The sequence below is a fragment of the Apodemus sylvaticus genome, chromosome 1, assembly GCF_947179515.1.
Source record: "Apodemus sylvaticus chromosome 1, mApoSyl1.1, whole genome shotgun sequence".
NCBI classification, from domain to species: Eukaryota; Metazoa; Chordata; class Mammalia; order Rodentia; family Muridae; genus Apodemus; species Apodemus sylvaticus.
Genome location: NC_067472.1, coordinates 128,837,365 through 128,959,265, shown reverse-complemented (window position 1 = coordinate 128,959,265; position 121,901 = coordinate 128,837,365). Strand labels below are relative to the sequence as shown.

The 121,901-nt window shown below is 47.3% G+C and overlaps 3 protein-coding genes and 1 non-coding gene across 8 annotated transcripts; 2 read left to right on the top strand and 2 right to left on the bottom strand.

Annotated features, from left to right (window-relative positions):
* Positions 1-7,566: 7,566 nt before the first annotated feature.
* On the bottom strand, positions 7,567-17,817 carry Rlbp1 (retinaldehyde binding protein 1). The gene is made up of 7 exons (XM_052178332.1): positions 17,806-17,817; positions 17,486-17,614; positions 14,964-15,168; positions 12,878-13,056; positions 9,844-10,002; positions 7,893-8,003; positions 7,567-7,725 (listed from the first exon to the last, which is right to left on the bottom strand). Exons 1-7 carry the CDS (start codon positions 17,815-17,817, stop codon positions 7,567-7,569), a joined length of 954 nt encoding a protein of 317 aa, XP_052034292.1.
* Positions 17,818-26,335: 8,518 nt separating this feature from the next.
* Positions 26,336-86,461, top strand: Fanci (FA complementation group I). 5 transcript variants are annotated; one of them, XM_052160282.1, is made up of 38 exons: positions 26,336-26,408; positions 30,045-30,147; positions 33,206-33,278; positions 36,817-36,947; positions 37,567-37,723; positions 37,805-37,862; positions 40,288-40,329; positions 41,483-41,606; positions 42,527-42,612; positions 44,311-44,437; positions 46,902-46,994; positions 47,889-48,025; positions 52,432-52,612; positions 54,916-55,003; positions 59,157-59,284; positions 59,901-59,971; positions 61,390-61,504; positions 62,515-62,637; positions 65,802-65,870; positions 67,592-67,693; positions 68,683-68,859; positions 68,933-69,054; positions 69,625-69,789; positions 70,637-70,816; positions 75,800-75,966; positions 76,981-77,057; positions 77,878-77,994; positions 80,638-80,689; positions 80,847-80,974; positions 81,056-81,124; positions 81,296-81,389; positions 81,558-81,742; positions 82,430-82,483; positions 82,563-82,622; positions 84,895-84,957; positions 85,497-85,592; positions 85,783-85,890; positions 86,363-86,461. In XM_052160282.1, exons 2-38 carry the CDS (start codon positions 30,064-30,066, stop codon positions 86,432-86,434), a joined length of 3,975 nt encoding a protein of 1,324 aa, XP_052016242.1. In that variant the 5' UTR covers positions 26,336-26,408; positions 30,045-30,063; the 3' UTR covers positions 86,435-86,461. The 5 variants fall into 5 exon arrangements, with proteins under 5 accessions (XP_052016242.1, XP_052016233.1, XP_052016227.1 ...); XM_052160273.1 differs by having other exon boundaries at positions 81,555-81,742; XM_052160267.1 differs by having other exon boundaries at positions 81,296-81,404.
* Positions 86,089-102,160, bottom strand: Polg (DNA polymerase gamma, catalytic subunit). The gene is made up of 23 exons (XM_052160304.1): positions 101,996-102,160; positions 100,499-101,269; positions 97,965-98,160; positions 96,976-97,140; positions 96,732-96,878; positions 96,526-96,605; positions 96,162-96,344; positions 95,910-96,058; positions 95,646-95,772; positions 94,600-94,836; positions 93,362-93,479; positions 93,068-93,145; positions 92,658-92,765; positions 92,068-92,228; positions 91,431-91,484; positions 91,211-91,328; positions 90,667-90,802; positions 90,314-90,560; positions 88,798-88,920; positions 88,477-88,645; positions 88,154-88,362; positions 87,218-87,378; positions 86,089-86,743 (listed from the first exon to the last, which is right to left on the bottom strand). The coding sequence occupies exons 2-23, from the start codon at positions 101,104-101,106 to the stop codon at positions 86,667-86,669; spliced, it is 3,651 nt and encodes a 1,216-aa protein (XP_052016264.1). The 5' UTR covers positions 101,107-101,269; positions 101,996-102,160; the 3' UTR covers positions 86,089-86,666.
* Positions 102,161-102,341: 181 nt separating this feature from the next.
* On the top strand, positions 102,342-102,414 carry Trnar-ucg (transfer RNA arginine (anticodon UCG)). Its single transcript has one exon. It is a non-coding gene; the product is annotated as a tRNA-Arg (tRNA).
* Positions 102,415-121,901: the final 19,487 nt, after the last annotated feature.

Below are 121,901 nucleotides of genomic sequence, written 5' to 3'. Positions count from 1 at the left end.
TGAGCCATGCAGACAAACGCGGACACGCAGACAAGGTGGAGCCGGAGCTCATCCTGTGCAGCTCCTGTGCTTTCTCAGTCTTGTTCTTTTAAAAGGCCCGAGGAGCATCATGTGAGCCTGGCTCAGGCTGTGTTGGCTGCACAGCTGTACTGACTGCTTCCTTCTGTTTTCTTGAGACAAGGGTAACCTGGGCTCCGCTCAACCTCACTGTTTAAGGATGAGCCTAAATCCCTGACCTTCCTGCCTCTGCCCCTCAGGCACTGCTCTATGGGCCGGCGCCATCGCCCCCAGCAGGTGGGAATGGTTTTCTCTCCCTTGGATCTGTCTTAACCTGAGCCAAGAGTCTTCCAGAGCCAAGCCCTGGCCCAGCCAGGAGAGTTGTGTCACCTCCCTTGCCCTTGGAGCCTCCGTCCTTCCCATTTTCTGCAAACCCTTTGACAAGTTCTGAGGTGAATGGAGAGTGCAGGCTTTGGAAGGCGTAGGCTTCACATTTCACAATTCCCCCATTTCCTGTCACAAAACAGACGCTCTTTTTTTTTAAATTTGTGGGCCCTGAGTGTATACAAATAGATAAAATCATGGCAGACACTGAATTTTGACCTAAGAACTTGTAAAGAATATTCCTAAAGGATTCAGGATTTACCGAGTGATGGAGTTCTTGCCTAGTAAGTGCACTGCCCTGGTCCAGCCTCCAGCACCAAAAAAAAAAAAAAAAAAAAAAAAAAAAAAAAAAAAGTGGGATAGAAAATACTGCCAGGTCGGAGACATGGCTCAGCAGTTAAGACCACTGACTGCTCTTTGGAAGGACCCAGGTTCAATTCCCAGCACCCACGTGGCAGTTACCGTTTGTAACTCTAGCTCCAGGAGATGGGACACTCTTGTTGATGACTGTTGTAGGCACTGTACGCATGTGGTGCACAGACACATCAGGCAAAACACTCCTACATGAAATAGCAAAATAAAAATTAAAATGGGGAAGATTTCAGATTTGGGCTCTTAGGTTCCAGTAGCCTATCATTTACCATATTTCTGCTGGCAACCTAACATTCGTGGCCAATGTCTCCCTCCTTTCTCCAACAGAATGAATACAGTTTTAACATTTTACTTTTTACAAACAGGCTCCTCAGGCATGATCCTATTGAGATTTGTAGTCTCTGTTGTAGAAAGGAGTCCTCATGCTATTAATAGCTTACCACAAGCTGTTAAGAGTTTGTTCTGCATCAACCATGCACAGTCCAGGTGCCCCTGGGGAATCGAGGTCCATGGCAGAAAGCATCTTGTGTTTCTCTCTCTCTCCCCTTCCCTGTGTCCCTAGGGCAACTTACAGGCGTTAGGCCTAACTTAGCTAAAAATCAATGACCTAATGGAAAGACCTGAACCTGTAGACCAGGCTGGCCTCGAACTCAGAACTCCGCCTGCCTCTACCTCCCAAGTGCTGGGATTAAAGGCATGCGCCACCACTGCCAGCCCAGTCTACAAAGTGAGTTCCAGCACAGTCAGGGCTACACAGAGAAACCCTGTCTCAAACAAACAACAACAAAACAAGACCGTAGACTATAACAAGCCTACCCACATGCCATGGCCTTCCATCAGGTCACTGGGGAACTTGGAAACACGATGTTTCCAGTCAGTACCAACCACAGACATGTGGGGATGTGGCTCACACAAGGCCAGGCCTGGGTTCAACCTCCAGCAGTGCATTACCTGACACTGTGGTCTGTGTCTGTAGCACTTGGGACAGACAGGAGAGTCTGAAGTTAAAAGTCACTTTCAGAAACATAATAATTTTGAGGTGAGTCTGGGCTAATCTCACGAGTCTGTACTAACCGCATTAATTCTTGTGGGTTGTTTTTTGGTTTGTGTGTTTTGTTGTTGCTGCTGTTTTTTATTTTATTTATATGAGTACACTGTAGCTGTCTTCAGACACACCAGAAGAGGGCACTCAGATCCCATTTCAGATGGTTGTGAGCCACTAAGTGGTTGCTGGGAATTAAACTCAGGATCTCTGGAAGAGCAGTCAGTGCTCTTAACCTCTGAGCCATCTCTCCAGCCCGACAGAGTAACTTTAAACCTGCTCACTCTCCTGGAGGAGCCTGGTGAGCAGAGGTTATGAGCCGCTCTATTGGAAGCTTTGATGGGTTCTTGAATGTGCAGTCCCCTGGAAGTCTTGCTGAAAATGCAGTTCTGATTCAATATATCTGGATGGAGCCTCAGATTCTGCCGCCCTGACAGGTTCCCAAACCCGGCAAAGCTTACCACCTAGGAGCACCTCCTTAATGAAGATCTTGCAAGTTTCAGGGGGGCCTACACGCGTCCAGGTCTAACTGATTTTATGGTCCAGTGCACTCCCCTGGTGTGTCTCCATGTCTTCTCTTGGCTGGCTTCACATAAGACCAAAAGAGTGCATGCCTTCACCATCCGAAGCCAGGCAGCACTAGCCGACTCCAGAGTCACCCAGTGACCTCTCAGCTCCCAGCAATGGCCAACTCAGTCCAGAGTCTCTCTGAAACAAGGAGTAATCCTTCCACCCAGGCCTGACTGATGGGCCTCCGGAGTCTGCTGTCCACTCTGAACTCTGAAGGTTCACACAAGGAGAGCAGAAATACCTAGCTGCAGTCTGCCAACTCATATCCTGCTCCACTTTGTGGCTGAATTCTTGCCTCAGGCCAGATGTTTCCAGAAGGATGTCATTACATGGACCAAATGGTTGTCATAAAACTCATGGTTCTTTGCTCCCTTTCCTGTGGTTTTCAAGATATTTTATTGTCCTTCCTCTATCTCATTAGTGCAGGAAGGTGAGACACTTGGCTAATCACAGATAAAGGAGGACTCAGATCTTATGGAACTGAAAGAGTCAGATTTTAACATTTGTGGTCTCCTCACATCTTCTCCTAGCGGAGCAGAAAGAACCGCCTTCCCAGACAGGGCTAACAGGCAGCCCCATTGTATATCACCTCCAGATCTTTCCTGTCCACATCCTCCCGCTGTGACAGAGCAAGACCAGCAGGGGGCAGTGTGAACACATGCAGCAGGCTCAATGGGTCCCAAGTCCTTAGCTTCCCCCTCACAAAGCTTCTGGGATCTCTTGTTTTGACAGCTCCTGAGCTTGCCTTGCAGACTATAGATGTTATGGATGTACTCCGGCAACCTCTTGGAGCCTGAGTAGGAGGAGCCAAGGCTTCCCTGAAAGCTTCCTGGCCAGAAGCTGCCTGTAATGTTTTCCCTATCCCTGTTTATAAAATGTAGTTACCACAAATCAGGAAGCCTGGGCTATGGGGTGGAGGGCTGCTGGAAATGAAGGATCCAGGAGAGGGTTGGGAGTCAGTCAAAACTATCAACCACTATTCTCTCAGGCTTGTAATACAATGCTAGAAAAACAGAAGTGCGTGTGCGTGTGCGTGTGCGTGTGCGTGTGTGTGTGTGTGTGTGTGTGTGTGTTACTAGGCAGCCTTGGATGGCCTTGAACTTATTATGTAAACCATACATGTAAACTTACAAAGATCTACATGCCTTTACCACAGAACTCCAGGATTAAAGGTACTAAAGGTACCTGCCACCACACATTAGAAGAATAATTTGAAAAAAATACTCATTTCTCAGAGCTAGGGAGATGGTTCTGTAGGTGAAGTGGCCCCATGCCCAAAAGGTATTCCACATTATGAGAATGTCACATACCCAGCAAGCAAAATCTTTAGCAGGAATCCTCACACATGCTCAAAAATCACTACATACTTGTGGCAGTCAGTTTTATGGATGGAAAGCATTTTTCGAGACAGGGTTTCTCTGTGTATCCCTGACTGTCCTAGAACTCACTCTATAGACCAGGGTGGCCTCAAACTCAGAAATCTGCCTGCCTTTGCCTCCCAAGTGCTGGGATTAAAGGAATGCACCACCACTGCCCAGCTAACTAGAGTCCTTTTAAAAGAGGGCACCTCAATTGAGAAAATGCTCCCACCAGACTGGCCTACAGACAATGCTATGGCCCATTCTCTTGATGGATGATAAGAGAGAGCCCAGTTCACTGTGGGTGATGCTACCCCTGGCTGGTGGTTCTGGGTACTGTAAGAAAGCAGGGTGGCCAGACAGTGATGCGTGCCTTTAATCTCACACTCCAGAGGATCGCAAGTGGATCTCAGTGGGTTCAAGGCCCACCTGGTCTAAAAAGTGTGTTCCAAGATGACCAGGGCTACACAGAGAAATCCTGTCTCAAACAACCAGAGAAGTGGGAGGAGGTGGTGTATTTCTGTAATCTCAGAGCTGAGGGGCAGAGACAGGTGGATTCTTGGGACTTGCTGGCCAGTAAGTTTGGAGTCAGTGTGATACCCTGTCTCAAATAAGGAGCTAAGCAATAGAAGACACCCAACATTGACCTCTGGCCTCTACAGATGCATGCATGGGTAAGTACACATATAATAACTTAATTAATTAAATAAAGCCAGGCATGGTGGCACATGCCTTTAATCCCAGCACTTAGAAGGCAGAGACAGGCAGATCTCTGGTCTACAAAATGAGTTTCAGGACAGCCAGAACTATGCAGAGAGACATTACTGTCTCAAAAACAAAATAACAAGCAAAAAAAAAAAAAAAAGGAAAAATAAAGTTTTTACTCAGTCAAATACATGTTTTCTCAAAACCTAGTCGCTCGCTGTCATCCCCTAGCCTGAATTCTCTGAACGTAACTGCAATGTTCTCCTCCTTGAGATGCCTTTAGTTCCAGAGGACCTGAAGACATCTCTCAGTGTTAGGATTCCATACCAAAGTTCCATAGACGATTTAGTTCAAAAAGAGAGCTTCAGCTTTTAAAACATTGCTAAAAGAAATGTGGGGAAAGTCCTCACCGGCCAGCCTTCTACCCTCTGGCCACAGCAGTAGTAATTTGTCATGATTCTTCCTCCAGCCAGCAGCTCAGTGTGGAGACCATGGAGGACCTGCTGACTGTCAGAGCCTTGAGGAAGGAGGCTTCCTGGGGAAGAACACTAACTGCAAACTCACATCTCAGGAGAGAAGGATGTAAGAGCCTGGCTGTGGTGGCTCATGCCTTTAATCCTGGCACCCAGGAGGCAGAGGCAGGTGGATCTCTGTGAGTTCAGGGCCAGCCTGGTCTACAGAGTGAGTTCCATGGCAGTCAACACTACACAGAGAAACCATGTCTCAAGAAAAAAGAACAAAACATAAAAAAGAAAGAAAGAAAAGAGAGGAAAGGAAAAGAATGGAAGGAAGGAAAGGAAAGAAGGAAGGAAGGGAGGGAGGAAGGAAGGAGCGGAAGGAAGGGAAGGAAGAAGGAAGGAAGGAAGGAAGGAAGGAAGGAAGGAAGGAAGGAAATTAATCCAGGTTTGGTGAGATGGGTGGTACGGTAAAGATGTTTGCCATAGAATGTGACAATCTGGGTTCAATCCTCAGGATATACATGGTAGAAGGAAAGAACTGACTCCTGTAAGTTATCCTCTAACTTCCACAGACACACCATCTCTCTCTCTCTCTCTCTCTCTCTCTCTCTCTCTCTCTCTCACACACACACACACACACACACACAAATATAAAAGAAAAATTAGTGAACTCATGCAGTGTACATTCTATAATCTCAATACTTAAGAAGCTGAGACAAGATTATTACCACAGGTAAAAATCCAACCTGGGCTACAGTGTGGCCTTATCTTTAAAAAAACAAGGTGCAAGCCAGGCGGTGGTGGCTCATGCCTGTAATCCCAGCACTCTGGGAGGCAGAGGCAGGTGGATTTCTGAGTTCGAGGCCAGCCTGGTCTACAGAGTAAGTTCCAGGACAGCCAGGGCTACACAGAGAAACCCTGTCTCGAAAAAACAAACAAAAAAACAAAAAAACAAATCCAAAAACCAAAAAACAAAAAAAAAGCAAAACAAAAAAAAAAACAAAAAAATAAAGTTCATAATCATATAGGTGTACATTCATTTATACATATATTTATACAGCCTCAGTGGAATACAAGAAAGAGAGCTCATGCAGGTCAGAGGAATTCTCTCGACGGTGCGAACTGAAAGCAGATGGGATTGGACTGACCTCCGGATTCAGGAAATAGCTGAAAGAACCCACGATGGGTGTCCAGCACCCAGAGTACTTCATGTCCATAGGAACGCAGTGAGCCCACAGGCAAGAGCTGATGAGTTTCACCTTGGTGGTATGCGGGGAATCAAGCAGGCCAGTCAACCCTCACCTCCAGCCACCACCTCTGGCCAGACAACACGAGTAGGTCCTCTACTAGTTAGGAAAGAAGGAACAGCAACTTGGGGGAAGTAGCAGTCGGTGCCTAAGAGCCCCATGCCCAATGAGGCAGCTCCTGCCTCAGAGGAGATCACATGCCCGGCCAGCATGTTCTGACAGGAAGTCTCCCTCACAAAAACTGAGCACTCGAAAATCACTGTGCACTTGTGGAAGCCAGCTCCATAGGAGAAATATATATATATTTGTATTTGACAAAACATGCAGATTTGGGGAACATAAGCTGTATCAACTTGTTTTATGTCAGCTTGACACAAACTAGAGTCCTTTTGGAAAAGGAAACCTTCATTGGAAAAATACCCCACCAGATTGGCCTACAGGGCGGGCTTGCTTGTTTGATGGTAGACATGGGAGGGGCCAGCTCTCTGTAGGTGGGACCACACTTGGTCGGTGGGCCCAGGTGCTATAAGAAGCAGGCTAAACAAGTCCTGAGGAGCAAGGCTTGTCTTATTCCTTCATGTCTCTCACTCCACTTCCTGCCTTGAGTTCACTTCCCTGGATGACGAGGTACAAACTGTAAGATGAAATAAACCTTCTCCCCAAGTTGCCTTTGCTCAAGGTTTTTATCACAGGATAGAAACTCTAAATAAGACAAGTTCATCATGAAAGAGCCTAACACAAGGCAAAGACGGTTTTATTTGTCTGAGAAGGACTAAGAATGGGAAGATGTCAAAGGTGCATTTAAGTAAAGCCTTCCAACAAAGCAGAGGGCATCTAGTGAAGGGAGCCCCAGCCCCAAGGTTGGCACCTAAGATGGGTGGAGAGGAGGGGACCTGACCTCCACCCGGGACAGAGTCCAGAGCTCTTAGCTACTAGGGCATTCATTCATCAGCAGGTCAGTCCCAAATGCAACTGTGCCACTAAGGTTGCTGCTCTCTCCCTGAAATCCTGGGTGGGAAACCCCCTTTCCACCTACTGCTGCTAAGATCATTAGAGCTTCAAGCCCCTCTCTCTCTTCTTTTCACTGAATTGCAAGTAAGCTTTTAACTCGGCCTTCCACACCCTAAGCATCAAAGCTATTACAAAGGAAATCACAGAGAAAGCCTAATTAGTCTTTGAAATTCAACTTCTCTCAAAGTCACTGCCCTGTAACTGCAGAGGCAGGTGGGAATTTAACTTTCCCCCCAAACCTCCTGATTAAAGGCGTTCCTGTGCCTTATTGTCCTCTAGCTCGGTTGGGATGAGGTGCCACTAGCATGGTCCTAAACCTAGGGAAGTCTGGGGAAACCAGTCCCTTCCTGTTCCCAGTCCTGGCTTCAGGAAGGCTGAGGAAGGGGCAGGCTGCCGACACAGATGGCTGTCAGGGCCTCTCCTCAGAAGGCTGTGTTCTCATCTTCAACCCGGGGACCAAAGAGCTGCTCGGCCACAACTTTGCCGTCATACTTGGGCAGCGTACCCCCGAAGTCAGCAGGCAAGATGTTTGCATCGATCTCCTGGAAGAAGTCGTTCAGGTCATCTCCATGAACAAAGACCTGTGGGGAAGGGAGCAGGGCAGCTGAGCAGGAGGATGGGGGAGGGGAAACAGGCACAGCTGTCTTTGTTGGGGTTTGTGGTGCTGTGTGTGTGTGTGGGGGGGGGTGTTCACCCGAACTGGGACCAGTCTGGGGAAGGGTCAGGAGGCAGCCACCCACCCACTCACCCTCTGGAGCAGCTTGTTCTTCAAGAAGGGCTTGACCACATTGTAGGTGGTGGTGAAGTACCAGGGCTGGTGGATGAAGTGGATAGCTTTGAATCTGGCTGGGAATGAATCCTGTAGTGACAGAGAGAGACAGCCCCTGGCTCCATTGCCCCAACAGTCTCAAAGGCTCCTACTTACCAATACACGCACACGCACGCACACACACATGTATGCACAAACACACACATGCACGCATGAACACACCCACCCGCGCACACACACGCACGTGCGTGCATGCATACACACATGCATGCACAAACACACACATGCACGCATACACACGCACATGCATGCACGAACACACCCGCCCACACATCCACACACGCATGCATGTGCGCACACGTGCGTGCACACACACACATACACACGCACACACATACATGCACGAACACACACATGCACGCATACATGCATACCCACGCACCCACACACACACGCGCGCGCGCGCACACACACACCCACATGCACACGCGTGCACACACACACACATGCATGCATGCACACATGCACACACTCTTGTACAGCCTCTCCCCACGGAGTGAGGACTGACTTCTCCAGCCCCACATGAAGCCTATCCCAGGGCCAGCTGCCAGAGAACCTTGACTTCATTTTGGCTCCAAGGTACAGGGAAGATACCCTGCAAGTTACACAACCTAAAGCTGTCCCGTGATGAAAAACAAACAAACAAACAAAATGAAATCCCAGAATGAATTTTTAAAATTTTTTTAAAGATTTATTTTATTTATTATACATAAGCACACTGTCGCTGCCTTCAGACACTCCAGAAGAGGGTGTCAGATCTCATTACAGATGGTTGTGAGCCACCGTGTGGTTGCTGGGATTTGAACTCAGGACTCTTAACTACTGAGCCATCTCTCCAGCCCCAGAATTAATTTTTTTTTTTTTAAAAGGATGAAATGGCCGGGCAGTAGTGGCACACGCCTTTAACCCCAACACCTGAGAGGCAGAGGCAGGTGGATTTCTGAGTTTGAGGCCAGCCTGGTCTACAGAGTGAGCTCTAGGACAGTCAGGGCTACACAGAGAAACCCTGTCTCAAAAAACAGGAAAAAAAAAAAAAGGATGAAATGGTACCCTTCCTTTGGTTATTTGGTAATTGTATGTTTGGTGTGTGTGTGTGTGTGTGTGTGTGTGTGTGTGTTGGTATTGTTCATTTTTTGATAGAGGGTCTCAAGTGTATTCAAAGCTGTCCTTATGACATGATTGACTTACGACTTTGAACTTCCAATCCTCCTACCTCTTCCTTCTGAGTGCTACAGGCATGTGGCACACCGGCCAGTGCTGGGGAGGAAACTCGAATCTCTATGTAAGCTAGGGAAGCACTCTACCAACTGAGCAGTGTCCTAAGCAGGGAACTGAGTTGTTTTCAGACCACTTGTCCTCCGGGTGGACTGCAAAGCATTGCAGACTATTAGGACATCATGGTCAGTCCTCCCTATCACACCCGCTGTTTCCCACCTCATCTTCCCCAGTGCACACAGGGCAAATAGAAGGTAGCTCAAAGAAGAGACTGGGGGATACGAGCAGATAAAGGAATTAGAGGGGGCTGGGAGATTTCCTTCGTCAGGATGAACGCTCAAGCAAAAAGAGGGAGCAGGGGACACACTGCCAGACAGCCTGGTGCTCCAGGACAACTCTGCCACTTTATCTGTGTGTGAACTTGCAAAGTCACTCAATCTGCGTTCCTCAGTTTCCGGGTTTGTAAGATGAAGCAGAAGATAAGGGCTAGACAATGGAACCAGTCTCCATCACTGGGCGAGTGTTTGTGGCAGAGATAACAGCTGTCGCTGCTCTGGATGACGCTAGATTGTCGGCCCCTCAGGTCCCTTCCTGCATCATGAAACTGGGAGACTAAGTCAAGCTTCCCCACCTGTGAGAGGTTCCAAGGTCTCACCTGGAGCATGTCCACCATCTTCTTGAGATCGGAGGGGCGGAGCCCTGCTGCCTGCTGCATAGTGAAGCCCTTAAAGTTTTCGACAATACAGAAGCCATTGATTTGGGTTTCCTCATTCTCCAGCAGTTTCTCCAAAATGAAACAATATGCCTGTAAGATCTGGAAGCACAGAGGTTAGGTATGTGGCTTGGACCTAAGGCCCATGAGATGATCCGATCCCCAGCACCAAAGAGCGGAAGCACGGCGACGGAGGAGATGATTGACTCTCAGGGCCTGAGCGGAGAGCGAGCTAGCACGTCCTCGCTGCAGAGATCTGCCAGAGGTGTCCATGTAGGACCTTCCCCTCACTGAACACACACCATAAAAGAACCCTGAATGTCACATTCATGAGTTTATCCCAGAGCCCTTGTGTGCAGCTTCTGGTGAGAAAGGGGGCAAATGTGGGAAGCTTTAAGCCCTGGAATACTGGGAGCAAAGGGATGTCAAACATTAACAACATGGGGAACTCACTCTTCGTGACGTTTTGTGCCACAGAAGGATCCCTTGTTGGTTTTGGTTGGTTGTTGGTGCAGGAAATCAACAGCAGAGTCTTAGCATGCTAGACAAGCTCTTACCACTGAGTTCCATCTCCAGCTCTTAGTTTCTTTTTTTTAAGGGTCTTATTTTGTAGCTCAGACTGGCCTTGAAAACTGTTTAGCCCCACTAGCCTTGAACAAGAGCCCCTCCTAACACCAACTCTGCTGGAATTGCAGATCTGACCACCATTAATTACCCTGCCTGCTGTGACCCACCTTTCCAAGGGCCTCTCTCCCTCCCTCTTCCGTCCCCCCTCTTCCCTCCCTCCCTCCCTCCCTCCCTCTTTCCTTCATCCCTCCCTTCCTTCTTCCCTTCTCTTTTCTGTACTGGGGATTGAACCCAGGGCACTGCAAACTACCAAATGATATGACCGGACCTCTTTTTTACTTTGCATTTTTAGACAGTGTCTTACTAAATTAATCTTGCTTCAGTCGCTGTAGTAGATGGGTTTATGGGCCTGGACCACCAAGATGACTGATCCCACTGGGATAAGAAAAATGTGAGTGTGTTTGTGTGTGTGTGTGTGTGTGTGTGTGTGTGTGTGTGTGTGTGTATAAAATAAACTGGCAGGATAAAGTAGTTAAAAATATCTAGGTACCAGAATTATACATGATTTTAAGTTTTTCGTATATTCTAAAAAGAATGGATACTATTTATATGATAAAATGCATATCTTAAAATCTTTTTCTAAAAAAGAAAAAAAATGCCTTCAGTTGGAGCTAGAGAGATAGTTCTGTGGTTAAGAGAGCCTGCTGTTCTAACAGAGGACCTGAGTTTGGTTTTTAGTACCTATATCAGGTAGCTGGCTTCTAACTGCTTGTAACTCCAGCTCCTGAGAATCTGATGCCTCTGGCTTCTGCAGGAGCTGACACTCCTGCACACACACACACACACACACACACACACAATTGAAAATAATATAAATCTTGCAGGCCATGGTGGTATACACCTTTAATCCCAGCATTTGGGAGGTAGAGGCAAGCAGATCTCTGTGAGTTTGAGGCCAGCCTGGCCTACACAGAGAGTTCCAGGACAGCCAGAGCTATGTACAAAGACCCTGTCTTAAAAACTAAATGTATATAAGTCATTTAAAATGATTTTATTTATTCATACATTTTTATTTATTGAGTTGTTTTTTGCTTGGTTTTGGGGGTTTTTTGTTTGTTTTTTGTTTTTTGAGGAAGGGTTTCCCTGTACGGCTGTGATTAAAGATGTGCGCTTCCACCGCTGGCTTATTTTTAATTTTGTTATCATTTATGTATGAGGAAGATGTTGGTTCCTCTGGAGTTGGTGTGACAGGAAGCTGTGAGACTGTGTGAGCTGCCTGACAGGAGTGCTGGGGGCTTGGGGGCCTCTGCAAGAGCAGCAAGAGTACTTCACTGCTGAGACAGCTCTCCGACCCTCCTCCCACAAATCATGTCTTTTTTAAAAAAGGCTTTAATTCTAACATTAGTATTTTGTTTACTGAGAAGGTCTAGTAACATCCTTAATTAGATCAGGTATGAGGTATGGTGTTTGCTGTTTCTATCACCATTTAGAGTAAAGGTGCAGTCTAATCCCTTCTTAAAGTCTGGTTCTAGGGCTGGAGAGATGGCTCAGTGGTTAAGAGCACTGACTGCTCTTCTGAAGGTCCTGAGTTCAAATCCCAACAACCACATGGTGGCTCACAACCATCTGTTATGAGATCTGACACACTCTTCTGGTGTCTCTAAAGACAGCTACAGTGTACTTATTTATAATAATAAATCTTTTTAAAAAAAAGTCTGGGCTCTAAAGACTAGAACAGGTGAAGAACAGTTTCTTTACAGGTAACAGTATCCTTAGAAACACATGAAGGCCAGGGGTGCAACTCTCTTGTTATAGCGCTCGAATGACTATAATCCTGGGTTTGATTCCCCAGCACTGCATAAAATGAAGTATGGTAGCCCATGCCTGAAACCCCTGAACAGCAAGAGGATCAGAAAATTGAAAGCCATCCTTAATCTCATAGTGAATTTAAGACCAGCCTGAGATACCTGAGACCCTGTTTCAAAACAGAAGAGAGAGAGAGAGAGAGAGAGAGAGAGAGAGAGAGAGAGAGAGGGAGAAAGAGCTTTAATTCTTTTCCTCAGCCCTCTTGAGTGCTTAGACCTACAGAAAGCAGATGGTTAAGCAGGACAGGACCTGTACTTTCCAGACTGTTCCAGCCCACCATCCTCTCATCCCCATCTCCCTAGTGATCTCGGCTTTCAGTGTTTGGCAAGGTTTCCTTCAGTCACATCTGCTGTCTCCACGTGGCATTGCTGGAGATAACCAGGCCAGTGGGCTCTACTTGCAAAGTTGCTGGACTTTCCGACCCCCCCCCCCCAGCATGCTAGGGATTCCCTCCCTGCTTGGAAGATGCTGCCTGCCTGCCTTCCCCCTCCGCGGACCTTGCTTCTCAGGACTGTAACAATAGTTAGGAGGGAGCCCAGCTGACCTCATCAAAGGTGACTTCTTCACAGTGCCAGTTTTCAATGTTGAAGAGCATAACCACTCGGCCATACTTGTCCCGACTGGAAAGGACACCAGGGTAACCGGCCTCAATAGTGCAGCGGAGAGCCTCCATGGATAGGCTGTTGAAGAGTTCAGGGTACTGGAGCCGGAAGTTCACATAGCCTGGAGGAGGGAGAGTGAAGGAGCCCTGCCCTGCCGGGAGCCATTCCAGCCTCCCTCGCCCACCTTCTTAGGTGGCACATGACAAAAATCAAGGGTCTGGTGGCTGCCTGTGTATAACAGAATACCCAATTGTCTGCGTCCTGTGTTTTCTTTCCACGAGATAAGATTGGCCTGTCTCCCCTAACTCTTGTGGCAATTACACAGGGTTCACAATGTGAACATCGCTAGCCATGCGGACATGAGGTAGAGCCTGGACTCAGAAGGCCTTCCTAATGCTAGCACTGCCTACGTAGTCCACAAATGTCATTCTTACCAACTCTGAACAGGCCTCTGCCATCATGTGGCCAGCTGCATCCCCAACCTGGGGCCCAGAGGAGGACTTTAGTGAGCAATTGCCAAGGAGCTGCCAATACCTTCTCTGCTGTTCTAGAACACCCCACTCTCCCCTCTCCTCCCCTCTGCCTTGTTGTTCCTTCTGTCCAATTTCTCCATACCTAATGTCCTTGGGGTTTTATTTTCAGATGTTCCTCTGCAGTAGGAGCTTTTCTTTTCTTTTAAAGACTTATTTATTTATTATATATAAGTACACTGTGGCTGTCTTCAGACACTCCAGAAGAGGGCATCAGATCTCATTACAGATGGTTGTGAGCCACCGTGTGGGTGCTGGGAATTGAACTCAGGACTTCTGGAAGAGCAGTCAGTGCTCTTAACTGCTGAGCCATCTCTCCAGCCCCAGTAGGAGCCTCTCTAGACACTGCCCTCACAGCTTCAACCTTCTGTCCTTTATACACCCAGCAGCTCATTTTTCTCCTTACCGCCCCCCCCCTCAAACTCTACCTATCAGGTTTATTATTTCTACCAATAGAATATAAGGTCTAGCCAGGTGGTGGTGGCTCACGCCTTTAATCCCATCCCAGCACTTGGGAGGCAGAGGCAGGTAGATTTCTGAGTCCGAGGCCAGCCTGGTCTACAGAGTGAGTTCCAGGACAGCCAGGGCTACACAGAGAAACCCTGTCTCGGGGAAAAAAAAAAAAAAAAAAAAAGTAAGGTCTACAATGTCAGGGGATGCCTGAGCCCCTTGACCTAAAGCAGTGGTGGGTCCAGGGTGGCCCTGAGTTGACACTTGGGGAAAGAGAGGGAACTTAAAAGGGAAAAATTGTTGGGCTGAGAACCACCTGCTTCAACCATTCCCCCTACACACACCAAAGACTTGATTTCTTCAGGAAATGGTTTTCTTCATCCAGCAGGGCTGTGGCAGTTCTGTCCCAGTTCCCCAGTGCCAAGGCAAGCACGTCTTTGGTTCCACTTGGGGTTTAGTGTCAGGTAAGTGTGGAGGAGGCATGGACCGTTTCTTCACCTGTAATACTCTAGAGCCCAAGGCGGTTCTGAAGGGAGGAGAAGGAGGGTCTACAAAGGAAATACTTTTTTTTTCTCGAGACAGGGTTTCTCTGTGCAGCCCTGGCTGTCCTGGAACTCACTCTGTAGACCAGACTGGCCTCGAACTCAGAAATCCGCTTGCCTCTGCCTCCCAAGTGCTGGGATTAAAGTCGTGCGCCACCACTGCCTGGCTAGGAAACACTTTCCTTTGTCACCTAAATGTGGTTTCTGAATTTTACTCACCAAGTCCCAAGACTGACAGAGAAGAGACAAGTTTGTCCATTCATCCATCCATCCATCCATCCATCCATCCATCCATTCACAAACTAACATAGCCCAAGTGATCTTGGAGCCTGCATAGTTCACACACATACACACACACACACACACTCTTATGAAGGATATGGAGACAGTGACTACCTCATGGCAAAAGGGAAGTTTCTTAGTGTAAAGAGGGTAGACGCCCTCCTTCCTCCACCCACCCCACTGACCGCACACATGCCAGGGCCAGCCCCTCAGTGCAGCCTTACCTTTGAGCAGCTCATAAGCGCGGCCCACATCGAACTTGCGGGCACGGATGAAGCGCAGGAGGAAGGCGCTGTCTCTTGCCTGCACCTTCTCAGCCACGGCCAGAGCCAGCTCCTCCCCAGAAGCTGCCTGTGCCTGTACCAGCTCCTGTAGCTCCCTCACCGCCTCCTCCCGGGTCTCCTCCTTTTCATTCAGTTCATCCTTGGCCTGAGGATGAGACAGAAGTTACCAACAGGTGCTGATGAGGAACAGGGCACGTGTGAAAAGGTTCAAATCTAAGCTGGCCTGCTGGGCATGCGCAGAGAGCTGCAGCTGGGGTCTTGCTCTAAACAGTCAAGGTGCGGCATGCTGCACTCTCATAGACATTTGCATTTGGAGAGAGTCAAACTCCTCAGCCTGGATTTGTTTGCAAGATATTGACATCAATAAAATGTTTCCAACAAGTGCCCACGTGTTCTGCGCTGTTGTCAAACAGCCTGCTAAGTCCTCTAAATGTATTTTTTTTTTTAATTTACTGAATTTATTCACTGTTCATGTGAGTGTTTTGCCTGCATGTATGCATGCACATCATACGCATGCCTGGTGCCTGTGAGGTCGGAAGAGGGCATCAAGTCCGCTGGAACTGGAGTTATGAATAGTTATGAACTGCAATGTGGGAGCTAGAGAGCTAACCTAGGTCCTCTGGAAGACCAACAAATGCTGTTAACCAGTGTGCCATCTCTCCGTTCCACCATTATGTTTTTAATCTTTGCAACAACTCATTGGAGGGATTTGGTTGGTTTGATTTTTTTGTTTGTTTGTTTGATTGAATGATTTGTGATTTTAGTTGCATTTTGCATTTATTTGTTTAGTATGTGCATGTGCATTGAAGGGAGCATACGTGTGTGTGTGTGTGTGTGTGTGTGTGTGTGTGTGTGTGCATGTTGTGATGTTCATGTGGAAGTCAGAGGACCACCCACGGGAGTTGGTTCTCTCCTTTTACTATGTGGGTCCTTGGGTCAGGTTTGGCAAGTGCCTTGTAGTCAATGAGCCACCTCCCCAAGCCCTTGGTTTTGCTTGGTTGTTTTTTGAGACAGGGTCTCTAGCCCATCCGACCTCAATCTTGATATACAGCCAAGGTGGCCCTGGAACTTCCGATCCAGGCTGCACTGGAACTTCCGATCCCATGCACTGGAATTAGTGGCATGCGCTACGATGCCCAGTTCTAAGTGATACTGGAGATCCAAAACAGAATCTCATGCATTTTAGACAGCTCTGCCAATTGAGCCACACACCCAAGCCTGCTTTTGTTTCTTTTGAGACAAGATTGCTATATATAACTCAGGCTGGCCTTAAAATTATAATTCTCCACCCCATGCCTCCCAAGTGCTGAGATTAAAGGCATGAGGTCTCTCTGCTCAGTTAGTGGTCTGATCCCATCTCCCAGAGGAGCAGGTTAAGGGGGCTGGAGGTGATATGTTCTTGCCCATTTCCCCAAGGAGAAGGAGGCACTTCTGGGGCTCCTGCTCAGACTTTTTCCTTCACTCAGTGGCCTCCCCAACTTGACCCAGCAGAGAGCAGCCTGCCTCCGCCCCAGGGCTTCACAGCCCTTCTCTGGGCTGGGCCAGAAGACCTGTGAGAATGACTGGGTCAGTTCTTCCTTTGGGCAGCATGACGGGCAAGGAGAAGAATTAAGATGTGGATGACCCTAGAGCACTTGTTGATGGATATAGCAGCCTGTGCAGAGACGAGAGCCTGAAGCTGAACTCACCCACTTCCCATCTTTGCCCCAGCAACCGTAAGACAGCTGCCAACTCCAGCAGAGGGCATTGTGATCACTCTGGGCTACTCTAACAGCCATAGTTCATAGGCACAGAAAGAGGCCAGACCCAGAGAAGGAAAGCTGTCTACTCATTGTCCTACAGCTGGTTTATGGCTGGTCCTAGAACTTGAGCCTGATGCTTTTCTATTGGTGACACTATACCCTTGTTTACTTGGGCCACTTCGGAAGCAGTGTTTTGTTTTTTTTGTTTTTTGGTGTTTTTTTGTTTTGTTTTGTTTTGGTTTTTTTTGTAGTTGTTGTTTTTTGTTTTTTTGTTTTTTTGTTTTTTTTGTTTTGGTTTTTTGAGACAGGGTTTCTCTGTGTAACCCTGACTGTCCTGGAACTCACTCTGTAGCCTAGGCTGACCTCGAACTCAGAAATCCGCCTGCCTCTGCCTCCCAAGTGCTGGGATTACAGGCGTGCGCCACCATGCCTGGCAGAAGCAGCGTTCTTAATATCTGAGTCTATGATGGCCCCTGGCCCATTAGCTCCAGGCTGGGGGTCTTACACTAAGGTGGTCTGAGTATTGATTAACGCAGCCATTGCAATAGCTCGGACTTCAGGATCGTTTCTAGAACACACTAGTCTCTCAGATCTAGGATAACCTAGAGAGTGGGGAGGGACCTTTTCTAAAAGACAGGAGACTTTGTCCTCCATCCCACCCTTGCCCAGTTGCTTCCCAGGTTGTCCCCACACTCCCTCTCTCCCACTCTGGCACCTCACCTTCTGCAAAGTGTGGCGGGGCAGCTGGCTGCATGGGCCAAAGACGGGACCATGATCCTTGGTTGTGAGCTGCTCCAGCTGTGCCCGGAGCTCCTGCTCCTCTTCAGGGACCATTCGGAATGTGCCCACCTGGGTGGGGAGGAGTCAAGTAGAAGGGACAGCTCTGTCCCCAGCAGCCAGAACAACTGACAAATGGGTTTGCATAGTGCCTTTGGCAAAATCTGTGCTAAGCCTCCTCCCTTTGGTAGGTCAGGGCCCCAGAGAGATTGTTGAGGTATAGGGAGGAAGAGAAGAAGGGACAAAGAGCCCAGGATACTCACCCCCTCTGACATACTGCCTCTTGAAGACACTGGGGGGAAAGAAAGAACCTGTTTGCTCTGCCCTGGCCTCTCCAGGTGGCCTGTTTCCAGCAGCTAAGGAAGTCAGAACTGCAGGAATATTAGAGAAACCATTTTGTGTTTGTCTCAGAACAGGGGATCTCAAGCGTCCAAGTCCCTCAAGCATCTCAGGCTAGTTGATAGGTCAGAAGTATAGATGGGTCTTGGCCCCTGTGATTCTGACTAGAGGACTAAAATTAGAGCCCTCCTTCCCCACCTAGCTCTGAAGGACATGTTTCCTGGGCTACACTTTGGGAATGCTGCATTTGGAGGGAGCACACTACTAATACACTAACTAGTCTTCAGCTGTGGCTAGCCAGAAACAAACCAGAGTTGGGCCCCATTCTGCTTCACAGTCAGATCACTGCAGTGTAAGGCAATCTCTCTTCCTCTCTGTAGCCTTGCTTCCCCAGTGCAAATGAGCACCCCAGAAACCTCTCCATCTAGTGGATGGCTCCATACCCAGGGCATTCATTCTTAAACGCCATGGTGAGCAGTTATATAATCAGTCCTGGGTGTCTGTTCAGAGGTATGTGACATGCTAAGGACTTTTAAGTTCATCTCTCAGACACAGGCTTGGCAGCTCCACTGCTGTTTTATCTACGGGGAAAACTAGTCCAAGGTCACAGAGCCCAAGGATACATACCTAAGTTGTGACTTCTGTAGGCACCAAGAAGCAGCTTGGGGCAGCAGGATGTGGGACCTGGATTCTAATACTCTCTCACACTTGCAAGTTGTGTGACTTCACCTGAGTCTTGACTGTCCCTTGTTGGGATGGAAGGATTAATATGTAATTAGATTATGCACACCGGCACAGATTTCTGGGCCACCAGCACAGATATCCATCTCAACCCACATTTCCAGATTTCCTCCACCCAGACCTAAATGTCCTCAGAGACTTGTGAACATCTTTACATCCTGTTTCTGCCTGTGACCAGGTTCCACTGGTCAGCTCGGCCACCTACTCACAGTTGGTATTCAAACTGGGCCTTGAACCTGTCTCTACCTGACACTGAGTCTCTTTGCCTCAAGCCAAGTCATCTCTGGGCAAAGTCCCTGGGGGAGCTGCTGACAGAAACCTTGTATGTTGGGGAGATCTGGATTTGAATCTGGCTTTTACCACTCGAGTGACCATAGGCGAGGTATTTAATCCTTCGGAGACTGAGAGTAAACTGAGGATAAAGAATATCTATCAAAAGTGACTGACACGAGAACCTCAGGGTTCTGTGACATAACCGAGAGGGGAACCCTGTTCTATAGCAGTCTTTTCTCCCTCTCTTAACACTGAGATTAACCCAATTTGTACACCGAAACTTGAGGATCTCAGAGAATCATCAAGGGTCTGTCCCTTCCCTACCACAGCCCCCAAAAGAAGGACAAGGGAATTCTTGGGGCTGGAATCTACCCACAAGAACAAAGTACAAGCCATCTCTTTGGATAGCAGAAAGAGATCCAAATATTTGACAGATAGAGATCCACATATGTGGACATAAAGACTAAGAGCTGACTGTTGTGGCACACACCTATTTTCCCAGAACTCGAAAGAGGCAAAAGAATCAGAAGTTAAGGTTATCCTTGTTATTCATAGTTCGTTCAAAGCCAGCTTGTCTGTGCTACATGAGACTCTATCACAAAAGAAAAAGAAAAAGGAGGAGGAGGAGAAGGAGAAGGAGAAGGAGAAGGAGAAGGAGAAGAAGAAGCAGCTGACAGAGTGGTACACATCTTTAATCCCAGCGTTCAGGAGATCTCTGATTTTGAAGCCAGCCTGTGCTACTTAGTAGTGAGCTCCAGGATAGCCAGGGCTACATAGGGAAACCCTGTCTCAAGTAGACAAAGCAAAGTGAGACTTTGAAGAACTCAAGAGGTATTAGTGGATTACCCTTAGCCAAAAGTGCAGATCATCAGCCCAAGTCCTAGGTCTTAGAAATGCAAGATTAAAGTCAGCACAGAGAAGCACTTATTATCTCTTATTTTTAACATGTTCTTATCCATTAGCTGTAGGCATGTATGTTCTTATTCATTAGTTGTAGGCATGTATGTAAAGAAAACATGCTACCCCTAGCTCCACATCTATGTTCTCTGGCATTTAAAATTAGCAAATAAAATATAAATAACTACCAATACTAGGGCATAAGCAGTATTTGATCGTCTGCAGTTCTAACTGAAGTAGGTACGCCACATTTGCATGTGCCGTGTGCCTGTGGCTCACCCTGCAGAATGGCGTAGCGCTTTACGAGCCAGTCCAAGCAATCTGAGATGCGGTGTTCGCTATCCATCCCTGACGGCTCTCACCCCGTCCGGTGCACACACCCTTTCTTACGCTCGCTGGCCCAGCCAGGCCTTGTTACTGACTTACCTGACAGCTCTTTCTTGGGGCTACTAGGTGCCTGAATTGTTCTGGAGCTTCTGAATGGTTCTGGCTGCTTCCTTTGGGGGTGTGGTCAGGTCAGCAAACTGGGATTAGCGAGTCACAAGGAACTTCTCAGGCCCACCGTTTCCCATTCAGTCAGGCTCACGGGAGGCCCAGAATGAACCAAACGAGGCACCCTGAGGGAGAGGGGAGAGGCCCGGCCCGCGGAGGCACCATCAAAGCCCTGCTTTGTGAGCTCCTGCTTGGAGCTCTCTGTTCAGCCGTGTGGAAGCCACTCCGCCGGGATCTGGGCCAGCCCCGTCGCATTTCCCTGCCGCCTCTCTCTTCTCAAACGGGGAGGCAGGGGAGCCTGGGAGACTACTCCTTCCCCACAAAGGGCAGGACATATAGAGAAGTGAAGAGAAATTGTAAATGTGATCGTTGCCGCAACCCAGGCCACTGTCTCACACGGCAAAAGGAAACGGAGCCAGCGAGGCTGAGCAGGGGAGGACCTGCTAGGTATCCCAGGCTGGCCCCAAACCACACTGCCTACTTTTTTGTATGTGTTTGCAGGTCGCTGAAGACTGAACCTAGGAGCTGACTCTATAAGAACTGTATTACTAAGCCACACCCTCAGCCCCTGCCTCCTGTTGTTTTGTGTGGCCTAGGTAGGTTTTGAATTCCTGACCCTCCCTCCTCTGCTGCGCAAAGGTAAGGAAGCAGGGGTGTGGCGCCACAGCAGATGTCCCTTGTCTGCTTTTCAGTCCTTGCTCCGGCACCTTTCTCGCTGTGTGGTTACGTCACCACGACGTGACTCAGTCCCCTCTGAGAACCGGGATGACTGGAGATCCAGCTGGGCTGTGGGGGAAGTCCTGAGATGGATGCAAGCACCCACTTCAGGGGCTTTGCGGCCTGATCCCTGGGGAAGCGATCTGGGGGGCCTCATAGTTGTGTTCAGTGCAGAACCAGCCGGCACCTAGGCGAACAGAAAGCATTCAAACCCTGAGCCGCCCCTCAGCGGGGAGCACCAGCCTCTATCTTGGTTTATCATGGGGTATGAGGGGTGCTAGTTCTTTAGATCCTTCTCTGTGGGGCATTCCAAAGTCAGGGAGCGCCCTGCTTTCACCACAGACAGTTCTCTGTAATTAAACTCATCTTCAGTCTGGGCCCAAGCAGCCCACCTTTGGATCTAGTTCTTGCTCCTTGATGTGCTCAGGACAGAGTTGAGCTCCTGTACACAGGGCATTCATTTATAGAATCCAGCCACAGAAATATTTTGATCCCACCACAGTTTGGGACTTACCTATAAGTTAAGGAGGTGGCATCCAAGAATAATACCTTGCTCTTAGACCTCCAACTTCAGGGATTCTGAATGAATTTCTATGGGTTATTTTGCCTAGGCTGGGGCAGGTTGTTAGGCCCAAGGACCCTCACTAGCTGTGATGCTCGTGGGAGATGATAAGTCCCGGCTGCTAAGAGACTCAGTAAGGACCAATCAGAGGGCTTCATCACAAAGCATCTCTGTGTACCAAGAGGACTACCATGATATGGCCTAGTAGGGGAGGCTTGTCTGGACCCAACCTGTGGGTCAGGATCCCTGGGAGGAGGGGAAATTGACCGACCCTTTCACAATGTTGTGATCCTTGAGTGGCTCCAGAAAGACCACACCAGGCCAAACAGTTTCACGTGAGGTTTATTGAGAGAGAAAGAAGGGCAAGATGTAGGCAAAAAGAGAAGGGGGAAGAGAGAGATCAGAAGGGTCTTCCTTTTATATATGGATAGTGATGTAGTCACAGGTAAGGGTGGGAGGTGAGCCAAGTGGATTCTGGGAAGATGGTGGCTGTTGCCTTGGCAACAGGTGTGTGGGTCATGCTGTCACCTATATGTGATGTCACAGGTTTCAGAGGTCCTGATACCAACACACAAAGGTTGCATATCAGATATCCACATTATGATTCATAAAGGTGGCAAAATTGCAGTTATGAAGGAGCAACAAAAATAGTTTTATGATTATGGGTCACCACAACATGAGGAGGTATATTAAAGGGTCTCAGCATTAGGAAGGTAGGGCAGCACTGGCCCAGAGCATCTAAGGACAGTAGCAGGCAGGAGGCCCTCTGGGGAAGCTGAGCTCCCTGTGGCACAGCTTTCTGCTCACATCCCTTCCCCTGCCTCCTCCTCCCTTCCCCTCCCCTCCCCAGAGTCCTGTTCACCTCTAGCTCCTCTGCCTAGAACAATGGGCCACTGTCCTCACTGGCCCACAAAGCTACACTGCTGTACTGGCACACACCTTGGGCTCCCTGACCCCGGCTGACTGTAGAGATGGGAGAAGGCGGCTTGCATTTGCAGGGTCAGCATATTGGTGTAAAAAGCCTTTCAACTTTGTTTCTGTCATGAGCCGAAACGGATGGACATATTTGTGTCACAATTTATTGAAGAAAAATAAATTCATAGCTTTCTTGGCTGTGATTTCCCAAGTAATGTTAATTTTGTTTGAAAAACTGACTATAGACAATCATCAGAATTTCATTTTAAATCTTATTTGCCAATATTAAACTCTTAGATCACACACACAAAATATGTGTGCATGTATATTCACACACATATTCTATATACACACATATATGTATGTATGTATATATATATATCAGAATGGCATGAAAGGGTGTCTTAGTCAGGGTTTCTATTCCTGCACAAGCATCATGACCAAGAAGCAAGTTGGGAAGGAAAAGGTTTATTCAGCTTACACTTCCATATTGCTGTTCATCACCAAAGGAAGTCAGGATTGGAACTCAAGCAGGTCAGGAAGCAGGAGCTGATGCAGAGGCCATGGAGGGATGTTTCTTACTGGCTTGTTTCCCCTGGCTTGCTCAGCTTGTTTTCTTATAGAACCCAAGACTACCAGCCCAAGGATGGCACCACCCACAAGGGGCCCTCCCTCCTTGATTGAGAAAATGTCCCACAGCTGGATCTCATGGAGGCACTTCCCCAACTGAAGCTCCTTTTTCTGTGAAAACACCAGCCTGTGTCAAGTTGATACACAAAACCAGCCAGTACAAAGGGTTGAAGAGGCTGCACTATTCAGAAAGGTGTTCAGTAAGTCTTAGAAACTCAAGGGCAGAGCTGTTCTGGTGCAGAGGTTATCAGACCCAAGTTTAGGAAGCATGCAGAGGCAGACAAACTTTTGTTATTTTTTTTAAGATTTATTTATTTATTATATGTAAGTACACTGTAGCTGTCTTCAGATACTCCAGAAGAGGGCGTCTGATCTCATTATGGATGGTTGTAATCCCATGTGGTTGCTGGGATTTGAACTCAGGACCTTCAGAAGAACAGTCAGTGCTCTTAGCTGCTGAGCCATCTCTCCAGCCCTGTTTTTTTTTTTTTAATGTGTGTATATGAACACACATGTTTATTTTAGCAGCTGTGCATGCATGTGCAAGTGCAGGCCAGAAGACAACGGCCAGTGCCATGACTTGGGTTCTATCTACTGCTCTGGAGCTTACAAAGTCAGCTATGCTAGCTGGCCAGCGAGCCCCCGAATCTGCTTGTCTGTCTTCCCAGCACTGGGGTTACAAATGAACCCCTGGTAAGTACCTACCTAGTGGCTCACATAGGGAATCTAGCTGGTGAACTGAATGGGAAAAGATGAATTAGCTGCTTAGTTAAGGAAGTCTGTGCCTGAGTGGAAGAGATGATGCTAACCCGAATCTCTTCTCTATCTTAGTAACACTGTTAAAGCTGGCCAGCCTCCTGTGGTGGTGCATTTGCAAGCCCGGGTACTTGGGAAGTAGAAGCAGGATTAGGAGTTCAAGGCCTGTTAGCAGCTTAGCATTCCTTCTCGGCTCTACCCAGAAGTTACCTAGCAACAGCCAGGTAGGCTGGGCTTGCTATAAAAGGACTGTTTGGCCTCTCTTGCCTCTCTGACGCTTTGACCCCTTTCCCCCACCATGCTCCTGGCTGGCCTCTTCTTTCTCTTTCCATCTCAGTGCCATATCTTTATCTTTTACTGTTTCTCTCCCTTCCCTTTTTTTCTGCCTCTACTCCCTTCTCAACCTCCCTCTTCCCATGCTCCCAAATAAACTCTATTCTATACTAGTCCCGTCATAGGGCTGGTACCTCAGGGTGGAGGGAGGCCTGGGCCTGGGCCTGCTGAGGTACCCTCACCCACTGCACGGTGCCACGCTATAAAACATATCCTTGGCTTTACAAAAATATATCAAGGCTAGCCACAGTTATGTGGCAAGTTAAAAGCCAGCCTGAGCTATGTGAGATCCAGGCTCAAAAAACATAAGCAAAAAGTTAATGTTCATGAAAAACATAAGCTGGGCATGGTGGCACACGCCTTTAATCCCAGCACTTGGGAGGCAGAGGCAGGTGGATTTCTGAGTTCGAAGGCCAGCCTGGTCTACAGAGAGAGTTCCAGGACAGCCAGGGCTACACAGAGAAACCCTGTCTCATAAAAAAAAAAAGAAAGAAAGAAAAACATAGATACTATATTATTCATGCAACAGGTTAGACATTTATACAGACGATTCAATAAGTGTTATGAGATGCACACACATATGGAAATGCTAGTGAGCTTATTTAACCTATATAGACTGTCAAGAGACTTACAGCTGAATGGTGCAGTCTTAGAAGGAGTCTGGAAGGAAGGTTTTGTGGGAAGATGGGACAAAGTCATGTTTCTTTAGTGAGGTAAAGGATTCCTCTCAGGAACCACCCTCAACCTCAGCTGTTGGGTTTTAGCTACTTCTCACAGTTCACTGCAGAGACAGAACTGTAGAAGAGTCCCTGCAAGGAGCACGGGAAGACAGCAGTCCTGGTTTGAATATGCTTGGCCCAGGGAGTGGCATTATTTGGAGGTGTGGCCTTGATGGAATAGGTGTATCACTGTGGGTGTGGGCTTTAAGACCCACATGCTAGCTGTCTGGAAGTCAGTCTTCTCCCGGCAGCATTCAGATGAAGATGTAGAACTCTCAGCTCCTCCAGCACCACGTCTGCCTGCCTGGATGCTGCCATGCTCCTGCCTTGATGATAATGGACTGAACCTCTGAACCTATAAGCCAGCCCCAATTAAATGTCCCTGTAAGAGTTGCCTTGGTCATGGGGTCTGTTCACAGCAGTAAAACCCTATCTCAAACAACAGCTGAGATACATCTCCTCCAGCAGCTCTTTCTTCCAGATCTGGTCACATAGACCCATTACACGGATGTCCTTAGAATTGGAAACCTTGCCATCACCTACCCCTCCAGTCCCCACTGCCACAGTCTAGACAATAATAACACAGCCTCATCCAAGGGGTTCTACTTCAGACCTCCACACTCAGCTCATCATCGAACAAGCTCTGAGGCGCTCATCTGATAAGGACATGGCTAGACAATGTGAATAGATCCACATTCTATTAGGGGAAGATAGTGCCCTTCCCCCCCCACTGCCCCTAATATTAAGGCAACTACATGCCTCTGATTCTCCTCTACCATCCTAAGCACCTTCACATGCTTGGTTAACCAGGAGCTTGATTCTGAGCACTGGGCACAACTGCACCTTGGTCTAAAGTAGAATTTCAGTCCACTGTTTCATTGATCTTCACGGTGCACTCAGGGGGTTATTAACAAATGTATTGAACATTCACTGCTTCTGGGAAAGTCACGGCTAAACATTGAGATTATGCAAGGAGGTAGAGGTTAACTTACACACACACACACACACACACACACACACACACACACACACGGGAGGTAGAGGTTAACTTACACACAGGAAGTAGAGGTTAACTTAAACACACACACACCTTTCATGTACAGGAGGTAGAGGTTAACTTACACACAGGAGGTAGAGGTTAACTTACACACACACACACACACACACACACACACACACACACACACCTTTCAGGTACTTCCGATGCAAAAGACTTGATCCGAGCTCTAGGAAAGTTTAACCCAGTCATATAATAACGCACATGCTCACTCTGCGGTTCCCCAAAGCAAGTGAGCAGGTTGCACCTCCCTCTCCCGCGAACTTTGACCACGATCTCTGCAAAGATCCCCCCGTTTTGTCCTCTAAAATGGTATGCCCCACCGAGTTAGGAAGTCGGAAGTGCGCCGCGGGGGCGGGACCTGTTGCTCTGGACAACGGAAGTGTGGCTGCGTGGAGTTGAGCGGGAATTTCGGAAGGATCCGCTGAGGTTGAGGTGACTGTCCAGGGTCTGTGCTTACAGGGAGGGAGGAAGTGGGTCGGTGAGGACAGGCGGGCTTCCCTGAGACGTGGCGTGCGGCCGTGCCTGGTTCCTGCGCAGGGGTCGGAGACATCAGCCTTAGCGGGTTTCTCCGAGCGCGCCCCGCTCACCCCTCGCGGTTGGCCCTGCCCTGCAGTGTCAGCGCCTGCTTCTGGAGGGTCCCCCAGCCGGGTTTTGCGCGTGGAGCCCAGTGCCAGCGGGAAGACAGGCCAGTGGCATCGCGTAGAATAGGCAGGATATTCAAGACGCGCACTCTCGAGTAGAACGTAGCTCCAAAAGCTAACGACCCCACCGGATGTTTTATTTCGTTTTTCCATTTACATAGCTTTTATTTATAACATACAAAGCAATCACTCAGTCATCACTAAGCGCTTAGTATATTTTCGGCACTGTATATAAAAGTTAAGGTAGCAAAATATACATTAGTTGCCTTATTTTATAGTTTGTCTCTTTTTCCTTTTCATTTTGTTTTTGAGCCAGTGACTTATATTGGCTACAAAGTGTGTAGCTGAGGATGACCTTCTGATCTTGTTTCCACCTGAGTGCTGGGATTACAGGAGTGCATCACTATGCCAGGTTTACACAGTTCTAGGGTTACGACGTCATCAAGCCCAGGGTTTTCAGGCCTGCTAGGCAGCCCACATCAGATATCTGTTAAGTCCTTGATATAAGCTTGTTACTGTACTCGAGATAACAATGATAAAACTGGAAACACTCATGGAACTGTAGACCAGTGGGAGACCTAGTCATTAATTTAAAATGTAATATTAAAAGCTGGGGGGTGGGGTGGGGCAGCTGGTGAGATGGCTCAGAGGTTAAGAGCACTGGCTGCTTTTCCAGAGGTCCTGAGTTCAATTCCCAGCAACCACATGGAGGCTCACAACCTTCTCTAGGGGGATATGGCGCCCTCTTCAGGCAGGCGGATGTATATGCAGCAGAACACAGCATTAAATAACCAAACAAACAGTTGGTAACTGTGGAAGGAATTTCCCTGGTGTTTGTAGAGGATGTAAGGGAGAGTATTTAACCAGAGCATCTGAGGGAGTGAGTGGAGCTGAGGTCTAAAGATTTTGTAGAAATTGAGAGCAAGGATGGAAGAGTGGTATTCTGTTTCAGATGAGAAATTGTTTATAAGAACGTTGGGGATTTGAAGGGCAGAAGACTATTCATTGTTCTTAGCAGAGTGATAAAACCAAAAATACAATTAGCTCTGTCCCTTTTCACGACTGAAATGCCCATTACCTACAACCAGGCCTTTCTCATCACGTGGTCTGAACTCCTGTTTTTCTGGGTTTGGCGGTGGGTAAGGGCATGAGAACGGACTTGATCCACGGGTGTCAAGCCCAGTGTGAAGCGCCCAGCTTCAGAATGGCTGTTAAACCTGTGTAGAAGCTCACTGACGTGTGTAGACTTTGGGTCTGGTTAATTCCATTATGTGATTTTTTTTCCTAATTCTTTATTTAACATTAAAAAAAAGAATAGAGTGATGAAAGAAGAAAGGCCTGGACTTAGCCCGTACAGGACGTGTGTGCGGAGCTGCTCTCTGCGGCCAGGAGAGAGTTCCAAGCAGTTGTGAGCACTGAGCCATTGCTCCAGGACTGTGTGTGTGTGTGTGTGTGAGAGAGAGAGAGACATAAGGTCTCTTTTTTTGGGGTGGGAGGTGGCCCAGGCTGTCCTGGCGCTCACTATGTAGACCAGGCTTGCCTTGAGCCCACAGAGTTTCACCTGCCTCTGCCTCCCACGTATTGGGATTAAAGGACGGTGTCACTGCCCCCTGGCTTCCTTCTTTCCTTTCTCTTCCCTTCCTCCCCCTTTCTCTTCTTCCTCTTCTTCCTCCTTTTCCCTTTTCTCCTCCTCTTAGATTTTTGTCTAACAAGAAAGCAATGGAAAATTACTTTTACGATAAGGATAGATTGGAAAGAAACTATGTAATTTGGTTTTTGTTTTCTTTCTTTTTTTTTTTTTTTGGATTTGGTTTTTTCGAGACAGGGTTTCTCTGTGTAGCCTTGGCTGCCCTGGAACTCACTCTGTAAACCAGGCTGGCCTCGAACTCAGAGATCTGCCTGCCTCTGCCTCCCAGAGTGCTGGGATTACAGGCGTGCGCCACCACTGCCCGGTGGTTTTGGTTTTCAAAAATATCTTATTGCTGCGTAAAGGGGAACAAGTGAAGAAACTATTTTTGTAGTGGCTTGGTGCTGGATGACAGGGCTTTGAAGGAATGTAGTCTGAGTAGACATGGAGTTCGCGGCAGGACTGGCTTTGAGAGACGGTTGGCTTGGCCAGGACTTGGCTGTGGATCTGGAGGGTGGTGGTGGTTCCTGAGGATTTGCCCAGGTTTCTGGGTGGAGCCGCTGAGTAGATGCTGGTATTATATATTGGGTGAGGGGCAGGAGGGAGAGGAGAAAGGTGGGTGCCCCCCCCCAGCCTGCATTTATCTCTTCACTTCCACACTACACCGTCCTGTGTCCAGTGTCCCTCCATGCATCTCTTCCACTGCCCAGGTCCACCCCTCTCCACGTGACTTTATCTTTACCACTGACACAGCTCCAGGCCACCTCTCAGTTCCTTCTTTCTCCACATTCCCTCCCCACTTTGATTCGCACATTAATGTGATGTTCAGTTGCCTCAAGGACTATTTTCAGTCTTGTCAGATTCTCTTGCTCACAAACTTTTTGAGCTTTGAGTTGTCATGCTGACGCTTGATATTGTCTCTTCCCAGCCCTCTCTCTAGCCGCCTTACTGCGCCACTTGACTGCCATTGCAGTCGGTCTCCCTCTGTCCCCAATACGGTTGTCAGCTCAGGCCTGCCGGCCTTTGTTTATGAAAGCCGCCTTCCCAGTACTGTCCAGTATCTAGGTTGTCTGGGCTACCCAAATTTAGTCTCTTAATTTCCAGTTCAGACCTTTCTCCTGAAAACATTTGGAGTGTCACTAGGGCCTCACTTGTTTTGGTTGTGTCCTTCAGTTTGTTGAGACAGCCTCTTGTAGCCTAGGCTGGTCTCAGACTCACTGTGTAACTGAGCGCTGGTCTTGAATTCCTAAGCCCGCCTTTTCTTTGCTTGGTTTGAGTTAAGCAGCTAGCGCATGGGACCCCCCCCCCCTCGTCCCGTCCCTCCTCTCATTGTCTTATTTTCTTCTTTCTGATGGTGTGGGAATCGAACCCAGGGCCTCATGCATACTGAGCAAGCACCGTACTACTGAGCTACGTTCAGCTATCTTCAGCCTCACTTGTTTTTATTATACCATCTTAGTGGCTCTCACCATTTATGATGCTGTTGCTTTACTCATTTGTTGAACAATATTCTATGGTATGTTTATATAGTCCTTTATATTTACGATATATTTGCTATAGAGCTAACTGCTATTTTGGCTTTCAGTATTCTGTTGAATGGATGGTGAAAATGTATACGAAGGCTATGAAACCACTTATAGAGTTGTGGGAAGTTCTTAAGACCTGATTAGGATAAGCATCATCTCCTTACGCTATGCCTCTATCTGCTGAACACGCCTGCGTTGTCTGTAACAGGTGTGACTTACTCATGTTTACTTCCTAGAAGCTTCCATCTGTGACTTTTTTTTTTTTAACTTACAGTTCTCTGATATGAGCAACCATGGATCTGAAAATTTTATCTCTAGCAACAGATAAAACTACAGATAAACTGCAGGAATGTCTTCAAAGCCTGAAAGCTGATGAGGTGAGTATGGTCAAAGGCTGTGCGGGCGGGGAAAGAGCGCAGCCGCCGCAGAGCCACAGGGATGCTCTGGGGTACCCTCCCGCCAGTGCTAAGGGATGGGGGGTTACTTGATAAACATAGACGACACCGAGCTGTAAGCTGCAGTCCTGCTATGGGGAAAACCAACAAGATTGCGAGTTTTTATGTCCTGCCTGAACTAAATAAAAGGTATAGGGAGGGGGAGGTGCAGTTCAGGGGCTGATGGTTGTGAGCCACCATGGAGATGCTGGGAATCAAACCTGAGTCCTCCGGAAGCACAGCAGGCCCTGTTAACCAATGAGCCATCTCCAGCCCGAGTCAATATACTTGTGCAGTCCTCAGGGCCGTTGCATCTGGAGGCCACAGTTATGGCTCCGAAGCGCTAGTGTACTTGCTAATGTGTCCACATTTACATTCTTCTGTAAAGAAAATAAGTTCATAGGCAAAAAAAAAAATTTTTTTTAAATTATTGGTAAAAGAAAACCAATGCCTGAACCCTCACTGTAAATCCACGATTATGAAAATGGAAGAGTAATGGTGTGGTCTGCTACGTGGCATGCTGCCCTTCTATCTCAGAATAGAGGGTGTAAGCTCTGACATGGAAACCAGGTAGAGATGAGCAGTGTGCGCTGGTAAGCCCTCTGGGTACTTTTTAGGTGCTTACTAAAACCACAATCTCACCATCGTCAGTGGATGCCGCCACCTTCCAGGTGGTTGCTTAAGTCTGAAAGTAAGAATTGTTGACTGACTTCTTTCTCGGCTTTGCTCTGCCCTTCCTTACCTCCAGACGATGATGGAGTAGACGTTTCTCGGATTGTGAATCTCTCTCTTTTCCCCATCTCCTGTATTAATGTGCTAAGACTCCCCTTATAAAGGAGCTCAGACAGGATGGCTTAAGTGATAACAGTTTGTTTCCTGAGTCTGGGCATTAGGGTCCAGATGAAGGCGTGGGCTCCTTCCAGGACTTTGGTAATGTGTTCCCGGTCCACCCCTAATTTCTCAAAATTTTGCGGTGAGCTTCAACAGCTTGATCTTGGAACCCTGACTAGGAGTAGCAAGGGAATGAAGTCAGGAACAGACTTTTTAGTGAAACCACACTACACACAAAAAAAGATAAATACACACAAAAAAAGCTGGAAGAAGGTCAGAGTGAGAGGGCCGGAGCGAGTTGGGACTGGGTGAGCAGGACTGGCATGAGCGGGGCCAGAGCAGCGGGGCCGGAACAAGGAGAAAGGGGGCTGGGCGGTGGTGGCGCACGCCTGTAATCCCCGCGCTCTGGGAGGCAGAGGCAGGCAGATTTCTGAGTTCGAGGCCAGCCTGGTCTACAGAGTGAGTTCCAGGACAGCCAGAGCTGCACAGGGAAACGCTATCTTGAAAAAACCAAAATCCAAAAAAAAGGGGGAGGGGGAGCTGGCAAGCTGCACACCGCAGCAACCCAGAACCTCCGCGTACAGCGCGGAGGGTTGGAGTTAGCCAGTCTCCATAAGAGGTTTCAGTAGGCCGGCAGTCCCAGCTGTAAAACACCGAGGAGGAAGCTGCCACGGCTAGATTTTGCACATACTAATAAATCATTCATAAACACTTGTGCTTAGAGCAGGGGGAGGCGCTGCTTTTCTGAGCCTAAGCTGGGGAAAGGCTTTGCTGATTCTTCGGGGATCCAAGGCGTTGGTTCTCAACATGGCGGTGCCATGCCAACAGTACACAGCCACTCAGGACTCTTCACGCATCCACACAGCCTCCTGGCGGGTGTCTCTGAGCCCCGCCCTTCCTTCCTAAGAAGGGGCCACCCTCATCTCCTTCAGCAGCTCCTCTTGCCCGTAGCTGGAACCCAGGTTTCCTGTGCGATCCTTCCTAATCCCGTCCTTGCCTGTCGCTCCAGCCCTTTTCCTCCGTACCACTCACCTGACGCGGGTCTTCTCTCAGGTCCTCAAGCAAACCGAACACTCGCTCGGCGGGGGCCTGGATACAGTGATACCTTCATCTCTGTGCACTGCCAGCCCTTTCCTACCTGCCCAGTCTCTGCTCCCGTGTCTCCGACCTCGGAGGAGGTTTGCCCGTTCTACCTGCTCTTGGCCTCCCTTTCCTCCAGCTACTGGCTATCTCAGCTGGGTTTTTGGTCATCTTTATGATATCTTTTCTCTTGTTCCCCCCCCCCCCCCCCCCCCCCGTGATCTCAGAGTCAAATTACCATGTCTGTTTCGTTCACCTCTGAAAAAGTTCATGCATTACAAGCATTGCAGATGGGTGGGCGGGCGTCTCTGAGTCATGCCCCGGCACCTAGTGCTAACGAAAGAGTTAATAAATATTTGTGGAATGAAACCTCCATCCCCCAGCTTTGGGATTATGAGATAAAGTCTTACTTTGTAATATACATAGACCTCAAACTCCACCTTAGCCTCCCAATACTGGGGCTAAAGACATGAACTGAGTCGGGCAGTGGTGGTGCATGCCTGTAATCCCAGCACTTGGGAGGCAGGGGCAGGCGGATTTCTGAGTTCAAGGCCAGCCTGATCTACAGAGTGAGTGAGTTCCAGGACACAGCCAGGGCTACACAGAGAAACCCTGTCTCGAAAAACCAAAAAAAAAAAAAAAAAAAAAAGACATGAACTGCTGTGTCTGGCTCTATAAATTTCTGAATAGCTATTAGGCTTTTTTTGTTTTGTTTTGTGTTTTTGGAAACAGCACTGGGGTTACAGATGTGTGGCCACTGCACCCAGTTTATGGAGTGCAAGAGTTTGAACCCAGGGTCTTGTGCATACTAGACAAGCACATAACCAACTTGTAGTTGTTATGTATCCTGGACTGGCCTAGAACTCATGAATTCTCCTGTTTCATCCTGAAGCGCTGTGGTTTAGGTCTGCATCACTGCGCTGGCTTTAATCTTGGCTGTCCAGGATTCTACTGGTCTCTTCCCTGCTCTGTCAAAAGGGAGTGCTTGTGTGTTTGAGAGTCTGGCCTGAAGCTGGCGGTGCCTGCTTCATTCTGCATCCTGGGGTCCTTTAGGGAGAGACGCGTCATTGTTTTCTCCCTCTGGTTGCAGCTGGCCAGTCTCCTTCAGAACCAAGCGGTGAAAGGAAGAGCTGTTGGAACGTTCCTGAGAGCCATCCTCAAAGGTGATTGACACCCCTCGCAGCGTGCCTAGTGGGACATTGGTTTACTTTGGGTGTCATTGCTGTTTGAGGCCCCACTGGGACAATCTCTCCGTTCAGGAGATTTTGCAGAATCAACTAAAGGAGTGCTCTCCTCGGTGGGATGCTCAGATCCTTACTGAAGGGAATCGGATGCCAACCTGAGATTGTATTACTGGTTGGGGCCCTTAAAGAGTATACTCTGCTTGGGTTACTCAGCTTTTTCGGACTGTGGGGAAGAGAACAAGACGTGTCTAGCACTCACCAAGGACCTTGGGAGCTCTGGGTTTGAGTGGAATGCGATGTCTTGCGTGCCTCACACAGAGCCTCAATTCCCAGCAAGTGCAGCACATTTGCTTCATTATCTTGAGCAATGGCTCCATGTTCAGACTGTGACCCAGAGTGGTTTTGTAAATTGTGGGAGGATTAAATTTATAGATAGATAGATAGATAGATAGATAGATAGATAGATAGATAGAATCTCACTATGTAGCCTCAGCTGGTCTGGAATTTGTTTTGTAGACCAGGCTAGCCTTGAACTCACAGGAATTGTCTTCTGAATGCTAGGATTAAAAATGTTCACCAGTATGTTCAGCCCTAAATATTTTTATTTTCCTGTGTGTGTGTGTGCGTGTGTTTGTGTGTGTGTGCATATGTGTGCAGTGCCCACAGAGGCTAGAGGAGGGTGTTGGACCCCCTGGCACTAGAGTTACAGGTGGTTTGTAAGCCGCCTGATGTGGGTGCTAGGAACTGAACTCAGATTCCCTGTAATAAAGCAGTATACACCCTCAGCTGTTGAGCCATCTCTCCCTCTTTTGACACAGGTCTCTCTGTAGTGTTGCTGGGCGCAGTCTCACATAGTCATCCTGCTTTAGCTTCCTGGGCACTGGGATCACTGTTGTGCACTGCTGTGCCTCTCTCCGGGTTTTTAGTTTGTTTTTAGGTTTTGAGACAGGATCTCACTACACTTAGGCTTAGACCTTGAAACTGTAATCCTCCTGCTTCAACTTCCTACCTACTAGGATATAGACGTAATCTACAATCTACAAGGGGTATGATAGAAGAAAATTCTAGTGGTGGTGGTGCACGCCTGTAATCCCAGCACTTGGGAGGTAGAGGCAGGCGGATTTCTGAGTTCGAGGCCAGCCTGGTCTACAGAGTGAGTTCTAGGACAGCCAGGGCTACACAGAGAAACCTGTGTCGGAACAAACCAAAAACAAACAATAACAACAACAACAAAAAAAAAGAAGAAAAGAAAATTCTACAAGTGGCTTTTGTCCACTCAGGAGGCAGAGGCAGGAGGATGCCTGTGAGTTCCAGGCCAGCCTGGCCTACATAAGTGAGTTCCAGGAAAGCCAGGGCTTCACAGCGAGACCCTGTCTCAGAATACAAACAAACGAACAAACAGAAAAGCTTTAGTCTCCACAGTTATTTTTAGTTGGCTTGTTTCTATTTCTCCACAGGCATGCATTTTCCCCTGCAAGGGCATAAAAACACACCCCAGTTCATTCCGCTGAGTCAGCCTCCTGGAACCTTGTTGAGAATTTTGTGGAACTATCAGGGAAAAGAAATAATGAAACAGTAGTGGCAGCTGCCTGTTTGTATTTCAAGAAGAAATCTGGACAGCTCCTTCCTTGGCGGATTATCGTGGCTCCACTTTTGTGACTAGCTTGTTTTTAAAAGTGTGAGCAGCCTGCATGGCAGTATTGTGAGTTCTCACAGATCGCAGAAACCAACTTGCAGTCATCGCAGTTGCAGGAAGTTGACCAGGCGTGCCACCTGCAGTTACAGGATGCATTTGAAAGACTGAGATGTAATCCGCATACCAAGAGAAGTCATCCTTTTAAAGTGATTACTCTGTGTGGCCCTGGCTGTCCTAGAACTCACTCTGTAGACCAGGCTGGCCTCAGACTCAGAGATCTGCCTGCCTCTGTCTCCTGAGTGCTTGGGTCAATGGAGTGCACCACCATGCCTAGCTAAAATATATGTATGTTTGTTTTTTTTAACTGAGATAGTTGACGTAAATAGCTTATCTCCTTAACTGTATAATTCAGGGGTGTTCAGAGTTGTATATCTCTCACCACCGTGAATTTGTTGTTTTGGGACAGATCTCAGTATGTCTTAATTAGAATTTCTATTCCTGTAAAAAGACACCATGACCAGTACGTCTTAATTAGTGTTCTATTGCAGGGAAGAGACACCATGCCCATGGCAACTCTTGTAAAAGAAAGCATTTAATGGGGGCTGGCTTTCTGCTCAGGTTTAGTCTGTTATTGTCACTGAGGACACAGGCACACTTGGTGCTGCAGAGTTAGCTGAGAGTTCTACCTCTGGGTCAGCGAGCAGCAGGAAGAGGGACTGAGCCATCAGGCCTGGCTTGAGCATCTGAGACCTGAAAGCACACAACCAGAGAGACACTAACTCCAACAAGGCCTCATCTCTGATAGTGCCACTCGGCTGCCTTCAAGCTCACTATGTAAATTAGACTGGCCCCAAACCTATAGATAGATCCTCCTGCCTCTGCCCCTGCGTGCTGGGATCAAGCATGCACACCATCACAATAAATTTTATTCTTCTCAAATGAACATCTACAATAGTAGCTGTCATCTCTGTAAACCCCAAGCTGTCCCTATCCAGAGACACCTAATCTACCTTTAATCTCCATAAATTTGTTCCTCAGGACATTGTATAAGTCAAATCTTTGCACAGTGCTCACGAGCACAGGCTCGTATGTGTGTAAGCCCAGGTAAACACATGGCATGAAGCACACGTAGAGGTCCGAGGACGGCCTTAGTGTCCATCTCTGCTTCTCGTTGTCTTTGAGGCAGGGTCCCTGTGCTTTCCCACTGCATCTTTCAGGCTGGCTGGCTCAGGAACGCCCAGGACGCTCCTTTTTCCACCTCCTGTTGCCCTGTTGGATCACAGAGGCGCATACTGTGCATACTCTGGAGCTCTGGGGATTTGAACTCCGGTCTTCACACTTGCATGGGAAGCACTTTTACCCACTGAGCCAGTCTCTAGCCTAATGCCTCCTCCTTTTCTCTCCCTCGTCTGCCTCCCAAATGCTGGGATAAAGGAGTGTTCCACTGACTCCAAGTGGTTTTCTTATATAGATGCTCCTTTGGTTTAGTCTTTGGCTCATTCTGGAATAAAGTTTGTCTCCTTCTGTCACTGTTCTTGTATCTTATGGAAGAGATGGGTTTTCACTGCTCCTTACTCTACTGACAAAATACAGCTAATGTTCTGACTTAAAGCATTAAGCTTGGGTAAGCGAAACCCCATTCCCAAATTGCTGTACCATATGAATAATACAGTGTGACAAAATACGTCAGCGAAGCAGGTGACACATCAGTCTGTTTGCTTTGGCTAAACCAAGTACCTCATCAGAACCCCCTCAATATCCCTGTTACAACGCCGGTATTCGGTGTCAGTGTTCCCTTACAGACTTGTTCAAGTTTCCTATTTATATCCTTCAGCTTCTTTCTCTTTTCCTTTGTTCTGTACACCTGTTTAAAACATCAAGGCTCCCCCTGCTCTGAGGAAGACGGAGCCCTTAGGAGATACAAGATATATTCTTGCTGTATCCAGTTGGTTGAATCAGGAGATTTGCAGCAGGATGTCGCATCGGAGATCGTAGGATTACTAATGCTGGAGGTAAGATGGATGGGAAATGTCAAGTGCCAAGCCTAATCTAGTTCCTACAGAGGAGTGAGAGCTTGGTTTACAGCAGGTACCGGTGCGATGTAAACCACGTAGATGTAAATCTCCTGGTAGGTCTTGAAAGCATTAAGGGACTGATAAAGGAGCCTAACTTTTGAAGTCCTTTACAGTTACAAATATGGGACAGAACAGCACGTTTCCATGAGTCCCTTCCAGTGCCTGTTGGGGGAGGTCATGCCATTCAGTATTTCAGCAGTAGACTTATTTCATGTAAAGTTTTCTTTTCTTTTCTTTTCTTTTCTTTTCTTTTCTTTTCTTTTCTTTTCTTTTCTTTTCTTTTCTTTTCTTTTCTTTTCCTTTTTTTTCTTTCTTTTTTTTAGAGATTTATTTATTTCATTTATATGAGTACACTGTAGCTGTCTTCAGACACCGCAGAAGAGGGCATCGGATCCCATTACAGATGGTTGTGAGCCACCATGTGGTTGCTAGGATTTGAACTTGGGACCTCTGAAAGAGTAGCCAGTGTTCTTAACCACTGAGCCATCTCTCCAGCCTTCACAAAAAGTTTTCAAATGTTGGATTCCTGCTTAAGATTTTCTTCTTGAACTTTTAGGTTCACCATTTCCCAGGCCCGTTACTTGTTGACTTGGCCAATGACTTTGTGGGTGCTGTCAGAGAGGACCGCCTAGTGAATGGAAAATCTTTGGAGTTATTACCCATCATCCTTACTGCCTTGGCCACCAAGAAGGAAGCCCTGGCTTGTGGGAAAGGTGATTTTCTTCTGGTTCTACTGACTTTTTTTTTTTTTTTTGTATTATGAATCAGTTTTTCCATTCATTTTTGTGTTGTAGGTGATTTGAATGGGGAAGAATGTAAGAGGCAGTTGATTGACACCCTGTGTTCTGTCAGGTGAGTCTCATAAAAGTTTAGGAGTGTCTCAGGACTACGTGTGGCCAAAAGCCTAATAGTGATTCCTTCTAGGAATTGATATTTGTAAAATGGGATTTATTATTATTATTATAATTGTTGTTGGGGAATTTTCTTTTGTTTAGCTTTTTCTTGTTAATTATACAAATAGGATTTTCTTAAACTAGTTTTTAAACACTAGGATACAAAGCAATGAGTTTCATTATGGCATTTTCATGCATGTGTCATTATACTTTAGTTAACTGTACATTAATCCCCTCTTCATTGTACTCTCCATCTCCTGCCTCCCCCTCCCACCCTTAGGTAGTCCCTCCCTTCTGTCTGTCTGTCTGTCTGTCTGTCACACACACACACACACACATATACTCAACTAGGTAATTTTGTTTGTTGTTTTGAGACTGGGTTTCACTGTGTAGCTTAGGCTGTCCTTGAACTTATGATCTTCCTGCCTTTGCCTGCCGAGGGCTGCCATTGTAGAATGCTGTAATTACAGGCATGTGCCAACATCCTTAGCCATGTTTGTAAAATTCTTTGTTTATTTTGTTGATTGTTGTTTATATACCGCCATAAGAGCCAGGCATGGTGCCACGTGACTATAATCCCAGCACTTGGGAGGTGGAGGCAGGAGGATCAGGAGCTCAGAGTCATCTCAATTGTGTAGCGAATTGAAGAGCAACTGAGCTACATTTAGCCATTTCAGAAATGGAGTGAGCAGTTGTGTGTCTTCCATTATTTGGTTGGAAGTTGATGCTTCCATCATTAGTGCTACAGCTTACAGGCTTTTCTGAGTCTCAGTCTCTCTCTCTCTCTCTCTCTCTCTCTCTCTCTCTCTCTCTCTCTCTCTCTCTCTCTCTCTCTCTGTGTGTGTGTGTGTGTTTACACCCACACGCTCCCACTGCCACCAAACCCCGGGCGTGCTTTTCCAGACACTCTAGCTTTCTCACTGCCTAAAGCTCTCCAGCCCTTCTCCCCATGTCTCTGCCTGCTGCACGCTGTGCTAATCTCAGATGGAGGCATGGAGTTTGTCTTCCTCCTCTCCGTTTCCCTTCCTCTGGGCAGTTGCCAAGACTTAGCTAGCCAGCTTCCTTGGATTTCTCTTACATGCTGATCCAATTGCTCTTGAGTTTAAAAAGACAAAACAAAACAAAAAACAATAATAATAACAATATACTAGTATAACACCATCTGGTTTGCGTAAGTTTTTGGGAAAGAGATGATTTAGTATATTCAAAGTGCATGTTTGTTGTTTATTTGACTGTTTTACCACAGCTGCATAGTACTCTATGGAGAGTCCTGATATCCTTAAGGCAGAAGAGTTGTCTAGTTCATTTGTAGTTTATTTCTTTGTTTTTAGAAACACTTTACTTCTTTTATTTTTGAAAGAAGGTCTCATTTTGTAGCTCAGGATAGTTTCAGCTCTGTGGCATTCTTGTCTGAGCCTGCTAAGTGCTGGGATTACAGGTGTGCACTGTCAGGCCGAGCTGACTTATTTATTTTTTCAAAGACAACTCTCCATAAAGACCTCAAACTCATGAGCCTCCTGCCTTTGCTTTTGGAATATTGGCGTGGTAGGTTCAAATATTTTCTCTGTTTAAAAAAAATGCAGTGATATGTTTAATTTACTTAAATGGCGTTTTGTAAGAATGTATGTGGACAGAGTCTTGAGTAATAAGTTGGGTGATTTTTGAGTGTGTGCTTTTTTAAACAGTATTATTTTTTTATATATATATTTTTTATTTATATGAGTATACTGCAGCTTTCTTCAGACACACACTAGAAGAGTGTATTGGATCCCATTACAAATGGTTGTGAGCCACCATGTGGTTGCTGGAAATTGGACTCAAGACCTCTGGAAGAGGCTCTTATATTTTTTTTCTTTTTTTTTTTTCTGGAAGAGGCTCTTAACCACTCTTAACCGCTGAGCCATCTCTCCTGCCTGAGTGTGAGCTTTTTTAAAGTTATAACTTAAATGTATATAAAGTATGTGTAAAATGTATCTAAAGTGTGTTTGCTTCCCATGATTTTACTGATATTGGATATTATCAGTGGCTCGTTTGGTTTTTGGCATAAACCTCATTATGTGTTTTGATTTTCTAGTATGGTGAATTAAAGACTAATTATTCATTCTATTTATTCATGTTTGTATTTCTTAAAAAGTCAGGATCTCATTTAACCCTCACACCTGCTGTGTAAGAGAGCGAGACTTTGAACTTGAGCTTTAGGGTTCATATTGCCTCTGAGGTGACAAGATCCCAGGGCCACCACGCCCAGCTGTTGTTTTAAATTATTTTGTCTTATTTCCCAGCACTGAATATCAAACTTGAACTGCCCCCCACCCTTCTTTATTAGTTTTATAAAATTATGTGAAAAGGAGTTAAAATGAAGTAAACTCGTTGTATTTTTCCAGATGGGCTCAACGGTACATGATCCAACTCACTTCCATGTTCAAGTAAGCATTGTTTACATTTCTGTGTTCAAGTAAGCATTGTCTCGGCATCAAACTCTGTCAACAATCCTACAAGGAGTGGAAACACAGCAAGCTCACGCCCCACGTTTTCTGAGTAGTGCAGTAGTGGTACTTCTGTTTTCTGTTTTAGAATTCCCTCCCCTCCTTCTCTTTTGGGTTAGTTTATTAAATGTATAAGTGTATAAGCATTGAAGTCATCTCTTTGAAATGATCTTAAGAATTGGTTCCTTTAAAAGATTATTCATAAGAGAAAACCTAATGGGGACTACTATAGTCTAATATCTACTTTAGTCTTTAACTCCAAATTGTATTTAAAGACTTGCTTTATTGTTTATGTGTACAGTGTATGCAAATGCTTGCAGAGGCCAAAAGTTGGGTGTGGGATGCCCTGGAGCTGGAGTTACAGGTGGTTTGGGGCTGCTCATTGTGGGTGCTGAGAACCAAACTTTAGTCCCCTGGGAGAGAGCAAGTGTTCTTAACCACTGGGCAGTCTTTTCATTCATTCATTCATTCATTCATTCATTCATTCTTTTTGTGTGGGGATGTTTGTGTGCGCATATGTATATGCCTTTGCTACTTTGCAGGTACATATGTTTGTGAGTGTTGGTGTATGTGGGGACAGAGGTTAACTTTGGGTGTCTTCCTTGACCATCACTGCCTTAGGTATTGAGACATAGTCTCTTACTTGAACCCATAGCTTGCTGATTCTACCATTCTAGGTAGCCAGCTCGTCCAGAGATCCTGTCTTGGCTGAAATTATGGGTCCTGCGGATCCAAACCCTGGTCCTTATTTTTGCATAATAAATGTTTTACCCTACTACAATATCTCCCTAGTCCCTAAATTTTATTTCTTAAAGAATGTTGGGCAGGAAAGATGGCTCAGCTGTTAAGAGCTGCTTGTTCTTCCAGAGGTCCTGAGTTCAATTCCCAGCAACCACATGGTGATCACAACCACCTGTAATGGGATCTGATGCCCTACATCGGAGCACGATGCTACAGTGTGCTCACATACATAAAATAAATAAAATCTTAAAAAAAATGTTTGATAGAAATTTGAGTATTATAAAGCCGTGAATTTATTTTGTAAAACCAAAGCCCTTATGTTCCAGCTAGACTGTAACACCTCTGTCCACAGGGATGTCCGTCTAACGCCAGAAGAGATGAATCTTGTGGTGGCCAAAGTGTTGACGATGTTTTCAAAGTTGAATCTTCAAGAAATTCCACCTTTGGTCTATCAGCTTCTGGTTCTCTCCTCCAAGGTACAAATAAAAGCTGTTGTTTCTCCTCAGTTCTTGGGCCTTAAGCAACTCCCATCAGGTTAGCCTTTTCAGACTGTTGGTTTCCATACTAAGACACACATGTTTATCATGTGATGATTCGGTCTTGCTTTCAGCCAACGAGAAAGCATTTTCATGTGTGAAAAATTAAAGAAATGAAGATCTCAGGGTGTGCACTAAGGCCACAGGAAGTCTGACACCATGGTACCTGTTGTGTGACACAATTCCTGGAGAGATGTCAGATCCAAGTCAGTACCCCCAAGGGCCACCGTGGTGAACCAACAAGGTTTATCGGGGTTGCTCTTAGTAGTGTGGGAGAGTTGCTCGCAGGAGCAGAAATGACTCAAAGATAACATTATCTAAAGCCCTCCCCCTCAGGGGTGACTGTTCACAAAACCTGGAACCCTGGGTTGTCCTGCTCACTTCGAGAGGCTGGGAAGCAGGGAGGAGGAAGCCTCTTTCAGGCAGCTTAGCTGGTCCCTGTTGCTTCCTGTCGGCTTGGCTGGTCTGACGGTGTCTCTTGGCTGTCCTTGCTGCTTATGTGTGTTTGAGGATGGGTGGGGCCTAGTGCATCTTTTCAGGTTCAGGGACTTCCTGAAGCCTTTGCCCTTTATTACTGCCCAGGCTTGAGGAGAGAGAGCCCCTGTAGGTTGGAATGTTTTATCTAGGAGGAAATCACAGTTTAACAGTGTTTCGAGTTATGGTTGGGCACCCAAGGCACATACTCTACTGCCCAGCGGTTTCCCTGGCATTGTGAAGCAGCTTCAGAGTGTTCTGTATGCCATTACTGTCAGGCTAGGTTGCAGCTCACTTATGTAAATTTGTACTAGATAATCCTTGGCTATTTTACCTTCAGTTAGGGGACCAGTCTTTTATTATAATAATAATTATCTTATTCATAGGGAAGCAGAAGGAATGTTCTGGATGGAATAATAGCCTTCTTCAGGGAGCTGGACAAGCAGCACAGTGAGGAACAGAGCGACGATGAGTGAGTACCACAGTTAGAAGTGCAACACATCTTCCCAGATGCACCCTCACCATGTGCTCGCTCAGTCGTTAGTGTGGCTTTGCCTTCGTCCCTTCCATCCCCTTGGTACAGAACTGTCGTCCTCCCCTAGCTACTCCGACAGGAAGGTAGACTAACACAGTCCCTTACAGTCTTACAGCCTTCCAGGAAAGTACCAATACCCGTCTTGTAAGATGCAAGTTTAACATCTATTTACTAGAAGAGAATTAAGAAACACTTAAATGCTCTGTGACGTAGTGTTTCTCAGTTCTCTTAGTTCTTAGTTCCTCTGACCAGCCAGACAAGACTCCTGCTGCTATAGAGCTCACAGTTTGGGGAGAAGAGAATCTTAGCGCTCACAGTGTGGGAAGATAAGTCAAAAGGACAGTATGCCAGCGACAGTACAGCTGCTTTAGATTGGGTCTGGAAAACGTCTCCGGGGAAGGTTCTGTTTTAGCCAGAGCCTGACTGATAAGAACCACCATATGTCAGTGAGCAGAGCGTTTTGAGTAGATTAAAGGCAGAGCACAGCCTGACATATTTGAGAAAGGGGGTGTTTTCTTTTTCAATACAAGTGCACAGAGTGCTTATTCTGTTCCAGGTGTGTATGCTGTAGACCTTGCATGCTTTTTGTAGATGTGGAAACCAAGAAACAAATAAAGTTTTATGGCCAAAAAATAACAACTTAGCAGCCTGGCTCTAAGGAGCTTGTACTGGAGCCCAGTTCAGTCAGCTGCCTCCAGTCTGTAATAACCTTTGTTACTTAGCTTGCACAGCTGATGAGAAGGTGGTTCTCTGTTGATCGAGGCAAAGTTGAGAGCAGGTTTCAGAGGGTAAGGAGCCGGGTTCTGACCACATCGGATTTGCCATGTATATTAGCAGTCCACGTGGAGTGCTGAGCAGGGAGTGCTGTGTAGAGCACAGTCTGAACCAAAAGTATAAATTGATACCTATTTAAAAGTTAGCAAAAGCTAAGCACACATATACATGTAAATGGGAAGGACACTAAAGCCAAGGGTCAGGATGGAATTATCTAGGGAAGACAGGAAGAGGAAGAAACAGACCCGGCTCTGAGATGGAGCGATGGAGGAGGGTAGCAGTGTCCTAGAGGACGAGGAAGGTTTGCAAGGAAACCAGGACTTAGGCACCCGGCTTATAATCCCTGCACTTAGGTCTCTGAGGCAGATAGATCATGAGTTCTTCAAATTCAAGGCAGTTGGGACTTTATTGGTTTGGGCCATGTGGAGGTCGTCTATAACCCTTATGATAATATTGAGCAGTGGGGTGTACACCTTTAATCCCAGCACTTGGGAGGCAGAGGCAGGGGGATCTCTTGAGTGTGGTCTACAGAGTGAATTCTAGGACAGCAAAGGCTACACAGAGAAACTGTCCCTCATCCCCCAAACAAAACAAAACAAAACAAAAACCAAAGAACAGTGAGTCAGTGGCTGGCTAAGGGTAAGGAGAGACAGGCCTGATGGAATTGGGTTGGGCTTGGGGAGAGCATGGGGGGTAAAGCATGGAGACACTGCCTGGAGGCAGGTCTGTGTAAGTTGTGTTGTGAGAAGCGGGGTGGGCTTGCCTCTGCTGCTTCCGGAGATCCTGCAGCTTCAGCCGGCCGCCCGGCCGCCCCCGCACGTCTTCATTCCGTGGCCCTAACCTGGAGCTTGCTCCCTGTAGGTTGTCAGAGCTTGCTGCTGCCCCAGCAGACGAGCTCCATCACGTGGAAGGCACCATTATTCTGCACATCGTGTTTGCCATCAAATTGGACTGTGAATTGGGCAGAGAACTTCTGAAACACTTGAAGGTAGCTTTAAGGTGCTTTTAAGGGAAAGCTTTATTATTATTTTTTTAATTAAAGATTTATTTACTTATTCTATGTAAGTACACTGAAGCTGTCTTTAGACACACACTAGAAGAGGGCATTGGATCCCATTACAGATGGCTGTGAGCCACCATGTGCTTGCTGGGATTTGAACTTAGAACCTCTGAATGAGCAGTCAGTGCTCTTAACCTCTGAGCCATCTCTCCAGCCTAGGCGGAAAGCTCTTTTTATTTTCTTATCTCTTTTGCCTGCTCTCAGGACCCCTTTCCTCCTCCTGGGTTTCTTCGTCTAGCCTTGATAGCTGGATTTTTTTTTTGCCTACTCTTCCTGCATCATGTTATGCCATGTTCAGTTGATATCCCTTGGAGCAATAGATATGGGGGAGGGGAAGAGAGAGGAGCTGGGAGGAGTGGAAAGAGGGGAACTGGTCAGGAGGTACTGGATGAGAGGAGAATAAATTAAACAAAAAGTTTCTATACAGTGTCTTTCAAGTAACTTTGAGAACAGAAAATCTTTTAAGTTAAAGTTTGTTTGTTTGTTTGTTTGGTTGGTTGGTTTTTCGAGACAGGGTTTCTCTGTGTAGCCCTGGCTGTCCTGGAACTCACTCTGTAGACCAGGCTGGCCTCGAACTCAGAAGTCCACCTGCCTCTGCCTCCCAAGTGCTGGGATTAAAGGTGTGCACCACCACTGCCCGGCGAAGTTTATTTTTATAATGACATATAGTTAATAAAATATATTTTATGTATCCAGTAAATATATATTATAAAGCATATATGAGATAGGTCTTTATGAGATAGGGTTTTGTACTGAAGTCTCTTTCATGTCAATTAATCACAAGAAGCATGGATTCAGAGCTTCCGTGAGTCTGGAACATCTTTCGTCTTTGAAAGTAGAATATATAGACTATTCTTGAACCTTTAAGCCAACCAGCTCCATTTAAAAGCCTTCCTTATGCTGGTTCCTTACTGTCTCTCTAAAGCCCCCTGCCTGCTCGCTCTCTCGCTCTCTCTCTCTCTCTCTCTCTCTCTCTCTCCCTCTCTCTCTGCTGCTCGTGCTCCGTGTCCAGGCATCACACAGCCCTTTGCCAGGTTTCTGATTTTTTCTCTCCATTCACCCACTCTAGGCAGCTGCTGAGAATCACAGCTTCCCTGGCCTGCCTGGCACTTTTACTTTTAAATTTCAATAAAATTGCCTTTGAACTTCAAAAATAAATTAATTCTTTAGGGGTCAGTCAAATGGCTCATCGGCAAAAGCAGTGACCACAGAGTCTTAACTACCTGAGTGCAGTCCCTGGGACCAGGATGGCAGAAGGAAAAACTGTGGCCTGCAGGTGTGTGCTGCGGCATGCCTGCTGGGTGTATGCACACACATGCACACAATTTTTAGAAACCTTCCATAGTGCAAAACAACAAAAGAACTGTTATTTCTCGCTTCCTTCACTCCTTTTTTTAAATATACATGAGCACACTGGCTCTGTCTTCAGACACGCCAGAAGAGGGTATCAGATCCCATTGCAGATGGTTGTGAGCCACCATGACCTTGCTGGGAATTGAACTCAGGACCTCTGGAAGAACAGCCCATGTTCTTAACCACTGAGCCATCTCTCTAGCCCCCAACCCCCTGGCTCACTTTTGAATGTGTTCAAAGTGATCATTTTGTTGCTATTTTCTTGTTGTTTTATTGTTGTTATTGTTTTCTTTTGGGGGGGGGCAGGGTTTCTCTGTATAGCCCTGGCTGTCCTGGAACTCACTCTGTAGACCAGGCTAGCCTCGAACTCAGAAATCCACCTGCCTCTGCCTCCCAAGTGCGCAGCCACCACCACCCGTTTCTATGTTGCTATTTTCAAAGAATTAGTATATACCTATTTTTTTTTAAAAAGAAAGATGCTGCTATCTTGTAGCCCAAATTGCCCTTGAACTCACTGTGTAGCCAATGATATCCTTAAACTCCTAGTCCTCCTGCCTCAAATTTCCCAGTATTAGGATATCAGAAATGTATACCACATCACCTGCCTGTGTGACACATTTTTACTTAAGTTTGTGACTGACTACCAAACTATTTTCCAAAGTAACTGATAGTTTACATTCCCATCCTGGCTGACATTTGTCACCACTGCCTGTCTGTCTGTCTGTCTGTCTGTCTGCTCTCACTCTGACAGGTGTGCAATGGTTTCTCTTCCCCACTTCGAGCCTTCGCTTTGCATTTGGCTAAGTGGTAACGAGTGTTTTTTCATGTCCTTATTAGTTCTCATTTTTTTGATGAGATGTCTTCAAGTCTTTTGCCTTTTCTTAAGTCAGTTTTATTATGTAAGTTGTGCTTTGGGTATTATATCTTACAGATTTTCTCTATGTTCGACATGCTTTCTAGTTTTACCTCTTCCATGATGTTTCAGATCTATGGAGGAGCTCGTTTGTAAGCCGACTAACGACCGTTCCGTTTATCGTAGGCCGGGCAGCAAGGGGATCCCAGTAAGTGCTTGTGTCCCTTCAGCATCGCCCTGCTCCTCTCTCTCACGAGAATACAGAGGTTTGAGGAACAGGTAAGCTCTTAGCCATGTTTGTGACGCGTTTATAGCCGGCAGGAAAGCATACAGGAACCTGCTTCGGTTAGTTGCCGGAAAACTTGCGATTCCTGGGCATGCCTCCATTGCCTGTTGAGAAGGCTGATCACAGTAGTGTGAACTGAGAGTTGTGTTGCAGGCTCAGGTGGCAGGAGAGCCAGTCTAGTTGGCTGTTCAGCCGTCTCATGGTCGCATTCTAAGAACTGTCCCCGACAATCTGGGAGATTGTCGAGCACGAAGTCCTTGCCCTCTTTTCTTCACGGGTTCCAGGATCGTGAGTGACGTTTTTGTCTTCATCTTGCTGTTGTGTTTTGTGGTTCAGAGCAGTGATGCAGGCCCTTGGTAGCAGGCGGTGGAACACTGAGATACACACCTGCCGTTGCTGACTTATTAAACAAATTGAGACAAGGGCGCTGGTGAGATGGCTCAGCGGCTGAAAATAACCTGACGACCTTAGTTCAGTCCCTAGGAACCACGTGGGGGAAGGAGAGAGCCCACCCCGGAACCAGTCTCTGACCTCAACACGTGACCGTGGCTTGCGCTCCCCACCCCCCAAATGCACACGATGGACGAATATTCAAAACCAGTTTAAGGTCTGAGACAGGGTCTGAGTTGCCTAAGCTGACTGTAAACTCGTCTCTCCCCTCAGTCTTCTGAGTAATTGACGTCCTAGGATGGGCAGGGAAGCGTTTACGTTGATGCTTAGCCCTTTCCTCAGGAAGAAAGGCCTGTCTTTAGCTTTTCCAAGTTTCCACTGAGGCTCACAGCTTTGTATCACCTTAATCTCTTTAAATAGTTGCCGTAGGGTTGTGTGTGATCTCAGACCAGAAACTATAACTTTGGCTCATTTTCTTATGTCTTCAATTATATTAGGTGTTTGATCTTTTAAAGACGTCCGTTGTGAAAAGCTTTAAGGATCTTCAGCTCCTCCAAGGCTCAAAGTTTCTTCAAACTCTCGTCCCTCAGAGAACTTGTGTTTCAACCATGATCTTAGAAGTGGTGAAGAATAGGTGAGCTGATGAACTGTATCCCAAATGTGTCTGAGGGTCCGGGTTAGAGAAAGCAGGGTGAACCTTGCTTAGGGCTGCTCAGAGAACACTGACCCTGTAGCTAGTGACTAGGACTGAAGTTTCATCCCTTCACAACGGTAAAAGAAGTTGTCCCTACATTGAAGGAGAAAAAACAACTTTCCATCTCTGGGCCGAATTTCCTAGACACGTGCTGTATAACAAGAGTGTAAAACATGGTCTTTATTTTTTTCCTTGATACTACAACTCTGTAAGATGAAGTCTTTCTTGTCTTGTTATGTGAGTGAAAATACTGTCAGCAGAATCAGGTTGACCACCAGGCCTTTAACACCAGCACTCGAAGGCAGGGGCAGGCCTGAGTTCGAGGCCAGCCTGGTCTACAGAGTAAATTCCAGGACAGCCACGGGTACAGAGAGACCCTGTCTAGAAAAACAAAACAAAACAAAAATCAACAAAAATACTAAACTGTATTTACTTTGACCATTGAAGTCTGTGACTGGGAAGTTGGAAGTGAATTATTTATGGACTTAACAATTTTAGGCAAATTATTTAAAACTACTAGGGAAATATCAGTGGCTATTGTGGCTTTTTGCTTTGTTTGTTTTTTTAATTTTAGCATAAATATTAGTTGTAACAATCTTTATTACGGCATCTTTTTTTTTAAATCTATGAACTCATAGATTAAATATAAAGTTTTGTATTTTAAGCCCTAATTTAAAGTTCATCTTTTGCATGTGCTGAGCTTCTGCTTCAGTGTGACCTCAGCACATGATGCCAGTCAGAGAACCCGCGCCCTTGTTTCAGCGCATTCTACCCATTAAACAGCTGGGCAACGGCTGTCTCTTCTGTATCTGTAGAGTTTCTTCTCTTGGAGTGTTTGAGACAGAGGCTCATTATGTAGGCCTGGCTGGCCTTGAACTTCTGACAATTCAACATCTGCTTTTTGAGTGCAGGCACGTCCCACTATATCCAGCTGTATCTAGTTTTCCTTTTTTTAAAAAAAGTTTTTCTTTTTTGTTTTGTTTTGTTTTGGATTTGGTTTTTTCGAGACAGGGTTTCTCTGTGTAGCCCTGGCTGTCCTGGAACTCACTCTGTAGACCAGGCTGGTCTTGAACTCAGAAATCCGCCTGCCTCTGCCTCCCAGAGTGCTGGCATTACAGGCATGCGCCACCACCGTCCGGCCAAATGTTTTTGTTTTTCTTTTCTTTCTTTCTTTTTTTCTTTCTTTTTTTTTTTTTTTAAAGTTAATGGTGTTTTTCTAGTATTCTCCCAACTGAACCTTTCCAAGTTAGGTCAAAGTCCCAGGTGGTGCATAACCAGGAAATCAGAGCCCTGTCCATCTTCTGGAAGTCTCTACCAGCCATGAGATCTAGAAACATCTTCAGCTATAATCTAACAGAACAGGCTTTTGCTACCAGATGGGGCCAGACTTTAGCAGGGAAAGATGTGGATGACATCATTATAATCTCCCCAAATTATTTGCTGGTTAGTTATACATGGTTTCTCTACTCAGTTAACCTCAACATAACATATATATTACATGATTGTTTTTTGGATACCTCAACTTGTTGTATTGTGGTAATATTTTGTTTAGACATCTATCTGCTTATTAGTGTGGAAAGAGGCACTAGATAGAGGCATTTCTGCTCAAGCACATTTCTTAAAAACCCTTTGTTCTAGAAGCTGTGCACCAGAGCGATAGGCCCTGTGGGGGTAATAAGACGGGGCAGCATTAAAATGTATTTGGCTTTGTGCACTGCGATGGTTTATGTTCCTCACATAAAACTATAATAGATCCGGATCTTACCTGGGCAGCAAGCTTATGTGTCTTCAAAAGGGCATTTCTAAACTGCCGAATGATAGGGAAGGGGCAAGCCGTGTAAACGCTGGCAGGGGCCGTGTAATTAACGCTTCAGGCAGTGCTGCCTCACACTTGTGACCTAAGCCAGCGGGAGCAAACAAGGTAGCAGACTCAAGTATTGTGTCCTTCCATGGTTTGCCATGTTTAGTGGTTTGACAGTGTTTCCCTCTGGTGTTTTGAATTGTAAAGCATTACTGTACTGGAAAAAAATCTATAAGCCGGTAAAATTTTCAATTTATAATTTGCCTGCTTACCAATTGTAGGTGCTCCTCAGAGCTATAACTGATGGAGGCCTGGAACCCATCCTCCATGATGAGAAACTCAGGGAGCACTTGGGTCCCTTCCCTCCTCTGCTCCCTTCCCGCCTCTTTTTCTTTGCTTCCTTGTGTTCAGAACTGGAGATTAAACCCAGGGCTCCGCGGGCTCAGTGAGTGCTCTGTAACCCAGCCGCCCTCCAGCTGTGCCCCCCCACGCCCTCCCCACCTGCTGCCACTGTTACAGACTTACTTAGGTTTTGTGATAAATTTATGATAAGGTTACTGTCTCTTTTCCTTACCTCTATTGAAGCACATACCTTTTTCCTGGAAAAAAATGTCATAAATATATAATTCTTGCAGTAATTGTTGATATAGTTTGTGGATGATAAACTTTGAGGTTTTTGATTATCTGAAAGTTTTATTTTGCTCTACTAGTTGAGGAAGTGTTAAGTTTATGGTCATTTTTCATTGTCTCTTTCACCTAGAATTGCTGGTGGAAAGTGATGACTGTCTGTTTTTTGTGTTACTATAGATAACCTGCTAACTTTTCTTTCTTCATAGAATCTTTTATAACTGTCTGGTCTTTGCTTTTCTGAAATTTAACAGTTGATATTCGTTTAACGCCCCTTTTCACACTATCTCATATGTAGGAGTGTACTCTGATTTTGTAGTGAGTATCTTTCCTACACACTGTGATATTCTTGTCTTTTTTGAGACTGGGGAGATGGCCCAGTTGGTAAAGCGTTTGCCATGGAAGCCTAAGGGCCTGAGTTCAGGTCCGGATTGCCCAGTGTGTGTCAGTAAGCCCAGCGTGTGCCTGTAAGCCCAGCACTGCGGAGGCAGGGGTGGAGCTCTCTGGCGCCCGCTGGCCAGCCAGTGTAGCTGAATCCAAGAGCTGCAAGTTGAGCGAGAGACCGTCTTAAAGAGTCAGGTGGTCGGGCGGTGGTGGCGCATGCCTGTAATCCTAGCACTCTGGGAGGCAAAGGCAGGCGGATTTCTGAGTTCGAGGCCAGCCTGGTCTCCAGAGTGAGTTCCAGGACAGCCAGGGCTACACAGAGAAACCCTGTCTCAAAAAATACCAAAATAAATAAATAAATAAATAAATAGTCAGGTGCTACAGAAAAAATGTTAAGATGATAAAACTAATAAGTGGAGGAGTAGGAGGTGAATAGGATCAAAATATATTATACAAAATTCTCGTGCCCTGTGTGTGTATTTTTTTGTATTTATAAGTACTATTATGGGAAGAATGGAACATATACTAGATTTATCTTGATCCTTTCTCTCCAGAGTAAATATTCTTAAATCTGTCAAAATGCACAGCTGTCCCCTTTGTTCTTTAGTACAGAGTTGTGCTTCTCCTGTGTTTTAACAGGTAGATATAATGATATAAAAACCTATTCAAGCTTATCCCTTCCACTATAAAGGGTGACATCAAGTGGTAATCACCAAGATTCTATTACTTACAAAGGTTTTTTGTAGTTTAGCTCATGTTGTTAAAATTACATCTATGCTCTAAATACTCACTGAGTGCTTGTGTCTAGCTACATGGCTAAAAATGTGACTACACGTTGGTCTTAACCCTAGAAAATCTCAGTCTGGAGAGATGACAGCTTTGTAAGCCTGCGCACAGTGCTGCACAGAAGGGAGAATTGAAGGAACAGCTGACTGTGAAATGCTGAGTGGAGATTTCAAAAAGATCACTATACTGAGACACTATATACTTCTTTTGTACATATTTTTTGTTTCCATTTTTAAAAGGTAATTTAGGTACTTTTGGTTTTGACTGAGGATTGAACCAGGACCTTGTGCATGCTAGATAAGCAGTCTGCCACGGAGCTATGCCTCTAGCCAAAGTATCAAGAATCCCCTGAGTAAGCGTCTGCCTGCCCTCGAAGCCTCTTGCCTACTCTTCCATGGCTGCATTAAGAATTCCATCAGTCGGGCTGGAGAGATGGCTGCCCTTCCAGAGGTCCTGAGTTCAATTCCCAGCAACCACACAGTGGCTCACAGCCATCTATAATGAGATTTGATGCCCTCCTCTGTCCTGCAGGCATACACACAGACAAAATGCTATATACATAATGAAATAAAATTTAAAAAAAGAATTCTGTTGAATATGAGTGCATGAAAGAGGGTCTGAGTTCGGAAGCGAGCAAACGGCGCTCAGTATGTGAGTGGGTATTTCCTAAGATTCTCCCAGCTACGTCCACTGAGTGTGTGGTGGGCATTCACGAAGATTCTCTCAACTACACTTTGTTGTCTTGCAGTGTCCATAGTTGGGATCATGTAACTCAAGGTCTGATAGAATTTGGTTTCATCTTGATGGATTCCTATGGGCCAAAGAAGATTCTTGATGGAAAAGCTGTTGAAATTGGCTCCAGTCTTTCTAAAATGACAAACCAGCATGCATGTAAGCTAGGAGCTAATATCTTGTTGGAAACCTTTAAAGTAAGTATATTGTCTAGTTTTATGTCAACCTGACCCAAACTAGAGTTATCAGAGAGCAGGGAGCCTCAGATGAGAAAATGCTTCCATAATGTCAGGCTTTAGGCAAGCCCATAGGCATTTTCTTATTAGTGATTAATGGGGGAGGGCCCAGCCCATTGTGGGTGGGGCTGCCCCTGGGCTGGTCGTTCTTTAAGAAAGTAGGCTGAGCAAGCTGTAGTGTACAAGCTGGTAATCAGCACTCCTCCATGGCCTCTGCATCAGCTCCTGCCTCCAGGTATCAGCCCTGCTAGAGTTTGTCTCCTGACTTCTTTGATGATGAGCTGTGCTAGAGCTACATAAGCAGAACAAACCCTTTCCTCCCCAGGTTGCTTTGGCCATGGTGTTTATCACAGCAATAGTAGCCCTAACTAAGGTAGTAAGAGTCTCATTTGACTACCATTTCCAAATTATATGTATATATAGAGCAGGATGTTACTTGGGAGTTTGGTAGATAAGGAAGTTTGACCGTTGGCAGAGTGTGTATGACAGCTAGGGATGGCATTGAAATCTTACAGATCCAGGTTGGTGAATACACTCTCAGCTTTTTATTTGTGTTGGGAGAGGGACCGGTATATGCATGTGAGTGTGCAAGTACATTTCCTTTGTGTACACACATGTGCAGGCACCAGAACAGAATGTTGGGTGTCTTCCTCTAATAGTTGTTACTTTATTGCCTTGAGACAGGATACATCAGAACCTTAAGTTTGAATGGGACATAGCTTTCTCTCCACTGTATCCCTCCAGCATACTGTGTGTTAGCTTTTTGTCTCTGACAAGGGCCTAGGAGAAACACATTTAAAGGAGGAGTTATTTTGACTCAGGAATTTCAGATGTTTCACTTTGTGCTTGACTGGCTCAGTGCCTTTGGGCCTAGAAGGATCAGGGCCCAGCATATCATTCATGGCAGCAGGAGCAGGCCAGAGGAGGCCACTCAACCTGACAGTGGCTGGAAAATGGAGAGACAGATGTACACAGACACAGAATGCACAAAAGAGTCCAACAGGGGAGAGAGGGAGGGAGGGAGGGAGAGACAGACAGACAGACGGACGGACGGATGGACAGACAGACAGACGCGGACAGAAACCAGGTCAAACCTGTGCTGGGTGGCTTGTTCTTCTTTCTTTTTCTATCTGTCCTGTAACCTACTGCTTATTTCTATCCATGTTCAGGGCATCTGTCTTTCCTCATGTGCTGTCCCATGTGCCAGCAGTGCCGGATGTGTTCCTCCAAACTAATCTAGCAAAATCAGGTTGATGACCATGCCTTTAATCCCTGCACTCCAGAGGCAGAGGCAGGGTGGATGTCTTTCAGTTCTTTGTGAGTTTGAGGCCAACCTGGTCTATAGAGCAAGTTCTAGGACAGCCAGAGCTACGTAAAGAGACCATCTTAAAACCAAACCAAACCAAAATCAAGTTGACCATCAAGAAGAACCATCATGGTTCTGGAGGGATGGCTCAGCATGTAAGAGCGCTTGCTCTTGCAGAAGGACCTGGGTTCTGTTCCCAACATCCCGTGGCGGCTGCAGCCATCTGTAAGTCCAGTTCCAGGGTGTCTAGGGTCCTCTTCTAGCCGCCTTGGGAACCAGGATGAGCGCACGTGATGCACATACATACACATGAGGCAGAACACTCTTACACATAAAAAGAATCTTTTAAAAAGAAACATGGCTAAGAACATTCTTAGGATAAGATTTTGTTTGAAATCTTTTTAAAAAACAACATGTTCCATTAGATTTCAGTGGTGTTAGCTATATCAGAATATCTGTAGAGCATATAACTGCTATTAAATCACTAGCAGTCTGAGTCTAAAACAATTGACTGTCAAAGTAATCAGATTCAAATAAGAGTGTTGATAAAATACAAGTGAAATTCCAAAAGTTTTTGAGCTCATCTGTTGGGGTTCTTAGAGCTGAGAAGACATTGGTTAAATTTCTAAAACTTTCCATGGGCTTTTAACATTTATGTTTTAGAAGAAAAAGTTATGGATTCTGTCAGAAATGTGGCTGTAGACTATATAGTAGGAATAGTCCTTGATGTCTGACCTCAGAGTTCATGGGAACTGTACTTTTGGGTTAATATAATATATATTTCCTGTACTTAACATCATTAGAGGGCTCCTTTCTCTAGAGGGTCTGTGTCATATCATGATTTGTCTGAAAATTTGGGTTTTGTACACACCACAGTATTCTTGTTCTGCCTAACATGCATTGATGCTCTAGCAAGCCGAGTCACCCGGCCATGCTTTATTGGTTCTGTTCCTTTTAGATCCACGAGATGATCAGACAAGAAATTCTGGAGCAAGTCCTCAACAGAGTTGTTACTCGAACATCCTCTCCCATCAGTCATTTCTTAGGTACTGAACTTGAAGCAAATAGAGTTCTTAAGAATATTTCCTTGTAAATGTCATACTGATTCAGTCTGGGGGCATCTATGGGGTTCAAAATGATAGCTCAGTGGTTAAATCACTTGCCATGTTCTACTGGGGTTCGAATTCAGGTCCTAAGAACCCACATAAATGCTAGGTGGGTAGGGTTCATAATTTTAGCCTCAAGAAGTGGAGATGGGGAGTCAGAATCCCCAGGGTAATCCTGGCTGGCATGACTAGCCATTTTGATGGACTGTGGGTTTGACTGGGAGACCTTACCTTGATGAATCAGGCAGAAGGGGATGGAGGGAACTGGGATGACTCCCAGTTTGAACCTCCAGTCTCCATATGTGTGCACATAAACACACATGTGCACCCACCCACACATATACAGCACATGCATATACACTCATGCACACCACACACACACACACATACACAGGAGAAAGAAAAAAGGAAAATAACAAAACTTAATAGTGATATAATAGAGTTTAATGTTTTGCTTTTGATTATGATGCCAGTGAGATAGATGAACCCACGTATGATATCTGTAGTGTGGGTAAGGAAACGTTTGACCAACGAGTGGACCGTCCATCGTGCACCAGCATGCTGGTTAATACTCAGTGACGGACGTGGCCCTGAGTGCCTGGGCTCTGGGCGTGGGCTTACTGCACTGGTGCTGGCCTGGCCGTCATGGCCTCTCATTGGCTGGTGGCGTCAGGCATCCCCTAATGTCTCAATCCATTGCCTTTCTCTTGTCCAGCAGCTTTGCTGAAAACTGTTGTTTGACCCGTCGCGGCTTCTCTGACTGCTGAAGTCCGTGGAACTGTAATTGTTTGTTTCTTACTGTGTTTATGACCAGATTTTTCACCTTTTTTTTTTATTGTTAACTTTAACCCTTAAATTTTAGGGTTCCATAAAGCTCAATAATTAATATATTATTGTGCCTTATAACGTCATGATGTCTAGCTAGTATAATCTCGACATTTAAGAGCTGCTGACCTTTAACGTGTGTGCGTGTATGCAGTGAAGCTGTGGCCAGGGTCAGGCTGGGCACTGGTGTGGCAGAGCTGAGCAGCGAAACTGGGCACTGTTGTCCACCTGGAGAGCGCATGAGCCCGAAGAGAAGGACCGTGGGCAGCACCCATGCCGCGTGCCTTTCCTCCCAGCACTGGGAGACTGAGGCAGGAGGAGCTCTGAGTTCAAGAAACAGGCTAACCAAGGCTATGTAGGCTGAGCCTGTCTCAAGAAAAAGAAAAAAGAAAAGACCACATCAAATGTTGGTGATAATATTGAATGACTAGAAACTAAATGTAGAGGGTATATTTTTTAAAAAAATGTGAAATCAGAAATATAAAAAAAATTAGACTTCATCAAATTATAAAATTTCCTTTCTGTGTGACATTACTACAAAACTTGAAGTCACCCCGTCACCAAGGCTGGTGCAGTGTACCGAGCACACTGCTGGGGCCTGGCCGTGGCTCTGCATCTTATCTGTCAGCGGCTCCGCTGGCTCCTGACTGCCCCCACTTTATAGCTTCCTCTCTTTCTGACCACACTGAGGTTCCCACCAGGCTTGTGGCCTCCCTGGCAGGATTCCGATTTTGTTTTCTTTCCTGTGCTTGTCTTGCAAGTAGACTTTTCTTCCTTTGGTTAGAAACTCAGGTTATTAATTTCACACCAGTCTCTTTTTTGTTGTTGTTGTTGTTGAAAAGTACTAAGTTCTGAGTTTTCTTTTAAATATCCTATCATCTCTCTTAACATTTCTAAGGTTTCCATGTAGTCCAGAGTTCTTTAAATCTCCCCGTGGTTTGTTCTTTAGCCAGAATTGTAAAGGCAGTGTGGCAAAGGTAGATTGGGACTAAGCACCAGGCCCGTGAAATATCTGAGGCCAGGCTGGCTTCAAACTTGCAATCCTCCTGCCTCAGTTAAGTGGGTCATTTAGTGTTCAGTATCTGAGGACGTTCGTTTTCTGTTTTTTTCATTTTATTTTACGTGTAAGGGTTTTGTCGGCTTATATGTATGTGCACCACATGCATGCTTGGTACCCTCCAAAGTCAGGAGAGGGCGTCTAATCTGGAACTGGAGTTAAGATGTGAAACAAGTGACTGCCGGGAATCAAACCTGCATCCTGGAAGAACAGCCAGTGCTCTTAACCGCTGAGCCATCTCTGCAGCCCTGTCTCAGTGTCTCCCTTGCAATCTGTCCCTTCAAGACAGGGTTTCTCTGTGAGGCTCCTGCTGTCCTGGAACACTCTGTATACCAGGCTGGCTGCAGACTCAAGAGGTCCGCCTGCCTCTGCCTCCCAGATGCTGCGATGAAAGGCATGTGCTACTACCACTTCCTCGATCACCATCATCTTTTAATTCTTTTCTTTTAAGGCATCATCTTGTTACTGGTTTCTAACTTGTGACCAGAGAACACACTTTTTTTTTTAAAGATTTATTTATTTATTATATGTAAGTACACTGTAGCTGTCTTCAGACACCCTAGGAGAGGGCATCGGATCCCATTACAGATGATCATGAGCCACCATGTGGGTGCTGGGCTTTGAACTCAGGACCTTCAGAAGAGCAGTCAATGCTCTTACCCACTGAGCCATCTCTCCAGCCCCCCCAGAGAACACACTTTATATGAGGTTAATTCTCACAGAGTGTTTGAGTCACAACTTGTTGGTGTCTGAGTTGACTTTGTCCTTCTGCCCTGGCCCTGCACACTGCCACCAGATGGTATTCTCAAATACTAGGATCTCTGCCACTGAAATCAGTGTGTCCTTTTAAATTATCACCTCTCATTAGATGTGGTAATGATACACATCTGTAATCTGGAGGCTGAGGCAGGAGGATTGCAATTTTACCTTGGATATTTCACAGGCCTGGTGCTTAGTCCTAACTGCCTGTCCTGCTGCCTTTCCCATTCCGATTCCTTCCCCATGACCTCTCCTTGCCCTCTGACTCCGGGCGTTCTTAACCTTTGTGCAGATTCTGCCATCCTGGGTTTCTATGCACTTACTAGTACTAATCCCTTAGAGCCTCAGAGAGTTCTTTGTCCTCTGAGATGCTTGCAGTGACCTCTTATGCATTTCCTGTTTAAATCCTGTTCTTACTCTTTGTTAGGTAATAGATGTTTGGAGTTATTAGAGACTTGATACTCTGTTAGTTTTCTCTTCTGACATATTTTTGCTTGTGTTCTGACTGAATTACTAAAATTCTTGACAAAAGAATATGCTTTATAGCCGGGCGGTGGTGGCTCACGCCTGTAATCCCAGCACTCTGGGAGGCAGAGGCAGGCAGATTTCTGAGTTTGAGGCCAACCTGGTCTACAGAGTGAGTTCCAGGACAGCCAGGGCTATACAGAGAAACCCTGTCTCGAAAAAAACAAATCCAAAAAACAAAAAACAACAAAAAAAATGCTTTATATATTCCTGATAGGACCTTATATCTGCCAAAGTAAAAAATCTATAACTATTTATTGACTTGCTTTGGCTTAGAGGAATGAAGTGGTATGGCCCTTGTGCAATCAGTATAATGAACTGTTTTCTTCCTCTTAGACATTTTAATTTTATTTTGTATTACCATAAAAAAAGATAAAATATCCTGGTAACACTGGGGAAAATTATGTATGGCCTGTAGAAATTTATATTAAAAAAAAAAAAAGAACATGGGGCTGGAGGGATGGCTCAGAGGTTAAGAGCACTAGCAGCTGTTCTTCCAGAGGTCCTGAGTTCAATTCCCAGCAACCACATGGTGGCTCACAACCATCTATAGTGAGATCTGGTACACTCTTCTGGCCTGTGGGCATACATGCAGGCAGAATGCTGTAAACATAATAAATAAATAAATCTTTTATAAAGCCACACTTGAGGGCTGGAGAGATGGCTCAGAGGTTAAGAGAACTAGCTGCTCCTCCAGAGGTCCTGAATTCAAATCCCAGCAACCACACGGTGGCTCACAACCACCATGTGGGATCCGATGCCATCTTCTGGTGTGTCTGAAGACAGCTACAGTGTACTCATAAATAAAATAAGTAAATCTTTAAAAAAAACAACACTTGACATTTCTTTTCTTGTATAGACTTTAGATATGTCCTTATCTTTATTTTATAGTTATGCGAGGCAACTAATTATATATTCTGTTTTCAGATTTGTTTTCAGATATTATCATGTATGCACCTTTAATTCTTCAGAACTGTTCAAAAGTCACAGAGACTTTTGACTACTTGTTCTTTCTGCCCCTCCAGACTGTGCAAGGGCTGCTCAAGGCAGTGCAGGTAAGTCAGCTGACACACCAGATAGCTGACACACCAGATAGCTGACATACCAGATAGCTGACATGCCAGATAGCTCCTGAGGCCAGAGCTGTGACTACCTTGTTGGGAAAGCCTGGTACACTTAGAGCTCCTGTTTTTCTTGAGTCTAACAGTTTCATATTGAAAGACTGAATGCAGAGAGACAGGTGTGTCCCAAGTGGCCCGACTTTGTAGCTGTTTTCCTTCAGCTCATTTTCAGGTTAGTTGAGTACTTGAAAGTGTCTTAGGAGATTAGTGCACACAGTGGGATCGTGAAGGCACTCAAAGTACTTTCTTTGTTTGCTTGCTTGATTTTTGAAATCAGATCTCACGCTATAGCCCAGGCTAGCCTGGAACTACCCATTATGTAGTCAGTCTGGCCTCAGATTGGTGCAATTCTCCTGCCCTGGTCTTTTGAGCAGCTCGGATTACAGGCTGCCTCACCATGCCTGGCAGTCAAAGTGTACTGTTGTCTTTATGGTTAAGTATAATCAGCCTCGACCATATATGGGAAGCAGACCCAAATGCACACAAAATACTAATGGCATTCACAGAGCGGAGCTTTGCTAATGAGGGGTGACCTGCTCCATTTTTTTAGCCGCTTCTCAAGATCAGCATGTCGATGAGAGACTCCTTGATCCTTGTCTTGCGGAAAGCTATGTTTGCCAGGTATGTTGTAGGCTCCCTGAGACTTCAGGGAGCTGAGCCTGATGTAAGTCATCTCTGCTACCTCACGCTTGGGGCCTCTCCCTTCCCTAATTCAGCATAGCGTCCTCAGCAGGTGAGGCATTACACTGAAGGTCCTCAGGCAACCTCAGGAGGTGCAAAACTTTACAGTTCTCATTTCCATAAGGACAATTAGGGTTAGACATGATAAGTAAGTAAAGGTAAAACAGCATGTGGCAGTGGGAATGGTCTAATAGTTGGTGATTGCCAGTACCCAGCCATTCCTCCCCTAGAGTAGCCTTCATGAGCTTGCCCACATGAGCTGGCCACCATGCCAAGGGGAAAGGAGGCAAGAATATGCTCAAGTATCTCACTTTAGTGGGCAGCAGAACTGTGGCTCAGTCACTAGTGGACCAGGGTATTCTTGAGGGGCCTTAGAGCTCATCCAGAGCCTCCTGATCCCTCTTTATTATAGTTTATTATTTTATATACTAAACTGGAAATGATTAATATTGGCCCCTAAGAATGTAGGACAGTGCTGTGTGGGAGGCATTTGACACTTAGAGGATAGGGTACTCAGATATCAAGTTAGCTGCATCCTAATGCACTCACACAGACCTGGAGAAATGGCTAGCAAGTATGACTGACTAGCAAGTAGCTGTAATCTCTGTTCTAGAAGTGACAAAGTTTTATTATTGCTCACCCAAAAGCACGCCTGCTAGACAGGGTTACATGTGATAATGTCTGGAACATGCATTGGTCACTGACATGTGGGCCAGCAGCTGTTATTTTTTGGATGAAAGGTTTATGTGAATACTGTGGTCCTGTATAAACAAAGGAATCGTGCAGAAGAGTACACTCATTCAGACACAACAAGACTCAGCAATTTACTTTGCTGTTCACTATGTAGATTCAAATTCCAGCCTATTTTGTAGCTCAGGATTCTTCTGATTGCCATGGAGTCTTGGAAGCAGAGAAAAGAAGTGCAGCTAGTCCTGAGGTTAAGGAGATAATGCGGGCTGGAGAGATGGCTCAGCGGTTAAGAACACCAGCTACTCTTCTAGAGGTCCTGAGTTCAATTCCCAGCAACCACATGGTGGCTCACAACCCTCTGTAATGGGATCCAATGCCCTCTTCTGGTGTGTCTGAAGAGAGTGACAGTGTACTCACATACATAAAATAAATCTTTTTACTTTTTAAAAAAAGATAATGCAAACAGTCAGTTGCATTCTTACGATGTTCATTGCTCTGAACGCCTGGTGCCTCGTTTTGAGTTTGTAGATTCAGTTAAACTCTGCCTTTGCTCCGTTGCCTGTACATGGTCTTCACAGTCTCCTGTGCGAGCTTAGCTGGTTTTGTTTTGTTCTGTTCTGCGTTGCCTATTCCTGTGGTGCTAACTTCTCTGTGTATTCCCGAGCTAGCCAGCTGGACGCCCGGAAATCTGCAGTTGCTGGGTTTTTGCTGCTCTTAAAGAACTTTAAAGTCCTAGGCAGCCTGCCGTCCTCACAATGCACGCAGTCTATTGGAGTCACGCAGGTAAGGGGGCCTCCCAGTGACTGTCACTGAACGTCACCGCATGACTAGTAACATGGAAGTCACCTTTTTCATTCTTTCTCCCATAGCTCAAGCTAGCCTTGAGCTTACAGTAATCCCCATGCCTCCGGCTCCTGAGTGCTGGAGTTGCAAGTGTGAGGGCTGCCTTCATCCCAGGCTTGCCAGTGGTGGGTTTGCTCTGTTAGACGGCTGTCTGATGCAGTAGACAGCAGCCTTTCTGTAGCTGCTGAACTAGACACTTGATTGACATGTGACTAGTCCAAGGCGAGGTGTGCTTTATACATAAAATTCATGTCTATTTTCAAGAATCAGAGTGAAATAAAAACATTTTCAATCATTTTTATGAATTACATACATGTTGATGTGTTAGGTATGTTGGATTAAATAAAGTATTAACTGTTTTATTGTGCTTTTTAGCTATTTATATTCATGTATTACAAAATTACTCATTATATAATATATATGTATAATTATGCCTTAGCTATGTATATATTATGCATTATGAATAGCTACGTAAATTTACTTTTTAAAGATTTTATTTATATGTGAGAGTATTTCTCCTGCCTGCTTGTGTGTGCATAACTCAAGAAGACTTACCACCTCTAAAGCTCTTCAGTTATTGTAGATATAAAGAGCTCGGTTTTTTTTTTTTTTTTTAATGGAAGTCTTAGGTTTTTACAACAGTCGTGACTGTTGTGACTGCTGGATTGTCTTGGGAAGGGCAGTAAGTTGCCTTCCTGAGTAGCTAGCACTATTCCAGTAAACCTTAGGAGCAGCAGAGAGTCAGTCTTGTTGGAATGGTCTAATCCTAGTCTGGTCAAACCAGACCGAGCAACAGGGAGAGCGTGGTGATGGGGGTCACGTTGGCCGGCATCCGGCCTGTGCTCCAGCTGGGGAAAGCCAGGCCTAGTGTGTTTCCCTGTGAAGAGCACAATCTCCTTAACAGAAACTGCCCCAGAAGGCTGGACACAAGCTGCCACCATCCCTTTCAGGTGCACGTGGACGTCCACAGCCGATACAGTGCTGTCGCCAACGAGACTTTTTGCCTTGAGATCATAGACAGCCTGAAAAGATGCTTAGGACAGCAGGCTGATGTCCGGCTCCTGCTCTATGAGGTGAGTAAGGGAGGTGCGAGAGGCTGCCGGCCTCTCCAGAGAGTCACCCTCTCTATGACAACTTGGTTCTGGGGCCGGGAGTCCAGTAGATATGTCTGTCTGCTGGGTAGTCAGTGGGTAGTAATAGCAAGTCCAGAAGTTAAGTTGTGAAATCGTAAACAATTGATGTATCATAACCATTTTATTTTAATTTGAAAGATAAACTGCTAATTTACCAGTCTGACTTTAACACCAAACTTGTCATTTGTGAGTTCTGTCTCTCATACACAAAATACCCTCACTTTATTGCCTCACTTCACATTTTTGTGTACCTAGACTAGCATTACAAACTTCCAAGAGCTGGAACAGCGGCCATGCCTTCGGTTCCAGCACTGGTGAGGCAGGGCATTGTAGGTCCTTTTCTATTTGTGCTAACCCCACGACTGAGGCGGCTTCCAGGAAGAAGTGTTTGCTTGGGACTTACAGCTCTGGAGAGTTGTCAGTCATGGCGGGGAGCACGGCCTCAGTCAGGTCTGGCGCTGGAGCAGCAGCTAACCCTCACGTCAGCAGCTGCAAGCAGGAGGCAGACAGCACTTTGAGAATGGTGGAGCGTGGTTGAGGCTGGAGCCCACCTCTAGACTCACATTCTAATCCTTCCCTGCAGTTCTGCCAACTGGGGAACCACATGGGGGTGGTTCCCATGCCAACCACCACAGAGGCAGGTGGATCTGTGGGTCCTGCCAGAGCTATGTCAAAAAGAAATGAAAAGAAAAACAAGTGGCATATGTTTAAGATGCTTGAGTATAGACAGCACCGAGAAGGTCTGGGGTTCCGCTCTCCCCGTCACACTGAGTGGTCTTCTCTCGTTGTGTCAGTTGCCTTCCTTAAATCTCTATTACACTTAGCTTAGTAAGATGTCTCTTCCTTCTTCCTTCCTTCCCTCCTTCCTCCTTTTGTATTTGTTTTTTAGGGTCTGTTGGATTTAGTCACATAATGACAGAATAGTTAACGAACAGCAGAAAACAAATACATAGCTCAGGCCAGTACAAACAGTACCCAGTGATTGTGGAAGAAACATTGCTGTTTCTAGAATGTGAGCTATTCAGGATGTCGTGTTCCGGTGTAGACATTTCCTGGAAGGAATGGAGAGGATCTGGTTCTCTCAGCAGGGAGGATAGGTCAAAGTTCCCTCAGAGAGCAGCCTTTGTTTTTTTCTTTCTGCCTCCCCCAACAGGAACAACCGTAGCCCAAGCTGGCCTCAACCTCACTGCGGATGATGACCTTAGGTCCTTAGGAGCTTGCCTCCACCACAGGCAGCAGGGTCGCCAGGGACCTCACCAGGGACCGTTGCCACCCCTGGCACTCATTTGACATCCTAGAACAATGTTTCTTGAGCTATAGAAGTTGGTCGGTGCTGGAATTTGGTAGGTGTGGCTGCGAGAGGAAGCAGAAGGAAAGAGGATTCTGGGGCTGACTAACCTGTCCAGGTGCTCGCCCTGCCTTGAGAGATGCTGTCGCAGACACCACGGGAGGGAGCGAGCGAGCGAGCGAGGAAGGCACCCAGGACTGACTTTTGGCCTACATGTGTACACAGACACACACACACGCACACACACACACACAAATTTGTTTTGTGGTATTGCCGATTCTACTGTTCATATACAGATTTATGTAAAATTTATATACGTTGTCATCTAACTTTATGTTGTAGTCACGTTTTCATTTCACTAAGTTTCTCTGGCAACATGATTTTTAAGGCCAAGTGAAATATTTTGGATACATTATGTAGCAGTTTAATTTTCTTGTCATGCCTTTGCAAACACTGTCTGTCTGTCTCTTTCATTGTGTCTGTTACTCTTGATATTAGTCGTAATCTTGGTCTTAGATATCAGATGAAGCCAAGATCTTCTGCCCCAGTGAGCCACTTCTCTAACCCTAAATTTTTTAAATTTATTTTCATTATTTTTAATTGTGTGTGTACGTGTCTGCATGTGTGTGTGTGTGTGTGTCTGTGTGTGTGTGTGTGTGTGTGTGTGTGTTGGTTTGTGTGTGTGAGGGCGAGTTCCTGTGAAGGCCAGAGGTGTTGTATCCCTTTGGAGGTCAGTTACAGGCAGTTGTGAGCCTCCATGTCCATACTGGGATGGAACTTCCTCTGCAAGAGAAGCAAGTGCTCGTAACCACTGAGCTGTTATGTGGAGGGAGCTGGGCATAACAACCGCGTCTATAACCCCAGCACTGGGGAGACCGGAGGTAGATGGGCCATAAAAAATTCAAGGCAGCCTGGGCTACATTGGCTTTGGCACACATGGGTACACACACACACAAACATATCCTTGCTCAGCATTCCTTTATGTTAAAATCTTCTATAAACTCAACAAACTAGCTTCAGGAAGGAGCTTCCTCATTCTGAGAAAAGGCACCTCTGAAGCTGAAGATGGCGACAGAAGGAACGTCCCGCCCTTGTGACGAGGAGCGAAGGTGTTTGTCCTCCGGGCTTCCCTCATCCTCATAGTTGAGATGCTCTCCCACACAATAGGGCAGAAAAAGAGTTAAAGGCACATCGATTTAAAAGGGAAAACCAAAGCTGTGTCAGTTTGCATAGTATTAATCTAAAGTGTTTGGTAAGATAAATATCAGCATGAGCTGTAATGAGAGCAACAGTGTGGAGGTTTATTATGATTACACATCCTAGCACTGAATAGCCAGAAATTGAAATTAAGTTTTTGAAACCGATCGAAGGGAAACACTTAAACCTCTAAATATTATATGAGATATATTAAAGAATAAATAAAAGCTATGACATGCGTGCAGGTCACTCAGCATTTAAGTCTCAAATCTGAAGATGTAGCACAACCCTAACAGAAGCTCAGAATGCTGTTTTTAATGTGTGTGTATGTGTGGAAAGTGAGGAAATGTGAGGGGCTGGAGAGCTGGCTCAGCCATTGAAGAGTGGTCTCTCTTCCAGAGGACCTCAGCTTCCCAGCCCTGGTTCATGTGGCTTAGAACTGCCTTTCATTTCAGCTCCAGGGAACCCAGTGCCTCTTCCAGCCTCCACATACACGACAGCCTCCAGCCTTCATTCCCACCCCACATCTCCTCCCCCCCCACCCCCCATATACAAAAGAAATTTAGTAAGAACTGAGACCAGGTAAGCAATCACCAGCTTGTCCCTCTGTTGCTCCTAGGGCTTCTACGATGTCCTTCGCCGGAACTCTCAGCTGGCTAGTTCAATCATGCAGACTCTGTTCTCACAGGTAACATACAGTTGTATGGATCGCGTAGGGAAATCAGACAAGGTATTGAATTGCTGTGGGGCTGCCGTGCTCTCTGGGTTGTTTTGCGTGAATTGTCCCTTCCCGGCTGCCATCCTGCTATCCTCTAACTCTTCCTTGAGTTCTCAGTCTGCTCCTTACGTCCGAAGGACACTTTAGTGGACCATTTCAATTTTATTTTATATATTTATGATCTTTTGAAACATGGTCTCATATAACCCAGGCTGCGACTCAAATGCATTTTATGGTAGAAGCTGTCTTGAATTTCTAATTTGGAGTTTTCAGGTTTGGAGTTTGGTTTTTTGTTTTTTGTTGTTTGTTTGTTTTTTGAAAGATTTATTTATTTATTATATGTGAGTACATTGTAGCTGTCTTCAGGCACTCCAGAAGAGGGTGTCAGATCTCGTTATGGATGGTTGTGAGCTACCATGTGGTTGCTGGGATTTGAACCCAGGACCTTCAGAAGAGCAGTCAGTGCTCTTAACTGCTGAGCTATCTCTCCAGCCCTGGTTTGGAGTTTTCAGTTTCAAAGAAAAAAATTGATTTGGTTCTTTTGAGGTAGGATCTCTATATATCCCTGGGTATCCTGGGACTCAGTATGTAGACCATGCTGGCCTTGAACTTAGAGACATCCTTGTGTCTCTGCCTCCCAAGTTCTGGGATTAAAGTTATGTGCCACCAGACCCAACTCAAAAAATGTTTTAAATTAGTGAAATACTTCAAAGGGCCATCAAGATGAGATGAATTCAGATGGAGACACCAGATACAAATAAATATCAATATTTATTCATTAAGCATTCTCAAAATCTTTTTTTTTTTTTTAGCTATATTATGCTTATTTTCCACTGGGAGGGCTAAGCTAGGCCCCTAGTCCATCATTTTTCTGCAGATAGATATGAACTGATGCCACCTCATCCTGCATTGCGTCATGGTGATTCTGAAAAAAGCTCCATTTGAAATTAAGGTCTTAAATATGTGGAAATTATTGGAAGGTCTTTGCTACCTGAAAAACTTTTCACTGGGTCTTGGTGCGATCCTCTGTAAAATCTTTACCCCAATAGCTAAATTATATCTTTCAAGCATCTTCACAATTTTAACAAGAATTAAAGGCCATGTTTGAAGGCATAGGACAGTGCTTTCCAAATTCTTCAGACTCCAGAAGTGAAGAGGACAGGCATTTTTTTTCAAGTCCTGTTGTGTGCCAAGTAATGTTTGAAGTTTCTTACATGCGTTGTGATAATTAATCCTCATACAACTTTAATTTACCAGTAGACTCATTTTTCAAGTGAGGACCCAAGATTTGGAGAACTGTGAAGATCAGTAGTAAGGCTGTTTTAGACTCAGGCATTCTGACTCAGAAGTCTAGACTCCTTTATTCGTCGACAGCTTCATACATATATGTAATATATCTTGATCACATCCTCATGTACACCCAGTTTCCCCAGCAACCACAAAGCATTCCCTACCCACTCCCTGAGAATGCTGACTGCCCTTGCAGATGTAGGGACTGATATGAGGGGGAAAGTAAAGAAAGTTACCTTGATCAGTACTGCAAATGGTTGCAGGCTGGCCCCATGCTATAAATTTGTTACATCATTCTTCAGGCCGTTGAGAAATGTGTCTTAGGCAGGCTAAGGGGCCATCAGCTTCAACAGTTAAAAACTCGAGTATTCATGAGTCATGATTTTCCTCTCTGTACACAGTTAAAACAGTTCTATGAGCCAGAGCCTGATCTGCTACCTCCTCTGAAGCTAGGAGCTTGTGTTGTGACCCAGGGAAGTCAGATCTTTCTACAAGAGCCGCTGGTAAGACTTGTCGGCCCCTGCAGCCACTGTCCCCTTGTCAGTGGTTGGTCTACAGCTGGTCCCGTTCTCCCTGAAGTTTTTCCAGTTCTTTTTAGCAGTTTTTACTTTTCCATGTTGGTTATTTGTGACCCATCATAAGACTGATTTATGGTGTTTTATGTGTATGAGTATTGGCTTGCAAGGATATCTGTGTATTATATATGTGCCCGGTGCTGAGAGGCCTTAGGTTCCTTGGAACTGGAGTTGTGAGCCAACTCCAACAGCTGAAGCTGAACCCAGATCCTCTAGGAGAAGCGAGTGCGACTGTCGCGCCTCCTCCAGCCCCGACTTTGGATCTCTGGGTCAAGTGGTTCCTGACAACCGCCTCTTCCTGAGAGTCCTGTCTGTCACTTACAGTCGCTTGGTTATACACCGATGGAAGTAGTGACGCATGGGGAAGTGAACAGACCTGCTTCCCCAGTCTGCAGGGAGCTCATGGCCTCAGTTGAGTTCCTCTGTGCACTCAGGAGGAACTGGGATGACCCTCTCTGTCCTCACCTAGCTTCAGAAAGGTGGGAAGGGATGGCAAAAAGTAAACCACCCACAAGTGACTTAGGACTCAGGTTGAGGGATGGCAAAAAGTGAACCACCCACAAGTGACTTAGGACTCAGGCAAGGGATGGGGATAGCTGAGTCTTCCTTAATGTAGCTTCAGTGCCATGAGATGTCCCAAGCGTCCTTCTGAGGCTGTGTGTTGGTGTCCCCAAGGTTCCCTCAGCATAAATCCCTTTTTTTAGAATGGCTTTCAGGGCATGCGAACTAGAAGCTGTTTAGCTTCACAATGGGGCTCTAACGGTGTGAGCTCCTTCTGGGGAAGGGTGTGGGAAATGCCTTAGTTCACTCAGCCTCTCCAGCTTCGTTAACTCAGACGGACCTGCTGTGTGTCGCCAGCAAATAACACGAGCCTCGTAACAGTTTCATAGGGTGCCATGGTTTATTTTCTTCTCCAGGACCATCTGCTGTCTTGCATTCAGCATTGCTTGGCCTGGTACAAGAACAGAGTAGTCCCCCTGCAGCAAGGAGATGAAGGAGAGGAGGAGGAGGAGGAATTGTACCATGAGCTGGATGATATGTTGGAGTCCATTACTGTCAGAATGATCAAGAGTGAGCTAGAAGACTTTGAGCTGGTAATTGCTAAGTCCTTGGATGTACAGACCAATGGAGGCTTTGGTTCCACGGTAATTTGTATTTGTCTTTTAGGATAAATCAGCAGATTTCTCTCAGAGCACTAATGTCGGCATCAAGAATAATATCTGTGCATGTCTCGTAATGGGAGTGTGTGAAGTTTTAATGGAATATAATTTCTCCATAAGTAACTTCAGGTAAGGATTACTGTGACCCTTCATAGAGTTTGCTCTGGTATTATGTTAGACATGAAAGGACCAAAGATGATAATCGCATGTCTTTTTCTCTTTCTTTTGGCTTTTTTTAGACAGGGTCTCATTGCATATCCCACGATAGCCTAGAACTCTCCATGTAGACCAGGCTGGCCTCAAACTCAGGCATGTGCTACCATGCCCGGCTAATGGTGTCTAAATAAATCAAACGATGCGCTTTCCTCCGGGCCTGTGAATTTCGTGTCCCTGCAAGCTTTCATTTACTCACAGTTCACAGAACCTGTGGTTCACGTACTGCTGAGTTCAAAATGACTGCAAACATTCCATTAGTGGTAGTACAGGCCTTCCATGGTCTTTGGGAACAAGGGGAAAGAAGAAAAGGCTCTGAGAGGTTGCTGTGGCTTGGGAGAACCTTGCTAATGAGGGTCCACTGTTATGTTACCTCGCAGTGCTGTGTCTAGCATAGGACGCCTGAGGGCACATTGCAGTCTCCTCACTGTCTGAAACCAAAGTGCCTGGCACTGACACTCGTCTCTTTCTCTTCCTGTTACGCAGCAAGAGTAAGTTTGAGGAGATCCTGAGCCTCTTCACATGTTACAAGAAGTTCTCTGACATTCTCAGTGAAAAAGCTGGTAAAGGCAAAGCTAAGATGGCCAGTAAGGCCAGCGATAGTCTTCTGTCCATGAAGTTTGTGTCTGAGCTTCTCACTGCTCTCTTCAGGTAAGACCTGCACTTCAGTAAGGAGAGTGTGCACCCCGTCTTCTGTGTCGCCCGGTTCACATCCACAGTTCTTGCTGTATCAACATACAATAGGAAATATGTTAGGAGCTTTTGATTTCCTAGACATCAAAGTTGCATTAACCCAAGGTGACCATTCTACAGAGGGAGGGTGTCCCTCAAAATTGTTGTTCTTTAAGACAGGGTTTTCTCTGTGTAGCCTGGCTAATCTAGAACTTGCTTTGTAGACCGGGCTGGCCTCAAACTCACAGAAATCCACCTGCCTCTGCCTCCCGAGTGCTGGAATTAATGGCGTGCACCACCACGTCCAGAATTATTAAAGCCAATTAGAAGCCTTGAAACAAAGAGCAAGAAGGATGAATTTAGTGGTGGTGTAAGAAAATCTTAAGTAGCTCAGACACGAAGGCTCAAAGGGGGAAGAAAGGGGAAAACTGAACTAAATAACAAAGGGCTTTGATTTCACTGAAGTGTGAGGGAATCCTGGGGTGAGGCAGGAACTGAGGTGACAATGTGCAGAATGAATTAGTGCAGCCCTGGCAATGACTCAGGCTTATTCTGTCTAGAATCTTCCATTCAGAGCTCGCTGAGTGCAACAGTTCTGAAGTCTCTAGAAAGCCTAATTCCAGACCGGAGCAGCGGTAGGGAGATGCCCTTCCCCTGTTGTGTGTGAGGTGGTGCACAGCGTGAGGGTGTCAGGCAGGCGCGTGCTGCTTAGCTGCATCCCCGGCCCTTTGCTCTTCGGACAGGATCGTGTGTGGTCACCCAGTCGGCCCTTCTGTTTGAGCCTCCCAGGCGCCGGTTTACTGACCACACCACCATCTCTCTCTAGAGATAGCATCCAGAGTCATGAAGAGAGCCTGTCTATCCTGCGGTCCAGCAGCGAGTTTATGCACTATGCAGTGAACGTCGCTCTGCAGAAGGTACAGCAGCTGATACGAACAGGGCGCGTGAGTGGTCCCGATGGCCAGAACCCAGACAGGATCTTTCAGAACCTCTGTGACATAACTCGGTAAGCCACTCTTACCCTCAAACGGTCTGCTAGCTCTTTGCTGTGAGTTCTCCGAGAAGCTCTGGACAGGACCATTGGGCACGTATTTGGAACAAAATGTAGTTTCTTGTCATGAGTCTTGATTGTTTTGTGTGGATTTTTTGTCTCATAAAATGTTGCTGTGCTCCCAGGAAGGATGAGGATATTATTACAGCGTGATTGAATTGTGTTTAAAGTAAGCATGATGAGCCTAAATGGACGTGCACCTGATAACAGGATAAAAATGCTTAAAGCAAATAAATAAGTAGCCTAGGGCAATGGCCTAAGAGTGTACACTGTTCTTGTAGAGGACCGTGGTTCAATCCCTCGCACCTTTACCAGGTGCTTCCCAGTCTGCTCTAATGCCCGATCTAGAGGGATCCAATGGCCTTCTCTGGACCCAGCAGACGTCTGCACTCACATTCATGTATCCACACATAGATATACACCTAATTTAAAATGAAGTAACATCTTTCTTAAAAGACAATAAAACTGAAAGAAATAGACAAAAAGTTGTAATGAGGCAGAGACCTGAACAGCGTTCTTATCCCTCTTGACTGCGCTGATATCTGTTGACCGCACAGTGCCGGCTTCCACAAACATCCTCTTCGTGTGCACAGAGTACTTTGATCAGAGTATACCACAGGGGCTAGAGGATGGCTCAGGAGTTACAAACCAAACACTGACTGCTATTGTGTGGCACAATCTCTGAGGAGGTTGAATGAAAGTCTACTCATCCCAGATAAGAACTTGATGCCAGACCAAAATAAGACCACCGAAATTCAGTTTAGTGAACCAGTGATCTTTATTGGGGTTACTTACAGGAATATGGGTTTGGGGTTACTTACAGGAACAGGAATGAGAGGGAGGGGCCTAGTGAATCTAGCCGGTTTCAGGGATTTCCTTTGGGTATTTTGAATTGTTTACTTCCTGAGCTTTAGGAGATTGCCTGATGGATGAAGTATTTTACCTTCCCTAGAAGATCCTGCCGTTTCACCACCATCCTCAGCATCAGCTGTCTCACCTCCTCTTTAACACCCTGTGTCTTAAGGAGCTTCCCTCCAAAATGGCAGCTTCCATTCTCAGAGACAGCTGCTGCCTGGGGACCATCCAATTCAGTTCTCAACACTCACACCAGGAAGATCCCAGCCACCAGGTCCAGTACTCACACATGCATGTACCCACAGACAGACAGACACTTTAAAATAGGGGCTTGGCTTCTTTCTGTTTTCTATAAACAGCCTCTGGGCCTGGGACTCCAGTCCAGGAGCAGTCACCTGTCACAGCAGAGCCCCCTGTGCCCCTCCGCACTCTTCCTGTCCAGCAGCGTGACCCAGGCATGCGTTCCCACCCTCTAGGGCACCAACAGCTTCCTGAGGGCTGTGCCCTTCTGAGCGGGTCATCTGCTAACTTTGTTCTCACAACAGGGAAACTAGGGTCCTCCCAAGCCCCTGGCCTCTACCCTGGAGATCAAATATTTTTGCGTGCGTGTGTGTGTGTGTGTGTGTGTGTGTGTGTGTGTGTGTGTCTGTGGTTTTTTTTTTTTTTTTTGTTTTGTTTTGTTTTGTTTTGTTTTTTTTAAGAGAAACAGGACTCTGTGCCAGGTCAGCATTTCTGGACAGCATTTCTCTTTTTTTAATAATTTATTTATTATTATGTGTAAGTACACTGTAGCTATCTTCAGACATACCAGACAAGGGCATCAGATCTCATTATGGATGATTGTGAGCCACCACGTGGTTGCTAGGAATTGAACTCAGGACCTTCGGAAGAGCAATCAGTGCTCTTAACCACTGAGCCATCTCTGCAGCCCTGCGTCTGTGTTTCTATGTGTGTGGTTTTCATGTGTCATGTGTGTATATGTAGGTGTGTGTACATATAAGTATATGCATGTGGAGGCCAGAAGTTGACACTGGATGTCTTCCTCAATTGCTCTTTACTTGCTGCTGAGGTACTTTTTCTCTCTGAATTGGGAGCCCATCAGTTTGGCTAGTCTAGCTAGCCAGCACACGCTGCCTCTGCCTCCCAAGCACCGGGGTTAAAGGCAGGCTACATCTACCTGGATGTGGTATGTCAGTGCTGGATATCTGAGCTGTGGTTCTCACACTTGTATGGTAAATACTTGACTCACTAAGCCATGTCTTTAGCTCTCAAGTTATTTTTTTTAAAGATTGATTTATTTATTTTATGTATGTGAGCACACTGTAGATATCTTCAGACACACCAGAAGAGGGCATCAGACCTCATTACAAATAGCTGTGAGCCACCATGTAGTTGCTGGGCATTGAACTCAGGTCCTTTAAAAGAGCGGTCAGTGCTCTTAACCTCTGAGCCATCTCACCAGCCCTCTCAAGTTATTTTTTAATGGATGATAATTTAAAAACAATAATAACGGAAGGGATCAGTATCAGCACAAGACATCCAAGACTGAGTTCTCAGCACAAAGGAGGCTTATTTGCTGGAGGGACAAAGGACAGGGAACAAGAGACAAAGACAGGAAATAGAGGATGAGGGAGAAGGGGAGGGGACAAGGGAGAAGGCAGAAGGATATTTGTCCCAGGGGCCAAAGGACTGCCTCTGGATAGAGAGGTGGCCCATAAGAAAATGACAATTTATATTTGTAAATGTATAAATGTAAATTTATGTATTTAAAATCCATGTTAGGCTGAGGTTTTGATTGGGCGTGTTAATTGGGTTAGCCATAGGGGGCTTTGGGTTGCTGGACTTTAACACTCGATAGCTGGACCTTGGTGGTTGGCTTCAGGAGGAAGGCGTAGCCAAATAAGGGACTAGACCGTGGTGAGTAGGTTTAGGAGTGTAATCTAACAGCTTTAGCAAGGCAGAGGGACTGGGGAGAAGAGCAGAGTCTGGCAGGGCCATGTTGTCATGCTCAGGGTGGCCAGCGTCCCTTAGATAACAGTGATAATCATTAAAAACTTTAGGTGCTGACAGGGTGGCATAGTGGGTTAAAGTCACTTGTCACCAAACCTGAGTCTGATCCTTGAAACCAAAGTTTTAGTGTGACCTCTGATCTCTGCACCCAAGTCATATGCATACACATACACATACACACACACACACACACACACACACACACACACACACACACACACACACACACACAAAGTAAATGTTTTAAAAATGAAGTTTAGGGTTGTTATAGTAGCTCACACCTGTAATCCTGGAACTCAGAAGGTGAGATATGATTGCCAGGAACCTGAGCTGTGTAGTGGATTTCAAGCTTAAACTATTGTGTGAGGTTGTAGCTCAAAAAAGACAAGAATGGGCTAGAGAGGAGGCTCACTTGCTGCTCTTGGAGAGGACTCTATAATTCGTTCACCCCCATCCACATGACGGCCCACGACCGTCTGCAGTGCCAGGGGATCTGACTCCTTCCCCTGGCCTGCACAGGCACCAGACATAGGTGGTACTCATATATACATTCAGGCAAAACCTTTTTAGAGGGTTTGCGGGAGGGGCTCAGCAGTCTACAGCATATGCTGTTCTTGCAGAGAACCCACCTTCAGATCCCAGTACCCATGGTAAGCAGCTGTCCCCAGTTGTAATCACAAAGGAGAAAGTTACGACAGTAACAGCATCAAACTGTATGAGAAGAGAAATCCACTTAAAATCCACTGAAGTCCACTCACGCGTGGGACTGGAGACCAGCAAGCAGCAAAGCTAAAAAATTATTTAAGGCAAATATAAAATAGTAAGTGACGGAGAGAAAAGGCAGAGGAGAGGGGAAACGGAAGGAAGTTCAAAAGTAAAGGTAAGAGAGGTGACAAGACTTAGAAAGAGGGAAAGAGCAAGGAATTATGGAAAAGGTAGGGGTGAATAATAGAAATGATTTCTCAGTAATCCAAATAAGATGAGGTAAACCTGAGAAAGGGAATAAGTACGTAAAGGGTTGGCATTTGTTTGTTTCTATGTTTGTTTGTTTTAAACTCACAAAAGGGGAGGGAGACACCTAGTCAGAGGGAAGGGGGTCAGGAAAAGGAAAGAAGAGTGCCCAGTAGTAAAGAAAATGTATCAAGAAGAGTGACTGCGTGAAGGGGAGAAGGATATGGGAAAGTTACAACACTGCTAAGTAAAGCAAAAAGATGGGCGGGGAGGAGGTAGCCATCCTGAGCACCTGCGTGGTCAAGTTGCTCACAACTGCCTGTTGGCTCCAGCCTCAGGGGACACAGTGCCCGTTCTGGCCTTCTTGGCATTCAACTAGCACACTAGGATATTTATTCTCCCTATGCACACATTGCATGGGTTATGTTTTTTTTTTAATTTTAAAGAAAAGGATGAATGAACAGACTGTTAGGTCCCTACAGTAGACTGAATACTACTTAGCTATAGAGACAGAATAGGGGCTGAGGATTTCGCTCAGTTAAGAAAGCTTACAGAGCAGCGTGAGGCCCTGGCTTAAACCTCCAGCAGCATGTAAAGCCAGGTGGGTTGGCACAAGCCCACTCTCCCAGCACTAAGATGATCAGAGGTTCAAACTTATTCTTGACGACACAACAAGCGTAAGGCAAGCCTGGCTGGGGATGGCTCTGAGGTGAGGCTGCTCTTCCAGACCACCCTGTGCTATGCCCAGCACCCACACAGTGGCTCAAAACTGACTGAAACTCAGTCCTGGGGATGTGGTACCTTCTTCTGCAGGCACTGCACACACATGGTCCACAGACATGCAAGCTAGCAAAACATTCATATGCATAAAATGTAAAAAGGAAAAGGGGTTTTTAAAGAGACAGACCTAGGTAGTGAGACCCTGATTAATGTAAAACAAAGGGACACTATCCACTGACGTTTGCAGCAAGAGGTAAATCTGTCATACATGCCGGACCATGGAGCTCCAGTCTTACACGTGCAGTTGCATACAGTGAGTTATAAAGCACATGCGTGGGAACAGACATGAGACCAATGATGGAGAGCTGCTTGGAGGGTGACCGAACATTTCCCACTCCGCAGGGTCTTACTGTGGAGATACACGTCAATTCCTACCTCTGTGGAGGAGTCGGGGAAGAAAGAGAAGGGAAAGAGCATCTCGCTGCTGTGCTTGGAGGGTTTGCAGAAGATACTCAGTGCTGTGCAGCAGTTCTATCAGCCCAAGGTCCAGCAGTTTCTCCAGGCTCTGGGTAGGCATCACAGTGCCATAAATGGCTGGCTCTGGGCTTCTCTGTAGCCGGGTCCCTTGAATCTATTTGTTTACCTAGCAGAGGAGCCCTGAGAGGAGCCCTCATGCCACTGAGGAGTGGCATCTAGTGGGTTCTGGATTGGCGCTCAGTGCAGGGAGTGACAGGAGGAGGGAAACGGCATTAACAACCTGACACTTATAGCCAGTCATGGTGGCACACACCGTCAGCCCAGCGCTCGGGAGTCAGGCAGACAGAGCTCTGTGAATCCGACACCAGCCTGGTTGACTTAGTGAGTTCTAGGACAGCCAGGACAACACGGAGTTACAAGGAGACCCTATCTCTATCTCTGCTAACCCCTCAAAAAAAGAAAGTATAATTTAGAAACACATTTAAGTCAGCCTTCAGACCTTGTTTTGGCTTTCTAAAATTTTAGCTATCCCCAGATATGGTGCCTCAGACCTGTAATCCCCATACTTGGGAAGCTGAGTCAGGATTACAAGTTGAGACCAGACTTGGCACATAGTAAGTACCTAAGTATTGGTTGGGATGTGTGGTGCATGCATATAAACCTGGCGCTCAAGGGGGAGAAGCAGGAAGAGTGTCACAAATTTGAGGCCAGAGTGGTCTTTGTAGCAGTTTTAAGAACACTGGCTGCTTTTCCGGAGGACCTGGATTTGATTCCCAGGACACATTTGCAACTCCAGTTCCAAGGGGATTGTAACAAGAGTGCTGAGACTCACATTGGTGGTAGTGCTGGCCTCGCTCCCGGAAGGACGTAGGTTCAGTCCCTAGTACCAGCGTGTGTGTGAGAAGAGGGGGAGAACTGGGGATCATGTTATAGGCCTATCATCCCAGCATTCAGGAAGCTGACACAAGAGGGTCGTAGGTTTGGGGCTACACAGGAAATTCCAGGCTGAGTTGGATTATTTAGTTTGACCTTGTCTCAAGAAAACAGAACAGCAACAACAAAGCCCCAGTCAGTTTGAAAAAAGATAAGATTGTTTCCATTTCCAGATGTCATGGGCACAGAAGAAGAAGAAGCAGGTGTCACTGTCACTCAGAGGGCCTCATTCCAGATCCGGCAATTTCAGGTGAGAGGCTTCAGGAGGTGGCTGTGTTAAACTCTTCCTGGTCCTTGGAAATCGAGGAGCGGAGCCAGACAGGAGGACAGGCAGATCTCAGACTGAGAGGTGTTATGTTTGGAAAGAGCCTAGTGAGGATCCAGCAGGCAGAACTTGTGGCCCATAAGGGTCATCCTTCACGGGGACATAAAGAGGAAGCCACTGTCCTGGAGGCAGGCATTTTGGCTTTGATCATGTGGTATGGTTTGGCCTTGTCTAATACAGGGACCGGCAAAGTGAAGCCATAAGTTTCTCATCAGTCATTGTCAGAGTATCAGTGTGTTCCATTTATAAGATTTCTTAAATAATGTTAACATTACTAACACATCCCAGGACTTGTTGCTGGAGCACATATAGCAGGAACAGAGAGGCAAAACACTGCTGTAGGGAGCTCCATTGTAGTCAGGAAGACTGCCAGGCACAAATCGGTTCCATTGTCCAGGCACAGGAGTTGGGAGAGCTGAGTTTGGGGCATGGCTAACCCTGAGGTCATGGCTAACCCTGAGGTGCCTGCTAAGTCCCAGCTCTAAGAAGAGACCCACCAGAAACTGCAGTTTGCTCCTCATGTGTACTGCAGGCACCCTAGTTTTCAAGAGAGTTCTCCAGCTTACTGTTGAAACAGAAAACTGCTGTTCGATCCAGGGTTGGGTTTGTTTTCCCCCTCAGATTTTATCCTCTTGTAATAACATAGCTCTGAATTTGTTCTCTCCCAGCCATGAGGCTTTCTGACTAGATGTCTTTTCCCTGATACAAACATGCCTCCCTATCTGTATCTCCATTTCTTTCACAGAGATCCTTGTTGAATCTGCTTAGCAGCGAAGAGGAAGATTTTAACAGCAAAGAAGCCCTCCTGCTCCTTACGGTTCTCTCCACCCTGTCCAAGCTGCTGGAACCCACCTCCCCTCAGGTACTGCTTCAGTCCCATCCCGCACGCCTCAGAAGACAAGAATGGTCTCATCACAAAAGCAGACATCTAGGCTGAGATGGAGCTAGTGGGTAGGACGCTGGCTTGCCAGCACCACATCAATCTGGTGTGTTGGTGCCTGCCTGTAGTCCAAAGGAGGGTCCAAAGCTAAGTAATCTTCTGAAGGGTGTGTCTTTTCCTATGTTGACCAGGCTGGCCTCGAAATCATAGAGATCCAAGTGCCTTGCTTCCTGAGTGCTGGCTACTCAGGCACCAGTACTGCCTGGCCTATGTAGTGTTTCTGTCAGAGCATTCTGGTTTTGTCCATTCTGTCAGCTGTAAGCACTGTTTCTATCAGACTGGTCTTGCTTTGCTGCTCTCGGCCTTCTCAGCCTGGTGGTCTTCCACCCCTTGTGCTGCTTGATGCTTTTGCCATTTCTGAAATGACAGCCTTAGTCGTAAAGGTGGCTGAAGTTCATCAATTGGATGTCATAGGGAAAAAGTGAAAATTGAGGAGAATTTAACACATGATAAGTTATCGAATGTGAGCACGATCCCAGAGTAGAAAGACCCGTAGAGATGGGGTCTATGTGTGTATGTGTAGGCATGTGTACACATTCTTAGATTACTATATAAGTGTTCACACAAAAAGAACCAGAGAAGGGCCATTCTGGAGGGTCTGTTCAGTTCAACAGTAGTATCTCCAGGATGGTAAAGGATACCCTAGGAGCTAGCAATCCTTCCATAGCTCCCCGTGTTCTGTTGAAGCCCTAGGGAGGCAGGGCTCCTCATGTCACCTCCAGAAACGTCTGCTCCCTGAGAGACTGTCACCCGTGGTCGTAGGGTTGAGCACTGGGGGACAGATCCTAATGTCCTGAACCCAGGTTAGCCTGGGAGAAGTGTTCCCTTTCCATTCCACATTCCATCCCATCTGCTCTTCACCACTACCCTTCCCATTTAACTTCAGAGTAGAGAGAGGGCGTCATGTAGTCTGGTCTGGCTTTAAATTCACTATGTAGCTAAGGGTAACTGTGCTGCTTAGTTGTTTTGGTTTTTTGGTTTTTTTCAAGACAGGGTTTCTCTGTGTAGCCCTGGCTGTCCTGGAACTCACTCTGTAGACCAGGCTGGCCTTGAACTCAGAAATCCGCCTACCTCTGTTTCCCAAGTGCAGGGATTAAAGGTGTGCGCCACCACTGCCCGGCTAGCTGCTTAGTTGTTAACTTGAGACAAACTAATCATCTGGGAAGAAAAGACCTGCAGACAGGTCTGCGGGGGCATTTTCTTGGTTAATAATTGATGTGCGTGAGCCCCAACCCCTATAGGTGGTGCCACCCCTGGGCAGGTTGTCCTGGGCTCTGTAAGAAAGCATGCTGAGCACAGCCACAGAGAGCAAGCCAGTGGGCAGCACTCCTCCATAATCTTTGCTTCAGTTTCTGCATCGAGTTTCCTGCCCTGACTTGCCTCAGTGAAGGACCTTTAACTCTTGGTCTTTGGTCTCGAAAATACTAAATCCAAAAAACCAAAAAAAAAGAAAAAGAAAAAAAAGAAAGAAAGAAAAGAGGACTTTCCTTCTCAGGCAGAATGTCTTCTACAGCAGTAGGAACAGGACATACAGCCTTAGGTTTCGGATACTCCTGTCTCTCAAGCTCATCCGTCCTAAGCACTCCTCAATTTATCTCCGTCTCTATCTCCTATCAAATTTGGTTTTGTAGTGTACTGATGTCTATAGGCACTAGTCCCCCCTACTCACCTCCTCCATGTGTTTTTCTTAAACAAGAAAACATCTGATCTTGTCTGGCTCTTCCAAGAGTTTCCTGTGGAAGCAAATACAAATAAAGATTCTTGCCCCAGACCCGGCCACTCTCGCCACAGAGTGTGTCTGTGTCCTAGTTACTTCATTGACATGGAGTTCTGGAGGTGTTTAGTTCATGAAGATCATGAGTTACTGACTGACTGACTGGCCTTTTAGTTATTGACCTCATAACTGACCATCTTCCCTCCAACAAACCGAAACTAAATCTTTAGTCTATGCCTGTCACTGCATCTCAGTGCCTTTGTGCCCGCAAGTCTGAAATTCCTGTTACCCCAAGACCTCTGGCCTGCTTTGCCTAAGAAAACCGTGCGTGCGTGCGAGCGAATGTGGGTGTTCTCTGCGATGTTCTATGGCTGGGATCTTTGTCCGTTCCTCTCTGTTAACCAGTGGCCTTTAGAATATCTGAAGACTTAGGATATGTAGCCCCAGACCATCAAGGTTGCAGCCGAGGAAGCTCAGAGATGAGAACTCAAGCCCAGATCTTAGCACATGGAGTCCTTATTGACATGGGCACTGGGTATTCAGCCACGTGCTGTAGGAAGTGCCAATATTTCTCACTGTTTGAACTCATTTTTATGCTTTTCTTATAGAACCAATTAAGTCCAGGCACAGATTTTGGAAGGTAATTTGCTTAGGCCTCAAAAGAACTAAGAATCTTCTGTTCTGACAAAACATTTTCCTTTTTATTTTCCAAGACAGAGTCTGACTTTGTGGCCCTGGCTAGCTTAGAATCCACTATATAGATCAGGCTAGCCTCCTACTCAGAGATCTGCCTCCCAAGTGCTACTATACCCAGGACCTTTTTCTTTAACGACTAAAAATCTTTTGTTTAGTTTGTGCAGATGTTATCCTGGACATCTAAGATTTGCAAGGAATACAGCCGTGGTGAGTTCCCTGCCACTCCTCCTGGAGGCTTTATATACAAAATCGCCATCACCAAATTCTCTTAGCGGAGATTCCCTTTACACTATCACTAGCATGGCCATTCTGCAAAAGCCACTAACATTAAGTGTATCAAACTTTCTTTCCTTCCCACTTCTAGAGGATGTCTCATTTTGCAAGAGTTTGATGAACCTGTTCTTCAGCCTGCATGTCTTATATAAGAGTCCTGTCACCCTGCTTCGTGACTTGTCCCAGGATATCCATGGGCAGCTGGGAGACATAGATCAAGTATAGTGTGGCATCCCATGTGAGGAGTGGGGTCAAGGGGTGGCCTTCCAGTCTTAGGTCTTACCTCTCTTTCCTTACCAGGATGTAGAGATTGAGAAGACAGACCACTTTGCTATGGTGAACTTGAGAACGGCTGCCCCCACTGTCTGTGTAAGTTTTGACATAGTCCATGGGAAGTAGCCCCTGCCCTTCCTTCCCTCCAGTCCATCTGAGAAGCCCGTTACCATGGCCTCTGTCCTCAGGCCCGTAAGGTCCTCGTGGAAGCGGTGCATGTTACTGCCCCAGCAGTGTGGGCCATTCCACACATTCTTCTTTTCACAGCTACTTGTTCTGAGTCAGGCTGAGAAAGTCCTAGAAGAAGTGGACTGGCTGATCACCAAGATCAAAGGCTCGGTGAACCAGGAAACTCTCTCAGGTGACATGTCTCCAGGTGGGGAGCGTAAGGCCAGGCAAGCCTACCAAAATCTCAGCGCCAACCGTTGCATAAGAGCAGAGCATTGAACGGGTTTTCCTGGGTGGTTTGCTTTCATTCCCTTACTACAAAATAACACTTAAGTGCATCAATTGCATTTCTCTTCAGAAGATGCCTCTTCTCAAGCCGTTCCACCAAATCTTCTCATTGAGAAAGCTATCATCATGCAACTGGGAACGCTCGTTACATTCTTCCATGAGCTAGTGCAGACAGCCCTACCATCCGGCAGCTGTGTAGACACTTTATTAAAGGACCTGTCCAAAATCTACAGCACCCTAACAGCATTCATCAAATATGTGAGTTTCCTGGTAGATAACCGGGTCCCACCACCTTCTGTCCCCACAGGCCAGGTGCACAGCGCCTCTGAACGCAGCTCTTGCCACATCGTCATTGGCACTGTCGTTTTCATTTGATCCATACTTAGTAGTGTTCTCCACAGGCCGGAGGGGGGAAAGACTTGTTGGCATTATCTAAGTGATCTTTGCTTGGCTCTGACAGAGAATGAAACACTCTTGTTGTACATACACATTTCAGGTCCCCAGTAAATTCAGAAACTGACAGGAACTGGGTAAAGTATGCACATAAAGCTGAGGGCATCTAGACTAAGGACTTGGACAACACAGGCAGTGTGCGGTTGGTTGGTCATCTCCAGAACGTGCATCTCCAGGTGCCCGCTGTGGCTGCTAAGCCACTGTGCTGGAGATGCCAGGAGTCCTTCCTCTCTACTGGTGTCCTAAAAGGATAAATGCACTTGAGGGTAGTTATCTCCTAGATACAAGGACTCTGTCTGAAGGAGCCTTAAAGCAGTGAGTTGGTCAAGTCAGAAAGCCTGTTGTTGCCTCTTGTCTGGGAAGCCAGTGTGCTCCAAGAGGGAAAGGGAAGCTTTGTGTCTTGGCTTTGCTATGAATGTCCCTTTTCCTCTGTAATAAGAGCACAGAGACATACTCCATGGCTGATGGGTAAATCTAGGAATGTTTTGTTAGTATCTCCAGGTATGTCAGAACTCCAGAGGAATTCCAAACACTGTGGAAAAGCTGGTAAGTTGAGATGAGCTTCCCAAGGGATGGGAAATGTTTATTGCTAAAGTTACACTCATTTCTTTCTTCTTTGCTACAGGTGAAGCTGTCAGGCTCTCATCTGACCCCCGTCTGTTACTCTTTTATTTCTTATGTACAAGTAAGTGATTTGGAGACAGTACCAAATAATCTTGAAGAAAGGGATTAATGGAGGGGTGGAGAGATGAGTTAGTGGGATGCAAGTGAGGTCTCCAGCACCCACATCAGGTGGCTACAACTGCCAGTAACTCCAGCTCCGAGAGAGCTAACACTTCTGATTCTCACATCTTTGGGAGAAAGAATATGAGAATATTTAAAATAATTAAAAAAAAATCAATCTTTAAAAAAGAAAAAGGCTGGAAGGTGGTAGCATAGGCCTTTAATTTCAGCACTTAGGAGGCAGAGGCAGGTGAATCTGTGAGTTCAAGGCTAGCCTGGTCTATAGAGTGAGTTCCAGGACAGCCAGGTCTACACAAAGAATGCACAAAACCAATAAGAAAAGGGGCTATGCTGCATATCCCAGGAGATGCCTGGGCACCTGGTGTATACAAAGTCTTCATGTCATAAGCCAGATGTACTAAGTGTCTTAGTCAGGGTTTCTATTGCTGCAACAAAACACCATAACCAAAAGGCAAGTTGAGGAGAAAAGGGTTTATTTGGCTTACACTTCCAGATCATTCTCCTTCATTGGAAGAAGTTAAGACAGGAACTCAAACAAGGCAGGAACCTAGAAGTAAGGTGCTCACTGGCTTGCTTCCCAGGGCTTACTCAGCCTACTTTCTTGTAGAACCAAGAACTACCAGCATAGGTGTAGCACCACAATAAGTTGGGCCTCCATCAATATCTAAGAAAATGCCCTACAGCTGGGTCTCATGTTGACATTTTCAATAGAGGTTCCCTCCTTTGAGAGACCTCTAGTTTGTGTGCAAGTTGACCTAAGACTATCCAGTATATCCATCACAACAATGAAACCACTCCATTTGGTAGGAGGCATTTGGTATACTTGGAGTACAGAAGAAATAAGGCAGCCTTGATTCATTTCTGGGTGCCTTTAAGTCCATATATTGGGCCTCTCTTTTGTTGCATCTGACCCCCCCCCCCACACACACACACAAGGTCAGGTGCCAGAGCTGTGAACACATGGGGGAGGGTCAGGTGCTAGAGCTGAGTGCAGCAGCACTTCCAAGGGTGGAGGGCAGGGGCTTGTTAGCAATGTCATTTGGGGATCCTCGGATTGCAAATCTGTTTGCCTGCATGTGTGGTGTGGCCCAGGCTAACTTCACATCTGCTCCTGTCTGCCTGGGGGTTACTGAGGTGTACTCTCACACCTGGCTTGGTGCTCTGGACAAGCTAATTAACCCTGGTCCTTCTCTCTTTAATGCCTGCAGACATGCTGTCTCACACTCCAAACTTTGTACATTCCCATGTGGATTCTGTTCTTTTGAGTCTGCTGCTTCTGTGGGATAAATGTATCCTTCCACTCCTGAGGGTTGGATTCCTTGCATCTTTTCAATTTTCTGTGTAGTGCACAGATGCAAGCGTAGCGTAGTATAGTGTAGTTTAGAATGCGATCCACCTGCTCTCAGTCAAGTTTTGGAATTATAAGCATGCTGTCATACTCAGTGTGCACACTCTCACACCCTGAGACGGGAGCTCTCTATTGCTCTGGCTAGCCTAGACCTCATTATGTATGAGGCACCTGTGAGGGTCAGGTGAAGTCCCTTCCTAATACAGGACCTTACTGTACCCCCGCTTTCATACCAGCACCTCCAGTCTTTAGAGTGTAACGTGAGAGTCAGCCTGCCTATCCGCTGTAGCTTCACTAGTAGTTTCTCTGCTTTCAGAAGTTTTCTTGCCCCTGCCTCTTTGCTGGAAAGCTAAAAAGGAAGCCTCCCTTTTGAGATGAAGGTTTCCTGCTTCACTCAAACTCGGTGGTTTTCCCCATCTCTCCTTACTTAGGTCTTAGTTTTCTTTTGCTCCTATTGTTTCAGACAAGGTTTTTACAAGTAGCTCTCTGCATGTCCTGGGTCGAAGTCCTGTAGCATAGACTGGCCTAGAATTCAAGGAGACCCACCTGCTCTACCTCTACTGTGCTGGGAAGTGTCTCTGTAACCCTTTACAACTTCCCAACTGTAGTAACCATACTGTGCATAAGATTACCTCTTAGACTGGCTGCAGACCTGCAGACCCAGCTGTTCCTGCTACCATCTTGTCCATCTACATAGTAGCTTAATACAATAATGGTTATATTGATCTGGTACTTCTAAGAGCATACATTCCCAAGGAGGCAGACATCCTAGGGCTATAGAATGCATCACAACTTTTGCGCTTCTCAGATATAGCTTGAGGCTAGAGGAATCTTGAAGAATGAAACAATGTTTCTGTTTCTTTAGAATAAGAGCAGTAACAACCCAAAGTGCTCAGAAAAGGAGAAGGCTGCGGTTAGCACAACCATGGTAAGCTTCCTACCGGGCTGTTCAGATCCATGGGTCTTGTTGGACGTTACAAAAGCAAGAGTGTCAAAGGTGCCCCATAAAGAATCTGAGAACTGGTGAGCGGGGAAGAAGGAAAGTTACTATTAGGAAATACGGCTGAAATAATTTCTTTTCAGATATAGAAAGGCCTAGGCACAGGATGGTCCTCACCATGTTGTTTCTTAAAGGAAATAAAGCTAATGTCCAGAACACCAGCCAAATAAGTTAACAATGTATGTCAAGTAGGAAACCACCAGACAGATGGTCTCAATTAAAAGTGGGGTGGTGACACTTATCTGAAGCCCAGGGATGAAGAGTGGGAAGCCAGGCTAAGTGACTTGGGGAAACAGTACACAGCATCTTCATTTTAGGGACAAATCTTAGTAAATTCATTTCACTATCAGAAAAAAATACAGAATGTGCCAAAGTGGGTTTCTTCTAATAATTTTGAGAGACGCTACAGAAAAGCCTCAAAAGCCATCGAACCTGAAATGTCTTATATCTTTTCCTTTTACTCTTAGGCCAAAGTTCTTCGTGAAACCAAACCAATCCCTAACCTTGTCTTTGCCATTGAACAGTATGAAAAATTTCTTATCCAGCTGTCTAAAAAGTGCAAGGTAAAAATATTCTCTCTTGCCACTCGCATTTACTGTTGGAGGAGTCTAGCAAGCTCTGTGGCAGGCAGCACAGCCAGAGGTCAAGGGTGAACTGTCATCTGATAGAGGCAGAGGATCTTCTGAGTATACACTGACAGTACCTTAAGCTGTCCCCAAGTGTGCGCCTGTGCTATAAGCCTGTCTGTCCCAGGTAAACCTGATGCAGCACATGAAGCTGAGTACGTCTCGGGACTTCAAGATCAGAGGCAATGTCCTAGACATGGTTCTCCGAGAGGACGGGGAAGACGAAAGTGAAGAGGTTGGTGCCTACTTCTGCTATGGTTTTGCTAATATATTCTAGGAAAAGTAGCAAACTACCCTGTCCTGGGGTACAGCATTCTGGCTGGCTTTTATACCCTCCCTCAAGGTAGGCCCATTCTGAATCTGTCATTATCTGAGCCCACTGTGGGTTCCATTTTAAGTTTGTTGAAGCTAGAAATAATATCAGTAGACGAGACCCAGTCAAAATTAGAAATTTATATAAAATAATCTGGACAGCTGGCTGGTCATGAGTTGTTTAGATCATAGTGCTCCAGGCCCTGTCTCCTTAGAAAGGCCGTCTGTAGCACGGTGATGGAGGCGCCTATCATCTCGTCCATCTACTCGGGACGGGTTCTAAATTACCACCTGGGAGGCAGATGGGAAACATGACCAACCCAGGAGTTTGTGTGTGGTTTTTATTCCCATCACCTTAGAGCAAGGTTGTCAAAAATCCTACTCTCTCCTTCTAGGGCGCTGCATCAGCACTTACACAGCAGGACAAAGAACCAGCCAAGAAGAGGAGGAAGAAATGCCTGAGTTAATGCGACCTTAGGGTGTCTGCTTCATTTACGCCCAGCAGTATCCCTTGTCACACAGCCCGCACTGGTGTTGGTGTCCACACACTGGACTGTGCTTCTGTGAGGACTCTTCTGGGGCGGGTCCTGCTACAGAAGATGGCTGCCTTTTACAAAAGCCCATCTGAAAGCCTGAGTTAGGAGCCTGCTCCGCTCCGACGAAGCTCCACAGGAGCCAATGCTGAGCCTCCAGGCAGAGCTAGGGTCCAGGCTGGCTGCGTTTTTCCAAGGAGCCTTTGGTGAGTTCAATTATCTGGTAAATATCCAGTGCTTCACCTGTAAGACGGGGGAAATCGGTTAGGATGCCTCCAGTAGAACTGTGACCCAGCACAGAGATGAGAATCTGAATGTTAGGATCAGAGAGACAGTGCGTGTGAGGAGTATTTGACAGTAAGTGCAGGAGTGGCAGCTCGTCTCAGCAACACTTAATATTAAAACACAAGCTTTCTGACCAGCTCTAGCATTTTTAGCACAGATACATTTTTTCCACCTAAGATTGTACTTTGGCTTATACAATAAATCTTTAAACATTTCTGGTGTAGTTTTTGAAAATGGGTCAGTGTACACGGAACAGCTGAACTTCTAGCATCTTCTTCATTTACTGCGAACCACCCTCTGCATCAGTTCCCTTTGTGATTTGAGTATCATATTCACTTTAGAATCCGGCATAAGTTAAAAGTGAGTTTCTTGCCAGAGCCCAGTTCTAAGCTACTTCCCACTCCGTCTGTACAAGGAACAAAGACTACTCACCCTGGGGAATCCCGTATCTCCTTTCCATCCCAGTTGGGTTAGAAGGAGTTTTACAGTCCATGGTCACTTCCTTCCTGAGGCACTGGTCAATGTCTACTGCACTGAAAAAGGCGACTGACTGGGGCAGATCGTTCAGACCCAGCTTGTAGGCAAACATGCACCTGAGAGAGACCAAGTCTTCACTCACAGCCATGCCCTGCTGTGAATACTGCAGGGGAACAACAGCAGGGTTTCTCCTATTTCAACCCCACTCTTAGCAAGACCATAAGACTGGAGGCTACACTAATACCTCTGAGGTACTGAAATACAATTAGGGACTCAACACACTTTTCTTATTGATACTGAAAAAAAGAAAAAAAACTGAGAAATGAATGTGTAAATAGAACCATCCCCAAGTCCAGATGTAGGTGACAATGCAAGCCTGTTTTTTACCCATTTATCAGGATAGGTCATGGTACTCAGATAGCTTCTGACTGGCAGATCAATAGGGAAGGAATAGTAACATTTAACTTATATGAACTAGGATTTTTTTTTTTTTTTGGTATAAATACAGTTCAACAGATGTGGTGGCACAAACCTTTATTTAGTCTCCCCACTTGGGGAGGCACAGTGGTGAATCTGAGTTGAAGGCCAGCCTAGTCTATATAGTGTTCTAGGATATCGAGGACTACATAGAAAGACCCTATCTCAAAAACAAAAACCCAAATTTTCTAAGTTGTATTTGTATTTCCTCTTGAAATGTCTTCTGACACTGACTCTAGGCATATCACTAGGGGAGCAATAACACACCAAATCCCTTGACCTTGCCACTTTCAGACCTAACAAAGTTGAGGTCCTTTTTAGGACTTCCATAAACTTCAAAACTAAAAAAGGTGAACCAGTCAGTTCTGAGCTGACAACTGAGACCTACTCAGTGAGCCCCAAGACCCAACAAACCTGGTCAGGAGATTGGTGATCTGCAGTGCCAGGGCGGCACGGTAGCGGTCCTCCTCACGTACCAGGTAGCGAACCTCATCGTGGATGCTGATGCAGAAGCGCCCATCAATGGCAAATTCCTCAAACAGCCACTTCATGGCCACAAGCATGAGGTGTAAGTAGTCCACAGCAGAGCTCTGTACCACCCAGTTCACACGACTGGTCATAAACTGGAGACAGAGGGACATCAGTGAGGGACCGTGCCACTCACCACCTAATTCCAGTCCAGGAACCCTCCTCCCACACCCACCTTCCCTCTGGGCTCCACGGTGGCCATGCCTCACCTCTCCCTGGACCACCGAGGGCTCCAAGGCTCTGCTGATGCAGCAGCCCAGCACTGGGGTGCGTGGTGTGTCGGACATGGCAATGCTCTCCAGCTTATTGAACATTTCTGACTCGGTGCCCCCTGTCCACGCTCGGTCAGCAGTTACCTCCCACCTCTTCCATCGTGACCTGAGGGGACAAAGACCACGAGGTTAGCTTTGTCTATCAGCACCTCAGTGCTAAAAAAAATAAAATAAAATAAATAAAAAAAATAAAAGTGTATCGGCCCTTTTTGGGACCAGCCCACAAGTCCCTGCATCTTCAACATAAAAGATTCTCACTTCCTTGAAGCTTCTCTTCGGATCATTCGAAGATCTTGTAGGGAAACCCAGCCGTCCTCTGTCCTGTCCACGGGAAGATTCAACTGTTTGACCAGCCATTCACCCTCATCTGACAGCCGATACCTGTGGGTAGTAGCAGCACCATGTCATCCCATTAAATGGCCTCCTCTGTGGCAGACTCACTGGGGATGGCAACTAGGAAGATGCCAACACAGGCACTCAGGCTTGTGTGTCCTCAAAGGCCGAGACTGTATCACGTTAGCCCAGTGCCAAGTGCTACCTGACACTGACTGCCCAATGACCGACAGCAGCCTTTTATTAGTTCAAGGGACAGCAAGGAGTCAGAGTACAGTGACCCCTGAAGGGGAGAAGGGACCCAGAGGGACCAAAACCATGTCAGGCAAGCCCAGCTTCCTTCTTAACTCCCACTGTTCCGGACTCTCGGCATCCCCAGGTTCTTTGGGGCTCCAGACCCATGTCACCTACTGCAAGGAACATCAGGACATCCCCACAGTCTAGACCTTCAATACAAATTCTTGTGATGGCTTTGCTGCTTCAACTAAGACCCAACCTCCCTTCTCATCACTTTACTTCCTCCACACACTGCCCACATCATGACTACAGACACCGTCCTCCTGCTCGGAACACTCAGCTCCTACTTCCAACAGGGGCAGTCAGCACTGTACCTGCACCAGCTACTCAGTTTTTTTCTCTAAGTGATGTGGTAAAACCTAAGGGTTGTTAGGATTAAATAACCTTTCCTCCCAAAATTGCTTTTGGTCATGGTGTTACCCTCAGAAATAGAAACCTAACTAAGGTTTTCACAGTCAATCAGCTATCTAACTAAATGGGGACACTACACAGTATACAAAAAAAAAAAAAAAATTTTTTTTAAAGGGCTGGAGAGATAGATGGCTCAGCAGTTAAGAGCACTGGCTGCTCTTCCAGTGGTCCTGAGTTCAATTCCCAGCATCCACGTGGTAGCTCACAACCATCTTTAATGGGGATCATCATGATGCCCTCTTGTGTGTGTAAAGACAGCTACAGTGTACTCACATACATGAAATAAATGAATCTTAAAAAAAAAAAAAGTTGCCAAAGTGCTACCTGTCCTCCCCTGCACTTGACCCTGCCAAAAAGCCTACAAAGGCCCTGAGCACTGCTGGAGGACACAGCCTGCACTCTGGGTTTGATATTTCAATTCCTTCAGCTTCTGTCTTATCTGCTTACTTTTGTTCTTATAGCAATGAGCACAGGACCCCTAAACTCCTGCAGGTGTTACATAAGGGAGGAGGACAGGCCTTTGTTATAAATGACCACTGATGACAATATACCGTAAGGACAGTTTTACCCTGTGAGGGAAAGACTAACACTATATAAAGACAACGTTCCAACTCCAAGGGTAACCCATCCTGCAGCTGGGTTTAGAGGGACAGCACTAAGTGATGGATAAGAGATGGAAGAGAGCTGTAAGCAGGCCTGTGGTCCTGGGACAATAAGTGCGTGGGACCCTTACCGGCGCAGGCCTTTCGTGACAGCATACATTTGCTGGGCCTTCTCAGCCGCCTCCTGCCTTGTGAGCCTATGGTTGAACTGCATCAGTAGGCGCTCAGCAAAAGACTGCCCAGCCCCATAGATGCGGCCGTAGTTAAAGATCTTGGCATGCTCTCGGCTGATGCCCACAGTGGCGGCTGTCTTACTGTGCAGATCAGTGCCTCTGCTCTTCCTGCCCTGCAGAGTCATCCAGCCAAAGGCCGTGCAGCCTGGACAGCAGACATCCGTGAGAAGCTCAGACAGACTTCACCCACCCTCCCTGGCCAAGGGTCTTACCCCCTCACCCCTGCCCGCACAGGACACAGGCCTGCTTACCATGCATCCCAGCAAAGTGAGCATCTCCGAGCACAGCCGCGATCCACAGTTCCTGGGAGTCCACGTCAGCACCCACAAGGACATAGCCAGGGGGAGCCTGCACCATGGCTTTCAGCTCACTGCCTACCCGGTCAGGCTGCAGGGAGAGTGGGGTCAGGACCACCCAGAGCCCAAGGCAACCACTACCCTGGATTTCTAGACCCAGTGCTGACAAAGTACTTGGTATCTTTCCTGAGGGAAGACTTTGGAGAATGCCATACAGCCCTGATCCAGCTGGAAAATAAAGAAACCCTACGAACTGTATGCCAGGCCCCCACTGACCTGGCTCATCTAAGCTATGACAGCTGTGGTCACCATGCCTAGCATTGTCTAGGCAGCAGCAGGTACCTAAAACACATTTGCTAAAGGAATGGATGACATGAAGCCAGAGTTGAGCCCTCTGTAGCCCAGAGAACTTTCTTTCTCGTATCCCTGGCTAAAACTCCAAAGGCTCTGAGACAGTTTCCAAAGAAGAACGGAAGCCAGGAACAGAGAGGACATATACCCGAGCATTACTGGCAGTGAGCCACGTGGGCTCCACAGCTCGGCGAGTGATGGTTCCAGCAGTTACCACCTGGGGCAGGATGGCCCCATAGTGGCCTTCCTCATCGAAGCTGGGGTGCCTGGAGTGGGAGAAGCAGAGAAGTGTCAGCAGGCTTGCTCTGGCCCTACAACCCACACCTCTCAGGTCTCCATCCCACAAGCAGCCAGTGTGCCTGCCGTACCTGGTCACAGCCCGGGGCAGAGCTGACCTGGGGAGCCATACCACCATCTGGGAGCTGTAGGACAAGAAGGCTGTGAAGCTCAGTGCAGCCACGGCAAGCAGAACGCACTTCAGTCACTGCTCCCGGTGCTCTCACCCATCAGTTCAGGGATGCTAGGTGGCCGGTGACCCTGGCAACGGTCCTCACTAACCTTACTCAGGGTGGGCTCTAGCTCCCAAAAGAAGAATCAGGGCGGAAGGTACGAAGGCCTCACAAAGGCCTTGTGATAACAACCATAATGGAAATGACCTTTGAGATAAATCCATTTGCCACCACAGACAGTCCCAGCTCTCAATGCCTAATACAGGTTTCAGATAATCAGCCCTCTAAGGTCCTTATCCACAGCCCCATCGCTCCAGCAATTAAATTAAGAGATTTAACTGGAGTTGGGGAGAGTCAAAGTCCTCCCACACCACTCTGTATAAAGAGAGAAACTTGAGCCCAGAACCCATGCCACCAGGACAAACTCTAAGCCCTATACTGTAGCTAGGCTGCCCTTGGAGTCGTGCAGGCAAGTAAGTGTGAGAAAGGAAGCTCACACAGGTTGCATGCCGGATAGCCATACAGACAGGCCTCCTGTAAGCCCACATTGGCCTACCTGATACGTTTATGAGCATTCCTCCAAAAAGAAATCATTTTATTTATTTCTAGGGCACGAGGTCCACTGGCACCTCCTGGGCCAGCCTGTAGGGTGCCATCCTCCATCTTGGGCAGAAAATCTTTGGCAAAGGGGCTTCCCACATTGTAGTTGTTACCATCCTGGAGAGGATAAAGAAAGGGTTGGGACAGGTAGCACAGCACCAGGCAGGAAACAGACATGGACACCGGGCCTTCTCCCAACAGAACCTAAAACCTCCCGCAGTTGGGGCAGTTCCCACCCAGGTTATCTTGCATATCTGTAAGTGCATGCACAAGAATGCTAAGAAAATCAGACAAAGCTAATAAAGACAAGCCAGCCGACAGATACAATGTTATACACTTGATATATGTCAGTTAACCTCACCAGGATACCTCTCACCACTCAATTTTGAATAGAAAATCAAAAGCAGTAGACATGAAAATTGCCCCAAGTCATATGATGCTCCTATGACTGTCAATCTCACAAAAGCAGTTCCCTGGTGTGAGTAGCATGAATCCCTACTATGGGTCATAATCACAGTGAGAACATGAGGCAGCCACAAACCATACCTTGTGAGGCAGCTTGAAAAACCAGCAACCAGGGATATCCACGTCATTATAAGGTCCGTTGCCATGGTGGTAAGTGGGCTGGCTGGATTTGGGGGCACAAGCAGCAGGCTGTGGGGGCCACACACCCAGATCAGGCCCTGCTCCAGCACCTGCATTCAGCAAGGGCCAGCGGGTAGGGGAGGTAGGGGTGGGAAAGGGGCCTGAAACTGAGCAGGCAAATTACAAAGTGACAGGAGAACATGGTCACAGGTTCCCTCCTTGATCCCCTACAGTTAAGGACCACAGGGGAACAGGGCAGCATCTCCAAGTCTCCCAGGACTAGTGAACTCTGGTGGGAAAGAGCTTTGTGAGCAAGAGAAGTCCCAGCTGCCCACTCCCCACCCAGAGAGCCCAAGCAGGTGTCTGCTCACCAGAACTAGAGGTTGACTCAGCCCAGAATTCTCCATCTTGGCCTCAGCCTGTACATCTAAGCAGCCCAGTTCTTCTACCTGGATGGGCCCAGGAATCGGGGTGTGAGAGGTAGGCAGCTGGAAGCCAGAATCCACCAGCCCTTCCCACCAAGGGACTCAGATTAGATCAACCTACGGTGACTAGGGCCACCAAACAGCGGCCGCTCCCTACAACAGGCGTCCCGTTTTCCTAGAATAACAGACCCCCACCCCCCACCCCCCACATAACAGGCTCCTGATCAAGTGCATCCTCACCGTTTGCCACGTGGCACTGTCGGTGAGTAAGAGCTCCTCAGCCAGGTCTATCTCCTGGGTCTCCAGCTGCTGCTTCCCCCGTTCAAGACAGTGCTTCCTGTACAAGGACTCGATGGCCCTGTGCAGAGACAATGACCGCCATTACCGGGAGCCTGCTCAGGCCAGGCAGCTTGCTGGGGTTCTCTTCTGGTCCCTTTGCTTGGACCTCACAGCAGCTGAGGAAGGAGACACAATTTCTACGACTTCTAATTTCTCTGGGTTGGGGGGACCAGCCCAGCCGACTTAGCACAGTGGTGACAGGCTGGGCTTCAATAACTGGTCTGCCTCAAATCCAAGCTCCTCTATACCAGGACCCTGGGCCGCCTTCACTCCCTTGACCTCTGCGTAACACCAGTCTATCCATCAAACATGTCAACTTGACTAGGCTCTTGTCAGTTATAAATGTGTGTGCCAGGCCTGGCAGGAGGCCTTGACTCCTGTGTATGAGGACAGAGTTCAATCTCTAGCACCAAAAAGTTTAAAACTTCCAAATAAACAAATAAAACCACACGAAATGCATGAAATGACTCTCACGTGATCATTTCAGGAGTGGAAAAGCTAGAGGGCTGGCTCAGTGGTTAAGAGCCCCACTGCTCTTCCAGAGGACACAGGTTCGGTTCCTTGCACCTACAAGGTGGTTCACAACCATCTATAACTCCAGTTCTAAAGTTACACCCTCTTCTGATCTCCACCATATACCAGGCATACAGACAGTCATAAAGTAAAAGTGTAAAAATAAATAATTTAAAGGGAAAAAAAAGAAGAAAGAACCGTGCATGAGGTAGTGAGAGCAGCCTCGGCAACACGGTGATTCCTACGCTAGCCTAGGCTTCCGTCAGAACCAGCCCAGCTCAAAAGTGAAAAATCAAATCTTATAAAAGATAAACTAAGTAAAAGTAAAAATCTTTCTCACGGAGCTGCTTAGATACCAAGTGAGATTTTCACTGCAGAATGCTCAGCTACGCGGCAACTGGTTTGTAAGGAGCACTCAATTCCACTCAAAGCTGCAAGCCTGCCCTTCCCCCGGCCACGCCCCCAAACCTTCCCTCTGCACTAGTGCAATGGCAGCTGTGCTGCTGGGAAAAAGGAGATCCCAGACACTGGGGCTGCAGCTCTTCCCGCCAGCCAGACCTCGCCTAGGTTAGCTAGAAAGGAAGGGATCCAGCCCCTTCCCCTTGGAGCTGGGACTGGAATCTTACCTGTAGGGGCAGGTTAGGGCAGCGGGTTCTGCACTGGGGTCCGATGGCAGCTCAGTCAGGTTATCCCGCCGCCCAGGCACTAGGTAGCCCCAGCCATGCGAGTCTGAGTAGTGTAGAGGAAAACCATCCCAGGTCAGGGCCATGAGCTTAGGAGTGACCCGCATCTGCAGGCTGAGGAGGCTGGGGCCTGGAGCCCATGCAGGGTCATCAAGTCGAGGGCAGAGCTTCCGGTACCACCTATTCCCCACAACAGGGGTTAAAAAAAATAAGTATTACATTAGAGAGTAGGAAGCAGGAAGGGTTTCTCTTCCATGATATACCTCAACGCACCAAGCACTCTGGTGACTCAGGCCAACAAGTATGAGTCCTTTCGTGGGGGCTTTGAACCTATATGGCATCTCCTAGAATTATTGATTATTCTAGACGCATTTATTGATGGCGTCTGTGTGTCTCACTGGCATCCTCCAGTCAAAGCTCCTTTCCAGGCCTCACTGAGCCTCTAAGCAGAAAGAGATCTTCCTTCCTACCCATCAGAACTCCCACTGCTGCAGACACACAGCTGCCTCTCACAGGCTGCTCACCAGAGCGGAGCCCATGGTGAAGCTAGCACACCAAGGCCTGTGCATCCAGGGTCACAAAAGCGCGACGACCACACCACTGGTCACTACGGCTGCCCTTCCTTCATCTGTCTCTGAGACACCAATGAGCAGCACTTCCTCAATGAAAGTGCCCCTTATTTCCACAGACAGAACTCAGCTGCCTCAGGCCTAGTACTCAGCTTCTCTGGCTGGGCTGCACACCTGCTGCTCCTATAAGAGATGAGTTCCCTTTGCGTCCCTGCTGCTGTCACAGGTGGCATACGTACCGCAGGGCTCAATGCACTGATCCCAGAAAGCCATTAGGGGCAGAGTAAGCGTAAGGGAGCAGAAATGGAGGTGGGATGAACACACGACAGACATCCAAGGCGCCAGACCGTGCTGAGGCCCAAACGAGGAGGCCCGAGGATCATGCAAGGCAGCCTGTGTGCTATGGAGACCCAGGCTTACCCAGGGTGTCCTGGAAGGTGTTGGGCTCGCTTAGGCAGGAGGTGTGTGGTGCTCTTCAGCTGCTGTAAGTGAGTGTGGACCATTACACTTTGCTGCCGCTCCTCCTCCTCGCTGGGTGGTCCAGGATCTGTGCAGAGTTCAGGAGCTTAGGATCAGAAGGGACTCATAGGTCTCAAAGAATACAGCAACCCTTTCCAAGGGCCCCCTGGGTCCTAGGTCTGTCCCAGAGATCACCCTGTCCCATCTCCCACCTAAGCTTCCCACCTTCCTGGTCCATGGAATCCCCAAAGGGCCCAGCTCCCTCGATGGGCAACTTGCTGGCTGAGGCTGGCTTCTTCACCTTCTTTGCCTTTTTCTGCTTAAACTCCTGCAAATCCCATTCTAGGTCCCAGAGCCAAGGGTCTTCTTTGTACCTGTAGAGCCAGTCCACCAGGCTAGGGTTAAGGCTGAGCTAAAATTCAGGCCTCCTACCTGCCTGTCCCCTGAACTGACCCAGCCTGCCCAAAACCTGACTACCTCTCTCCTGAGAGCAACTGACAGGCATCATTAGCCAGATCCATCAGCGACTTCTTCATCTCCCGCTGGAGTTCCTCATACGTGTTCTGTGCCTCTGTCAGGTACCGCTCCCAGTTCTGGTTGACAGGCAGGTAGGAGACACCCATCTCCAGCATGCCAGCCAGAGTCACTGGGTGGGGACACCTTAGGAACAAACACCAAGGGCTGCCATGACCACAGGAGACAACCGCTGACTATAGGGCACCATTCTCACAGCCTATAGAAAAGCTAAGTGGCCGCTTGAGGAAGAATCAGCCCACCTGATTATAATGGGATGGAGTACCAGAACCGACCCACCCAGGGATGTCACCTGGCTCCCCCTCACCTCTCCAAGAAGAGTGGCAGCTGCTGCTGGAAAACCTCAAAGGTGGCCCACACGTCACGAGCACAGTACTGCATCAGATCCTAGCACAAGGTGACAAGGAACTTGTTGAAGGGACAATGGAGGAAGACACGGACAACCACCTGCTACCTCACCAAGTTCAGCTGCCAGTCAGTCACAGCCTGTGTGTTGGCCGTGCAGCACCGTACCTGGAAATTCTCCCGGATATCCTTCATGCTGCCTTTGACGAATAGCTCCCGAGGCTCCTTATCTAAGGGAGGTCCCCCCACATAAAGGCTGTGCACGTCGGCAAGATTATTGGCACTGCTGATGTCCATCCAGTCCCAAGATGAAATCTGAGAAACCAAAGGGCAGTCGGCTTGGTCTCAAGCCCAGCAGACACTGGCAGGATCTTAGACATCCATCTCTAGGCAGACCCGAATGCACTCTCACCGCTGGACCACTGGCTTTCCTCTGGGACTTCTGACCTCGCTTTGTGGGATGCTGGGTCTTGTGCCTGCCCTGCTTGGCTCCCATCCACAGACTGCGCTGGAAGCTGCTCAGCCCTGAGATGGCCATGTGCATGCTCATAGTGTCCAGAAAGCGCATCCGGGAGCCCTGACGGAAGGGCAGGGGAGGAAAGGCTGCAGCGAGGGGCTAGCTGGCCACTGTTTCAGCGCAGTTGACCCCAGCCCCACCTCAGCTCCTCACATAGCCTTTGCCCCCAGCACACAGCCTCCACCACAAAACACAGAAGTCTCATGCTTGACCTAACATCCAGCTCTGGCCCTGGCCCTAGCCCTGGCAAGTCAGCAAGGCCTTACTTAGCACCTTAAATGCCAGGCCCAGGGTGCTACTAGGGGTACTCCCTTGCCCTGCCCTTCATCCTATCCTGCTGTGAAGATTCAAAGTTTTCTTTTTATAATCTAAGAACTGTCAGACCACACACCAGGCAGTTCTGATTGTCTGGCACGTGCTATTCAAACACTGCTCAAAGTCCTATGAGGGAGGAGCTTCTGTTATCTCTCTCTCTCTACAGAGCCCGGGGCTTAGAGATTTAAGGAGAACACACTGCCCACCAACAGCTGAGGCAGGATGTGGCCTGGGCTGGATGCACCTCTAAAATGCCATTCTAAGGAAAGAGCCATTTCATCCTCGACTAACTCCGAGTCCTGTGCCAATACAGCTGTGCTGGGGCTCCCTGCTGTCTTTAGGGAAGAGGGGTCAGGTGCCACCACAGGGTCAAACACCATGCTAGTTTGTTTTAAATCTGCTCTGGAGATCCAGCAGCTGAGCACAGCCCAAGCAAGGCGGTCAACAGACGTCCCAGCAATGCTGGAAGGAGTGGGAACAGTGACTGAAAAAGCGGTGCCTTCCCTAGCAAAGGAGACAGGGCTTCTGGCCCCGCTTATACGACAGCATGCCATCCCCACAACCCTTACCTGGATTAGATACTGCTCCCTGATATGGGCACGGTCATAGGAAACATTGTGCCCCACCACTAACTGTTCCTGCCCATCCTGCTGGGTGGAGCTGCTGGCACTAGCGGAGATCCCCAAAGGGATTAGGTCAGCCGGCGATAGCTGGCTGGTCCAAGAGTAACGCTCTTCCACCAGCCGCCGGCTGCACCAGGAATACCTAAGAGAGGTGAAAGTGGGCAGGGTTACCATGAAGGACGAGACTTCTACGCCACACCACCCATGCATGCCAGTTGATTAGTTTACTAATCAACTCCCACAGATGAACAGAGCTAACTGCTAGGACTGGGTGCCATGGGTAGGAAGGTATGTGGGCCCACTGAGTCTACAGCTAGCTCTGAGGCCTTTATCAACATGACCAACCCCTGGTGTCTTTAAGCACAAAACAGCTAGTGTACCAAGTGCTAATAAAGGAGATGGTTGGTGATTTAAAGTGGCAAAAAGAAAAAAGGAACAAATGCTACACACACACACACACACACACACAGACTGAGTCGGCTGAGAGCTGCAAAGACTGATGAACAAAACAAACCATGCACCCTCAGGAGCAGCCACCTCAGTGTGAGCTGGGATGAGAGGACGTATGTGCACGGGCAGAGTGGGTGTGGAAGAGACAGATGAGTGCTATTGGCAAGGGCCTACTGCTGACTCAGGATCTCGGTGAGGAGAGAGGCCACGAGTGGAGCTCTGCTCCAAGCCACACACACTTCCAAAGGACTGAGGCTGGCCACACAGAGGACAGTACGGTTCTGCCGGGGGGCCCCCTCCAACCTTTACAGAACACAGGAGTGATCTGTCTCGAGTTTCCAACCGAAAAACTAGCTGCTTTAAATCTGGCAAACTCTAATGCACACTCCATGGTGGGACTGCAGAAGGCTGTCAAGCTGGAGCCCTTCCCGTTACCCCAGCCTGTTCAAGCCCTCGGTAACAACAGAAGCAAGGGCTCAAGAATGCTCCATACTTGAAGCTATGAAGATGACAAGAATGTCAGTTAACAAAAGCCACACTAGTGTCTAGACACAAGCCTGCAACTGCGTATGACGCCATCTTAATATAAACTTAGATATGATTTAAAAACAGGAGAGCTAAAACTAAAGGAGCTGGAACCCATGCTATCAATACTAAAGTTCTCCTCAGACCCCCTAATGCCAAGGGCCTGGGGGATGTCCCTTCAGGCAAATGACTGATTAAAGCCCTTACCAAAAGCCTTCTGGAAGCTACCTTATGGGAGACTCAGCTGTCTGCCCCTCTCCTACAGGTTGTGTGCTGGTCAGGCTATACAACTGTGTGGCAGGTGATGTGGACTGCTACCGAGGCACCGTCCACAGCCACAATAGTCACACTACAGGAGAAAAGTCTTCTCTCAAGCCCAGGCCTCAGCACTGGCTTCTGCCACCTGGCAAACCGTGATGCCCTCAGGCGCACTGGCAGAATGGAATGAGGATGGAGGCAGAATGGGAAGGAGAGAGGCGAGGAAGGTGGAGAGGAGGAACTGGGGCTCGACCCGTCCAAAAATGTCCGAATGACCAGAAACCTCGTCGGTGCTGTTTCCGTCCAGCCACCCGAGCTTGCTGTATCTTTTCAAACAATGACTGCTATTCCCCTGGACTCTGGCCACCACGTCACGTGAGCACTGTGCTTCTTATCACAGTTTCAACCAAGTCAACGCAAAATCATCTAGCTGTGCTCTTTCCGTGCGCCTACCTTGGCTATTTAGCCATGCTTTCACCACTTTCAACTGCATATATAACATTGTGCAGCTTTCTTTACAAAGATGGAGCTTCCAATAGGAATAAAGAAACTGCCAACTTTTTTTTTAATTTTTTTTTTTTTTTTTTTTGCTGGCCATGCCTGAAAGCATTAAGGTTGTAAATAGTATTTTAATCCTGGAACGAAGAATAAAAAAGGGGAGAAACAGTACTGCCATCATTGCTTGAAAAAGAAACTTGGGGAGCACTAATTTAAAAAGAAAAGGAAGAGCCTGGGTATATTTCTTTGGGACCAAAATGTCTACATAGGAGGAAGTAGTAATTCCTGGCTGGGGGTGGGCATTTGGAAAGGCTGACAGGATTTGGCCTGGCACTTACGGAAAACACTGGGGATGTGACCACCGTAAACTGCCTAGGACAATCCCACCACAGAAACATCTTCCGGTCCAAACTAACCATCAGCACTCCCAAAGCCAAACATTGATTGGTCAAATGTCTTCTCAGACTAACTTCTCACCGAAAGCTGCTTGGGGGCCAGGATTGAGGCACAAACTTGGGGTCATCTTAAATGGTCTCTCAGTCTGTCTCAAACACAACCCGGCATCCTCTGTGCGGCCCCTGACATGCTCTTGGGTGTTGCCTAGAGCCCGTGTCACCAGAGTGAGCCTCACAGAAGAAGCAGGCTGAGTCACCAGCACACAGCCGGAACTCAATGTTCACTGAATCAAACCGTGGAGTTGGGCTCCCCACCCCCAAATGGTAGTCCCTTGTTCCTAACCCCCCACTTACCAGGCCGAGGGGGATATGGCCAGCGCCAAAGTGGGGCAGGTTCCCTCTGCCAAGCAGACCTCCACGTCGAACACCAGGGCCCGCTCCTCGGGGATGGCCACGGGTTCGGCCTCCCCCTCGGGGCCGTACCGGGTCCAGCCCTCCGCCCAGGCCCAGCTCTTGGGCTGGGGGGGCAACTGGGCCTCCAATAACGAGGCGGCCGCCTCCAAGTAGGGCAGGCTCTGCTTCTGGGCCAGGAGGCGGAAGTGCTGGTCCAGGTTGCCCCCGAAGAGCCGGGGCAGGCGCAGCTGCACGTCTGGCAAGGGCGTGGCCGGCTGCCCCCAGAGCCCGTGCTTCCGTAGGTGCTCGACGCTGCGCTGCACCGCGGCCTCGTCGGGCATTTCCCCTCCGCACCCGAAGATTTGCTCGTGCAGGCCTTTCGACAGCATCTGGATGAGCAGAGGGTTGAGCCGCAGCTGCCCATTCTCTGAGGAGGGCATTTGCGACCGCGGCTGCCCGTCGCTGGGGTCGGGGGCGAGGACGGAGCTGGAGACCCAGCGTCCTGTGGCTGGTACTGGCCCTGAGGCGACCTTGGCGCCGGCCACCTTCTTCCAGAGCAGGCGGCTCATGGTGGGTGCAGGGAGCCCCCCGCTGCGAGTCGGGACACCTGGCTTTGGGCTCCAGCTTGACTGCTTTTATTGGCCGAGGGACTCAGAGAGAAGAGACACGTCCCCTCTCTGTGATCTTGTCAGTGAAATAGGTCTCACCATGCCTGCCTTGCTCACACAAACCCTAAAGGAGACAGAGGATAAAGTGTTAATACATGTGTCACGTACTTGTTGTACAAACAGCTGATCCCTCATCAAACATCTGCTTCGTGCCAAGCATTTTCTCCACTTGATCTCCGCCAAAAGGCCAGAGCGGAGTAGGGACACTTTTTCTGTTCCGCCTCCAACAACCTTAAGAATTGGCACTGCCCCTCCCGAGAAGAGGTCCACACCGGCTCAGCAGTGAACTTGAAGAAGCCGCTGGAGATGCTGAACTGGGCAGACGCAGCGCAGAGTTGTGGCTCTCCAACTGCGTGACCTTGGCCAAGCGCTGCGCCTTAGGCCCCGACCTCCTCCTCTGTAAAATGGGGTTAAGAACTCCAGAGCAACGGACCACTGCTGTTTGTTTGAGTGACAGAGGGCGCGCTCGTCGCGTGGCCCTGACCCCTGCAGGCGCTCGGCAGACGGGAGCTGCCGGGACCTCCCCGCCGGCGGCCCGAGGGCCTAGCGCCCCAACTTGGAACTCACGGGGTGGACCACAGCCTGGGGGTCCACACCCACACCCGGGAGGGCCTAGGGCGCCCCGCTCGGTGGCCAACCCCCGCGCACCCGGACACCGGGTCCTCGCCGCAGCCGCCGCGGTGCGCCCTGCTCCCGGCCGCCGCCCCTGCTCCCGGCCGCGCTCCCGGACTGGACAGGGAGCAGCCGCGCTGCCTCGCCCAGCCCTCACCCGGTCGAACCCGCCGGAAACCTTGGTCCGCTCCGCGCTTTCCGTTCTGCGGCAGCCCACAACCCCGGCGACGACGCGGCGTCCGCTGCGCGCGGCCCACGCAGCCTCCCGGTGGCGTGCGGTCTCGAGAGCAGCCGCAACTTCCCGTCTGCGCGAACTGGGTCCCGCGGCTACCCAGAGGCAGGCGGGAGACTCCCCCGAGCGTCCAATAGGAGAGCCGCCAATGGAGCCGCCCGCCCGCGGGGGTGCAGAGGGACTTCCGGGTGAGGTCCTCTGATACTCCCCTCCCCATGGAGGTGGACCAGTCCGAAGCAAGCCTACAGGCTGCTTTGTGCTTTAAGCTAAGTAAAGGTAATTCTTTGCTGAAGGCCGCGTGGCCTAATGGATAAGGCGTCTGACTTCGGATCAGAAGATTGCAGGTTCGAGTCCTGCCGCGGTCGAGTTGTGGTTCTTTCGCTTTTTTACCTGATAGCTTGATCCCGATAGTCCCTTTGGAAATGAAATGACTGTAGTGGGCATGACCAGCTTCTACTCTAAACTTAATTCTTGGAACTCTAGAATTTGAGCAAACAACAGTCAGGGCGAAATGTTGCTAAAACTGTAACAGTGGTCGAGAGCCCTGTCCCGCTAGAGAGTGGGAACTAACGGAGCACGCGCCTGCCCTCCGAAGTCTAGATCCGTCACCTACCCACAGCAAAGTAGACTCGAAGTGGAGCCCGCCTATGCCCGGCGACGACGACGACGAGGTGATGTTGTTGATGAGTCCGGTTGATCGCGCCCACCGGGCACGGCTGAAGCACATCCGCCTTCAGAGATCTGTCAGTCTCTGCGTCCACCGCCTGCTGCTCCGGGTGTTTCTGCTCCCGCTGTCCGTAGTGGGTCAGCAGCAAAGGATCAGGCGAAGACAGCCTGGTTGAGTAACTGGGACCAGGGATTCAAGTCGAGAGTCCCATACTCTCGAAAGGACAGATTAGGGAGTCACACACAGCTAGCTGATTAGGGGGAAAGGCAGCCCTGCTTCCAACCAGTGCATTGACCAGCATGCTGAGAACGTGCACAGAAGAGGGTCTTCGACTTCTTTCAGGAGTTGGTTGGTGCGACCCTACCCGCTTTTTCTGTCACCAGCAGCGGCAGGGAGAGGGCTAGGCCCACACTCTTACAGAGAACACTTCTCCTTTCCCCTTTTCCTCTCAGTTTCTTCCCCTTCTTTTCTGATTGATTGATTGATTGATTGACTGGTTTTTAAAGATGAGGTCTCACGTTGGAAGTTGGAACTTACTTGGTAGTTCTGGCTTCCCTCCCTTCTCAGTGCTCAGACTACAAATATCCGCAATCTAGCTTTCCGGCTGAGATATTCTTATACATGTTTGTAGATGTACTTAATAGACACAGTGATTTTCTTTTGTTATCGGTTTAGATACACACACAAACCAGAGTCAACCAGATAAGAGATTTCTGATTTTATGGTTCGTCTTGCTTTTACATAACTTTGCTCAGTTGATTTTTCCATAACGTGAAAAAAGAGAGACTCTTAACCCAGGGAGCCCCTGAGCAGGAAAAACTATTTCAGTTTTATTTCATAGTCTCCTACTGAAATAAAGTGTTTTCTTTATCTGTGAGCTTAGGCAAGCAGTCACGTGGCGCTAGCCATACCCGTGGCACTGGCCTTACCCGGGGTGCTGGCCATACTGGGGACCCTGTCCTTACCCGTGGCGCTGACCATACCCGTGGCCCGGGCCATACCTATGCCTTGTTCTCAATGGTTTTACACTCGCTATAAAATTTTCAAAACTTTGCTTACAACCCTTGGTGTTTCAAAGAGCAGCAGCTGCAAGGATGGGGTTAGAAACTGAGATTTAATGGATTAACAAAACCCACATAGGGAAGAAGCAGTGATACACATCTTCAACCCCAGAACCTTGTGGGTTTGAGCCCTCCGCCTGGGCTGGGGGAATGACAGCGAGGAGGGAGCTGGGGGAGCTTGGCTTACAAGCAGGAGCACGTGAGTAGAACCCCAATGTCCACATAAAAAGCCGGGGCAGGGGGCAGGGAGGTGTCTGCTGGACCCAGAGACCCACAGATCACCTAATCTAATCAGCAAAACCTGGGTCCCCATGAAAGACCTGGGTAGAAGGTCTGGTTTCAGAAGGTAAGATAAACAAGTCCTGAGAATCAACACCCAAGGCTGACCTCTGGTCTCCACATGCACATGCCTGTGTTAAATTGACATCTGACCCACAAAGAAACAAACACCCTATCAACTGATCCCCTCCCCCCCCCCCCAGCATGCCTCAAATAATCCCTGTCTCTTGTCTCTGGCTCCTACTGAGTGCCTGTTTTGGGGGTGGGGTGGGGGTAGGGGTTGCCTGAGGAGTTTTCTATTTGTTTATTTCAGAGGCAAGGTCTCACTATGCAGCCCTGGCAGGCCTGGAGCTCATTGTGTAGACCAGGTCAGCTCTCACTCACAGAGATCTTCCAGTTAGGGTCTTTGAGCCTCTGTAAAACCCATAACAGCTCCAGCCTCCTGGAGTTATTAAAAAGGTTAAATGGTTCCATGGTATAGTGTTGTAAGGTGTTTGTTCAGCCTCGTTCCTTTGGAAGTAGTGAGTCCCCACCACTCTCTCTCTCAACTTCGAATTTCTGATCCTCCTGCCTCCACCCTCCACAGTGCTCGGATCGCAGCCTGCACTGCTTTCCGCCTGCTTTATGAAGATGAAACCCAGGACTTGTGCGCGAGGCAAACACTCTCCCAGCTGAGCCACAGCCACAGCCCTACGGACTAAAGAGAGACCCAGCACGGTTTTCTTCCGTGGCCAGGGTTGCTTTAATGGCTCAGGAAACAGGACCTACTAATGGTCACCAGGAAGTTAGCAAATGTGAGGAATGCAGGAAGAACAGATTGGGACATGCGGTCTCCTTGGTCAGTGGAGTGACCCAAAGCCTGTCTGGTGACCTACCCAGTACCAGATTGTTCTGGGGAGCAGAGCTACTGATTTCGGGGCCAGCCACTAAGTACTGCACAGTGACGTAATGAGGTACCCTTCTGTCTGGGTTCGAGTACCAGACAGGTTCTCTCACTTACCAATCGGTTAGGCTGGCTGGCCAATATCCCCAGAATTCAGATCAAAGACTGTCCCTCCCACTCCCACCCCATGCCCGGTGTGCTACGTGACTGCTGTGTTCTCCAGACCTCAGCTCTAGGGCAAGCAGTCCTACTTCCCAATCACTCTTATCTCCTCATCAGTGAAAGAGGGTAACAGTTCCGTAGGCGCTTCTGCAGGCAGGCACGGAGAGATAACACCGCCGACAGACAATAGCGTTAGAACGGGCGCCAGGATGCCGCTCGCTCGCTCCTCAGCTCTGCTCATCAGCACCCGAGCGAGCGAGCGAGCGAGCAGCGGAGGCCAAGCCCTGGGGTGGAACTCAGTCCTGAGTTCAGTCCCTGAGAGGATGCACAGCAGAAGGGAACAGGAAGGGAAATTCCTCAGATGTCTCAAACCAGAGAGAGCAAGAAAGTACTCCCAGCCCTTGAGAGGCAGAGGCAGGAGGATTAGAAATTCAAACTCAGTTCCAGGATGGCCAAGGCTACAGAGAAACCCTGTCTTGAAAAACCAAAAAAAAAAAAAAAAAAAATTCAAACTCATCCATGGCTACCTAATGGATTCAAAGCCAGTCTGACCCTGCCTCAAAAAAAGAAAAAAGAAAAGAAAATGTAATGCCTGATAAGTAGAAAGGAATTTTTAATCTATAAGAGGTATTTATCAAGTTCTTTTTCAAATTACTTAATTTCAAATCACAAAGTACATTGTATGCATGTATTAATACCGTTGTTTTATATAATTAATATGCATTAATTTTTAAAAGAAAAAAGTGTTCGGACCATAGACACCTCCAGCATCTCCGATTACCAGAGAGCCAAGGTAAATGACTAGGGGAGCCCACTCTGCGACTGTGACAACCTATGTCCAGCCCCAACTCCTCTAAGCACAAAGTACCCCAGTGACATTTAACTGATGACAAAAAAAGAATAGTTAAGAAAAAGGAAAAGAAAAACTAGTAACAGAAAGGCAGCTCAACCAGGGTTACAAAAGACCCTGTCTCAGATCCACTCCTCAGCTGGGTGTGGTGATGCATGCCTTTGGTCTCAACCCTGGTCTACATAGTGACTTCTAGGACAGCCAGAGTGAAACCCTGTCTCGAAACAATAACAAAACAAAAAAACAAAGCAAACAACAAAGAACTGAAACCCCTCCTCTCTCCCACAACCCTTCCTCCCCCCCCAAAAAAATAAATTAAAATAAAATAAATCCAGGGCCAGCAATATGGATAAAGTTGCTTATTGCCAATCTGAAAATCTGAGTTTGATTCCCAGGACTCATGTGGTAGAGAGAATGAGCTACCTCTTAGATATTCTCCTCCAACTTCCATGGCATTGTGGGACACATGTGGACACACACAGAGATTTTTTTTTTTAATTTAAAGAGATAATACTCAGCTGGGAGTGGCTGCACATGGCCTTCTGATCTCAGCACTTGAGAGTCAGAGGCAAATGAATTTCTGTGTTCTAGGCTAGCCAGGCCTACATAATGAGGCCGTGTCTCAAAAAAAGAAAAGGAAAGGAAAGGAAAAGAAAGGAAAGGAAAGGAAAGGAAAGGAAAGGAAAGGAAAGGAAAGGAAAAGGAAGAGGAGGAGGAAGAAGAAGAAGAAGAAGAAGAAACTCCAGCTTTTATCTTCTGGCACGCAGGGGGATTCTGAAGGCACTGGCCAGTGTGAGTGTGACTCTGGCAGGCCTTGCCCTCCCCACCCCCCATTCCTTCTGCCTTGTGGAAAAACCTTTAGACGACATTCCTAAAGCTAGCCTCCAAGGTCTATTTCCTTATTTGGTCACTTCTTCCTCCTGAGGCCCAACCACCAAGATCCAGCTGTCTTTGTATTGAAACCCAACAATCAACGTCTCCTTTGGAGGAAGGGATTTTAAAGTAAGTCTCCTTTGGCTCACCTAACAAACATGCCCAATCAAAATTAACACCTCATCCTTACGCTGGCCTTCCCCCTTTACCTTTATAAGCCACCATTTGCCTAAGGGGCAGACCTGTGTCCTCTGGGACAAACACCCCTCTTCCTTCTCCTGTTCCCTTTTCCTCTCCCTCATCTTCTATCTCCCACCTTTATTTCTTATTCCCTGCCCTTTGTCCCTCTGGGGCAAATAAATCTCCTTTGTGCTGAGTACTGGTCTGAGAAGTTAGTCTTGGGGATCCCGAGCTGATACTTTTCCGTTTGGTTTCCATGGCAACCAACCACACTGATGATGGAAGGGAAACTGTTCACATGGAGTTTCTGACCAGCTCTGTTTAGTTCACAGGCTCTGTCCCCAATCCTGAGGACTGAGTCAATCCCTTAGTCATGACCAGGAACCAGGAAGAGACAATAGGTGAGAAGAACAATAAATGTCACCTCTGTATACCGTGCCTTGTGAGGAAACACACAAACCTCATGGACCAGTCTCTCCTCCTCAGGAAGCTTCCTCGTCCCCAACAGTGACGCACACTTCCATCGACAGCTTTTTACCTGGCCTTACCTGCACAGGTGTGATGTAATCAATTACCAGTACGTAATAGAAAATCAATTTTGAAACTAGGTCTCAGGCTGGAGAGATGGCTCAGTTAAGAGCACTGTCTACTCTTCCATAGGTCCTGAGTTCAACTCCCAGCAAGCAATGGTGGCTCACACCCATCTACACTGGGATCTGATGCCCTCTTCTGGCATGCAGGTGTACATGCAGCTAGAGCGCTCATAAACGTAAAATAAATCTTTTTTTTTTTTAAAAAAGGGAAGAAATGTCCCGATGTCACATAGTATGTATGGCTGCGGGCATCTTCTTCCACAAAAGAGGAAGGTTAAATGTGCAAATATGTTTCCACCTTACCTTCTGGGACCTGAGGTAGGCCGGGGCTCCTGGAGCCTTCTGTAGACTGTCCCTATGTGGGACATGGCAGGATAATAACCAGGTCATCTTTGTGCTTCCTACCCTCCTCTCTGCCTAGGGGGCTTGCAGAAATGCCTGGCGGCTTTGTTAGCGACCAGATAGGACTTGGGTCCCAGGATGGACTGTACTGGGAGTACAAGGGGGTAGGGGCGGGGCACACGTGTATGTGGCTATACATACATGTATGTGGCTATACATACGTGCATGTGGAAGTTGGTGTTTGGCTTGTGCTAGGTGATCTTGTCAATTTGATTGGACCTATGAGCAGCTAAGAAATGTGTCTCTAGGATGTCTGTGATGTTACTTCCTGCAGGGATTACATGAGGAGAGACCGCCCCAGCGTGGGAATCACCTTCCTGCTGGAGCTCGAAGAATAGGAGATCCTATGGGGAGGCAGTATTGCTTTTAGCTTGTCTGCCTTCATTTCTTCTGCCAGTACATCTATACTGTTGGTGCCACCCGCGGCGGCCGCCGCCGCCGCCGCCGCCGCCGCCGCCGCCGCCGCCGCCGCCGCCGCCGCCGCCGCCGCCGCCGCCATCATTCACCGATGTTGGAGCCCAGTTGCTTTGATCTTCCAACATGAACTAAACCCAATTATGAATCCCAAGGTCTCACTGACTGAGCAGCTACTAATTTCTCAGCAGACAACCACTGTTGGAATAACAGCCCATGTAGTGTAAACCGATCTAAATTCTCTTTGTAAGTCATTTCTTCTACTGGTGCTGCTTCTCTGGAGAACTAACTAGTATCCTAGGTGAGGATTTATCCAACTGAGCTGCATTGCTAGCCCCATCATAAATACAAGCTTAATAAACACGACTGCAGCTGGCCATACAATACATAATGTGTGTATTAAAATATGTAGCATGTGGGGCTGGCGAGAGGGCTCAGTAGTTAACACTGGCTGCACTTCCTGAGGACCTGAGTTTGATTCTCAGCACCCACATAGTGGCTTATAACCATCTGGAACTCCAGTCCCATAGCTGAACATCAACTGCCCCCTTCTGGACTCCTCGGGAAGGAGGTGGGCATGTGACACACAGACATAGATAGTGGCAGGCAAGACATTCATGCACAAAGTAAGTAATTTTCTAATTAAATATATAGCTCATTTTTAATATATAACTTTTGACATGTTAAAAAAAAAACCAAAACAAAACCAATAATCCATACAAAGGGTCTGGTTAAGCTTAGTGCACCTGAAAACAAACAAAAAGAGTCAACAGTATGAACAGGCCTGGGGAGTCGGATTGGAGGACAGGGGAGTAGAGGGCACAGAGAAGACATGTCTGAAACTATGTGGTTGCTGGGATTTGAACTCAGGACCTTCAGAAGAGCAGTCAGTGCTCTTAACCGCTGAGCTATCTCTCCAGCCCAAAACTGTATTTAAAAAATGCTGGCCGGGCGGTGGTGGCTCAAGCCTGTAATCCCAGCACTCTAGGAGGCAGAGGCAGGCGGGTCTCTGAGTTCGAGGCCAGCCTGGTCTACAGAGTGAGTTCCAGGACAGCCAGGGCTACACAGAGAAACCCTGTCTCGACAAAAAACAAAAACAAAAACAAATCCAAAAAAACCAAAAAAAGAAAAAAGAAAACATGCTGAAAGGGGCCTGTAGAGCTGGCTCACCAGGAGTACTCTTGCAGAGGAGCCAGGTTTGGTTTCTAGCACCCACGTGACAGTTCGCAACCGCCCTCTGCTGGGATTTTTGGGTACTGCATGCATAAGGTGCACATATGCACACAGGCAAAAACATACACATAAAATAAATCTTTCTTTTAAAGATAAAGACTACCAAACTGCTGTTCTGTTGTCTCTTATATAATTTTGTATACTTACAGAAACTGGTTATGCTCAGCAAATACTGATTTTTTTGTTTTGTTTTTGTTTTTAGAGACAGAGTTTCTCTGTATAGAGCTGTAACTACTCGGTAGACCAGGTCGGCCTTGGCCTCAGAAATCGTCCTGCCTCTGTCTCTCAAGCGCTAGGATTAAAGGCGTGCACCACCACTGCCTGGCAAATACTGACTTTTAAAATTGTCATTTCTATCCATTACTGAGAAAAGATTCCCCCACATAGAGGGGCAATGAAAAACAGGGATCTGTCCCTGGAAGCCAAGTCATCAGGAAAGAACTCTTGGGTCTGAAGGATGGATGTATCTTTGGGCTCAGTCAGAGCCATGGTCAGGCCCTCTAGCCTGTTGGAGGTTGTTTGTTTCGTTTTGGTTGTTGTGTTAGTTTTTGAGACAAGGTTTTACTGTATAGACTAGCCTGGTTTTGAACTCACAGATATCCACTGTTTTGAACTCACAGATATCCACCTGCCTCTGCCTTCCAAGTGCTGGGATTAAAGATGTGCGCCACCACACGGAGCATCCCTTCTGTCAATAAAGTGCTCCTTCCGCAGGAGGCAGCCCAGTGAGCAGCGCTCTATGTGGGATGAACCTAGATCAGAACTGTGAGAAAGCTGTGACCTCCAGGTGTGACCTCCAGTGGCACCTGGATCCCAGAGTACTCATTCTACCAGCCTGAGGCAATAATTTGGTTTCTTGCCATTTATATGCCACAGATTTTTCTGATGAAACCATCAGTCGGGCCAAGTGTAAACAGCATAAAGAGAAATATGCTTCTTTTGCAGAGACCTGGCTTTGAGGAGTAGCTAGGGCTAAACTTTCAGAGTCAAGAATATCTGTGGAAATGTTCTTGTTTTTCTGTCAGGAGGAAGCACTCCATCTCAAGAACAGGAATGCATAAGAGTTCATCCCTTCAGCAGAGACAAAAAATGAGAGCAAGACAGTGGAGGGGACGGGCGTTTACCACCAGGAGGATGTCCCTTACATTCTGTGTCTGGGAGCAAATGACCTTGCTGTGCTTGCATGTAATTGTCAGAATTTAAAAAGGAGGTTTGTTGTCTAGTCCTTCAGGATCTACACGGACCTCTGTGGTCTTCCGGAAGCGCCATCATCTTGGGTTGTCGTGTTCCTGTTATTCCCCCCTCTTTATGTCACGGGCTACGGTTAGCTGTGATGACAGACGGATTGCTGTGGGAGACCAAAGCAAGGATGAGGCTCAAGTTGGTTTCTCATGATTGCACCTCCAGCACTTTCCTGACAGGCAGCCATTGAGCCTTGCCAGGAACAGCACAAAAGTCAGCCACTCAGGTGAGCCTGACTCCCAAGGAAATGTCCGGACTTCCCTGGCCACAGCTGACTGGCTCCAAGGACCAGCCAGATGTGAAAGATACCAACTTCAGCCGATGAAGAGAAGGTCAGCCAGTAAACTGGGTGGTGACTGTGTTTGGTTTGGGTTTTTGTCAACTTGACACAAGCTAGAGTCATGGGGTGGGGGTGGGGAACCCTCCCAATTGTAAAAATACTCCTTTAAGATCGATCTATAGGAGAGTCTTAATTAGTGATTGATGTAGGAAGGCCAGCCCACTGTGAGTGGTGCCACCCCTGGTCAGGTGGTCTCAGATGATAGAAAACTGGGCAAGCCTTGGAGAGCAAGCCAGTGAGCAGGTGGTCTCAGATGATAGAAAACTGGGCAAGCCTTGGAGAGCAAGCCAGTGAGCAGCACTCCTCCATGGCCTCTGTATCAGCTCCTGCCTCCAGGTTGCTGCCTGGAGTTTCGGAAGCGCCCCAGGGGTCTTCTTAACAGAGTCCTCATGAGAAAGGACCACAGCCATTGTCTTCTGAAAGGCCAAGCTTGGAGTCACCAAGCTGTTGTACTCTTGTGTGAGGAGGAGGTTGGAGGCCACGCCCGCCTGGAGGGAGGGGGGGCTCAGTCAGTTCTCCCACAGGGACTTGGGAGTCATCAAGCCGGAAATTCCAGGAAGGGTTTGAGAGCTCTTCTTTGCTTGACAGCTGGTTCTGGGACATTCTGAAGACATTTTAGAAAGTTCCTGAGAGCTCCCCACTTTCCACCCCTCGGTCCTTTCAATGGTTTGCAAACATTGAAATGCTTTCCGTGTACTAAACAAAGAGAAAGAGAGAGAGAGAGAGAGAGAGAGAGATCATGATAGTTTCAGAGGTCACTATTGCCTCATTCTTAGTTATACTACCTTGTTTTCTGAGACAGGGCCTCTCACAAAACCTGAAACTGGCTGCTTTGGTTAGACTGGCTCACACATTCCAGGAATCCAGCCAAGTAGTGAGTGCTGGGGTTAAAGGCTGACGTCCCCCACAGCCAGCCTTTATGTGAGCACTCGGGTGCAAAGTCAGCTTCTTGAGCACATCTCTCTGGCCTCCTAAGCATTTTTTTCTTGTTCGTTCTTTCTTTCTTTCTTTCTTTCTTTCTTTCTTTCTTTCTTTCTTTCTTTCTTTCTTTCTTTCTGTCATTCATTTATTTATTTTTGTCTGTTTGCTTGTTTGTTTGAGACAGGGTTTCTCTGTGTAGCTCTGGCTGTCCTGGAACTCACTCTGTAGACCAAGGCTGGCCTTGAACTCACAGAGATCCACCTGCCTCTGCTTCTTGAATGTCGGAATTAAAGGCTCCTGCTTCTCCCACCAGGCTTTCTTGCTTGCCTCTTTGTTTCTTCCTTCCTTTCTTTGTTTCTTTGTTTCTTCCTTCCTTTCTTTGTTTCTTCCTTCCTTTCTTTGTTTCTTTGTTTCTTTCTTTTCTATCTGTTTTTAAGACCGGGTCTTGCTGCATAGCCTTGACTGGCCTGGAACGTTCCCTATAGACCAGGTCTACCTTAAACTCAGAGATCCACTTTGGCTGCCTGCTCAGCCCCTTGTGAATTAAAGGGTACAGAATGATCACCGACCCCAGCTTCCTTCTGGACTCCCATGGCGTCTATACACGGAGCACACAGACAGCAGTAGTTTGCCTTGTCTGCTGTGGTTTGGACAATTTTTAGCTAAGCAACACAGGCTGACCTGGAATTCCCCATCTTCTGCCTCAGCCTCCTAAGTACTGAGGCTGTAGGTGTAGTGTAGGTGTGGACCACGACACCCAATTTTGGTCAACTTTCTCCTGCACTAAAGCATGAGCTCTGAGGATGGGCGCGGAGTCTGCATCCTGTTGGTATCCATCCTGGCGGTTTCTGTTGGCTTCCAGACACTTCCGCTAGGCTCCGCCCAACAGCTGCCTAGCAACAGCTTACATCATCACCCGCCGCCGCAAGGTGTTAGCTAGGCTTTGAAGACTGGGCTCCCTATGCCAACTCTCTTCTCTTCATCTCTCTGTTCTCACATGTTCCCCGCCAGCCTCTCTTTCTGTCCTCTCCTCCCGCTCCCCCCCAACACCCCCTCTCTGCCCTCATAGCTCTGTTTCCCACTTCCCAGGTCTCTGCTCCCGTCCTTTCCTCCATAATAAGTCGACTTAATACTAGGCCTGTAACATGGCGTCATTCCTCAGAGGCATCTCATGGATGCCTCCTTTTATTACCTCTGCCACCGCAATTACACCTCATTATACCGCGTTATAAAACATAAGTTTACACGAGAAATGTCAATACTCTTGAGCATTATATTTGGTCTCTTCCCCACCTCCCTGCCCCATTGGTGACAGTTTGGGGAAGGCCTAAGGAGTGTGGCCCTATTGGAGCGAGTGTGTGATAACCCAAGCTGCTGGCACACCTCTGAGGGAATTTTAGTTCATGAGTCATGTGAGGTAGAAAAGCCCACTTAAATCCACTCGAGGTCAGAAGACCCAGCGTAAACTTAACTGTGAGACAAACCTTCTGGTGGTCGCCTATATAAAGGACGAGGAAGAAGGAAGTCCTCACTCTCACTGAACGCCCATTCCTCCCGTGGCATTAGAAGTTATTTCTCTGGGATTCTGAAGTACATGAAGACCAGCTGAGATATCCAGCCTTGGGGAATGAACAGCTACTGGACTCTTGGACTTTCTGTTGGTAATCAGCCATTGTTGGGGTAGTGGACCACAGCCTGTAAGTCACTCTAATAAATCCCCTTGATGTATGGATAGATTCAGTCTACCAGGTCCGTTCCTCCAAAGAAGCCTGACTGACCTGGAGTGTGTCAGGAGCTTTGAGAGTTTAGACTCAAGTCATTCTACTTACTCCATTTCATGCTTGCAGTTGAAGATGTGAAACCCTTGCTCATGCCTGCAATTCCAGCACTTGGGAGGCAAGTGAATCTTGGTGAGTTCGAAGCCAGCCTGGTCTACAGAGTGAGTTCAGGACAACCAGGGTTAAACAGAAAGACACTGTCTTGAAAAACTACCCATAACCGTCAGCTTCCTGCTCCTGCCTCCATGTCTTCTCTCTGCCACCACAGACTCTAACCCTCTGAGCCCAAATAAAGTCTCTTTTCTATAAGTTGCTTTGGTCTTGCTGATTTATCACAGCCACAAAAAGGTAACTAAAACATCCCACTACCTAAGGTATGGCCTACACAGAGGAAGTACCCAGTCACTGTTTGTGGAATGGCCTCATGACTCCCCCAGTAAGAACACACTCCTTTTTGACCTCTGTGCCTTCTGTGCTATTCAGAGTTGAGAGCTGGAACCAGAAAGGCTCTGTCTGTTTAAGTGAAGAGGTGTAATAGATGGTCTTTGTGTGCATGACACTGCAGAAAGAGCTGGGAGGTAGGTGTCTCATAGACCCAAGGTCACACCATCACTACGATCAAGTTCAGAGGACAGAAGGCTCTCGCTGTCACCATGATGCAGAGCCCGTGAAGGAGCAGTGCCATGAAGTGGGTCTATCACAAAAATCTTTTTAGCCAAAACTCGCTGACCAGTGCTAGGGCCACACGAGAGTGTTTATCTTTAAGCAGAATGGAAGTCACAGGCAGAGCCTAGCTACAAGGGCATCTGGGAAATTTAGGTCTTAGCCTTCTGTGCTGGCCAATTTTATGCCAGTTTTATACAGGCTGGAGTTATCTGAGAGGAAGGGCTTCAATTAAGAAATTGCCCCCAGGACTGGAGAGATGGTTCGGCAGTTTAGAGGACTGGCTGCTCTTCCAGGGGCCCTCTAGCATCCACGTGGTGGCTCACGACCATCTGTAGTGGGATCTGATGCCCTCTTCTGGTGTGTCTGAAGACAGCAACAGTGTACTCACATACATTAAATAAATAAACCTTTAAAAAAAAAAAAAAAGAAATTGTCTCCAAAATGGATGGAACTAGAAAATATCATCCTGAGTGAGGTAACCCAGTCACAAAAGAACACACATGGTATGTACTCACTGATAAGTGGATATTAGCCCAAAAGTTCCCAAGATACAATTCACAGACCACATGAAGCTCAAGAAGGAAGACCAAAGTGTGGGTGCTTCAGTCCTTCTTAGAAGGAGGAACAAAATACTCAAGGGAGGAAATAAGGAGACAAAGTGTGGCGCAGAGACTGAAGGAAAGGCCATCTAGAGACTGCCCCTCCTGGGGATCTGCCCCATATATAGAAGCCAAACCCGGACTCTATTGTGGATGCCAAGAAGTGCTTGCTGACGGGAGCCTGATATGGCTGTCTCCAGAGGGGCTCTGCCAGAGCCTGACAAATACAGAGGCGGATGCTAGCAGCCAACCATTGGATTGAGCTCGGGTCCCCAGTGGAGGAGTTGGAGGGATGACCGAAAGAGCTGAAGGGGCTTGCAACCCATAGGAAGAACAACAATATCAACCAACCAGACCCCCCCCATAGGAAGAACAACTATATCAACCAACCAGACCCCCCCCCCAGAGCTCCCAGGGACTAAATCACCAACCAAAGAGTACACATGGAGGGACCCATGGCTCCAGCTGCATATGTAGCAGAGGATGGCCTTGTTGGACATCAGTGAGAGGAGAGGCCCTTGGTCCTGGGAAGGCTCGGTGCCCCATTGTAGGGGAATGCCAGGGCAAGGAGGCAGGAGCGGGTGGGTGGGTGGGGGAGTACCCTCATAGAAGCAGTGGGCAGAGAAGATGGGGTTTTTGGAGGAGAAACCAGGAAAGGGGATAACATTTGAAATGTAAATAAATAAAATATCCAATTGGAAAAAAAAAAAAGAAATTGCTTCCACAAGATCAAGCTGTAGGCAAGGCTAAGGAGAATTTTCTCTATCTGTGATTGATGGGAGAGGGTTCAGCCTACTGTGAGTGGGGCCAACCCTGGGCTGGTGGTGGGTTCTATAAGAAAGCACAGGGAGCAAACATGCAAGCAGTGCCCTCCCATGGCCTCTGCATCATCTCCTGCCTCCAGCTTCCCACCTTGTTTGAGTTCCTGTCCTGACTTCCTTCAGCCATGTGAAAAGATAAACCAAATAAACGCTTTCCTCTCCAAGTTGCTCTCTCTCCTCTGTAGTTCCGGGAGTGTATTAGTTTGGGTTCTCTAGAGTCACAGAATGTATGACTAATAGTTTATGTAGTTAGGGAATTTGTCAATGACTTACCGTCTATAATCCAACTCCACAACAATGGTCAGCAGCAGCTGTGGATGGAAGTCCAAGGATCTAGCAGTTTCTCAGTCCCACGAGGCAAGCAGGCAAGGAAGAGTGAGTAAATCTTCCTTCTTCCAATGTCCTTATATATCTCCAGCAGAGGGTGTGGCCCAGATTAAAGGCGTGTGGGTCTCCAGAAGAGGGTGTGGCCCAGATTAAAGGCATGTGCCTCCATGCCTTTAATCCCAGAAAATCTTGAACTTGGAGATCTCCTTGTCTTAATCTTCTGAAATTCATCGCCACTATGCTTCAAGATCTCCATGCCAAGATCCAGGTCAGAAACTTGTATCTCTGAGCCTCCAGATTAGGATCATAGGTGAGCCTTCCAATTCTAGATTGTAGTTCATTCCAGATATAGTCAAGTTGACAACCAGGAATAGCCATTACAGAGAGGAATAGAGTAGTGGTGCCTACCTGTAATCACACACAGGCAGGTGGAAGCAGACGCCAGGTCCAGTAGAGAATACGTAGCGGACACGGTTGTACAATGGGATTTGCTGTGATATGCAATATCTTCCTGGCCCAGGACATGGGAGCATGCCCACTGGCTTCCAGCATAGAAGACAAGAACCCTTTCTTCCTCACTGTGGGCACTCCTATGCTAGCATGGTGTCCATCAGGAATCAAATGCCCATTAATTTCTCTGCCCAGGGGCTCATGTTTTCTGTGGATCCCCAGAGTCAGGGATGCAGAGAGTCACTGCCTGGCTACCCATGCCCAATCCCTAACCCTATTCCCAAGAGGCCCGCATGGGGCTGGGGTTGGGGGAAGGCTATGTGTTAGAGCCAGGACCTGAACTACATCTGTCCCAAAGACAAAAGGCCTGGCTTCCAACACAGACTGAACCAGGCAGGTAGACAGACCTTGGGACCCACTGATACCTACCAAGCCTCATGGCTCCAGACAAAAGATCTGTTGAGCATGGATCAGGGTAGAGGTAAAGGACACTGGGTCCTAAGAAGAGACTGTGGGGATCACTGATAACTCAATGTCTCCTAAACATTAGCAAAAGTCAGCATCTGAGAGGCTGGGACCTGGGGATGCAGTCACCTGTGCCCACGCTGGGAAGGTCAAATAGCAAAGGAAGCTGCTCTGACCCTCAGCCTGGGGGCCCCCAGCTCTCAGCCAGCAGGTGGCTAGAAACTGGCTGTTCCCCTTCATCCTCTTCAGGGCCCACACCCAGCCAAGAGCCATCTGCAGCCAGGCTGAATCCAGTGAGCTCGATATCTACGGTCCTGAGGGTGAGGGAGACAATGGCCAGGCTGGACTCGGGTGAGCCTGAGCTTCAGCAGGTAAGGACACAGCATTGGGAAAGGGGTGGCCACATTTCCAGCCTGTGGACCAGATCATGGCGTCCCCAGGACTAGATCAGAGCAGCACATGCTGGCCATCTCCATGGCCTCATTCTGAAACTCCCAAGTGGTGTCCGTAGGATATCAGAATCCCACCACAACGTTGCCTCCTGAAGGGAGGAACACAGCTGGGGAAACCCCTTCTATACAGTCAGGCGTGGTGGTTGGGATGGGTTGTTCTTTGTTGTCAACCTGACTACATCTGGAATTAACTAAAACCCAAGGGTCTGGGCACATCTGTGAGAATTTTTTTTATTCTAATTTAAATCATTTGAAGTGGGAGCAACCACACTTTTAATCTGAATTTTGTTTGTTTTGAGACAGGGTTTCTCTGTATAGCCCTGGCTGTCCTGGAACTCACTCTGTAGACCAGGTTGGCCTCAAACTCAGAAATTTGCCTGCCTCTGCCTCCCAAGCACTGGGATTAAAAGCATGTGCCACCATTTCGAGGCTGAAACTTTTTTTTAAGATTTATTTATTTTATGCATATGAATATACTGTCACTCTCTTCAGACACACCAGAAGAGGGCATCAGATCCCATTACAGATGGTTGTGGCCTCCATGTGGTTGCTGGGAATCGAACTCAGCACCTCTGGAAGAACAGTCAGTGCTCTTAACTGCTGAGTCATCTCTCTAGCCCCTAATCTGGATATTTTGAGGAAGAAAAACTCACCTTTAGTCTGGCAGCCAATATAGAGGATATGGAAGAAGGAGGTTTTTGGTCTCGTTCTCACTGGCAAGTCCATGCCTTCAATGGTATTTGAGACTTCTTTTTCTTTGGCATTCTGACATATATCAAAGACCATCTGAGACATCCAGCCTCGTCAACCGAACAAATACTGGATTCTTGGTCTTTCTGTCGGGGGTCAGACATGATTGGACTAGTTGGACCACACAGCCTGTAAGCCATATATTTTGAGTCTATCAGTTCAGTTCTTCTAGAGAATCCTGACTAACACAGATTTTGGTACCAGAAGTGGTTCTAGAGCAACAGAAGAATAAGGATATGTTGGAGATTGGCTCTAATGCTTTGATACAATTGGGGATCTGCATGCCCAAACGCTAAGGGTTCTTGTCCCCGATTAGCTTTTGATCAGATTAATAGAGATGCCAACAGCCAATGGCTGAGATGGGGCGGGACCCTTAGAGTTGTGTGGATAGGACCAAGGGGAAGGGGTCGGGGAGGAAGACCGAGGATCTCCAGGAAGTGATGGGAGACTGAACAGGAGAGCTGCAGGACAGAGAGCCCAGGAGCCATGTGAGGATTTGGGTGGGTGGCCATCTCCCACTTCTCCCACTGGACCCTGGGTAGCAAGGGAAGGCTTAAGAGTACTCAGCCTTGCTGGGCAGTGGTGGCGCACACCTTTAGGCGCACACCTTTAATACCAGCACTCGGGAGGCAGAGGCAGTCGGATTTTCTGAGTTCGAGGCCAGCCTGGTCTACAGACTAAGTTCAGGACAGCCGGGGCTATACAGAGAAACCTTGTCTCGAAAAACATACAAGAATTGTAGCACAGACTCACAGTTACAAGGTTGCACTTTTTCAGTCTCCGGAATAGGCCTCCCATATCTCCAACACCTACAATTACTGGAGTGCTCCAGTTACTGAAACTCTTCAGAAGCTGGGAAAGCCCTTAAAAGCCTGTAGTGTGAACTATTTTTACAAACAAAGGGGACAAATGCCTTTGATTATCCTGACTAGCCAGCTGTGAGAGGCAACAGATTTGGCAACTCTCTGTATAAAACTTTTGACCATTTTTGGAAGCCGCTGCTGCTGGTCGATCGCTCCTGGCATCCCTGGATACGTCGACAAAAGAAAACAGTTTGCTCTAGCTAAGCTCCCTCTAGCATCTCGGAATACAGTGAACGACAATGAACTCAGAGGTAAAATTTACCAGCTCTAGATGTGCATAAACCATCTAGAGGGTTCTAAGTGTGCCATGAAAGAAAATTTTCTCTCCAGAAGCCACAGAGCTCAAGTTGTGGAAAATCAAACTGAAGCCCTCATTGCAAGATTAGCTAGCTGGGCGTGGTGGCAAATATCTTCAATCTCAGCACTTGGAAGACAGAGGCAGGGACACCTCTGAATTCAAGTCTGGTCTACAGAGTAAGTTTCAGGACAGCCAGGGCTACACAGTCTTGAAAAAACAAAACAAAACAAATGATTGGCTGAATTACAAAGAAAATTTAGCTCCCAGCCTCCCATAGTGTAAAGGCATTAATTGGATAAAGATCCAATTGTAACTTGGGCTGGAGATAAGTGGGAGGACCCTGTTGGGGCTGAGAACTTTGAATCCTCAGATTCTCAAGGATTTCACCTGAGGGAATAGCCTCTCCACCCACAGCAGAAGATTTACTGCCACCCAAAGCACTGAAATATTGCCTTTCCCACCTTTGCCTGAGGACATTAATTCTTCATTGTCTGCTAAGCCAGCTGCGACATTTCCTGAAGGAGACTCCAGACAAGACAATACTGATGTTCCTCAGGGTTGACCAAGAGTTGCCTCTGATATACAACCAGACTCAAGGCTAAGCAGGCCCCTAGAGGGGAGGTAGAGGGTGTAGTCCATGAGGAGGTGTGCTACACTACTAAGGAGCTTAGTGAGTTTGCTAGATCATTCCAGCAGAAGTCTGGGGAATGTGTGTGGGAATGGATTTTAAGGGTGTGGGGTAATGGTGGAAGGAACATAAAATTGGATCAGACTGAGCTCACTGATCTGGGCCCACTGTAGTAGAGATTCTAGACTTGACATGGAAGCTCCCACAATTAAAAAGATGTCAAGAGTTTGTTTGATTGGTTGGCTGAAGCATTTATCAAAAGATGGCCTACTGAAAAAGAGCTGGAGATGATGATATCCCTTGGCTTACTGAGGATGAAGGAATTTTAAGGTTCAGGGAAATTGCATTGTTTTGGTTTTGCTTTGTAGTTTTCATGTGCACTATCCTGAAAAAGTTTTAATGGGAAACCCGACAATTCTCTTTTGTTCTAGAAGAGTGCAGGTCCCTCTTACTGACTCAGGCCGAGGATGAGGCCTGGCTGTCTCTGCTAGGTAGTGCCACCATTGCTGATGCCTGATTCCCAACTCTACAGAAATGGACTGCTGGTGTATCTGTGAAGTGTTTGCAAGTGGATCGAGCTGCCGTTGCCAACCTGTGAACTAAACTGCCAATTTCCAGACAACACAGACAGAAGTTGCTCCAAAGAACATTTCTAAACAGATCCACTTCCCCTGTATCCTTTCTTTTCCACTACCTCTGGTGGATGGTGGGCTACAAGGGAGGTTAAAGCATTCAGGAACCATCATTAAAAACTGGCATTGAAAAAAATTAAAGTTAGCTGGGCGGTGGTGGCACACGTCTGTAATCTCAGCACTCTGGGAGGCAGAGGCAGGCAGATTTCTGAGTTTGAGGCTAGCCTGATCTACAGAGTGAGTTCCAGGACAGCCAGGGCTATACAGAGAAACCCTGTCTAGAAAAAAAAACCAAATCCAGCTGGGTGTGGTGGCGCACGCCTTTAATCCCAGCACTTGGGAGGCAGAGGCAGGTGGATTTCTGAGTTCGAGGCCAGCCTGGTCTACAGAGTGAGTTCCAGGACAGCCAGGGCTACACAGAGAAACCCTGTCTCGAAAAACCAAAAAAAAAAAAAAAAAAAAAAAAAAAAAAAGGAAAAAAACCAAATCCAAAAAACAACAACAAAAAAAATAAAGTTATAGTAATGTTAGAATGGGTGCTCTGTGTAAAGTTCAATATTCTCCAATGGGAAGGCTTAGAAGACATACCCATCACTAGTCCTGAGACATGACATGCTGGGAGGCCACTAGCACATTTGAGGAGCTTCGCTGTCAGCCTTTTTCTTACGCTAGACCGTGACAGGCAGACCATGACAGACAACATGGTTTTTATGGAGATATGACTCATACGGACCTATGGTACTGGCTAATCAATGATGGTGTTTGCAGGCATGAAATAGACAAGAAGCCTCCAAAAATTCTCAAATGAAAGAAAGGCCACTTTGGATCATGGTGAAAGGGAATCTTGGCCTGTGAACAGATTTCTGGACTTGAGATATTTTGCACAGCCAGAGCCCCTTGAAGGAAGGGACAGCCAGGTCCCCCCGAGAAAGGACTTTAATAAAATAAGTAAAAGTTTTACTGTCAGCCTTTCTCTAGTCCTTCTCCAGAAGGACCCTTTACAAGGGTAACTGTATGCTGTCA

Coding starts and splice junctions, on each gene's coding strand:
- Rlbp1 (XM_052178332.1), bottom strand. Junction 15,169..17,485: donor CCCGCCACACTTTGCAGAAG/GTGAGGTGCCAG, acceptor TCTCATCCTCAG/GCCAAGGATGAACTGAATGA. Junction 13,057..14,963: donor CGCTTATGAGCTGCTCAAAG/GTAAGGCTGCAC, acceptor TCCCTCCTCCAG/GCTATGTGAACTTCCGGCTC.
- Fanci (XM_052160259.1), top strand. CDS start 30,064: ATGGATCTGAAAATTTTATCTCTAGCAACAGATAAAACTACAGATAAA. Junction 70,817..75,799: donor AACCTCTGTGACATAACTCG/GTAAGCCACTCT, acceptor CCCACTCCGCAG/GGTCTTACTGTGGAGATACA. Junction 77,058..77,877: donor TCCAGATCCGGCAATTTCAG/GTGAGAGGCTTC, acceptor TTTCTTTCACAG/AGATCCTTGTTGAATCTGCT.
- Polg (XM_052160304.1), bottom strand. CDS start 101,106: ATGAGCCGCCTGCTCTGGAAGAAGGTGGCCGGCGCCAAGGTCGCCTCA. Junction 97,141..97,964: donor GGGAGCAGTATCTAATCCAG/GTAAGGGTTGTG, acceptor CCCTTCCGTCAG/GGCTCCCGGATGCGCTTTCT. Junction 91,329..91,430: donor CTGCCCCGGGCTGTGACCAG/GTACGGCAGGCA, acceptor CTCCCACTCCAG/GCACCCCAGCTTCGATGAGG.